Here is a 144,179-nt window from a genome sequence, read left to right as displayed (position 1 = left end):
TCGAAATCGCCATGTTTTTGTCTCCTTAAAATCGCTATTTTCAAGACTCCTTGAAATCATGTAATACTTTTTAAAATCACCACTTTTACATGCGACTTTAAACTCGCCACTTTTAAAACTTCTGAAAATCGTTACTTTTAAGACTCTCTAAAATCGCCACTTTTATACTCCTTTAAATGACCACTTTTAAAACTTCTTAAAATCGCCCCTTGAAAGATTTCTTTAAAATTGGCCACTTCTAAGACTCCTTAAAAAATTCCGCTTGTACATTTAAATAGCGCTCCTTTATAAATTGTCATTGGTAATAAGTCGAAAAATCGCTTCCTTTAAAGACATTTACAAACGCCTATCTTTCAAAAATAAGCCTTCAATAATCTCAACAAGGATAAGTCTTTTAGTATTTGAAAGGGTAAATTTATATATGTTCGTACACACATTAATATCTTCTGAAATTTATTCTCTACTCAGTTTAATTTTTGTTTCAGTATCCATCCAATTATTGGTCTTAAACTACGCCTTCATCTATTATTTTGTTGGACTGGTTCCAACAATTCCGTTTTGACGGTGATGGACTCTAACTCATACCAATCATCACGCGTATTGAACATGGGATATTTGACAAGAGAATTGATGGAGAAGATAGTACAAATATCAGCAGTTTAATTCAGAATTGTTTTACATGTAACGTATAAAAGAATCCTCCCCACACCCTTCTCAGTGTGGTGAACATGTGTTTTACGATGTCTTGAAGCTCACCTGCAAATAGACAATATAAATAGTCAGAAAGAAACGAGGAGATGCTTGCATGTAAGTTTTATCACTTTATTTTCTTCTCTTATTGCGAAGCGCTTAGAAACTTTAGTATATAAATTTTATTATTATTATTATTATTATTATTATTATTATTATTATTATTATTATTATTATTATTATTAGTTAACAACAACAACATCATTTTTTTTTACATATTCAGATATAAGTTGCTTGTCCCGCAAATAGCCACAAAGCTAGTCGAGGCGAGACAAGACGTTTCACGGGCGTATTTTTTATTATTAAAGCCTAGATTGTTATTTTGCACCATTGGGCCTTGTCTGTCTTCTATTTTCAAAAGAAAAAAGAAAAATTACTTACTGTTCCACTACCATCACCATCGTTGCCTTCATCTGGCTCTCTCCGTTGGCGTTTAGAGGACTCAGCCTTAAATATTAAATCAAGAAATCATCAATGTTTTGCTGACAAACTGGTCAACTAAAGGAAGACAATAAATTATTAAAATTTTGACAAAATGCAAGTGAAATTAATATTAATTTTTATTTAAACTTTTTAATACCATACCATAATTACCCCGAACGTAATTTGTCAGAAGTTTAGAAGTATAAATTGCCACATAGGCCCAGAGAAATCCAAGCTAAATTGTACAAAGTTAACACTTTGAGCGCTGGCAGAAACATGGTAGAGGTCAATGTAATAGCTTGTTGTACAATTTTTTTTCATTTTACATGTGAAATTGTAATAATAAACCTGAGTGTAATACAATTTGGTCTGCAATCATACGAGTGATAAGAATTGGGAGACCACATAGCAGGCGTCTAATTTGATTCAATAATGGGCGATACTTAATATTCCTACCTGTTCACTCAACGCCAGAACTCTCTTTTGTCGAACCTGAAGATAAATGATAATTGCTAAATGTTACTAATTGCCAGCTGAAACACACAATGATTGTATGGTGGAACCAAAACGAAATGTAAAACAAACATCTATGCTGCAGTTGATGCTACTGGCATTATTTTGTGTGCAGAGATATGAGTAGATGATAGCAGTTGGGCAGGCTGCGTTAATTGTAATTCTTAGTACCTCATCAGTGTCCACAATAGTGTCGTCACACGGATCACGCTCAGTTTCAACTTCAGTCTACAAGAGAAATTTTATTTCATATATATTGGACAATTGCAATAATGGACATCATTTGGTTTTGAGTGAAACTACATTATCGACTGCAGTTAAAAAATGTTTATAACAGTGTATGTTACTTGGACGGCTGACTGACTTTGCTCTTGGTTTCTCTTGTTTTATGGAACAATGATCAACGGTTTCAGAGATTGTCAGTAAAGTACATCTTATCATGCACTTCAAAACAAACAAAGTGAAGTGTTCGTCATTTAAACAGCATGATTGTTAATGACATATGTATGTACAGTTAAGCGATTGCAAAATTAATTGTAACCGGTCGTAAGTGACTATTTCTTTGTTTTTTACAAAAACCTGTTATTTTCCTTTTGAAAAATTTGAAGTAAAGATTCGTTTGACAAATTTTGCGGTGTTCTGCCAAAGTTTAAAATTTTGGTGACAACGAAAGCTTTTGTACAATAAAATAGACGCTGACGCGATTCCGGCAGCGTTCATAGGTATCGCGATCGGTTAATACACTACCTTTGATTCCTTTTGTGAATGCCCTCTGAATTTATTGTAATAGTATTAGTATTGATGTTTGTGGGCGTAAATATGTTTTTGGCCCTTCTCAGAAATTTTAGTCCTCTCCGCAAAATGAGCCCGAGAACATCAACATCAACTCCAGGGGGGGCTGGCAGCTACCTTTGATCTAGCCGCTTTTCGGAAATAGATGATCGCCCCAGTAAAGAAATCTGTCAATCATTCGAAAACCGTAACGAGCATGCGCGAAATGCGAAGGATTCATGTGCTATTTTGTCCGTGGCGACTCGACGGTGGAAAACGCAGTCGTATTTAGTTATTGTTTATTTACTGTTAGCATGTTTTTTTGCGGTAGTACGAAGTTTGAACACTACGATTAATCAAGACCGCTGGAATGAGGTGCCAGCTTTGTTTTAGTTTAGTAGAGCCGTCAGCATTGAAATTGCGAGCGACATGTTCTCAGCTGAGCTAAGATTTTACCAGCGAGTGTAAGTGGTGAAGAATATGATTTGTAATGTAGCGAACGATTATGGTTTTCGTCGTCTCAGGAAGATATTGTACGTCGGCAAAATAGTAGATTTCAATTTCGATTCTTGTTCAGTTCTGAAGAAACTAGAAGCCACCACGCAGTGTTTCACGACTGTCATCGCGAAAGCCCAGAATGTAAGCTTATTTCTCAAGATCGGCTTGGAACGTTAATGTAAACTTATTAAAAGTATTTGTCCCACATTTTATGCGTATTAACTGTTGAAAGCGTAGTTACGAATGAAACAACATGTCTATTTTATGGAATTCTCCCTCTGTTTAAATGTTGCGAGACGACAGTTATTCCTGTAAGTTTAATTTTGATGCACAAATGGTTTAAATGCATACACAAAGAAAACGGCTTGAGTCCTTAAGAAATTTTTAGGTAAGAAAATTTTGCAACTGGAAAGGATAGCTTATAAAGATCTCAGAGGATTGCTTAACATTGTTGTGAATAGAGCTACCAGGTTTGCATGAGCGGATGCAGGGGTGTTTGTCTCTTGTCTGTACAGGGAGATTAAGTTACGTGAAAAGACATTCAGGTCCTTATTCTCTTGCGCAAAAAATTGGGAAGTTGAGTTCAGTAGTACGGGGTGAACAATGTACTGATACACTGAGATCCTGCAGAAACCACATGCATGTGCAGAAACCTTGGAAGGTACACGTAAATATTATTGTTTTACCTGTCACCCTTACAGATGTCCATGACCACCTGTATCGGTATGGTGGTTTTCCCCCATTGGTGGATGCAAAATTGGGCTACTGGGAATACACCCTAAAGCCCAACTGCAAGGGAGATACAGAAACAAATAGATCCCGGGATGGCAAATCAACCATGGTTTCTCTATGTATATGCAACAGCCATTTCGAAGAAGACAAATCTAAATTATCACCTCTTGATTACTGAAATGTTTGTAGCAACTCGAGGATTGCATGTAACCCAGCTGACCACATTACTCTGCAGTATAATTATGTCATCAGTACATGACAATATACATCAGAACTGTAACATATTGCAATATTGTTTAATTGGTACATATTGTGTAACATAGTCAAGTGCAATTAGCATATTGTAAATTATGCAATTACTGCACATTTTCACAAACTTGCACAGTGTAATGACTGGCTGGAGTATTGCTGTTTAGCACCCTGCCTCTTTTATGTTTCAGTTCTCACCCCAGAGGTATGATAGACAAAATCTAAAATAATGAAAGATAACTTCACCTCTTTCTTTAAAATGATGAGATTTATTACCAAGCACACATACTAAATTGAAAAGTCAATATTTGTGGCTCACTTGGCAAAGTTGAAGAGCAAAGCGCTGCTTACATCACCTCTCAACTTTTCACCATTTAGAAGAGATTGAAAAAGAAAAATCTGTTGTTGAGAGTATGATAGTAACATTTTAACTTAAGCAAAACAGAAAATTAGATCACCAGAACCTCCAGTTTGTTGACTCCCAGTATGTAGTTGCTGTAAAGGGAGGAAATTCTACAGTGTACATAAATGAAAAAATAGGGAAGGTAACGATAAAGTGGAATGGAGGAAGTCTTACTACCTCTCTCGAGTGTCAATTTCTACAGGAGCAGGTCTAGCCTTGTGAACTATGTGTCAGATCTAACTACTGTAGTACTGATCCTCTCCGGGGTCAGCTAGTCGTTGGTTGCAGTATTTTCGTTTTTCGCTGCAGAATTTGCATCCATGATCCCCCTTGATGACCAAACTTCAGGTAAAAAAGCGACCGAAACCTTCCTGTGATGTTTGGACGTCGAATAGCCAAATTGTTTCCGAATCCACACAGACGCGCTTTCACATAAAATCGCCGCCATGTTTGTTTATCAAAAAATCAGTACTTAGTCTCGCTCGGCCAAATTTCTTAACTGGGGCGATCATGCAAACTCGGATCCAGGCCTCGCTGCTGACCCCCCCTGATCAACTCTATTGTTATATAACAAGCCAGATGTAAGTTTTCCAGCCAAGCTAGCAGACCATTCCTCGCATTGCCGTAATAGAAGCCGAGCCAGCCGAAGAGCAAGTCCTTGACCAGTTCGACCACCAACAGTACCCTCAGCAGAACATAATTTAAATTGTGATAAATAGCGAAAACAATCAGACTAGCCAAGCGAAAACCCGATCCACTTCAGAAGTCCCTAGCTGTAGTAAACGAGGAAAGGGGAATAGACCAGCAATTCTGCGCACAGAACGTGCAGGGAGAACAAGCTGGAAAAGTCTACGTCTACGTCTAGTATGCCAGGCGAAGTAAACTACTCCTATCCACTTCTACAGAGAATACTGAAAAGTCCGCTATTGATCCTATTAATGATGAAATACAGGGCTGCCAACCTAGCACGTCTTAAAATATGGAGATATGACTTCCCAGACAGCAAGAACAAAGCGCCTTACAGGGGCGTGGCATCAAGGCTACATTCAGGGCTTCAGTGAGGGGCGGGGGGGGGGGGGGGTTGACAAGAAGGAGAAACAGAATTTTCTAAGTCTGTACAATTAAGATTAAGAGTTTCATCTCCGAATGTCGAGTCTACGCCAAATACAAAACTTCAGCAATTATCCGGGAGATTACAGACATTAATCCGGAGAACGGGAGCTACACTTCAAAATCTAGAGATTACAGACATAAACCTGGAGGCCGGGAGATACGGTTAGAAATCTGGAGTCTCCCGGATTATCCGGGAGAGTTGTCAACCCTGAAATGGTAGAAGGTCCTACTACACACAAAACAAGCGACCACCGAATTAAGCCCCATCCAGCTATCACTTCAACACAGTGCGCTCTAGTCTTCTCTTCACAACAATTATGCACGGTACCCGTACACCACAACCAGGCGATCGTCATTCGGCTAGAAATTTGAACAGATAAGAATAACACTTCGAAAGAAACAACTGAACGTCCAAGAGAAGTTCAAACACGTTCCATATCAGGACCAGCCCTTGTCGTCAAAGACCAAACAGTTAAATCACAAATCATCTCACACGGAGACTTCTCTACAACCAAAAGGGAAACTCGACCGCCAGTTACCAGAGCAAGGCGCTGAGAAAAAAAAGACCGAAGTCCATTTCCAATCAGGCAACCTAAGACAAGGTCCAAAACTCCAGACTAGTGAACCCTTCTCGAAGATGGCCAAAAGTGCTCATCTCAGTCCAAAAGGACCGTCTCCTTCAAACTTCAAGCAGCAACGTAACACCTTTGTTAGTGGAACGATATGTGGTTGTCCCGCCGAATTCTTAGTTGATACAGGAGCTTGTATCTCAGTATACATGCCAGATTTGTCAATAATGTTTTTTCCAAAGAGTCTACCAACATCACGGTTCCTAGTACTTATTTAGAAGTGGATACCTTTAGTGGAGAGAAATTATCAACCATCGGCCAGATCCACGTTTATCCACTGGATAGGCAATCTTCAGCGTCTAAAATATACTTCACGTTAAATGTTGTCCAAGGTTTTCGTACACTCCCCAACTAAGCTGTGGTTAGAGTGTGCATATTAGCTTGTTTACGACGAAATACTGAAATCTTTGCACAGATCGAAACCGTGGGATAGTGAATTATCCACTGGATAAAGTTATCCGGCCTTTGAACAACTGGGACCTGATATCAACCACAAATAAAAAAAGGGAAGCTCATGAAGCGCGATTCACTGACTCGCGAATTGAAAACAATCGCGTCTCCAAATGTATTCACGCTTCGCTGGGCGATTTTAAGAAATTTACCTACTTTAAAATTTAGCTTAATTCAAAGCTTTTGTCTTCTTTTATCTCAGTTTCATACTCGAACAAGAAAAGTTCTTACACTAAATATAAGATATTCGAAGTCAAGTGCGAGAACGGAGGGGTTCAAAACTTAAAAAAAAAAACCGTTCGGGCAATTATCGCAATAGCCTGCAATGCAGGCGTATTTTTTGAGCGGGAGCTCTAAATAATCCCTCGGTGCTGTCATCTTGGGCGAGGAAGCGCGAGAGGGCTGGAGCGAGTCAAAAGTGACCCTAAGGGAGAGGACGACTGGTTGAGAAATAAAGGAGGGGGGAGGGGGAGCATTTTCCGGGGATAATATTAGCGGTGATCAGTGAGGATGGTTTACCTTGCAAAGTGAATACACTCTTTTATATATATTGGAACCTTTTTAATAAGAACGTTGAGACTGAGATTGACCAAATTATTTTTGAAGAAAACTTAAGAACGTTCAGCCTCAGCTTCATCGTACTGGTTAACAATGACAGCGCATGAAATTAAAGATATAATTTCTTCTCCTTTTCAGGAAGTGTTCCTTGTGTCACAGGAAAAAGTCTTTGCGCACTGACAGTTTCTTCAGAGAATTTCCAAGAATTCCTTTGGGAAAACTGTTGCTGTGCATATATTTCTGGAGCGTTCGTGAAATACGTACGTCTGTCGCACATATGTTGAATCTGACCAAGAATACTGTTGGCAATATATACGCCTTGCTCAGACATTATTGTGGAAGGGACATACAAGATAGGCCTATCGTTCCATTTGGGGGAGGTGTTTATGTGGTGAAATGCGATGAGAGCCAGTTCAAGCACAAGAGTAAAGTGAGTATCCAACCAGTCCATGTAGCTGCCTCGCTTTAGCCCAATCGAGAACTGTTGAGAACCTCAATTGTATAACTACTGTACGTAGCTATTGACATAGATGTCACACTTCAATGTTATACCGAGATTAATCTCAAATAACCCGACCCGTTTTACTGACTTAGAGGGTCTGTAACCGAAATGATTACGAAGACAAAAAAAAACAACATCCAAATGCCTATATTTCCACAGGGAATTTATTTAATGTGATAATTATTCCTTGCAGTACAACCGAGGAAGAAGGGCGAGAGATGATGTTTGGGTTTTTGGTGTCCTCTCTACAGAGCACAGCCCCTGTCGCGGCTACTTCCAAGTAGTTCAAAGACGAGACAGAGGAACCCTTACACAAATATTACAAAGAGTATTACTACCAGGATCGGAGGTCCACTCAGACGATTGGGGTGCATATAGGAACCTCGCGCGTCATGTCCCAAATGTTACAGTTCATAGAACAGTAGTCCATCGCGATAATTTCGTGGATCCCGTTACAGGCATACACACGCAGGAGGTTGAATCAGCATGGAGTCGGCTGAAGTACTACATCAAGCGAGAGAAGGGCATACGTGCGTTGGACCTGCAAGACTTCCTTAATGAAGAAATGTGGAGGCAATGGAGGGGGTTGGATTTAGTGTTTGAAAATGTAATTACTGTTATAACTCGTTATTACCACTTTTAGACCATCCAATCTGTTATAATCCAAATTGTGATGTCATCAATGTAAGGTTACTTTAATAAAAAGTTTATAAAATCTAGAATCTGCTAAATTTATATTATGTTGAGTTTGAGACGAAGACTGTAAGTGAAAAACCGAAATAAAAACGCCTTGTTCAAAATTTGACTTTGATTACTCAGTGCTTGCGTGAAACTTGTGTAACAAGAGGTTTTCGGCTCGCTTAGCGGATCATATGCGCGGGCGGTGCGCGGAGGTAAATGATACAACCCGGGCGTTTCCGGACGGAGAAATGGAGGGAAAAAAGATTTGGGGAGCACTAGACTTTGGAGCGTGGCACTTGTTACGGATTTTTCTGTCGCACTTTGTAATAATCATCGCCCTTTGTAATAACACTTGTCACACTTTGTAATAAAATAGTTGTCACACTTTGTAATAACAAGCTGTCGCACTTTGTAATAAATTAAGCTGTTGTACTTTGTAATAACAAATGGTCGCACTTTGTAATAAGCTTTTAAATTTCTTTTGATCTACGATGTTCTGTGGAAAATAAGTGAACTAACTTATCACAAATACGTTCTTCTTTGATGTTTTACTTTGCATACTACACTGAGGGTATGAAAAAGAAACGCGTTCTCCTTCACGCTTTCTCCTCGCAATTGTTACTTTGGAGATCACACAGCTTGCTTAGCAATGATGGAATGCAATAAGTAAACATAGGGGAGATAACTCCTGGTTAAAATAAAAAAGATGCTCGAAAGGGTTGAGTCAAAGGGTTAGTAAGGGAGATGAAGACTTCGGGTGACTAGCTACTTGTTCTCTATGAGTTTTTTTTAGGGGGGGGGAGCGGGGGAGATTGGAGTGGAGTCACAGGAATGAAACATGAAAAAAAAAAAACATTTTGATAATAAAGATCTTTACAGTCATTTCCTTGTAAATTTCACTTTTATCTGCAACTGTGCCTTTTGTTTGCAAAGCGAAGATGTTTCAAGAAGAAGAAATTCTATTCATTTACTATCCAAAATAAACACTAGACGAGGCCGACGTCTCATGTCAAAATGGCAATTTTTTTTTACGCGCTTATTTTTAAACCTGAAGAGAGCTAAGTAATCCAGTTCAATTCATAATGGCGGCCCGATACACTTATCATTCGATAATTTTCCATTCGAAAGTCTTGCTATCCTGTCGTGTGAGATCGATTGAGTGCGCTTTGTCGCGCGCCAACATCACTTATTTTGATATTACTCTGATTTCAATGCACTATAGTACTAATATCACATAAACTGATTACGCTATGATGGTTAATGTTCCATGTTCTTACTCTTAGCTATGCATTTTTTTAATTAAAATACGATACTATTTCACAATTGTTCTATTCAATTTACGGTACCCTCTGCTCTTTACTGATACAGTATGTCCCTGCAAGTTGCTTTCCATTTTCCTCCTCTCTTAGACCCTTCGGAAACAAGCCTTTTTTATTTTCATCCGCAGGAGATGTCAGTATATTTCAAATTCGAATCTTTATTTAAGATCTTTTAAAAGACCCCATGATGAATACCTTTTTAATACCTGAATTAAGCTATCATTTACAATTAAACTAGTACCTAGCAATGGAGCGCTTAACAAACCCGATTTTTGAAAGTCATTATTCGTGGTGACAAAGTGTTTCTGTCAAGATACATCGTAGTCACGACAAATAACAATTGCGAGAAGCGTGGAGGAGAACGCGTTTCTTTTTCATACCCTAATGTTAACGTTCCGGTAGCAAAGTTAATTACTGCATCTTTAGCCTTCAAAAATTCTCAACCAGGGACAACACAGGTAGCTCATGTCTTCTATTAAATGAAATTGACAGGGAAATTCTCTTTCGTTAAATACCAAGGAAACGTGGATCTGGCCGATGGTTGATAATTTCTCTCCACTAAAGGTATCCACTTCTAAATAAGTACTAGGAACCGTGATGTTGGTAGACTCTTTGGAAAAAACATTATTGACAAATCTGGCATGTATACTGAGATACAAGCTCCTGTATCAACTAAGAATTCGGCGGGACAACCACATATCGTTCCACTAACAAAGGTGTTACGTTGCTGCTTGAAGTTTGAAGGAGACGGTCCTTTTGGACTGAGATGAGCACTTTTGGCCATCTTCGAGAAGGGTTCACTAGTCTGGAGTTTTGGACCTTGTCTTAGGTTGCCTGATTGGAAATGGACTTCGGTCTTTTTTTTCTCAGCGCCTTGCTCTGGTAACTGGCGGTCGAGTTTCCCTTTTGGTTGTAGAGAAGTCTCCGTGTGAGATGATTTGTGATTTAACTGTTTGGTCTTTGACGACAAGGGCTGGTCCTGATATGGAACGTGTTTGAACTTCTCTTGGACGTTCAGTTGTTTCTTTCGAAGTGTTATTCTTATCTGTTCAAATTTCTAGCCGAATGACGATCGCCTGGTTGTGGTGTACGGGTACCGTGCATAATTGTTGTGAAGAGAAGACTAGAGCGCACTGTGTTGAAGTGATAGCTGGATGGGGCTTAATTCGGTGGTCGCTTGTTTTGTGTGTAGTAGGACCTTCTACCATTTCAGGGTTGACAACTCTCCCGGATAATCCGGGAGACTCCAGATTTCTAACCGTATCTCCCGGCCTCCAGGTTTATGTCTGTAATCTCTAGATTTTGAAGTGTAGCTCCCGTTCTCCGGATTAATGTCTGTAATCTCTCGGATAATTGCTGAAGTTTTGTATTTGGCGTAGACTCGACATTCGGAGATGAAACTCTTAATCTTAATTGTACAGACTTAGAAAATTCTGTTTCTCCTTCTTGTCAACCCCCCCCCCCCCCCCCCCCCGCCCCTCACTGAAGCCCTGAATGTAGCCTTGATGCCACGCCCCTGTAAGGCGCTTTGTTCTTGCTGTCTGGGAAGTCATATCTCCATATTTTAAGACGTGCTAGGTTGGCAGCCCTGTATTTCATCATTAATAGGATCAATAGCGGACTTTTCAGTATTCTCTGTAGAAGTGGATAGGAGTAGTTTACTTCGCCTGGCATACTAGACGTAGACGTAGACTTTTCCAGCTTGTTCTCCCTGCACGTTCTGTGCGCAGAATTGCTGGTCTATTCCCCTTTCCTCGTTTACTACAGCTAGGGACTTCTGAAGTGGATCGGGTTTTCGCTTGGCTAGTCTGATTGTTTTCGCTATTTATCACAATTTAAATTATGTTCTGCTGAGGGTACTGTTGGTGGTCGAACTGGTCAAGGACTTGCTCTTCGGCTGGCTCGGCTTCTATTACGGCAATGCGAGGAATGGTCTGCTAGCTTGGCTGGAAAACTTACATCTGGCTTGTTATATAACAATAGAGTTGATGTTGATGTTCTCGGGCTCATTTTGCGGAGAGGACTAAAATTTCTGAGAAGGGCCAAAAACATATTTACGCCCACAAACATCAATACTAATACTATTACAATAAATTCAGAGGGCATTCACAAAAGGAATCAAAGGTAGTGTATTAACCGATCGCGATACCTATGAACGCTGCCGGAATCGCGTCAGCGTCTATTTTATTGTACAAAAGCTTTCGTTGTCACCAAAATTTTAAACTTTGGCAGAACACCGCAAAATTTGTCAAACGAATCTTTACTTCAAATTTTTCAAAAGGAAAATAACAGGTTTTTGTAAAAAACAAAGAAATAGTCACTTACGACCGGTTACAATTAATTTTGCAATCGCTTAACTGTACATATATATGTCATTAACAATCATGCTGTTTAAATGACGAACACTTCACTTTGTTTGTTTTGAAGTGCATGATAAGATGTACTTTACTGACAATCTCTGAAACCGTTGATCATTGTTCCATAAAACAAGAGAAACCAAGAGCAAAGTCAGTCAGCCGTCCAAGTAACATACACTGTTATAAACATTTTTTAACTGCAGTCGATAATGTAGTTTCACTCAAAACCAAATGATGTCCATTATTGCAATTGTCCAATATATATGAAATAAAATTTCTCTTGTAGACTGAAGTTGAAACTGAGCGTGATCCGTGTGACGACACTATTGTGGACACTGATGAGGTACTAAGAATTACAATTAACGCAGCCTGCCCAACTGCTATCATCTACTCATATCTCTGCACACAAAATAATGCCAGTAGCATCAACTGCAGCATAGATGTTTGTTTTACATTTCGTTTTGGTTCCACCATACAATCATTGTGTGTTTCAGCTGGCAATTAGTAACATTTAGCAATTATCATTTATCTTCAGGTTCGACAAAAGAGAGTTCTGGCGTTGAGTGAACAGGTAGGAATATTAAGTATCGCCCATTATTGAATCAAATTAGACGCCTGCTATGTGGTCTCCCAATTCTTATCACTCGTATGATTGCAGACCAAATTGTATTACACTCAGGTTTATTATTACAATTTCACATGTAAAATGAAAAAAAATTGTACAACAAGCTATTACATTGACCTCTACCATGTTTCTGCCAGCGCTCAAAGTGTTAACTTTGTACAATTTAGCTTGGATTTCTCTGGGCCTATGTGGCAATTTATACTTCTAAACTTCTGACAAATTACGTTCGGGGTAATTATGGTATGGTATTAAAAAGTTTAAATAAAAATTAATATTAATTTCACTTGCATTTTGTCAAAATTTTAATAATTTATTGTCTTCCTTTAGTTGACCAGTTTGTCAGCAAAACATTGATGATTTCTTGATTTAATATTTAAGGCTGAGTCCTCTAAACGCCAACGGAGAGAGCCAGATGAAGGCAACGATGGTGATGGTAGTGGAACAGTAAGTAATTTTTCTTTTTTCTTTTGAAAATAGAAGACAGACAAGGCCCAATGGTGCAAAATAACAATCTTGGCTTTAATAATAAAAAATACGCCCGTGAAACGTCTTGTCTCGCCTCGACTAGCTTTGTGGCTATTTGCGGGACAAGCAACTTATATCTGAATATGTAAAAAAAAATGATGTTGTTGTTGTTAAATAATAATAATAATAATAATAATAATAATAATAATAATAATAATAATAAAATTTATATACTAAAGTTTCTAAGCGCTTCGCAATAAAAGAAGAAAATAAAGTGATAAAACTTACATGCAAGCATCTCCTCGTTTCTTTCTGACTATTTATATTGTCTATTTGCAGGTGAGCTTCAAGACATCGTAAAACACATGTTCACCACACTGAGAAGGGTGTGGGGAGGATTCTTTTATACGTTACATGTAAAACAATTCTGAATTAAACTGCTGATATTTGTACTATCTTCTCCATCAATTCTCTTGTCAAATATCCCATGTTCAATACGCGTGATGATTGGTATGAGTTAGAGTCCATCACCGTCAAAACGGAATTGTTGGAACCAGTCCAACAAAATAATAGATGAAGGCGTAGTTTAAGACCAATAATTGGATGGATACTGAAACAAAAATTAAACTGAGTAGAGAATAAATTTCAGAAGATATTAATGTGTGTACGAACATATATAAATTTACCCTTTCAAATACTAAAAGACTTATCCTTGTTGAGATTATTGAAGGCTTATTTTTGAAAGATAGGCGTTTGTAAATGTCTTTAAAGGAAGCGATTTTTCGACTTATTACCAATGACAATTTATAAAGGAGCGCTATTTAAATGTACAAGCGGAATTTTTTAAGGAGTCTTAGAAGTGGCCAATTTTAAAGAAATCTTTCAAGGGGCGATTTTAAGAAGTTTTAAAAGTGGTCATTTAAAGGAGTATAAAAGTGGCGATTTTAGAGAGTCTTAAAAGTAACGATTTTCAGAAGTTTTAAAAGTGGCGAGTTTAAAGTCGCATGTAAAAGTGGTGATTTTAAAAAGTATTACATGATTTCAAGGAGTCTTGAAAATAGCGATTTTAAGGAGACAAAAACATGGCGATTTCGAGAAGTCTTAGGAGCCTAAAAGAAGCGATTTTAAGGAGTTAAAAGTGGCAAAGTAGCGATTTTAAGGAGTCTTGAAAGTGGCGATTTTAAGGGGTCTTAAAAGTGGCGATTTTAAGTCTTCTTAAAAGTGGCGACTTAAAAAGTCTTAAAAGTTACTTTAAGAAGTCTCACAAGTGGCGATTTTTAGGAGTATTAAAAGTGGCGACTTTAAGAAGACTTAAAAGTGGCGATTATAAGAAGTCTTAAAAGTGGCGACTTTAAGAAGACTTAAAAGTGGCGATTATAAGAAGTCTTAAAAGTGGCGACTTTAAGAAGTCTTAAAAATGGCGGTTTTAAGGCGTCTTAAAAGTGGCGACTTTAAGAAGTCTTAAAAATGGCGATTTTAAGAAGTCTGAAAAGTGGCGATTTTAAGGCGTCTTAAAAGTGGCGATTTTAAGGCGTCTTAAAAGTGGCGATTATAAAGAGTCTTAAAATTGGCGATTTTAAGGCGTCTTAACAATGGCGATTTTAAGGCGTCTTAAAAGTGGCGACTTTAAGAAGTCTTAAAAGTGGCGACTTTAAGAAGTCTTAAAGTGGCGACTTTAAGAAGTCTTAAAGTGGCGACTTTAAGAAGTCTCAAAAGTGGCGACTTTAAGAAGTCTTAAAAGTGGCGATTTTAAGGAGTCTTAAAAGTGGCGACTTTAAGAAGTCTTAAAAGTGGCGACTTTAAGAAGTCTTATAAGTGACTTTAAGAAGTCTTAAAAGTGGAGACTTTAAGAAGTCCTAAAAGTGGCGACTTAAAGAAGTCTTAAAAGTGGCGACTTTAAGAAATCTTAAAGTGGCGACTTTAAGAAGTCTTAAAAGTGGCGACTTTAAGAAGTCTTAAAAGTGGCGACTTTAAGAAGTCTTAAAAGTGGCGACTTTAAGAAGTCTTAAAAGTGGCGACTTTAAGAAGTCTTAAAAGTGGCGACTTTAAGAAGTGTTAAAAGTGGCGATTTTAAGAATTCTTAAAGTGTAGACTTTAAGAAGTCTTAAAGTGGCGACTTTAAGAAGTATTAAAAGTGGCGACTTTAAGAAGTCTTAAAAGTGGCGACTTTAAGAAGTCTTAAAAGTGGCGACTTTAAGAAGTCTTAAAAGTGGCGACTTTAAGAAGTCTTAAAGTGGCGACTATAAGAAGTCTTAAAGTGGCGATTTTAAGAAGTCTTAAAAGTGGCGATCTTAAGGAGTCTTAAAAGTGGCGACTTTAAGAAGTCTTAAAAGTGGCGATTTTAAGAAATCTTGAAGTTTAAAAAAGGCTCAGTGTTCTAGAAACGTAAAAGTAAATTGATTTTTAGTGTGTTTTTAGTAAAAAATAGGGCGTCTTGATATAAATACGTTGTTTTTTTTTTTTTTGTACATTTACTTATTTTGTCAACCTTAGTTACATAGGGTACTTTTGGTTATTTTATTTTAATATTTTTTTAAAGGGGACTTGGCCCACATGCTGATAATGATCCGGGTACTTTTGGTTCTTTTATTTTAATATTTTTTTAAAGGGGACTTGGCCCACATGCTGATAATGATCCATATTTATAGCCTTCACAAACGTTTTTAAGGAGTACTTTGTAGCCAGATTAATTAATATCATGTCTTGGTATAAGCTGAAGACTTGTTCATTCAATCTTGATTTTGATTCAAGTTGCATGATTAACTTCATGGAGTACATGTATAAGTATTATTTTTTACATGCTCAATAATACATTATACTTTTTTAGCACCATGAGTTAAATTCTGTATACCCTCATATTTTTAATTTACTTATCATTGTTACGGGAGAAAAGCTCACTGCAATATGTGTCAAAAATCATACTAACAGCCTTGATCAATAAGACAAACTGACTTATAAAGTGCACAATTTTCTGTTTTACTACAGATTGTGAAGGCCAATACTCAAGACTGCAGCTTCAGAGTCAAGTCAGAAAAAATCCTGTTAAATATAAGCTAAGTCATTTATGACTGCCAGACTTTTATCTGTTATTGCATTTGACGTTAGGAGAATGCATACTTTTCATGTCGCTTTTAAATCTTTCTAGGTGTAAATGCTGTGTGATTTGGGTTTAGTTGCAATCTTGGACCGGCTGACCAATTGCCTTGATTTCATGCAAGAGCTTTGAATCCCGCTAGCTAAGAAAAGTCCCGCAGGTCGATTTTCTGGACAGTCAGTACAATAAAAAATATAATTTCACTGGAGGTCAAATGCACGTTACCAAGCTATGATTATTACTGATTCGATTTTGTAATGAATCGTGAGTTATGCTGCTACAACTCAGGAACAATTACCTCCAAATAAAATATTTTTAACTTGCCTAATGCAGTCTTGGTCATTGCTTGATATCACAGTTGAAAATGGCAAAGGTGCAATCTTTTTTATCAATCCAATCATCTTTCTTATTAGCACTTCCCCTTAAACCTTAACACAATTCTAGACAAAGCCATGTTCTGAATGTTTCTTTCCAGAGAAGTTCATTGTGAAATTGTCCTGCTGTTACTTATAACGTTTGTAGCTCAAGCTGGCTGTGGTATACGGTTTGAATGACAAATTCATATAGTGTGCAATGCATGTTATTAACCATCCAGATATACATATGTAGGTAGATGAGGACTATAATTTATTGATCATTAAATTTATGATATGTAATATTGACCAATACCACAACTAAAGCACACCTCCTTTAGAAAATCTAGGCTGAGGATTTAGATACAGTTTGAACTGTCACCTACTTTCAACCTATTTTATAGCTGTTTTATTGCCCTATTTTAAACCTATTTTAAGAATATTTATGCCCTATTTTTTGGTATTTTATCCCTGTTTTATGTCTATTTTAAACCTATTTAAATCCTATTTTCCAAGTTTTTTTTCCTATTTTATCCCTGTTTTATGTCTATTTTAAACCTATTTAAATCCTATTTTCAAGTTTTTCCCTCTATTTTATCCCTGTTTTATGTCTATTTTAAGCCTATTTTATAATCAACATTTCAAATTGCATACACATTTTTCTTTATTTTATAGCTATTTTATAGCTATTTTAAAGCTATTTTAAAACTATCCTGTAGGTAGTTATCACTTGCTGGTTGGTCTATTTTTTTACTATTTTTTGTTTCAAAATAATAGGTTTAAGATAGGTAAAAAATAGCTTTAAAATAGTCTTGAAAATAGAGAAAAAATACAAAAAAAATAGCAAAAAAATAGCTTAAAACATACATATAAAATAGATATAAAATAGGCACTATTTTCGTAAGGGAAATAACCACTAGTTTCTTGTTTCAAAGCAGATTTGCTGTACTCTGAAGTCAAACAACCAATAATTTCTTGTTTCAAAACAGATTTGCTGTACTCTGAAGTCAAACAATTACTAATTTCTTGTTTCAAAACAGATTTGCTGTACTCTGAAGTCAAACAACCACTAATTTCTTGTTTCAAAACAGATTTGCTGTACCAAAATCAGTTCCAAAATTTGAAACTAGAAATACGTGACTCGCAAAACCTCGCGAAGCTGGGGCTGGGTGGAAAGCCCTCTTTACTCGTATTGTAGCATCGAATGAGGAGATTAAAAGGTTTCTGAACATAGTAACTGTTTTGATGAGCATGATCTTTTCGTAGTTCCACAGGCTAGTTTGCGGTTGGCGGTAAAAAATCTATTTCTGACGCGATGAAATGTACAACGGGCGTGCAACGCTGTCGTGTTCGATGAATTTATTTCCCACGGAAAATTATTTTACCGCGGCCACAAAACGTGTAATTTCTTTAATGCAATCTTTCACAAAAAAGATTTCTTGAAGAAAGAGAAAAGATTCTGGAGAGATTGTTCTGTATCCAGGGAATATTGATGAAATTTTATCCGGCACGCAAACTTTCCCGATGTATGCAAATTTTGCTCCAGACGACGCCAGACAGCCTGACATCATTCATACTTTGTTTTTCACCGTTGCTAGGCAATATTGCGGACACCTTCACGGAAATATATAAACATACATACATATATATAAATATATGTTCGGCTCTAATTTTCACGGCTTAGCTCCCGAGCGCGGCCTTCGGCGGGCCTTCGGCCCGACAAATTTATTAACCTCGCTTCGCGAGGAATTAAAATTCATATTCTTAAAAGCCAGGCCCCGGTTGCTCGAAAGATGGTTAACTCTTAACCATTGGTTAAACCCCCTAACCAATGGTTAAAAATTAACCGAGGGTTAGTTTCGGTTGCTCGAACGCCGGTTAGTGTTAACTATGGTTAAATGTCTTCTAACCATGGGTTAAATTTAACGTACCTCGCGACGAGTGTTAACTTGTTAACAATTGGTTAAAATGACGTTGTTGCAAATCAGTGAAACAACATGGCGGTTGATTTGCTTTTTCGCGGTGTGCTACCAAGGCGTGAAAGAATTTTTAACCTTAATGACAACTTGCTCGACGGACTCTCTGAAGCCGAGGTTAAGTCACGCTACAGATTTTCGCGTAATTCCATTCAGTTTATCACCGACACGATTGCTGCCGATCTCGAAAGACCAACCAAGCGAAACCGTGCATTGAAACCACAAGACCAGGTTCTTGTTGCCCTTCGTTTTTTAGCAAGTGGTAGTTTTTTGGAGGTGGTAGGTGACACAGTCGGTGGCATCCCCAAATGCACTGTTTCGAGAATAGTCAGCAGGGTGTCAACAGCCCTTGCTCGAAAGCAGAACGAGTTCATACGATGGCCATCAACAGCTGCAGAAAGGCAAGAGATAAAGCAAGGCTTTTTCGAAAAGGGAGGCTTTCCCGGAGTTATTGGCTGCATCGATGGAACGCACATACGTATTCAAGGTCCAACTGCTCATGAGAGCGATTTTGTGAACAGGAAAGGGTTTCATTCAATCAACGTTCAAGCGATTTGTGATCAAAGGACCCGCGTTCAATTGTTGACATTAATTTTATTGATTAAAACTTATTTCCTAATTTAAAATAAGGTGTACTTTACACAGGATAGCAATACATCTTAATTCTTTTATTGCTGTTATTGTTGTCGTAGTATTTAGCAGAGTCACGCAAGCTTCACGGTTCGCGTGGGCATGTACTAAAAGCAGGAACAGTGGAACACCGGAAAACCGGAACACCGGAACACCGAATTTGACGGTGTTGTTTAATTTTCCTATTACAGACCATGTAAAAAATAAAATACCAATGTTATTTGTTTACCCACCTATAATGAAAGAGCTTAGAGCTCATTATAAAGTGTACGTGTATGAGATGGAGTATTGGTTTTAGGGTAAGGGAGGAAAACCGGAGAAACAGCAAACTCTACCTTCATATGAGTAATAATCGAAATTTCTTGTGCTGAAAAATTTGGTTTTCGTTTCCTGCAGGTGGTTTGAAGTATTTGTACTTCTCTCGACTGCTCATCGACACTTGGGACGTCTTCAAGTTCAAATAAAGAATTTTGGGCAGCCATTTTACTTCTAAAAGTGGACAGAAGATAGTTAAAATCTTTCGCGGGAAAACTTGTCAAACCTGTTAGGAGACGGTTTAAGTCGGGTTTTTTTATTTAACCTTCGGTTAGCTAACCAGTGGTTAGCGTTAGCTTAACAGACCTTCGAGCAACGGGAATTTAACCAACGGTTAGTTAACCCACTGTTAGCAAATTTAACCAACCGTTATCAGCTAACATGTGGTTAAATTAACCATCTTTCGAGCAACTGGGGCCAGGTCTGTAAATATCGAGAATCAGTCGTCACTCGTGAAATTTGGAATTTCTTTTCATTTTGCCCAAATAACCAGTATATTGGTTTATTTTCGAAAACACTATTCAAAGGTCCTCAGGCGCTTTAGTTTTTTCGAATTCTAGGAAAGTTCGATAAACGTGATTTTGTCTTTCAGCATGCATCCCAGAAAGTCTTTCTAGGATCCATGCTTTCAGGCGCCGTCGAAAATGGAGTAAAACAAATGATGCATTTTCTTTTCGCTCGTTGAGATCAACGCGATACTGACATCTATCGATGTACTTTGGTTAACCCATAACATGTATCTCTTACTCTCTCTAGAACACTAAACACTGTACAAACTTCTCCGGCGATTTATAGCGGTTTAAAGCTTTGAAAAGCATTTTGATAAATGTTGATGCGGATATGCAAAAATTTACGAGAGAAAACTAATCACCTTTTCAACAAAAGTAGATTCCATTTTTTTTTTTTAATTTTTTTTTTCCGGCCATTAACGCTATGTTTGCGTCCACGAGCTCTATCGGCATATTTAATTGCTACTCTGTAAATCGAAATGGAAATAAAATAACCTATCTACCTACAGCTACGTCGGTTTTCTTGAAAAACACCGTCCCAATTAAAAAAAAAGCGGTAGAAAGTTAATCCGTTTTCAGTTGATTGATCAATTGGTTTGAAAGTGATGTCATTAAAGTCTTGCTATTGCCTCAGTCGATTAACATTCAATAAACATAAAAGTCACTTTCCCAAATTAAAAGGTGGAAGGTAAAGAGTTAACTTGAAACCTTGCCCCTTGAAACCCGAAAAAAACTTAGAAGAAATGATTCGAAGCGGATTCAGGTTTTAGTATAAGTACGTGAGGGTCTTGCAACACACAAGAAATGATTGAAGTCTATTTATTTAAACGACGGTAACAGCATACTGTCTCTTCTATCTCAAATTGGTCTTAATTGCGTCCATATTTTAACCTTTTTCTTATAACAAAATATCGCTGCCTCCTCACTGAGAAAGCTTTAATGCTATTTTGAGGCCCTCGGGTGTCTCATCTTTATTAAAGGTAAAGAAAATGTCAATCAGCTCTAAAATTCTAGTCGTTGGTGTCATCCAAGACGTACATCTGTAACCATCTCCTTTAGGCAAAGGCGGACACGGCTTTTACTGAATAGATTTAAAGAACTGTATTTCTTTTTGCGTTCAATTGAAGCGAATTTGCAGCCGTTGAAGTCGAGGTGAACGATACCGAGAGCCCAAGGGAACTGGATGAATCCGATGTTTGGCCAAGTGAAATTTTTGAAACATCATCATTCAACCATCTGCGCTCCTCAAAACAAATCGTGTTTTGTCGACAATACTAAAACGTAAGTTGAACTCAGAAAAGGACCGCACTTCCGGAATTTTTTATGAGCACTGTTTTGTTAGGACGTTCTATGCAATGAACGAAGCTGAAAGCCTATTAAGAAAAGAGCGCAAGTAAATTTGTTGTACAAGTGTTCTCGTAGAGATGGAGAAAATCAAACAATGAAATTTTAAAAAGAAAAATAAACTGGTACACCAAGGAATTACAATATAATAAATCAAGTATCCGCTGGAGCTCTTCTAGGAACGAAGAAAATGGCCATGGCCATTTAAACAGTAGAAGGTTGTAAATAAGGAAATTCTGGTACCTTGGCATAATTGAAGAAGGTTCAAATCAAACGCATAAATATATATTTTTACTATTAATTCGTTGATTTCTTTGTAGTTCTGGAAGATTGCCTACGATGATTACCACGTGTTAAAAGAGAGCGCATGTTGTACAAAATTAGTATTCTCTTAGGGATGGAGAAAATCGCCCATGGCTATTCAAACTGAAAATTTAAAAACAAAAAAAGAAAACTTTTACACTAGGAATTACAAGATAACCTGATAGTAAATCAAGCAACTCATGGGATAATTAGCTCTTTACTAATAAAGACGAAAGCAGTGGTTGGTTTAAAAAATAAGAATTAATTCATTGACATCTTTCATAAATATCGTTTACAGTATAAATATCATAACATTATAATAATATAATAATATTTCAGCCCTTTATAGTAAAATGTCTTTACATCCACCGGTTGTTATGATATACAAGTTGACGTTCTGTACAGGACATGCAGGATAAAAATTCTTTTCCTATTTTCATGCTATTTATCTGCCATTGCAATGTATAGGCAGTAAACCAGTTTTCAGTTCCAAAATTTGTAATTAAAATTCATATTCTTAAAAGCCGAGTCTGCAAATATCGAGAATCAGACGTCACTCGTGAAAATTTGAATTTCTTCTCATTTTGCCCAAATAATCAGTATAGTGAGTTATTTTCGAAAATAATATTCAAAGGTCTTGAAGCGCTTTGGTTTTTTCGAATTCTAGGAAAGTTCGATAAACGTTATTTTGGCTTTCAGGCACCGTCGAAAATAGAGTAAAATAAATGATGCATTTCCTTTTCGCTCATTCAGATCAACGCGATACTGACATCTATCGCTGTTCTTTGGTTAACTCATATAACATGTATCTCTTGCTCTCTCTAGAACACTAAACACTGCACAAATTAAACGTAACTTCTCCGGCGATTTATAGCGGTTTAAAGTTTTAAAAAGCATTTTGATAAATGTTGATGCGGATATGCAAAAATGTACGAGAGAAAACTAATCACCTTTTCAACAAAAGTAGATTCCAGATCTTTTTTATTTTATTTTATTTTTTCCGGCCATTAACGTTATGTTTGCGTCCATGAGCTCTATAAATTTGTATTCAATATTTTGACAGTAAAAAAGGGGCAACTGGCTTGGCGTAATAAACGTAAAACTAAAATGGTATCGTACTTATCTTCGGTGTTTGTTTAATATAGAGTTTACTTGTTAGTTGTCAGGTTGTTGTTTAATTCAACTTGAATTTTGCGCTGAATTTTAGCCGTCACGGGCGTTCGCTCGAGAAACCAAAAATTGCTTGAAACTCGAAAAACTTAAAATATCCGAATCAAGCGGGCTCAGGTTTAAGTACAAGTACATAATTAGGTCTTGCAACGCACAAGAAATGAGTAAAATTTATTTGTAAAATGATCAGAGCGGCACAGGATACTGTCTCTTCCATCTTTAACTGGTCCTAATTGCGTCCATATTTTAGCCTTTTTTTGGATAACATAATATCGCTGCCTCCTTACCGGACGAGCTTTGATGTTGATTTTAGGCCTGGTGACACATCCTTATTAAATGTCAAATCGGCTCTTAACATGTTTTAATTGCTGGTGACAATTTCCAAGACTTCCGTAACATCTGCTTTAGCTGAATATACAAACCGTTTAATAAATGCAATTAACTGAAGTAACTTGTTGTATTGTACTTCCTTTCTTCTTGAAATCGAAAATTTTCCTATAAAACTACACTTTTTGCATCTCCTGTCCGCCATCAGCAACCCAGCCGCCATGTTGTAATCAAAAATTATCTGAATTTATACAAAGTGAAGTGCATCACAAGCAGGTGTACTTAAATTTTGAAAAAAAAAAACCCGAAAATTAAAAGCCCGTATTTTATAGTTTTTATACATTATTCTTGGCTTATCTTTTAGTAACTCTTATTCGTTTCAGTTTTTGTTAATTTCTTTTGTTATTAGCATTTTATTTCCTTGTTTTATTATCAATTGTTTGTTTCTTGTTCGGATATATCAGCTACTCTGTAAATCGAAATGGAAATAAAATAACCTACCTACCTACAGCTGCGTCCATTGTCTTGAAAAACACCCTCTAAATTAAAAAAAAAAAAGCAGTAGAAAGATGGCCCGTTTTCAGTTGATTGATTAATTGGTTTGTCAGTGATGTCATTAAAGCCTTGCTATTGGCTTGATTAAAATTCAATAAACATAAAAGTTACTTTCCCAAATTAAAAGGTATAATAACTTTTGCTATGGTATTTGTTTGGTAAAGAGTTTAATTGAAACGTTGACCCTTGAAACCCGAAAAAACTTGGAAGAAATGATCCGAACCGGATTCAGGTTTTAGTATTTTAGTATAAGTACGTGAGGGTCTTGGAACACACAAGAAATGAGCGAAGTCTATTTTTTTTTTCAAACGACGGTAACAGCATACTGTCTCTTCTATCTCTAATTGGTCCTAATTGCGTCCATATTTTAGCCTTTTTTGTATAACAAAATATCGCTGCCTCCTCACTGGGAAAGCTTTAATGCCATTTTGAGGCCTCGGGTGTCTTATCTTTATTAAAGATAAAGCCGGAAATTAAATGTCAATCAGCTCTAAAATTTTAGTCGTTGGTGACATCCAAGACGTCTGGAACCATCTCCTTTAGGCGAAGATGGACACGGCTTTTACGAAATAGATTCAAAGAACTGTATTTCCTTATTGCGTTGAATTGAAGCGAAGTTGCAGCCGTCGAAGTCGAGGTGAACGATACAGAGAACCCACCGGAATTGGATGAATCCGATGATTGGCCAAGTGAAAGTTTTGAAACATCATCATTCAACCATCTGCGCTCCTCAAAACGAATCGTGTTTTGTCGAAAATACTAAAACGTAAGTCAAACTTTCCCTTTGCATATTGAACTTGGAAAGTGACTGCACTTCTGGAATTTTTTATGAGCACTGTTTTATTAGAACGTTCTATACAATGAACGAAACTCAAGAATTCTCTTCCACGTACATTGTTAATATCATTTTCAACGCTTTCTTATGTCATACCGGCATCATGTTGAACAGTATCACAATCCACGCCATAAGAAAAACTTCATCGTTACCAAAGCCTTTAAAAACTTTGCTCATGAGTCTGGCTCTTTCTGATTTTAGCGTTGGATTACTGGTTCATCCTTTATATATCACACTTCTTGCCATGAATTTGGAACAATACCCTGAAAATAACACAACTCTCAGTAACACGTACTTCGCATTTATAAACATCAGTAATTTTTTATCCTGGGCTTCGTTCTTTGGTGTGTTGGCGCTGACTGTTGACAGATTCTTGGCCATTCATCTTCATCTCAGATATCAGGAGTTTGTGACTCACAAGCGTGTTGTTGCTGTGGTGATCTTAATATTGGTGCTAAGCTTAGTTCTTTTATCTTTTCCTTCGTGGATATTAGGAATCTTCAGACCAATTTATATCTCCATTCAGATTCTTTGTTTCGTCATTCTCGGGATACTTTACGGTAACATCTATTCAACTGTTCGACGCCACAGAAATCAAATCCAATCCTTACAAGTGCAGCAAGACGAAGGACAAAATCGGGAAATGATGGAGAACGTTGCGAGGCTTGTAAAGTTAGCGGTTGGTACATTTTACGTTTATCTGGTGTTTTTGCTTTGTTATTTACCTCTGATCTCCTATAACATTATTGTAATTATCTCTGGACATACCAAAATTTACAGTAGGGATATGTTTTGTTATTCTTGGACGATGATGCTACTCAATTCATCGCTTAACCCTTTGATTTACTGCTGGAAGATGAGACACATTAGACGCGCTGTGATCAACATAATGCAAAATATCTTTCCTTGTTACACTTAAGAGATATACCCCAATTCATTTGTTTTTATGTTGAACTGTTTCATTTACTTTTATTTTGTTCAAAGAAAGAAGAAAGCTTGTAAAATGGTAACACCAGGGTCACAGGGCCCCTTTCTCCCAAAAATTCATTGTATGTGTTCATAAGAATTTTTTCTGATAAAAGCTTTGTAGAGGTTTGTATGAAGATTTTAATTTTGGCAAACTAGGAGTTGATAACTGTTTAACAGTTTTGAGATCATGCCAGAAAGAGGGCAAGAGTGTAAATATGTTATACAGGAACACACCGCTAGAGCTCCTGTAAAAGGGGTAAGGGTGATCACTATTAATAGACTATTCAGAAATAAAGGCACCTTTTAAAAAGTAGGCGTGTGTGTCTGCTGCTGCTGCTGCAATTGAAACGCACGGAAGGCAGCTTATACAGTCGGGGAACTTTAATTGGCAATTGTCCTGAACTTCAAAAAAAAAAAAAAAAACTCAACAACTGTGACTTGCAAAAGCAACATGTGAACTAAATTTGATTGTTTGCATCACAAGAATGACATCATACCTCGCTTTACTAAACGCAAATATGAATTACCAAAAACAGAATAATCGATAAAAGCTTCTCTAGCCAAAATATTTATTGAAATAAACATTACATATATGCTTTTAGAAGTTGAACAACTCAGGATTTTATTGCGTGCGTGCAAGCACATCATGTAATTTTTGTACACACCTCCTGTTCAAAGCGATCGCTTGGACGGCTTTGCGAGGCAAATGACAGAAGTTAAAGAATTTTGGCTCAAAGAATCTGAACACTTACACTGCTGCTAAAAATATATCAACATTGGAAACAAAACAAAAATTACCATGCTAATATTTGTTTAAAAGCGACGTAATTGCTAGCTAAAATTGGCGGCGCGAGTTTATATCAAATTTTCAAGTAGCCTTCCCAAACGCAAATGTAAATTACTAAAAGGAGAATTATCGATAAAAGCTTATCCACTAAAACGTTATATTCAAATAAACAAAAGGTTGATGCATGTGACGTCATGGCCGCCATATTGGTGGTATGGAACAATAATTTTTTCTCCTCTGGGAGTTAACGGAGTTAACTTCAAACTTATGCAAACAATGTGAGCAAATTTTCTTTTGTTTTTACCACCAACAATGGCGGCAATGCAATCCACCTGTACATATGCTTTTAAAGCCCCGTTTAAACGGTTTCAACATTTGCCCAATATTCGTGCAACAAAGTTAAACGGATGTTGGGTAAATGTTGGATGAACAGAGTGTTCAATCATGGGTTATGGGAAACATGGGTTCCGCCTAAATAAAGATTACAATTATCTCGAATAAAGTTGAATTACTCACAATGAAGTAAGGTTAAGGTTTTTTTGAGGTTTTTATTATTGTGCACTATTTCAATGGCTTACAACAAAAGGAAATTACAATATATAAGAAAAGTAATATAAAGATAGCATTAAATTACATAAATGTGAAAAGTACAATGTGCGCAGTGACCAAAGGAGCTTAGGCTTTCGAGTTGGTCACTGCCACGTGCAACTAACTGGCGTATAACGTGCAACTAAACAGCAAAAAAAAGTAAGGAATAATAAAAGTGCAATAATAGAAACATACTACAATTTTTACATAAAAAAACAATAGGAATGATAATTAATGGTGAGGGCAATACCTTTTAAATACCCAATATTCATTGGGCATTTAAAAGGTACAATTTGTACTGCTTGTAGAAGCTATTATATGAGAGCTTTTTTAATTTAGTGGGAATTTTTTCCCAAATTTTTGACCCTGCAAATGCTAAAGTGGCAGCTCCGTAGTTATACATTATCCTCGGCCGATGAAAATTAAGGTTTGATACAAATCTGGTGTTATAGCTATGAACGTTTGTAGACGTTTGTCCTTTTTTGGTTCAGATTCAGATCTATACACCTGTATCATTCGTTTAGTCTCGGTAACCAAGCGTCCTATTCGAACCTTACGCGCGGACACTAAGCGCGCGAGCGTTAAACCCCAAAAAATTAACTGGGTGGGAAACGATTTAACCGTTGCTAGGAGATTTCAGCTACTGGCCAATCACTGAGCCAATCACTGTTTATTAAATTCGTCGGCAGCTGGTAAAAGCAACAGCAAACTCTTTCCTGCCCCTGCTGGTTGCAAAATGTGACAAAAAGATGCCTCTCCCCACAGCAAAGGAGTCGAAAACAGTTTTGAAATAACATACCTGTGACTGGATTGATGTGTCGAGGCTTTGATATATGCTTAGTTTACTGGTTTAATGTAGGCCTAACTGTATATTGAAATCAATGACAGATGACAAACGAAGCAAAATGTTCCATTCATAACATTTTATTCAGGACGTTTCCAAACATTACTTGATGCATTTCAGGCTATGTTCACACGGGACCGGTCCCAAGTGGACGCGACCCTATCCTGGAACGGACCATTTCTGTTCACACGGCACCGTTCCGCTTATCAACGTCAGGCCACACGAGACTGGTCTGTTATGGTTCGGTATTGAATCGAAGTAAGAAAAGCAGCTGTTTCTACCTGTTAAGCATACGCAGAATACACGTTGACTCTTTAAAAATGGCGCTGAAGAAGGTTAAATCGATAGAGGAAGGAGATAAAGCCTTCAGCTGGATGGACGATGAATTATCCCTTCTTTTAAAAGTTATTATAGATTACAAAGCCTACCAGGCTTCAAACGGAAAAGACTGGGAAACTGTTAAAAGGAAATATGAAGACATCATTGAAATGGTTCTTGAAAAATACCCTTCCGAGATTTCTGATGGATAACTGTATTAACAGCCATTTGGAGGACGGTCAGCTGCCTTAAGGCAGTAAAACCAAGAAGTGTGCTGACCAAAACAACGACTTTTTGCTTCCTCGTGTTTTTATAGACCGAAGTACGATAAATTCAACTATTACCCAAGCTTAATTGCGCTGCTAGTACCAAAAGGAACCGGACCAGGTGTTTACACGGTGACAGATCCATTTGGGACCGAAACGGTTCCAAAACTGGACCTGCTTTTTTTGGAGGTCCAGTTATCGGACCTGATCGGGAACAGATTGACGGTACGGTCAGCAGGTCCCGTGCGAACAAAAGGCCTATCCGTCACGATTTTTAGATCGGAACCATTTCGAATCGGTCCCGTGTGAACAGTCTCTTCCCAGATTGAGCGAGGTCGAGCTCGGATGAATTTGTTGTTCTATTACAGCATTTAAACTACTTACGCTTCTAATAAGCTTAAAGAGATATAGAAAGTTATTTTGCAATAATTGTTAGAGTAAACAAAACAAAACGATTTAAATCGAACACTTCCAAAAATCGTCTTTCAAGCGCTGAGTTGGAGAATACGTATTAAAACGATAACACTTTTTTCCAAACCTGGCAGGGAGTTAGTCGCTCCATGGCACGGTATTCAAAACAAACAACGAAATAATCCGGTGAAAAAAGCTGCTAACTAAACACGTATTTCGAACTGGTAGCAATCGGCTCTTAATCATCTTGTTTCCAGTTTTCTCGCTCCCGAACTTTGTCTGACACCTCTTCGTTACCAGGCTTCCAGCGCCTTTTTGGGCCCCCTGGAGCGGGCACCCTTTGCTTCCTTATATGGAGGTGGGCATAGTTACTTCTTACGAGCTTCGCACGATTGATCGAGTTTGGTTCCATACCCAGGGGGGAATTATGAGTTAACGCTCGGCCGCTTAGCGCCCGCGCCTGGGATTTGAGTAGGACGCTGGGTTACCAAGACTTAACGAATGCTTGCGGTGCAGTTCTGAATCCAACGGCACGTTGTTAGGGCTATTCTAAATGAAATAAATAGGGAGAAACGGCTAGAAAATATAAGAGACTACTTCAGTGTGAGGAATTCAACTTTATTTGAGATAAATATAACCTTTCTTTAGTCGAAACCCATGTTTCCTGTAGCCCATATAATAGTTCAAACGGCTTCAAAGCCATTCAATGTTTTCAAGAACAAAATAAATTTTGAAAGGATGTTGAATGAAATGTTTAAACCAATTAAAATTTGATTCAACACACTTTCAACAAACTTCCAACATTTTTTTTTACCCTTTCAACAATGTTGAACGACCTGTTCAAACGCCCCCGACATTTGGTTCAACACAGAGTTGAACGCATGTTGAAGCAAATGTTGAAACCGTTTAAATGGGCCTTAAAGGTAAAACAAGTGTGATTTTATTGCGTCCTCGAAACACGCATGTAATTTTATCAGACACTTCGTCTGTTCAAAGCGATCGCTCGGACAGCTTTGCGAGGCAAATTATAGAAGTTAAACGATAGAAAACCGCTATCTGTTCCTTTTCTGATTCCGAACTGTTCCGAACATGTCGTTCGAAAGAATTGTATCCGACTCAAAACCTCGATTTTCCTCAACCATATGCACCAATTGGAATACAAGACACTAAGCAATTGCCGGTTTTCACTGTCGATTTTTGTCACGCCATTGAAAAAAAAATCGAAAACATTCCATGAATGAAGCCGAGAAATTGACATTTTATAGAAGGTAAGTAAATAAGGAATCTGTCCAAGTATCAGGTCTGTGCGGTATACTATACTCAAGTTATTTGACAATATGTTTCACACAAATTTATGGAGCTTAGTATGGAGACGCCATGTTGGTGTCCCTCTGAGGGGCACCAACATGGCGGCCCGAAATAGGAAAAAAACATCTGGAGTTCACTTTTGGCAGAAGAGAGGTTTGTTTTCTCTTGTGAATTTTCTAATGTTAAGATAAACATTTCTTCTCAAACTTAAATTGTTTAGAATGCTGAAAATCACCCGAAGAGTCATTTTTAAGATAAGGAACAGCTCTGTCACGGCCGTCCTCCTGATGTCACGCAAGGTGAAAACTCAGAAATTGAAACTGTTCTATTTTCAAAAGGAAGTACGACATCGAGCTAGGAAATTTTGACATATTTTAACGTAATCTTTCCTTCAATGAAGGTAAAAAATTTTGTAGGCCTCCCGGTTTTGAATTCTAGAATTTGGTGACGTCACGTGAAAATCAAGAATACAAAGAAATGGAAGCCACTTCTATCATCACTAAATTCAGTCTCCTGAATCCTCAACCCCGAAATTTTAAATGCCCACCTACTTTTTATCTTATGCGTATAAGAATATGTGTTCACCTCAAAGAAGAAAAAATTGAATATACAATAAGAAGAAGGCTTGCTGGAAATTCAGATGAGTTAATTTAGCGCAATTTGCTTTCTTGTAAAGGAAATATTGCAATGTCATGTAATCTAATGTTATTTCTCTCTTGATTACGACTCTCTGTACTCGTATTGTACTAAAATCATTGTTTTATTGTTTTGACTTGTACTGTAATGTACTGTATGATGTTGTAATAATAATGAATAATAATAATAATGATAATCATATTAATAATAATAATAATAATAATAATAATAATAATAATAATAATAATAATAATAATAATAATAATGCGAAGATATGATTTCTATACTTTAGGTTTCGGTTTCGGTTGATTTTATTTATCAAGTAATTTCAAAATTTTCACTGGAAAATTTCCCAACGGCCTTTAGGTTACGCTATAGCGCCGTATAGTGCCTTTTAAGCTTCATCAGCATGTAGATGTTTACACTGCTGCATAATAATAATGAACGTTTCCCAAACACAAACCGACAATTGGCCACCCCACGGAATTAGGCGCCTTGAATCACAAAAAAAATGGCTCCTAACCCTTTCCTAGATTTTTTTTTATTTTAATTTATTTTACATTTTGTTTTTATATTTTATTTTGACAAAAGTCGCATCTTGGCATGCTGATTACAATACAACATTAAAAAATGGGGTCATCAAGCTCGTTTTTGAGTTATACTCACTCGAAAATAGAGTAAAAATGATGCATTTTCTTTTCGCTCGCTCAGATCAACGCGATAACATCTATCGAATTAAGTACTTTGGCTAACTCATGACCTGTATCTCTTGCTCTCTCTAAAACACTAAACACTACACTTAACGTAACCTCTCCGGCGATTTGTAGCGGTTTAAAATTTAAACATTTGGATATAAATGTTGACGCAGATAATTGTGCAAACACTTACGAAAGAAAACTAATCGTCTGTTCAACAAAAGTAGTTTCCAGATCTTTTATTATTTTATTTTCCGACCGTTTACTTTATATTTGCGTCCATGGGCTCTATAAATTTGTATTGCATATTCTGACAGTGAAAACGGGCAACTGGCTTGGCGTAATAAACGTCAAAGTAAAATGGTTTTGTACGTATCTTCGGTGTTTCTTTGGTACAGAGTTTACTTGTTACTTGTCAGATTGTTGTTAAATTCAACTTGAAAGCTGCGCTAAATTTTAGCCGTCACGGGCGTTCGCTCGAGAAACCAAAAATTGCTTGAAACTCGAAAAACGTAAAATATCCGAATTAAGCGGGACCAGGTTTAAGTACAAGTACATGATTAGGTCTTGCAACGCACAAGAAATGAGCAAAATCTATTTGTAAAATGATCAGAGCGGTATCAGGTTCACCAGGATACTGTCTCTTCCATTTCTAACTGGTCCTAATTGCGTCCATATTTTAGCCTTTTTTTGGATAACAAAATATCGCTGCCTCCTTACTGGGCGAGCTTTGATGTTATTTTGAGGCCTGGCGACACATCCTTATTAAATGTCAAATCGGCTCTTAACATGTTTAAATTGCTGGTGACTTCCAAGACTTCCGTAACATCTGCGTTAGGCGAAGATACAAACCGTTTAATAAATTCAAACAACTGAAGTAACTTGTTGTATTGTTCTTCTTTCTTCTTGAAATCGAAGATTTACGATAAAAGTACACTTTTTGCATATCCTGTCCGCCATCAGAAACCCAGCCGCCATTTTTTAACCAAAAATTATCCGAATTTATGCAAAGTGAAGTGCATCACAAGCAGGTGTACTTAATAAATTTTGAAAAAATAAAAAAAATTAAAAGCCCGTATTTTATAGTTTTTAAACATTATTCTTGGCTTATCTTTTTAGTAACTCTTATTTATTTCAGTTTTTGTTAATTTCTTTTGTTATTAGCATTTTATTTTCTTGTTTTATTATCAATCGTTTGTTTCTTGTTCGGATATATCAGCATATTTAATTGCTACTCTGTAAATCGAAATGGAAATAATAACCCACCTACCTGCCTACCTACGGCTGCGTCGGTCTTCTTGCAAAACACCGTCTGAATTAAAAAAAAAAAGTAGAAAGATGGCCCGTTCTCGGTTGAGTGATCAATTGGTTTAACTTTAATGACAGTGATGTCATTAAAGCCTTGCTATTAATAATCAATAAACATAAAAGTTACTTTCCGAAATTAAAATGGCAGACAAACTTTTACTATGGTGTTTGTTTGGTAAAGAGTTTACTTGTCAGTTCTTCTTAAATTCAACTTGAACACTGTGCTAAATTTAAAACTTGACCCTTGAAGCCCGAAAAAACTTAGAAGAAATGATCCGAAGCGGATTCATGTTTTAGTTTAAGAACGTGAGGGTCTTACAACACACAAGAAATGAGCGAAGTATATTTATTAAAACGACGGTATTAGCATACTGTCTCTTCTATCTCTAATTGGTCCTAATTGCGTCCATGTTTTAGCTTTTTTTATATAACAAAATATCGCTGCCTCCTCACTGAGAAAGCTTTAATGCTATTTTAAGGCGTCGGGTGCCTCATCTTTATTAAAGATAAAGAAAATGTCAATTAGCTCTCAGTAAAATTTTAGTCGTTGATGACATCCAAGACTTCTGTAACCATCTGCTTTCGACAAAAGCGGACACGGCTTTTACAGAATAGATTCATGAAGAACTGCAGTTCCTTCAGCGTTGCGTTGATTGCAACCGTCAAAGTCGAGGTACACAATACGGAGAACCCAAGGGAATTGATGAATCCGACGTTTAGCCAAGTGAAATTTTTGAAACATCATCATTCAACCATCTGCTCCTCAAAACGAAACGTGTAAACGAAACGTAAGTTAACAATACTTTCGCTTTACATATGCAACTTGGAAAGTGACTGCACTTGTGGAAATTTTTACGATTACTGTTCTGTTATAGGACGTTCTATACAATGAGCAAAGCTAAAGAATTCTCTTCCACGTACATTGTTAATATCATTTTCAACGCTTTCTCATGTTTTACCGCCATCACATTGAACGGTATCACAATCCACGCCATAAAAAAAACTTCTTCGTTACCAAAGCCTTTGAAAACACTGCTCTTAAGTCTGGCTGTTTCTGATCTTAGTGCTGGATTACTGGCTCAGCCTTTAAACATTGCCGGTCTTGCCATGGGTTTGGAACAAAACACTGAAAATAATGCAACTCTCAGGAACACGGAAATCGCATTTACGATCATTGGAGAGTCTTTATCCTGGGCTTCGTTCTTTGGTGTGGTGGCGCTGACTGTTGACAGATTCTTGGCCATTCATCTTCATCTCAGATATCAGGAGTTTGTCACTCACAAGCGTGTTGTTGCTGTGGTGATCTCAATAATGGTAGTAAGCGCATTTCTTTCGTCTGTTCCTTGGTGGATCTCGGGAAGTTTTAGACAAATTTATATCGCTTTTGATATTTTCTGTTTCGTGATTCTTGCATTACTTTACTGCAAGATCTATTCAACTGTTCGACGCCACAGAAACCAAATGCAATCCCTTCAAGTGCAACAAGACGAAGGACAGAATCGGGAAATGATGGCGAATGTTGCGAGGCTTGTAAAATTTGCAGTTGGTACATTTTACGTTTATTTGGCATTTTTGCTTTGTTATTTACCATTTACCTGTCTTAATTTTGTTGAGATCATCTTTGGACCTAACACAACTACAGGGCTAATTGCCCATTACTTTTGGACGATGGCGTTTCTAAATTCATCACTGAACCCTTTGATTTACTGCTGGAAGATGAGACACATTAGACGCGCTGCCATCAACATAATACAAAATATCTTTCGTTGTTAAATCAATTCATTTCTCTGTGTTGAACGTTTTCATTTACTTTTATTTTGTTCAAAAGAAATTATTACTTTTGCCAAAGGTAAGATGAAACCCCGGGAGGGGGGGTGGGGACTCTCATATGAAAGGGGCGGGGATGCTCGTCGGAATTTTCAATGAAATCCCTAAAGGAGACCAATCTGGGCATGGCCCAAACTACATATTTTGACTCCCTAAAAGAGACCATGTTAAAACACAGACAAATAAAAAATAGAGTAACTTTTCGCGTGCAACCCGAAACGAGACGTCCACGGCTAAATATAATGGCGTTTTGCCCAGAACACCTTAAGTGAGACCAAAATCCGAAATTTACGCCCCTTTCATATGAGAGTCCCCCCCCCCCCCCCCCCCCGGATGAAACTTTTTAAAAAGGTGACGGCATTGTCACGAGTGTTTTAGTAATGTTTAAAACACTAACAGCAGTGTTTTATCGGGATTTAAAGTGCTGCGAGTTTTATGAACGGCTTCAAAAACATTCCTGGAAAAACGTGTGCCAAGAGAGTCCATAACAATGATGCTTTTGTGAACGTTGGAAAGTAGCATACGAGAAAAACATTTAACACCGCATACTAATAAGAAGGAGGTTTTATCGGGTTTTAAAACCACTGCACGTGATGTTTTATCGACCATTTGATTGGTCAATGGGCTTATGAATTGTTAATGAGTTTTTGCAGGAGCCATGATCAGGGATGGAGACTGAAACGTGGGGTCCACGCGTCCCCATGTGTTGTACCGAAAAGTCTATTTTTAGAAAAAATCGCGTCATAAACCTGCGCAGATACACGCAAATTTGCGTGGGGCTCCTCATATGGAAAATGGAAGAGAAAAAAAGTCCAGTTCGGTTTCGACAAAATTACACTGTAATTTTTAAATACTTTGAATGTGAAAATAGCATTTTGTTACCCTGTACATGTTTAAGCTCCTCCGTCTATAAACCTTACTAAACTACAGCTGTAAACTAAATCATTGGGGACAACTCCAGGAAATTCTCCTGGCTGAGTAGAAAACATCAAACCTTACAGTAAATATTCTCCGCGATGCTGATATATATAAACTAAAATTTTATTCGAGAAGTCACTTTCAACCATTTATTCCAAATTGGTGGTAAATCCTTCAGGAGACGAGTTAAGGCCATCGTCGCAAACGTTTCCTACGCGCTCACTGACATGAATATTCGGCGCTTACACCAAATTTTGTAAACTGTCATTTTACGAGTGTATGGTTTTACTTCATAAGCCGGCCAAAGTTTAGCATAAAAAAATTTCAATGCCGAGTGCCTGTGAAACAGGTAATGGTTAAACAAGTTAGGGATTACCGAGCAAAAGGTTAAAAAGAATTCAGTTTATTAGCAGAAATTACGTAGTCAAGCTAAAAGCTGTCGAATTGAGCAGATCAGTGCCAAATTTTTCAACATCGGTCAGAAGTGAATTTGTCGTTACCTCTTTTTTTCCGAAAAGCTTACTTCTTCTTTTATATTACGGCTGTTGCCTTACTGCTTTCAAGAAGTATTTCAGTAACACGTAAGACTTGAGATTAATGTTCTATGGTTATCCAAGGGACAAGAAAGCGTTCTTATCTGTTTTCAAACTCTTTCTTTTTTTTTCTTAAGTTCGCAGGATAAATTTCCTCAACATCAAACTGGCAACTTTAACATCAAAATATACTGAAGAGGTGAAACAAAACTACTAGCAGACAAACGACAAGTTTTCATGCATGTTCACGGGAGTGAAAAGAAACATTAAGCCAAAATGACAGAAGATATTTAATAACCTTATTTTGAAGTACGCATCTAGACTCAAACCCAGAAACCAATCCAAATGTTTCAACTCGGTGTCGGTCACAGTCAAATGCATCCTCCACTGTTTTATATCCCGGCATCAGTAATAGACTTTGTTTATAGCCAAGAAACCGGCTGCGGTTTTACGAATGTGAGAATGTATAATTTTTTTAGCATATTTTTTTTCCTGGTCAGAAAGTCCATCCATGTAGCCTGTTGTTGTTTTGCTTCTTCCTTTGCATGGCCACGGAACTTGATTCCAAGCAGCAAAAAGCTCCTTTTCCAGTTCAACATGAGCAAGAAAACAGTTAAAGCTGACAGAGTTCAATATGGAGGTTGCGAAAACTGCTTAACAACTTTGCAGCGTCATCACTTTTCACAACTGTCTAGACTTTCTCCAACAACAAATAACTAAACTTTAGCCCTTTTTCGGGTACTGTTTGAGCCATTTCATACGGAAAGTAGCTGAGAAAAAATTCACTTAAGTCAAGTACTTACGTGTCTGAGTACATATTCGTAAACTGTAAGCTTTTTTCATTCATTCAACTGTAGCAACGCATGTAGTGCCACCGTATTGGCGCCTTTTTGACTTTACTGTGAGAGTCATATGATCGCTTCTTCCAACTTTCCCCGTGTTCTTTCAATTGTTACCTTTTCGTTGTGAGAGTCTAGTTCCTTAAATGTGGGCACAGAGAAGATATTCCCTGGAAGAATTTTGATTTGGACGCCATTTTGAACGGGTAGAATTAATTTCAATTTCTCCATGCGCGATCCTGGACATTTACACGCGTGCGCGCACGCGCGTATGGCGCAATTTTTTGTAAAAAAAAGATTTTTTGGTACAACACATGGGGACAAGCTCACAAGTCAAAATAGCATCTCGTTACGGTCTCCATCCCTGATTATGGCTCCTGGATTTTGAAGGAAACTTTCTTCTTTCAGTTTTGGGACTATATGCCGTCTAAATTTGTTACTTTCCAAAGGTGACTGTCCGCCCTTTTTCGCCCAAAAATTCGATGTAGTTGTTAATTAGAACTTTTTTTCTGATGAAGGCTTCCGAGGTTTGTATGAAAAGTTTAATTCTGGCCAAGAGTTTATAACTGTTTCACAGTCTCGAGAACAAACGCTGTCAAAAAGGTAGAGAAATTTGTCCGCTAAAGTATTGGTTTGCTGTCAGATTCTATTGCTTAGCGCGGGAAAATACAGTATTTCAGCATTTTGTCACAGCTGCTCCTTTTTCCAAGGACACGCATTTCCTGATTCCAGACTCCTTTAGATATTCGAAAAACAATGACTGGGTGCATTGAAGTAGGTCCAAATCAAAGTCATAAATATATATATATATATATATTTTTATTATTAATTCGTTGATTTCTTTGTAATTCTGGAAGATTGCCTACGATGATTACCACGTGTTAAAAGAGAGCGCATGTTGTACAAAATTAGTATTCTCTTAGGGATGGAGAAAATCGCCCATCGCTATTCAAACAATGAAAATTTAAAAAGACAAAAAATAACATCTGATGCGTTAAAAGTATTGATTAGAAAGAAACAAATAACTGCTCCTTCTCTCACAACTTATTACAATACACGGTAGCGTGTTAACGTTTAAACAGTTCCGAACACAATTCGAAAATTGGCCAACCTACATTTTTTTTTTAATTTGCAAAATGTTTCGTTTTTACAAGCTGATTACAATACCATATCTATAAAAATGGGTTTATTGACTCACGCAAAGCTAAAATTAGGTGTGTTTTAACAGGTTATATTGTTGCTATGGTAACCTATTAAGTCGAAAAATAAACATAACTTGTATACCAATGTTTAGGCTTTGGTTTGATACCAATATTATAGTATCCACTGACAAAGAAAGGTAGTAATGATCCATCAAATTATAACTGTTGGGAAGAGCCAGAAATTGTCGTGAACCACCTTAAACGTGTCAGAAAAAAAGTGTTACCTATGTAACATATTCACACGCTGGCCGATAGAGCTCTTCTAGATCTAGGAACGGAGAAAATGGTCATGGCCATTTAAACCGTAGAAGGTTGTAAATAAGGAAATTGTGGTACCTTGACATAACTGAAGTAGGTCCAAATCAAACTCATAAATTCTTTTTATTATTATTTATTCGTTGATTTCTTTGTAATTCTGGAAGATTGCCTACGATGATTACCACGTGCTAAAAGAGAGCGCATGTTGTACAAAATTAGTATTCTCTTATGGATAAAGAAAATCGCCCATGGCTATTCAAACAATGAAAATTTAAAAAGACAAAAAAATAACTTTTACACCAGGAATTACAAGATAATCTTATAGTAAATCAAGCAACTCATGGGATAATTAGCTCTTTACTAATAAAAGAAGCAGTGGATGGTTTGAAAAATAAGAATTAACTCATTGACATCTTTCATAAATATCGTTTACAGTATAAATGTCATAAAATTATAATAATGTAATAATATTTCAGCACTTTTTATAGTAAAATGTCTTTACATGCACCGGTTGTTTTGACATACAAGTAATCGTTCTGTACAGGACATGCAGGATAAAAATTCTTTTCCTATTTTAATGCTATTTATCTGCCATTGCAATGTATAGGCAGTAAACCAGTTTTCAGTTCCAAAAATTGTAATTATAATTCATATTCTTAAAAGCCAGGTCTGTAAATATCGAGAATCAGACGTCACTCGTGAAAATTTGAATTTCTTCTCATTTTGCCCAAATAATCAGTATAGTGAGTTATTTTCGAAAATACTATTCAAAGGTCCTGAAGCGCTTTAGTTTTTTCGAATTCTAGGAAAGTTCGATAAACGTTATTTTGGCTTTCAGGTGCCGTCGAAAATAGAGTAAAATAAATGATGCATTTCCTTTTCGCTCATTCAGATCAACGCGATACTGACATCTAACGCTGTTCTTTGGTTAACTCACATAACATGTATCACTTGCTCTCTCTAGAACACTAAACACTGCACAAATTAAACGTAACTTCTCCGACGATTTGTAGCGGTTTAAAGTGTTAAAAAGCATTTTGATAAATGTTGATGCGGATATGCAAAAATTTACGAGAGAAAAACTAATCAGCTTTTCAACAAAAGTCGATTCCAGATCTTTTTTTTTTTTTTTTTCTATTTTATTTTTTCCAGCCATTAACGTTATGTTTGCGTCCATGAGCTCTATAAATTTGTATTCAATATTTTGACAGTGAAAACGGGCAACTGGCTTGGCGTAATAAACGTAAAACTAAAATGGTATTGTCCTTATCTTCGGTGTTTGTTTAGTATAGAGTTTACTTGTTAGTTGTCAGGTTGTTGTTAAATTCAACTTGAATTTTGCGCTGAATTTTAGCCGTCACGGGCGTTCGCTCGAGAAACCAAAAACTGCTTGAAACTCGAAAAACTAATATCCGAATCAAGCGGGCTCAGGTTTAAGTACAAGTACAATTAGGTCTTGCAACGCACAAGAATTGAGCAAAATCTATTTGTAAAAAGATCAGAGCGGAACAGGATACTGTCTCTTCCATCTTTAACTGGTCCTAATTGCGTCCATATTTTAGCCTTTTTTTTGGATAACATAATATCGCTGCCTCCTTACTGGGCGAGCTTAGATGTTATTTTGAGGCCTGGCGACACATCCCTATTAAATGTCTAATCGGCTTTAACATGTTTCAATTGCTGGTGACAATTTCCAAGACTTCCGTAACATCTGCGTTAGGCGAAGATACAAACCGTTTAATAAATTCAAACAACTGAAGTAACTTGTTGTATTGTTCTTCCTTTCTTCTTGAAATCGAAAATTTTCCTATAAAACTACACTTTTTGCATCTCCTGTCCGCCATCAGAAACCCAGCCGCCATTTTTTAATCAAAAATTATCCGAATTTATACAAAGTGAAGTGCATCAGAAGCAGGTGTGCTTAAATTTTTACAACACACAAGAAATGAGCGAAGTCTTTTTTTTTTTCAAACGACAGTAACAGCATACTGTCTCGTCTATCTGTATTTGGTCCTAATTGCGTCCATATTTTAGCCTTTTTTGTATAACAAAATAGCGCTGCCTACTCACTGGGAAAGCTTTAATGCTATTTTGAGGCCTCGGGTGTCTCATCTTTGTTTAAGATAAAGCCGGAAATTAAATGTCAATCAGCTCTAAAATTTTAGTCGTTGGTGACATCCAAGACGTCTGTAACCATCTCCTTTAGGCAAAGGCGGACACGGCTTTCACTGAATAGATTCAAAGAACTGTATTTCCTTGTTGCGTTGAATTGAAACGAAGTTGCAGCCGTCGAAGTCGAGGTAAACCATAAAGAGAACCCAAGGGAATTGGATGAATCCGATGATTGGCCAAATTAAATTTTTGAAACGTCATTCAACCATCTGCGCTCCTCAAAACCAATCGTGTTTTGTCGAAAATACTAAAACGTAAGTAAAACTTTCGCTTTGAACTTGGGAAGTGACTGTACTTCTGGTATTTTTTTATGAGCACTGTTTTGTTAGAACGTTCTATACAATGAACGAAACTGAAGAATTCTCTTCAACGTACATTATTAATATCACTTTGAACGCTTTCTTATGTTATACTGCCGTCATGTTGAACAGTATCACAGTCCACGCCATAAGAAAAACTTCATCGTTACCAAAGCCTTTGAGAACATTGCTCCGGAGTCTGGCTGTTTCTGATCTTAGTGTTGGATTACTGGTTCACCCTTTATACATCGCAGTTCTTGCCATGGGTTTGGAACAAAACCCTGGAAATAATACAACTCTCAGGAGCACGGATATCGCATTTACGATCATTGGAGAGTCTTTATCCTGGGCTTCGTTCTTTGGTGTGTTGGCGCTGACTGTTGACAGATTCTTGGCCATTCATCTTCATCTCAGATATCAGGAGTTTGTGACTCACAAGCGTGTTGTTGCTGTGGTGATCTCAATAATGCTGCTAAGCTCATTTCTTTCGTCTGCTCAATATTTTCCTTGGTGGATATCAGGAAGTTTTAGACAAATTTATACTGCATTTGATATTTTCTGTTTCGTGATTCTTGCATTACTTTACTGCAAGATCTATTCAACTGTTCGACGCCACAAAAATCAAATTCAGTCCCTACTAGTGCAACAAGACGAAGGACAGAATCGAGAAATGATGGTGAATGTTGCGAGGCTTTTAAAATTTGCGGTTGGTACATTTTACGTTTATTTGGCATTTTTGCTTTGTTATTTACCATACACCTGCCTTACTTTTGTTGAGATCATCTCAGGACCTACCAAAACTACAGAGCATGTTGCCCATTACTTTTGGACGATGATATTTCTAAATTCATCGCTAAATCCTTTGATTTACTGCTGGAGGATGAGAGACATTAGACGCGCTGTCATCAACATAATGCAAAACATATCTCGTTGTTAAATGAATTCATTTCTCTGTGTTGAACGTTTTCATTTACTTTTATTTTGTTCAAACGAATTTATTACTTTTGCCAGAGGAAAGACGAAACCTTTTAAAAAGGTAACGGGCAGGGTCACGAGTGTTTTAGGAGTCGTTGTTCTTTCAGTTTGGGACTATATGCCGTCTAAATTTTCAAAGGTGACTGTCCGCCCTTTTTCGCCCAAAATTTGTTGTAGTTGTTAATTAGAACTTTTTTTTCTGATGAAGGCTCCCGAGGTTTGTATGGAGGTTTTAATTCTGGCCAAGAGTTCATAACTGTTTAACAGTCTCTAGAACGCTGTCAAAAAAGGTAGAGAAATTTGTCCGCTAAAGTATTGGTTTTCGGTCAGATTGTATTGCTTATCGCGGGAAAATACAGTATTTCAGCATCACGCAGAGCTGCTCCATTTTCAAAGGGCACGCATTTCCTGTTTCCAAACTCCTTTAGAAATTCGAAAAACACTGACTGGGTGCAACATATTTAGTACCCCCCCCCCCCCCCCCAAGTATTGAGACCACAAGAAGAAGGTCGAAACAGGAGTCTCTCTCTAATGTCACGTGTAACAAATAAACATGGACGAATTTTTAATGTGAATACTAAAAACAGTTCGTTTGAGTAACCAGAGAAGAGCCATTACCGGTTACCAAACAAAAAAGGTCAATGGTGATCAGTTGAACACGGCCCTCATGATGTTGGCAAACCCATGAATTTATTTGAATTATTTATGATAGGAGATTGTTATTATAACCATAGAGTTGATGTTCGCGGGCGTAAATATATTTTTGGCCCGACTCAGGCTCATTTTAGCCCGAGCCGCAGGCGAGGGCTAAAATGAGTTCTGAGAAGGGCCAAAACATATTTACGCCCAAGAACATCAACTCTATTACTATTATAATAATTTCAGAGGGCATTCATAAAAGGAATCAAAGACAGTACAGTAAGCGATCGCGATATCTTCTGTGAACGCTGCCGGAATCGCGTCGGCGTTAACTTTATTGTACAAAAGCTTTCGTTGTCACAAAAACTTAAAACTTTGGCAGAACACCGCAAAATTTGTCAAAGAATCTTTGTTTCTAAGTTTTCAAAAAGAAAATAACAGAATTTTGTAAACAGCGAAGAAATAGTCACTTACGATTGTTAAAATTAATTGTACAATTGCTCAACTTAACTGAGCGGTTTCGCTCAAAGAAGACATATTATATATAATTGCTCTCACCTCACCTCCGGCCGTGGAGCTACTACAGGCATTATTTCCAGCATCGCCCACGAGTTTCTGTGTTAAAGTCCTCTTCGTCTAGCTCAGACGACTGATAGGTTTTTCATCGATTTTATAGCTCAAAACAATTTATTTGCAGATGGCAGGGCTTCCAGTCAAACAAGAAAGAAAACGGCGCGAACAGTTGAATGGCTTCCAGTTTTGATTGGCTGGCTACGTTATTTTCTTCTTTCTTATTGGCTCAGAGGAGCGGGATAAAATATATTTTAGCCCGCTGAATTCTTCATTTTAGCCCGCAAAATACGCCGCAATGCCCGATGAAATTATTATAATATTGATTAGAAAGAAACAGATAACTGTTCCTTTCTCACAACTTATTACAAAACACGGTAACGTGTTAACGTTTAAACAGTTCCGAACACATTTCGAAAATTGGCCAACCTACATTTTTTTTCATTTGTAAAATGTCTCGTCTTCACAAGCTGATTACAATGCCATATCTATAAAAGTGGGTTTATCGACTCACCTAAAGCTAAGATTAGGTATGTTTTAACAGGTTACACTGTTGCTATGGTAACCGATGAAGTCGCAAAATAAACATAACTTGTTTACCAATGTTTAGGCATTGGTTTGATACCAATATTATAGTATCCACTGGCAAAAAATAATAGTAATGATCCATCAAATTATAATTGACGGGAAATGCCGGAAATTGTCGTGAGCCACCTTAACCGTGTCAGAAAAGAAGTTTAATTTACATATGTAACATATTCACACGTTGGCCGCTGGAGCTCTTCAAAGAACGGAGAAAAAAATGGTCATGGCCATTTAAACAGTAGAAGGTTGTAAATAAGGAAATTCTGGTACCTTGGCACACAGTAAAAACCCACGTATAAGAACCTGGATTTTTTTAATTTAGCTTAAACAGGTTCTTATATAAATGGTACTTTAAGCAAATTTAGGCTACCAAGGTTCTTAAAATAGGTTCTTATATTTTAATTTAAATATACTTTTTATAAATATCATCTAATAAATACAATATAAATCATTTACACTATAATGCCTAAAGGCAGTACAGTGCAGGTATGCTCTTAACAAAACACATGGTCAAACAAACTCATCAGTTCTCTGAAATGCTATTTCAAAGTTGATACCAAGAAAATCTTGGGACAAATACAGTACATTCATAACCAGTTCCAAGCAATCAACCTACAGTTAGTATCAGATGATGATCTTAATTCAACAGTTTCTACCTATACACTTTTACAGCAACTCCACTGATAAGAACCTTACTTAAAACTTTAGCCTTAATAGGTTCTTATGAGGAGGGGACTTAAAATGAAAATTTTAGCCTAACAGGTTCTTAAAACCCAGGCTCTTATACGCGGGTTTTTACTGTAATTGAAGCAGGCCCAAATTAAGCTTATAAACATATATATATTTTTTATTATTAATTCGTTGATTTCTTTGTAATTCGTAAAGATTGCCTACGATGATTACCACGTGTTAAAAGAGAGCGCATGTTGTACGAAATTAGGGATGGAGAAAATCGCCCATGGCTATTCAAACAATGAAAATTTAAAAAGACAAAAAATAACTATTACACCAGGAATTACAAGATAATCTTATAGAAAATCAAACAACTCATGATCAGGGGATAACCAGCTCTTTACTAATAAAAGTAGCAGTGGATGGTAACAAATAAGAATTAACTCATTGACATCTTTCATAAATATCGTTTACAGTATAAATGTCATAATATATTATAATAATATTACAATAATATTTCAGCACTTAAAATGTCTTTACATCCACCGGTTGTTATGACATACAAGTTGTCGTTCTGTACAGGACATGCAGGTTAAAAATTCTTTCCCAATTTTCATGCTATTTATCTGCCATTGCAATGTATAGACTGTAAACCAGTTTTCAGTTCCAAAATTTGAAATTAAAATTCATATTCTTAAAAGCCAGGTCTGTAAATATCGAGAATCAGTCGTCACTCGTGAAATTTGGAATTTCTTCTCATTTTGCCCAAATAACCAGTATATTGGGTTATTTTCGAAAATACTATTCAAAGGTCCTGAAGCGCTTTAGTTTTTTCGAATTCTAGGAAAGTTCGATAAAAGTGATTTTGTCTTTCAGCATGCATCCCAGAAAGTCTTTCTAGGATCCATGCTTTCCAGCGCCGTCGAAAATGGAGTAAAACAAATGATGCATTTTCTTTTCGCTTGTTGAGATCAACGCGATACTGACATCTATCGATGTACTTTGGTTAACTCATAACATGTATCTCTTGCTCTCTCTAGAAGACTAAACACTGCACAAACTTCTCCGGCGATTTGTAGCGGTTTAAAGTTTTAAAAAGCATTTTGATAAATGTTGATGCGGATATGCAAAAATTTACGAGCGAAAACTAATCACCTTTTCAACAAAAGTAGAATCCAGATTTTTTTTTAATTTTATTTTTTCCGGCCATTAACGCTATGTTTGCGTCCACGAGCTCTATCGGCATATTTAATTGCTACTCTGTAAATCGAAATGGAAATAAAATAACCTATCTACCTACAGCTACGTCGGTTTTCTTGAAAAACACCGTCTCAATTAAAAAAAAAAAGCGGTAGAAAGTTAACCCGTTTTCAGTTGATTGATCAATTGGTTTGAAAGTGATGTCATTAAAGCCTTGCTATTGCCTCAGTCGATTAACATTCAATAAACATAAAAGTCACTTTCCCAAATTAAAAGGTAGAAGGTAAAGAGTTTATTTGAAACCTTGCCCCTTGAAACCCGAAAAGAACTTAGAAGAAATGATTCGAAGCGGATTCAGGTTTTAGTATAAGTACGTGAGGGTCTTGCAACACACAAGAAATGATTGAAGTCTATTTATTAAAACGACGGTAACAGCATACTGTCTCTTCTATCTCAAATTGGTCCTAATTGCGTCCATATTTTAACCTTTTCTTATAACAAAATATCGCTGCCTCCTCACTGAGAAAGCTTTAATGCTATTTTGAGGCCTCGGGTGTCTCATCTTTATTAAAGGTAAAGAAAATGTCAATCAGCTCTAAAATTCTAGTCCTTGGTTTCATCCAAGACGTACATCTGTAACCATCTCCTTTAGGCAAAGGCGGACACGGCTTTTACTGAATAGGTTTAAAGAACTGTATTTCCTTTTTGCGTTAAATTGAAGCGAAGTTGCAGCCGTCGAAGTCGAGGTAAACGATACAGAGAGCCCAAGGGAACTGGATGAATCCGATGTTTGGCTAAGTGAAAGTTTTGAAACATCATCATTCAACCATCTGCGCTCCTCAAAACAAATCGTGTTTTGTCGAAAATACTAAAACGTAAGTTGAACTCGGAAAAGGACCGCACTTCCGGAATTTTTTATGAGCACTGTTTTGTTAGCCATTAACGTGATGTTTGCGTCCATGAGCTCTATAAATTTGTATTCAATATTTTGACAGTGAAAACGGGCGACTGGCTTGGCGTAATAAACGTAAAACTAATTTGGTATCGTGCTTATCTTCGGTGTTTGTTTAGTAAAGAGTTTACTTGTTAGTTGTCAGGTTGTTGTTAAATTCAACTTGAATTTTGTAAAATGATCAGAGCGGAACAGGATACTGTCTCTTCCATCTTTAACTGGTCCTAATTGCGTCCATATTTTAGCCTTTTTTGGATAACATAATATCGCTGCCTCCTTACTGGCCGAGCTTAGATGTTATTTTGAGGCCTGGCGACACATCCTAATTAAATGTCTAATCGGCTTTAACATGTTTAAATTGCTGGTGACATCCAAGACTTCCGTAACATCTGCTTTAGGTGAATATACAAACCGTTCAATAAATTCAAACAACTGAAGTAACTTGTTGTATTGTTCTTCTTTTCTTCTTGAAATCGAAAATTTGCCTATAACACTACACTTTTTGCATATCCCTGTCCGCCATCAGAACCCAGCCGCTATTTTGTCATCAAAAATTATCTGAATTTATACAAAGTGAAGTGCATCACAAGCAGGTGTACTTAAATTTTGAAAAAAAAAAAAAAGTTAAAAGCCCGCATTTTATAGTTTTTAAACATTATTCTTGGGTTATCTTTTAGTTAGGGTTATCTTCTTATTCATTTCAGTTTTTGTTAATTTCTTTTGTTATTAGCATTTTATTTTCTTGTTTTATTACAATCGTTTGTTTCTTGTTCGGATATATCATCATATTTAATTGCTACTCTGTAAATTGAAATGGATATAAAGTAACCTACTTATCTACACCTGCGTCCATTATCTTGAAAAACACCGTCTCAATTAAAAAAATAAAGCAGTAGAAAGATGGCCCGTTTTCAGTTGATTGATCAATTGGTTTGTCAGTGATGTCTTTACAGCCTTGCTATTGGCTTGATTAAAATTCAGTAAACATAAAAGTTACTTTCCCAAATTAAAAGGTATAATAACTTTTACTATGGTATTTGTTAAAAAGAGTTAAATTGAAACCTTGACCCTTGAAACCCGAAAAAACTTGGAAGAAATGATCCGAACCGGATTCAGGTTTTAGTATTTTAGTATAAGTACGTGAGGGTCTTGCAACACACAAGAAATGAGCGAAGTTTATTTTTTTCAAACGACGGTAACAGCATACTGTCTCTTTTATCTCTAATTGGTCCTAATTGCGTCCATATTTTAGCCTTTTTTGTATAACAAAATATCGCTGCCTCCTCACTGGGAAAGCTTTAATGCCACGCGCTGCGATCAACATAATGCAAAATATCTTCCTTGTTACACTCATCTTTAATAAAGATAAAGCCGGAAATTAAATGTCAATCAGCTCTAAAATTTTAGTCGTTGTTGACATCCAAGACGTCTGAAACCATCTCCTTTAGGCAAGGGCGGACACAGCTTTTAGTGAATAGATTCAAAGAACTGTATTTCCTTATTGCGTTGAATTGAAGCGAAGTTGCAGCCGTCGAAGTCGAGGTGAACGATACAGAGAATCCAAGGGAATTGGATGAATCCGTTGATTGGCCGAGTGAAAGTTTTGAAACATTATCATTCAACCATCTGCGCTCCTCAAAACGAATCGTGTTTTGTCGAAAATACTAAAACGTAAGTCAAACTTTTCCTTTTGCATATTGAACTTGGAAAGTGACTGCACTTCTGGAATTTTTTATGAGCACTGTTTTATTAGAACGTTCTATACAATGAACGAAACTCAAGAATTCTCTTCCACGTACATGGTTAATATCATTTGCAACGCTTTCTTATGTTATACCGCCATCATGCTGAACAGTATCACAATCTACGCCATAAGAAAAACTTCATCGTTACCAAAGCCTTTAAAAACTTTGCTCATGAGCCTGGCTCTTTCAGATTTTAGCGTTGGATTACTGGTTCATCCTTTATATATCACACTTCTTGCCATGAATTTGGAACAATACCCTGAAAATAACACAACTCTCAGTAACACGTACATCGCATTTATAAACATCAGTAATTTTTTATCCTGGGCTTCGTTCTTTGGTGTGTTGGCACTGAGTGTTGACAGATTCTTGGCCATTCATCTTCATCTCAGATATCAGGAGTTTGTGACTCACAAGCGTGTTGTTGCTGTGGTGATCTTAATATTGGTGCTAAGCTTAGTTCTTTTATCTTTTCCTTCGTGGATATTAGGAATCTTCAGACCAATTTATATCTCCATTCAGATTCTCTGTTTCGTCATTCTCGGGATACTTTACTGTAACATCTATTCAACTGTTCGACGCCACAGAAATCAAATCCAATCCTTACAAGTGCAGCAAGACGAAGGACAAAATCGGGAAATGATGGAGAACGTTGCGAGGCTTGTAAAATTAGCGGTTGGTACATTTTACGTTTATCTGGTGTTTTTGCTTTGTTATTTACCTCTGATCTCCTATAACATTATTGTAATTATCTCTGGACATACCAAAATTTACAGTAGGGATATGTTTTGTTATTCTTGGACGATGATGCTACTCAATTCATCGCTTAACCCTTTGATTTACTGCTGGAAGATGAGACACATTAGACGCGCTGTGATCAACATAATGCAAAATATCTTTCCTTGTTACACTTAACAGATATCCCCCAATTCATTTGTTTTTGTGTTGAACTGTTTCATTTACTTTTATTTTGTTCAAAGAAAGAAGAAAGCTTGTAAAACGGTAACACCAGGGTCACAGGGCCCCTTTCTCCCAAAAATTCATTGTATGTGTTCATAAGAATTTTTTCTGATAAAAGCTTTGTAGAGGTTTGCATGAGGATGTTAATTTTGGCAAACTTGGAGTTGATAACTGTTTAACAGTTTTGAGATCATGCCAGAAAGAGGGCAAGAGTATAAATATGTTATACAGGAACACACCGCTAGAGCTCCTGTAAAAGGGGTAAGGGTGATCACTATTAATAGACTATTCAGAAATAAAGGCACCTTTTAAAAAGTAGGTGTGTGTGTCTGCTGCTGCTGTAATTGAAATGCACGGAAGGCAGCTTATACAATCGGGGAACTTTATTTGGCAGTTGTCCTGAACTTAAAAAAAAAAACTCAACAACTGTGACTTGCCAAAGCAACATGTGAACTAAATTTGATTGTTTGCATCACAAGAATGACATCATACTTCGCTTTACTAAACGCAAATATGAATTAACAAAAACAAAATAATCGATAAAAGCTTCTCCAGCCAAAATATTTATTGAAATAAACAATACATATATGCTTTTAGAAGTTAAACAACTCAGGATTTTATTGCGTCCGTGCAAACACGTCATGCAATTTTTGTACACACCCCCTGTTCAAAGCGATCGCCTGGACTGCTTTGCGAGGCAAATGGCAGAAGTTAAAGAATTTCGGCTCAAAGAATCTGATGACTTACACTGCTGCTAAAAATATATTAACATTGGAAACAAAACAAAAATTATCGTGCTAATATTTGTTTAAAAACGACATAATTGCTAGCTAAAATTGGCGGTGCAAGCTTATATCAAATTTTCAAGTAGCTTGAATGTTCAAATTGTCAATGTTTACGCGTCGCTTTCCCAAACGCAAATATAAATTACTAAAAGGAGAATTATCGATAAAAGCTTATCCACTAAAAAGTTATATTCAAATAAACAATAGGTTGATGCACGTGACGTCATGGTGGCCATATTGGTGGTATGGAACAATAAATTTTTCTCCTCTGGGAGATAACTCCAAATTTATGCAAAACTATGTGAGCAAATTTCCTTTTGATTTTACCACCAACAGTGGCGGCAATGCAACCCACCTATACATATGCTTTTAAAGGACCATTTGAACGGTTTCTACATTTGCCCAATATTCGTGCAAAAAAGTTAAACGGATGTTTACAAAAGATGCCTCTCCCCACAGCAAAGGAGTCGAAAACAGTTTTGAAATAACATACCTGTGACTGGATTGATGTGTCGAGGCTTTCATATATGCTTTGTTTGCTGGTTTAATGTAGGCCTAACTGTATATTGAAATCAATGACAGATGTTCAAAGTCAGAAGACAAACGAAGCAAAAGGTTGCATTCATAACCTTTTTTTCAGGACTTTTCCAAACATTGCTTGATGCATTTCAGGCTATGTTCACACGGGACCGGTCCCAAGCGGACCCGACCCTATCCTGGAACGGACCATTTCTGTTCACAAGGCACCGTTCCGCTTATCAACGTCAGGCCACACGAGACGGGTCTGTTATGGTTCGGTATTGAATCGAAGTAAGAAAAGCAGCTGTTTCTACCTGTTAAGCATGCGCAGAATACACGTTGAAGCTTTAAAAATGGCGCTGAAGAATGCTAAATCGATATAGGAAGAAGATAAAGCCTTCAGCTGGATGGACGATGAACTATCCCTTCTCTTAAAAGTTATTATAGATTACAAAGCCTACCAGGCTTCAAACGGAAAAGATTGGGAAACTGTTAAAAGGAAATATGAAGACATCATTGAAATGCTTCTCGAAAAATACCCTTCCGAGATTTCTGATGGATAACTGTATTAACAGCCATTTGGACGGTCAGCTGCCTTAAGGCAGTAAAACTAAGAAGTGTGCTGACCAAAACAACGACTATTTGCCTCCTCATGTTTATCTAGACCGAAGTACGATAAATTCAACTATTACCCATGCTTAATTGTGCTGCGCTGCTAGTACCAAAAGGAACCGGTCCAGGTGTTTACACGGTGACGGATCCATTTGGTTCCAAAACTGGACCTGTTTTTTTTGGAAGTTCAGTTATCGGACCTGATGGGGAACGGATTGACGGTACTGTTAGCAGGTCCCGTGTGAACAAAAGGCCTATCCGTCACGATTTTTAGATCGGAACCATTTGGAACAGTCTCTTCCCAGAGCGAGCGAGGTCGAGCTCGGATGAATTTGTTGTTCTATTACGGCATTTAAACTACTTATGCTTCTAATAAGCTTAAAGAGATATAGAAAGTTATTTTGCAATAATAGCGCTGCGGCCAATTACTAAAAATAGATTTCAGTCAGTTAGACCCCCCGCGAGACTCAGACAAACAAACATTCCCTCGCTACCATTTCTGAATATAATGTCTTCCAAAACAAGCACTTCTTTGCTTGTTTTAACAACTCTAACGGAAATATTGACGACGTTCTGGGTTCGCGTTTTGAGCATGGGTTAGAATGATCCCTCTGAATATACTGTAGAACAGCTAAAGCGTTGGTTGAAATGCAGAGGACTCAAGCAAAGTGGCAAGGGACGGGATATTGTTGAGCGAGTCCGGGATTGTATAAATTCAGGAAATCATCGTTTGTTGGACGTTCGTATAGACGGCGGGAAATGGTATGCTGCTAAGGATCTAAGAGAAAACTCAGTTGCGCAAATGTCCGAAGGCAAACGAAAATGCATTGAAGATATTCATCTAGTTGCATTGCCGCCTGACTGGAATAATTTTCAGTCGAAGGAGATACCGTCCTATCTCAACTACGGACAAATACATCATTATACTTTGGAATCTATAGAGAGTTTAGTTACAGATTACGACGAAGATGGGGATTGTGATCTCGGTCATATGACTGACAAACCATTAAAAAATGCTCGGAAATTCGTAGACTCTGGATTCGTTCATGACGTTATGGATGCAAAATCCAAAGATTATTATTTTGTACGTGAGCATGTGTGGCCTTCAATGAGAACGGAGCTCCCACACAGCGTGTCAGTTGTTTTATCAAACTCGAGCAACACGTGATCCACGCTTCCTGTGAACCGTGTAAAGTTTCTGCCCTGGGCCGTTGTAGCCACGTTGTTGCTGTTTTGCTATTTGTTTTAGATCATGCTGAAAAACATGGTCATACAGCTTCCGTGGCCTGTGCAAGCAAATCGTGCACGTGGAACAAGGGTATTACAGTAAATACTGATTGAATACCCTTAAGTATTCACATTCTCCTCAGTGGCATACCTCCCAAGCTTTCAAAATCAGAATTAGGACCCCCCCCCCCCCCCCCCGCCTACAGTCCATGCCAGGGAAAGAAAACACTTTGTTCCACACCCCTAGTGGGCCACCACAGCTAGATAACAGCAACAATATTATGCTTATGAAATGTCCACTTCTATTTAGAACTTCATCTTATCATATGAATTAATGATGATTTTAAAATATTAATACCAAAGTTTCCTAACAATCATAATTAGTATAATTACGCAGGTGATTATAGAGATTCTGTTGATCTGATTGGTCGAGGATTGCGTCATATCCTGCTATAATCACCTCGCGCGAGGTGATTATAGCGGGAGCACTAACTTTTAAAATGGCCGCTTAGCTATTTGTTGACATTTCTGAAAAAGAAGCAAATAGGATGGAAGAAAATGCGATTGCGAAAGGCACTAAAGATGCAGCTAAGTCCGAGGTGATACTTTTCGAAGGCAAGAGATGAAAATTTTGCTAATTGTAATAAAAAAACCCTTGTAAATTGCATGTTGTCGATCTCGATGACTTAAAATGAAGACAACAAATTAAGTTAAATTCGAGCAAGATTTTTTTTATTAATTGAATGATTTCACAAACAAAACGAGTTTAAGACAGAATTTGAAAGCATGGAAGTAAACAAGATGAATAAATGTCTCTGTAAGTTTTACGTTTCAGTGACGAGAAAAGAAAACAGTTTTTATAATCTGAAAACTAGTTTGTTGTCGGTTCGAGCGGCTCTCGACCACCATCTAAAGTCACTGCCTCACAACAAAATATTTTCATCTGCAACAACCGTGTACTTGTTTGGTGAACAAATGACAACAAATGACTTAATTCCTACCTGAAGCACCTTATCTCCGAGGGCAATTTATAAACGTCTGTCAACCGGCAAAGCCATCATGTCAACAAGAAATTGTGCAATAAAATGCTATCGCTAACACTTGTGATCCCGGCTCGAGTTTTATACCAAACAGCCTGGTTCATCTCCATCTATTTTGGTAAACGGGTCGGAGAAACCCAACATTCATTCACAGAAGTCAGTGCTTCGTCTCAATGAAGCGTCAGTTAAAGAATACTGACATTCTGCTCGAGACCGTGTGCAGTTTATCGATTGCGCATGTGATTTCGATTGAGCATGTGATCGGCAGACTGCGCGTCTCTGTTCATTGACGCGTGACGATTTGAAACAAGCAAAAAAATCGACATTTTTCGGACGGTACTTGTTTTTCTCTGATAATCACCTGAGTAATTATACTAAAACAATTATTCGCCTCAGGCTCAGTAAATATTGGTGAATATTCCCCGAGACCTCGTCTCGGGGAATACTCACCAATATTGGCGAATAATTGTTAATTATTACTTATTATATGGAAACTTAGTGATACACAAAAAACCCAAATTTCCTGGAAGAAAACCTTTTTTTATACAGAAAATCGCAAAGTTCTGATCTTTCAACTTTAGGTGGTCTGGGATAATTCTGATTAATAATATAATAGGGGGGGGGGGGAGTTCCCATAAAAAGTGATGTGGGTAATCGTCGTACAATATAGGGGTTAAGATTAGTGGTTTGGTACCCCAGACTAGGGTGCTAAATTGTCAGAGGAAGGTGGTACCTTTTTGGGTATTGAGCTAAGAACTATTAAAATTGTCAGTTAGTGTATCGCCTTAGAGTTGTTACCTCTTGGGGATAACAAAAATTTCCAACGGTCAGCCCTGTCACTTTTATTCCCCCCCGGTAGCAGAATGCACTGTTCATATATTTCTAGTAGTTGAGAGAATTATTTTGTGAAATCACAAGGATAAGTTCTCTCTTATGACCATCTCATAGTCTTTTAAAAAGCCCATCTAGATTCTTACCACCAAATAATATTATTTGTTCTATGGTGTACAAGGAAAATGTTGATTCTGATAGATTGGGTCTGAAAGGATTAAATACCTAGGAATACATAAATCCAAAATATTTTACAACCAAACAACTTCTTCCACAAGAGATACTTCCAACATAAATAGTAACTTGAAATCATGCAAGTGGTAGTTGTATGATTTTCTTCAAAAGTAACTCTCAGTTCCCAGTTTTCATATTTCTTTTTTGGTACTTAACTAAAGGCGGTGGTGGAACAATATTTATTAACTGAAGAATGAAGTTCTGAGAATTGCAGTAAATTTTGTGAATAAGATATTAGTTGGATCATCAACATTTTTATTTATTAATACAATAATTGTGTTAATAAATAAAAATGTTGATGATCCAATAAATTTATTAATACCTTAGTCACAAAATTTACTGCAATTCTCAGAAATTCGTTCTTCAGTTAATTATAATTGTTCCTCGACCACCTTTTGCTACAAAATGCAGCATAACACATTATTCCCCCATTCATCACAAACACATAGGTACACAAGGCATACATGAGCTATTTTGAGGTAGTAATTATCCACTGGAATTTTGAATGCCTCCTTGTTAGCAATTTACAAAAAAAACTGGTTGCGCAGAAATGAGTGTTTTCTAAATGAATAACAAGGGACTGTCTTGCTTTTGAGTCACTTACATAAGACACTCTGGAAATTTACAAGCCCACTAGCAACCACTACCATCTGAGTTGCTATGGGAGCAAGTGATAGTGGTATTTTTCACCCAGGGGGGATTATGAGTTAACGCTCGCGCGCTTAGCGCCCGCGCCTGGGATTTGAGTAGGACGCTCGATTACCAAGACTTAACGAATGCTTGCGGTGCAGTTCTGAATCCAACGGCACGTTGTTAGGGCTATTCTACAAGAAATAAGTAGGAAGAAACGACCAGAAAATATAAGATGAAGAGTTGACATAAGTATAACCTTTCTTTAGTCGAAACCCATGTTTCCTATAGCCCATATAATAGTTCAAACGGTTTCAAAGCCATTCAACGTTTTCAAGAACAAAAAAAAATTTGAAAGGATGTTGAATGAAAGTTTAAACCAATTTAAATTTAATTCAACACACTTTCAACAAGCTTCCAACATTTTTTTACCCTTTCAACAATGTTGAACGACCTTTTCAAACGCCCCCGACACTTGGTTCAACACAGAGTTGAACGGATGTTGAAGCAAATGTTGAAACCGTTTAAATGGGCCTTAAAAGTAAAACAAGTGTGATTTCATTGCGTCCTCGAAACACGCATGTAATTTCATCAGACACTTCGTCTGTTCAAAGCGATCGCTCGGACAGCTTTGCGAGGCAAATTACAGAGGTTAAACGATGGAAAACTACTATCTGTTCCTTTTCTGATTCCGAACACTTCCATGCATGTCGTTCGAAAGAACGGTATCCGACTCAAAACAACTTCTCGATTTTCCTCAACCATATGCAACAATTGGAATGCAAGACACCAAGCAATTGCCGGTTTTCACTGTCGATTTTTGTCACGCCATTGAAAAAAAAAATCGAAACCATTCTATGAATGAAGCCTAGAAATTGACATGCTATAGAAGGTAAGTAAATAAGGAATCTGCCCAAGTATCAGGTCTGTGCGGTATTCCATACTCGAGTTAGTTGACAAAATGTTTCACACAAATTTATGGAGCTTAGTATGGAGACACCATGTTGGTGTCCCTCTGAGGGGCACCAACATGGCGGCCAGAAATAAGAAAAAACATCTGGAGTTCACTTTTGCCAGAAGAGAGGTTTGTTTTCTCTTGTGAATTTTCCAATGTTAAGATAGATATTTCTTCTCAAACTTAAATTGTTTAGAATGCTGAAAATCACCCGAAGAGTCATTTTTAAGATAAGGAACAGCTCTGTCACGGCCGTCCTCCTGATGTCACGCATGATAAAAACTCAGAAATTGAAACTGTTCTATTTTCAAAAGGAAGTACGACATCGAGCTAGGAAATTTGGAAAAGACATATTTTTAGGTAATCTTTCCTTGAATGAAGGTAAAAATTTTGTAGGCCTCCAGGTTTTGAATTCTAGAATTTGGTGACGTCACGTGAAAACCAAGAGTACAAAGAAATGGAAGCCACTTCTATCGTCGCTAAATTCAGTCTCCTGAATCCTCAACCCCGAAATTTTAAATGCCCACCTACTTTTTATCTTATGCGTATAAGAATATGTGTTCACCTCAAAGGAAAAAAATTGAATATACAATTAGAAGAAGGCTTGCTGGAAATTCAGATGAGTTAATTTAGCGCAATTTGTTTTCTTGTAAAGGAAATATTGCAATGTCATGTAATCTAATGTTATTTCTCTCTTGATTACGACTCTCTGTACTCGTATTGTACTAAAAATCATTGTTTTATTGTTTTGACTTGTACTGTAATGTACTGTATAATGTTGTAATAATAATAAATAATAATAATAGTAATAATAATAATAATAATAATAATAATAATAATAATCGCAAAATCGCTGGCAACATCAACATTCATGAACTCCAGAAAATAACTCTTCCTTCTACAGCCCACCTTCTTAGGCGGGTCCTCTGCATCAAGTAGAAACTTTCTTTGCCTCCCTAAGTCCATGGGTTGGACGCGGATGTTGAGAGAGAAAATCACTCGCAATTACACTAATATATCTTATATATAATAATAATAATAATAATAATAATAATAATAATAATAATAATAATAATAATAATAATAATTAGGTTTCGGTTGATTTTATCTATCAATTAATTTTAACATTTTCACTGGAAAATTTCCCAACGGCCTTTAGGTTACGCTATAGCGCCGTATAGAGCCTTTTAAGCTTCATCAGCATATAGATGTTTACACGGCTGCATAATAATAATAAACAGTTCCCAAACACAAACCGAAAATTGGCCACCCTACGGAATTAGGCGCCTTGTATCACAAAAAAATGGCTCCGAACCCTTTCCTACATTTTTTTTTTATTTTAATTTGACAAAAGTCGCATCTTGGCATGCTGATTACAATACAATATTAAAAAATGGGGTCATCAAGCTCGTTTTTTAGTTATACTCACTCGAAAATAGAGTAAAAATGATGCATTTTCTTTTCACTTGTTCAGATCAACGCAATGACATCTATCGAATTAAGTACTTTGGCTAACTCATGACATGTATCTCTTGCTCTCTCTAAAACACTAAACACTACACTTACGTAACCTCTCCGGCGATTTGTAGCGGTTTAAAATTTAAACATTTGGATATAAATGTTGATGCGGATAATTATGCAGACATTTACGAGAGAAAACTAATCATCTGTTCAACAAAAGTAGATTCCAGATTGTAGTCTGAACGACGAGGATCGAAATCCTCCAATCAACAACAGCCTAAGAGAGGATCGAAACGCACCAACCAACACAAACCAAGGTGCTACTTATACTGTCACGCAATCAGTCGACACCATCGCCTGATGAAGACCAGCAGTATAGCGGTCGAAACGTCGCGATCCACATCTTTGTGACTCAATCGTGAGACAAACAATTAACTCATCTATCATTTTAAACCACGATGACAAACACCTTTCATAATAGATTCCAGATCTTTTATTATTTTATTTTTTGGCCGTTTACTTTAAATTTGCGTCCATGAGCTCTATAAATTTGTATTAACTTTTTTGACAGTGAAACGGGCAACTGGCTTGGCGTAATAAACGTCAAAGTAAAATGGTTCCGTACGTATCTTCGGTGTTTCTTTGGTACAAAGTTTACTTGTTACTTGTCAGGTTGTTGTTAAATTCAACTTGAAAGCTGCGCTGAATTTTAGCTGTCACGGGCGTTCGCTCGAGAAACCAAAAATTGCTTGAAACTCAAAAAACTTAAAATATCCGAATTAAGCGGAACCAGGTTTAAATATAAGTACATGATTAGGTCTTGCAACGCACAAGAAATGAGCAAAATCTATTTGTAAAATAATCGGAGCGGTATCAGGATACTGTCTCTTCCATTTCTAACTGGTCCTAATCGCGTCCATATTTTAGCCTTTCTTTGGATAACAAAATATCGCTGCCTCCTTACTGGGCGAGCTTTGATGTTATTTTGAGGCCTGGCGACACATCTTTATTAAATGTCAAATCGGCTCTTAACATGTTTAAATTGCTGGTGACGTCCAAGACTTCCGTAAGATCTGCTTTAGCTGAATATACAAACCGTTCAATAAATTCAAACAACTAAAGTAACTTGTTGTATTGTTCTTCCTTTCTTCTTGAAATCGAAAATTTACGATAAAATTACACTTTTTGCATCTCCTGTCCGCCATCAGAAACCCAGCCGCCATTTTTTAACCAAAAATTATCCGAATTTATGCAAAGTGAAGTGCATCAGAAGCAGGTGTACTTAATAAATTTTGAAAAAATAAAAAAAATTAAAAGCCCGTATTTTATAGTTTTTAAACATTATTCTTGGCTCATCTTTTCAGTAACTCTTATTTATTTCAGTTTTAGTTAATTTCTTTTGTTATTAGCATTTTATTTTCTTGTTTTATTATCAATCGTTTGTTTCTTGTTCGGATATATCAGCATATTTAATTGCTACTCTGTAAATCGAAATGGAAATAAAATAACTTACCTACCTACAGCTACGTCGGTTTTCTTGAAAAACACCGTCTCAATTAAAAAAAAGCGGTAGAAAGATAACCCGTTTTCAGTTGATTGATCAATTGGTTTGACAGTGATGTCATTAAAGTCTTGCTATTCCCTCGATTAACATTCAATAAACATAAAAGTCACTTTCCCAAATTAAAAGGTAGAATATCTCTTACTATGGTGTTTGTTTTTCGGTAAAGAGTTTACTTGTCAGTTCTTGTTCAATTCAACTTGAATGTTGTGCTTAATTTAAACCTTGACCCTTGAAACCCGAAAAAACTTAGAAGAAATGATCCGAAGCGGATTCAGGTTTTAGTATAAGTACGTGAGGGTCTTGCAACACACAAGAAATGATTGAAGTCTATTTTTTCAAACGACGGTATCAGCATACTGTCTCTTCTATCTCTAATTGGTCCTAATTGCGTCCATATTTTAGAATTTTTTGTATAACAAAATATCGCTGCCTCCTCACTGAGAAAGCTTTAATGCTATTTTGAGGCCTCGAGTGTCTCATGTTTATTAAAGATAAAGGAAATGTCAATCACCTCTAAAATTTTAGTCGTTGGTGTCATCCAAGACGTCTGTAACCATCTCCTTTAGGCAAAGGCGGACGCAACTTTTACTGAATAGATTCAAAGAACTGTAATTCCTTGTTGCGTTGAATTGAAGCGAAGTTGCGGCCGTCGAAGTCGAGGTGAAAAATACAGAGAGCCTAAGAGAATTGGATGAATTCGATGTTTGGCAAAGGGAAATTTTTGAAACATCATCATTCAACCATCTGCGCTCCGATCCTTAAAACGAATCTTGTTTTGTCGAAAACACTAAAACGTAAGTCAAACTTTCGCTTTGCATATTGAACTTGGAAAGTGACTGCACTTCTGGAATTTTTTACGATCACTGTTCTGTTAGAACGTTCTATACAATGAACGAAGCTGAAGAATTCTCTTCCACGTACATTGTTAATATCACTTTGAGCGCTTTCTTATGTTATACCGCCATCACGTTGAACAGTATCACAATCCACGCCATAAGAAAAACTTCATCGTTACCAAAGCCTTTGAAAACATTGCTCCTGAGTCTCGCTGTTTCTGATCTTAGTGCTGGATTACTGGTTCACCCTTTGTACATTGCGTATCTTGCCACGGGTTTGGAACAAAACACTGAAAATAATACAACTCACAGGAACACGTTAATCGCATTCAAGATCGTTGCATTTTTTTTGTGCTGTGCTTCGTTCTTTGGTGTGCTGGCGTTAGCTGTTGACAGATTCTTGGCCATTTATCTTCATCTAAGATATCAGGAGTTTGTGACTCAAAAGCGTGTTGTTGCTGTGGTGATCTCATTATTGGTGCTAAGCTCATCTATTTTGTCTGTTCCTTGGTGGATCTCAGGAAAATATAAACAAATTTATGTCGCTTTTGATGTTTTCTCGTTTGTAATTCTTGCGTTACTTTACAGCAAGATCTATTCAACTGTTCGACGCCACAGAAATCAAATTCAATCCCTACAAGTGCAGCAAAACGAAGGACAGAATCGGGAAATGATGACGAATGTTGCAAGGCATGTAAAATTAGCTGTTGGTTCATTTTACGTTTATCTGGTGTTTTTGCTTTGTTATTTACCAGGCGCCTGCCTTAATATTGTTGAGATCATCTCTGGATCGAACATAACTACAAAACATATTATTATTTACTCTAGGACGATGGTGTTACTCAATTCATCGCTAAACCCTTTAATTTACTGCTGGAAGATGAGACACATTCGACATTCTGTCATCAACATAATGCGAAATATCTTTCGCTGTTAAATTAATTCGTTTCTCTGTGTGTTGAAATTTTCTATTTACTTTTATTTTGTTCTGAAGAAATTATTACTTTTGCCAGAGGAACGGATAAAACCTTTCGAAAAAGGTAACGCCAGGTTCACTTGGGCTATGTTCGCATGCGTGTTTTAGGAGACTTTGTTCTTTATTTGGAGAGTATATACCGTCGATATTTATTACTTTTCAAAGGTGACTGTCTCCACCTTTTCTCCGGCCCAAACTCCTTTGTAGTTGTTCATTACAATGTTTCTTCTAATAAAGCCTTTCCCGAGGTTGGCATGAAGATTTTAATTCTGGCTAAAGAGTTTGTAACTGTGTAACAGTTTCGAGAACGAACGCTGTCAAAAAAGGTAGAGAATTTTGTCCGCTAAATTTTGTTCATATAAACATTGCAATGAATTGGTTTTCGGTCACATTGTATTGATTATCGCGGGAAATGCAGTTTTCAGAATTTTTTCACAGCTGCTGCTTTTTCCATGCAGAGCCACCCTTCAATGACTCTGACATAGCTCGGGTGTGCGTCAGTTTCTGAGTGATGAAAAAGAGGATTTCCCGGGATGGTTTAAGCGTGTCAGAGAGGAGGGAAGGCGTGTAAATATGTTTTATAGGTAACACCGTTAGAGCTCTTGTACTAGCGGAGACTATCGTCATGAATATTCAAACAATAGAATGTCGTAAGTAAGTAAAATGTTATAACTAAGCATAAGTGAAGTGGGCCCTTATCAAGCTCATAATTAATTATTTTATATGTACGAATGGATTGATTGTTTTAGTAATTTTGGAAGATTTCTCACGATAATGAAAGCCTGTTAAGAAAAGAGCGCAAGTAAATATGTTGTACAAGTATTCTCGTAGGGATGGAGAAAATCGCTCATGATTCAAGCAATGAAATTTTAAAAAGAAAAATAAACTGGTACACCAAGGAATTACAACATAATAAATCAAGTATCCCAGTGGATAATTAGTTCTTTACTGATAAGAAACAGTGGATGGTAATTCTAAAAAGTAAAAATTCGCTCACCATTAATGTCTTTTACCGTCTAACTTTGCCATAATAATAATAATAATAATAATAATAATAATAATAATAATAATAATTAGGATTCGGTTGATTTTATCTATCAAGTAACTTTAAAATTTTCACTGGAAAAATTTCCCAACTGCCTTTAGGTCACGCTATAGCGCCCTATAGTGCCTTTTAAGGATCATCGGCATATAGATGTTTACAATGCTGCATAATAATGATAAACAGTTCCCAAACACAAACCGAAAAATTGGGGACAAAAGTCGCATCTTGGCATGCTGATTAGAATACAATGTTAAAAAAAATGGGGTCATCAAGCTCGTTTTTGAGTTATACTCACTCGCAAATACTTATTTAAGCACTTTTTCTAAAAAAATGATACGACAATATAAACTTTGTTACGTTCGCGTTCCATCGACAAATACAGTAACCGGCTCAGTACATGCCCATTCTTGCCTACATTTAGTGCATGCGCAGTAGAGCCCTATTGCACTTTTGAGGCCTACGAAGAAATTGGGCTCTACAGGACACCCAAGTAAAAATACTAAACAAAAAAAACAAAAACAAAAACAAAACAAAAAAACAGATGTTATGACTTTATTCGCGCCGACAAGATCCGTTGTGGGGTTTATAGACGCTTGAGAGAGAATGGGGCTGACTGAGTAAAACAGATGAGTCCATATACAGGGACGAGCGGGGAGGGGGGGGGGATATCTCTATTTTGGGAACGTCTACTAATGACCCTTGTATTCTATGTACTTATTGACCTGAAATTCAATGGAAAATGCTTAATATCTCCAGAAAAGTAAACAAAAACTGAAATTTCTTTAGCTACTTCCTTAAAAATCCAGACAGATTTATGCTTCATATTTTAATATTTATTTATTTTTTATTTTGATGGACAGCGAAAATTTAGCCTGATATCAACTTTCATTAGTCAACACATTGTAACACTGCCCAAATATGGTCATGATGCACTGAACAGGTGATTATACTGCTTTTATCGCTGACAGTCGAAAATCTAATCCTTTGCTTTGTACAAAAGCAAAGCCGATTCCTACTCGGATTATATGAATTAACAAGAAAATTAACGGTTCATAACGGGCTTCGTTGATGACGAACATCATATTCATGAGCGTAACTGTCACTGACTTTCCGTCACTCGTCTTTGCTTTCTTTAGAGTACAACCTTTGAGCATTTTTTTTCATACATATTGTTTTTAAAGTGATGGTTTTATTTGTCAAAAGAAAATTAAAACACTTTGATAATAGTGTTACGATTGAATGATGAGCAGAAGAAGTAACAAAAAAAAACGGTGTTGAAAGAGGTGGGGATTCACTATTGAATTGTGAGCCTTTCGGCTGATGAAATCATAAAATCATGCAAAATCCTGTTAAGCCGGGCTTAATGGCTTATAGGCTGGCTACGCCACTGCAAAAAACTAGTTCCTTGTTGCGTTGCATTGAAGCGAAGTTGCAGCTACAGATTCAACAAAGTCGAAGTGAACGATACAGTGAACCCAAGGAAATTTGACGAATCCGATGTCTTGCAACTATAATTTTTGAAATATCATTGATTATTGAACCATCTGCGGGCTCCTGAAACGAATTGTCTTTTGTCCAAACTCACAGACGTAACTTTAACTCTCACTTTGCATATAAAACTTGGAAAGTAACTGGATTTCTAAAAATCTTTACGATCACTGTACTGTTAGAACGTTCTATACAATGAACGAAGCAGAATTCTCTTCCACGTACATTGTTAATATCATTTTCAACGCTTTCTTATGTTATACCGCCATCATGTTGAACAGTATCACAATCCACGCCATAAGAAAAACTTCATCGTTACCAAAGCCTTTGAAAACATTGCTCCTGAGTCTCGCTGTTCCTGATCTTAGTGTTGGATGACTGTCTCACCCCTTATATATCGCACTCCTTGCCATGGGTTTGGAACAAACCAATGCGGAAGATAATTATAATGCAGCCTTAAGGAACACGTCTTTCGTAGTTCTAATGTCCACTAGTATTATTTTATCCTGGGCTTCGTACTTTGGTGTGTTGGCGCTGACTGTTGACAGATTCTTAGCCATTCATCTTAAACTCAGATATCAGGAGTTTGTCAATCACAAGCGTGCTGTTGCTGTGGTGATCTTAATAATGATGTTCACCTCATTTCTTCGTCTTTCCCTTGGTGGATCCCGGCACACGACAGGCGAAAAATTTATATCGCGATTCAATTTGTCTGTCTAGCATTGAACACAGTCGTTTACTGCAAGATCTATTCAACTGTTCGACGCCACAGAAATCAAATTCGATCCCTACAATCGCAGCAAGACGAAGGACAGAACCGGGAAATGATGGCGAATGTTGCAAGGCATGTAAAATTAGCCGTTGGTTCATTTTACGTTTATCTGGTGTTTTTGCTTTGTTATTTACCAGGCGCCTGCCTTAATATTGTTGAGATCATCTCTGGATCGAACATAACTACAAGACATATTATTCTTTACTCTAGGACGATGGTGTTACTCAACTCATCGCCAAACCTTACCAGGCGCCTACATTAATATTGCTGTGATTGTCTCTGGACCTAACACCACTCAGCTCCATGTTTTGTATTACTCCCTCACGGTGATGCTACTCAATTCATCGCTAAACCCTTTGATTTACTGCTGGAAGATGGGACACATTAGACACTCTGTCGTCAATATAATGCAAAATATCTTTCCTTCTTACAGTTAAGAGATTCACCCCAGTTCAAAGGAAATTTTTGATTTTGCTGATCAAACAAAACAAACTTTTTTGGAAACGCCAGATCATGGGGACTATATGCTGTCTCAATTGTTACTTTGCAAAGGTGAAGACCCCTTTTCTTCCGCAAACTTCGTTGTACGTATTCAATTTCATTATATTTTTTTCTGATGAACGCTTTCCCCAAGGATTGAACTGTATGAAGACTTTAATTTTGGCAAAAGAATTGATAACTGTTTAACACGGCGAGACACCCTTTGATGGCTTTGATATAGCTCAAGTAGGCGTTGGTTTCTGAGTAATGAAAAGAAGGATTTCCCAGGATGTTTTAAGCATGCGAGAAAGTGGACAAGCGTGTGATAGGTTATATTACTCAAACAATAGAACATTTCAAATAAGTAAATTGTTGTAGCTTGGCATAAGATAATAATCCCTTATCAAGCTCATAAAGAAATTTTTAAAATACGTTGATTTCTTAGTAATTCTGGTATATTTGCCACGATGTGGCGTGTTAAAAAGAGAGCGCGTGTTGTACAACTGTTCTCGAAGAGATGGAGAAAATCGCTCATGAATAATCAAACAATAAAAATTTAAAAAGAAAAAATAACTTCTACATAAAATTACAAGGTAATAAACCAAGCAACTCAGCGGATAATTAGTTCTTTACTGATAAAAGAAAGCGTGGCTGTTATTAAAAATTCGCTCATTGACATCTTTCATAAATATCGTTTACCGTATAACTTGCAATAAATGTTATAATATATTATAATAATATTGAAGCACTTTCTAAAGTAAACTGTCTTTACATCCACCGATTGTTGCGATATCAAGATGTCTTCCTGTACAGAATAAAAAATCTTTTCCTATTTATATACTATTTACGTACCACTGCAATGTAGAGCCTGTAAAGCAGTTTTCAGATATAAATAAAAGTTCTAAAAAAAACGGGAATTAAAATTTGTAAAAACTGCTCATTTTCAACTCTTTAAGAGCTGGCAAAAGTCTTACTCTTCAATCTTAATTTCAATGATGGAGGTTTGTCCATAATCACAACCAGTGTAGACCAGACTTTGCCCTACTGGAAATGAGAACTCTTTTAGGACATGCGCATGGTCTACACTCGGTTCAGTCCCCCAAGAAAGCGTTGCGATCTTCCTTTTTCAAATGACACGCGTCTTCCTGACTCCAAACCGCTGTCGATTTCCTGCAAAACAACAAAAAAGTTAAGCGACTCCATTATGTAAAAAACGTTTGGTGTATACTCTATTTTTTAATAGGCTAGGAGCGCCGAGCTAAATCTGAAACTCAGCGCCCAAGATAACAAAGAACATCGCTGTATTTTGTCCCTGCAAAGCGTCTTGCTCCGCTTCTTTGCTTTCTTTTATTTCACTGACTACGTCGACTCGATATTTTGACCTGGTTTTTCTCGAAAACTAAGCGTAACCCAGAAGAAAAAACAGGGCGAGGCTGTCTGACTAAATTGAAAGCCATATGCTAACATTCAGGCAGTTTTCAGTAAAATGAAAAATGGGCCTAAAATTCGACAAAAGACGATATGCTCTTAGCCCTTCAATTGGGTTAATAGGCCAGGCGCACAGAGCAAGATCTGAAAATCAACGTTTCTCTTGTTAAATCATACCCCGTTGGTAAACTCGTCGAGAAAACTTCCTGGAACAAGCCCCAGCTGACCATTCATATCTGCGTGAAAGAAACCATCCGCACGCTGAAATGGAGAGGAGAAGAGAAATATGCATTAATACTGTCCCATAATAAACTTTTCCTCTTATTGAGATGACTTTATGGAAAGTAGTCACTTGCGAGTTTTATTCACGACTTGAGTAGTAGCATAGAATAAATGACAGAGCACAGCCAACCAGTAGGTTTTATTTTCAGTTATACACACTGAGTGAATAACACTGAGTAACACGGTCGACTCCCGATAACTCGAACCCTCGCTAACTCGAACCTCGCGCTAACTCGAACCAATTTTCCTTTCCTTTCGGGTCATTTTCTATATAATTTTATCCTCGATGACTCAAGCCCCCGATAACTCGAACCTTTTTCAATTTCCCTTGAAGGTTCGAGTTATCGGGAGTCGACTGTACAAAGCACTGTGCATGACGTAGTTTGCATACCGTATTTGACTAGATCTGATATCTAACGAAATTAAATTGGTATTTTGGCAGTTATTCAGGGGGGCGGGGGGATGCGAACCACAGATCTTACTAAGGACAAACCATCTTTCGTCTAATCAGCTCATTTACTGCAATTTAAGTGAAGTAAATGTTATTATTAACCAACTCCAGTTAGTACTCTTTGAATAACGCCCAAAAGAAAACCATGACAACTATTTAATAATTATCCTGCGAAATCGTGCGTAATATCGCCTGATACTTAGAAATCGCGAAATAACGCATATCACAAGATATCTGTTGTGTGCGGACGACGAATATTGAGTGCACGATGACCATATTTTAGCAGTGTTACAATGTGTTGAATAATAAGACGCAATATTTGTACAGTTAGTTGTTTGTACTGTCAAAAACCGGTTCGGTTTCGCTCATCTTGCTTTAGTTTTCCCCATAGATTTCTTTGCTACTTAAGCTTAAGATGGATAATAAATCTCTCTTCAGATGTTTTGGTGTCTAGCATCACTGCAAATGTTTAACTCCTTGGTTATATTTTGACAGCATAACTCGTTAAAATATACAGCAACACTATACAATAACCCATCTGATAAGATATATGTAACGGTGTTTTTCTTGAGTAATTGCCGCTCACCATCTCTCCAACAACAGTAAGCACTTGTCCTTTCTTGAAAGGCAGTTCAGAGTCAGGGTTATCTTGCGGTGACTGAACCTCTGGGTTGTAATCATACAACGCAACCATTACCTGAAAACAGGGATAAAATACAAGCCTGAGATTAATTTTTCCTACAGAGTCTCCATCTCAAATTACTGTGGCTTCACAACTAGCACAATAGCGCACAGGATTCAAAGAATGCAAGTAACGAAAGTAGAACCACAGTCAGAGTTTCAGTTATTCGCGAGCTCAACAGTATTATGTACGCTCAAAATCTTTAAGCCCCTGTATCAAAACACAAGTTCTCCTCACTGGTTATTACAGGAGATATTGAGAGAAACTGAATTAACACCTGGGTTGTAATCGTACAACACAACCGTAGAGATATTGAGAGAAACCTGCAGGGCCCGGTTGTTCGAAAGCCGATTAACGCTAATCCACGATTAAAAGTTAATCGAGGTTTTCATCAAAAAGGGTTTAAAGGCTAATGTCAAGCTTAAGGTAAAGAAAAGTCTAAGTCAATACCGAAGGACAAAAATCTTTTGGAAGAATCTTTATAGATTAGTAATTAAACTCAGATCAAAGTTCACGTTAATCCAGGATTAGCTTTATCGGACTTCGAAAAAGTGGGCCCTAAACATGCTGATCACTTCTGGATCTTAAAAACCAGAAGATTCGTTTGCGCATGTGCCCACAAACAAAGGACAACCACTGAAAAGTGTTGTTTTTGTCTTTGTTTTTTATGAAGCGTGAAGAGGCGCCCCACGAGGATTATTAGAGACCTTAAGATCGAGGTTTGGCCATCTTACCGCAAATGCCAAACCGCGGTTTGCGGTTAGCGGTTTCACGTTAGCCGTCTGACCATATCTGGGACTTAAGATCCACGGGTGATAGCACCGGTGAATTCTGAGAAATTAGTGCAAAACAAGATGGCTGCTGCTCGAAGGAGAGATGTGAATTTTGACGTGTTTGTTGGATTTTATTGATTAATGAGAGCAGAACACTAAATCACTGACCCTCTTTAAATCAGACAAGACTATAAAGATCTGCTGGACGTTATGCAGCTGGATGATAGCAGCTCTGAAGGCTCGTCTTCGAGCGATGAAGATCTGGATTTCTTATTTCTAGTATACATTCACATATCATCAGAAATCTGCTTTTCTTTTACTTTGTTTATCGTAGTTTAACCACAAAGTAATCCGGCTGGCAAAACAGTTCCAGCAACAAATAGCCGGCTGCCATGTTCAGTTGTTTTCAATTCATTCGTTCGTTCACTTAGCTGAGAAATCGTCTTCAAAATTACATTTCTATGAAAAAGAACTCGATAATTAATAAGCGAAATAGTTCTAAATAGTAGTATTTCCTCTCAAACGTGGGACTGTGATGTTTTAGGGTGCACAAAAACTTGCGGTAAATCACTTACCTCTAGAGCAAGAGCGTGGTCTTGCCGTACAAACGTGAACCTCAAACCGCAAACCTGACGGCAAGGCACTGGTCACATGACTTCTTGACGTTCGCGGTTCGCGGGAAATGCCGAAAAACCTCAATCTTAAGGTCTCTATTGTCCCACTTAAAGGGCCCTAGTCAGCCACACCTTTGTTTTTGTTATATATGTATATATGTTATCTTTGTTTTATGAGAGTTTGGCTATTATATTTTATTCGGAGCGTGTCGAAATGAAAGAAATCACTGTGAAACTACTAAAGATAATGAAACATACTTTCAGGAACACAACTTATAGTTAAGCAATAAGATTTTGCTTCACCATGCAATATCAATAATTTCGATGGCATCGAAAATGGCGGAGGCTGACTAGGGTCCTTTAAGACAAAGTGTCGCACCTCTATCTATGGTTTTCCTTAACTACGCAATAAGAAAGAAAAAAAAAATCCCTCAAACTAAATCAGATTTGTTTACCTTTCTCCTGGGTGGCGCGGAATCTTTTGTTACGAGGGATGGTGAACCGACACCTCCACTAGAACTACTCTCTCTTGAGAAGGGCCGAGTAGGGCTGGGGAGAGCTGCTTGTCGTTTCTGCAGAAAAATGTCCAAATTAGAGAGAGTTGGGAACATTAATTGTTTTACTTATTGCCTACAGTATGTACACGAATTTGTAACGTGAAAAATCTATTCACTTTGCTCAGAAATGTAGCGGCCGAATTTTCTGAAAAGGTTTGAATGTTAGCCGACTGTGATCCTTCGTCCAAAGGTGTTCCAAAGTGTTCGAAACAACAGAAAAAATTTGACTAAGATTTACACCTCGTTTTGTTTTCATTCGACCCAACTTTTTTCTTTTGGGTGCGCACTTAACTGCAAATATTGCAAGTGGAAAATTGTTCGGTTTTATGAACAAAACAATCGTCAAACACAGACTTCTATCGAATATCTGAATAACAACTGATCTGAAAATAAAAAGAGGAAGAAATGGGGAGTTACTTTTGCAGCCTTAACTACAGGCTTAACCGGAATGCGAAGTGTTCAATGTCAAGTGAATACCTTAGCAGCCGCCAGTCTGCGAGGCGTAGCGACAGCTACTTCCTCTACAAAGTTGGATGGTATGAGTCCGCTCTTGTTCTTAAGCTGTCAATACAAAAGGAATCGTCAACAAAACACATAGGATCAGCAGCAGCAGCAAAATGGAGTCTTCAGAATCCTAGTGTCCCACAGCTACTGGCGTTATAAGCGTCGGTCTCCATAGTATGAAGTAACTAAGAGAACTACTCCTAATCCCCCTCCCTCTTCCCCCTCCCCTTCCCCCAAGAGGGTATGTTAGTCCATCGCACGATTACCCCAGCAGTATGTCGCAGGTACCATTTGGAACTGGGAGGAGAGCAATCTGGTACCTAGAGTCCTCAGGCTCTTTAGCCAGCGGTTGGTTGGCTGGAGATACTCTAGGGACTATCAAATTCCAGTACCCCAGGTTCTCTCCAGGCGACCAGCCGCTGGTCAAAGAATTTCAGGACTCTGGGGAAGAGACTGGGCAGGAAGAGAAAATGTGAAGGAAGTTTCATATGCAAAAACCGACGCGAAAATTAATAGAACACCCCGCCCATAAGTAAAATAGAAGCAGACTTCGAAGAGACACAAGAGTTCTCAAAGAAACGCAACACACGTAAACAAGAACAAAAGTATACTCGGCTTGTCACGAAAGGTATTTTCATCTTGTGCAGTACAATAAAACAGCACCATAAGTGAGTACTGTACGGATACCTATGCTTGGGTGGGCATACTTCACCATCTAATGCAACGCTCTCTTTAGGATTTCAAAAGTTAGAACCACCTTATATAGCGTTACAAACGCAATCACTTATCAATACGCTCATCTACGATGCCACACTTTCAAGGTTTGACTCCCAGCGCAAAACAATTAACAATACCTTTCCTACGTAGAAGCCATCCCTCCTTGATGTCTCAAACACCCTCAGAATGTCTCCTTCTTTGAACGCCAATTCACTCGCAGGATTCGGGTTCGGCGAGCTTTTGAATGGATCGTAGTCGTACAGGGCCACGAACTAAAGAAACAAAAGGACAACAATGCCTTACTTTTTCCTTTCAAAAAATGATAGTGTGGTAATAAAACAACAACACCTTACCGTTCTATAGCGCTGTTGATCGTCTCCCGAATCCTTCAAGAGGAGAGAGAAAATCAAATGAATATTGTGCAAATTATGTCTAAATGTTTTCTATTTATTAGTTTTGCTCACAACCTTGCAAGGAAGAAAGCCTACCTCAAATGATTCTCCATATGAATCCTGCAAAAAAGAAAAAAAGTTGGATCAAAATCACCATTATTTTCAACAACAGCATCAACGGATGTTAACAATGGGACCGAAAGTCGGTCGTTTTTCCTTCTGCGTTCTCTGTGCACCCATAGCAGGGTTTTCCTAACCGTGAGCGCGCTTAAAAGGAAACGGCTAACGTTCTCGTTGTTTAAGGTCAAAAGGATTTCACGTTCAAATCAAGGTTGGCATTTGATCACAACAGGCATGCAATAAATTCCAGAATAGCCGCTCAAAACCAGTCAGGTCAAATCTTATTAATTCAGCAATCTCATCAACTTTTGGGTACTTCTGGTAAACTTTGCACCACAAATTTTGTACAATGTTGCGCCTTCATGACTGCATGCTTGCCGGTTGAGTTGACTAGTTTAATGGGCCGGATTTTGTTTTTGTTCAACATAACAAGACAATGTTACAACGTTATTTGTTGAACATTAGTAATTTTGTGTTCAATGTTTCACTGCCTTTAAAAGTCTCCCTGTTTTCCTTACCATTATACTTCCTTTGATTGTTTCGTTAAACGTTGTCGACACGGCCTCAGACGAAACGCCATTTTCAGCCACAGTTTTTATGTTGAATTTGATGGGAAATCCGAGTTCAAGATCTTCCACTAACGCCTAAAATAGTGAAAAAATCAAGATGGGTTACACTGAAAAAAAAAAAAACAACAACAACAACAACAACAGGAATTCAGCCTTTTACAGTAATAATAGTGTTAACAGGTGTGATAGGGAAATAGGTCAAAAAAAAAATTGAACGATTTCCAGGTTCGGTGCCATATTAAGGCATATCTAAAACTGAAAAAAATACACCAACGAACGGCGCCTGGTTTTTTTCCTAATTTTGCATCCTTCAATAGTGCTTCGACACAGAACGATTACAAGAAGCACAATTTTAAGTTACCTTAGCCATGTAAGGACTCCGCACATCCAGTTTGACATCACTATTGGCATAGATCTGGAAGACATGACAAACAAACTATCATCAATCTGGAATGAGATTCGCGACGGGTGAAACAGAAGCCGAAAAAAGGCGTCTGCTATCGCAAGCTACAAATAAGAATGAACACAAAATAAAAATAAAAGAAATTATTCAAACTGTGCTATATCAAACGTTTTCAAACTCATCAATAATTAATGGCCTCTCTTATAAACCTGGTGGTTTCTTGAGGTCCCCTCGCCATTATTGTAAATCCTATCATTTCTTCTTTTCATACTAAGGCAAATAAATAAATGATGATGATGAAGAGAAAATAAAGGAAATCACTACCGTGATGGAGGTCTGGAGACGTGATCTTAATTTTCATAAAGTATGGTGAACTTCTGCTTTGAATTTCTTGAAGAATTATTAATGGTTTGAGAAGCGTATATCAAACACTCGAAGGAGTGTTTCATCCTATTCCCAAACACCTTGATGTTGGTTAAAAAAGCTCGGCTGCGCCTCATGTTTTCAACCCACTACGCGGTGTTTGGAAATCGGATGAAACACATTTCCTCGTGTTTCATATTACTTCCTTACCTTGTATCCTTTGACTGGCAGACCGTTGCTTCTCCCAAACTCGTCCATTTCCGGTAGTGTCCAGGCCAACAACATGGCATCATGGTTTACTGGCCGCAGAACTCGAAAGAAGCCTGGAGGACTGGGGCGAACTGGGAAAAGACAAAGAGCACATCAGTTGAAATTGAAACCTGGAATTCGATCAGTTTTCAACCACCTAACCACCTTTTCTTTTAGAGTTGCAGTATAACTCCGCTTTTCTTTTCAGGGAAATTAGAAAATAATCCTTGGTAATTTGCCCAAATACAAACAGTTTAAGCGTGACTGACCATAAATTCAAAAACCAGCAACACTTCAATTATTAACTCTTTAAGCTCCAATAGCGACTAGTTTATAATATCTCCTCGGAATATCACTACTGAATAAAACATACAGGTCAAAAGAATAAAAGAAATAATCATTGAAGATAAAACGTCTTGATGTTTACACAGATTCTCCCAACTACAACCATAAGATATATAAGGAGAGCAGTAATGGGAATATTCATGTTGATATTAGGACTTTGAAGAAAATAGAAGAATTTGCGAACAGAGAAGCTGAGCTATGTTGTACTGTGGACACCATTAGCCAATCACCAACTGGAACCACAAACAATTGAATGCCCTTACAAAATCCCTCTTTCTAAGAAGATTTTTCAAAATCCGCAAAAACTACAACACCTCCAATCGCCCAAAATATAACCTTCGGCAAAAACGCGTACGCGGAGTTTGAAATGACATCCTTGAAAACATGCATAATGTTACGCACCTTTCCTGGAAGAGCGAGACTTGTTTGAGCTAACAGGAACAAGCTCTTTTGAAGGCGACGGTTTTAAAGATGTTGTCACTGGTTTTTGCGGCACGACGGACGGCACAGGCCGTTGAGGAGACTGGGTCGAGTTCACAGGTACAACTGGCGTTCTTGGTGAAGGGCCTAGATTCGCCACTTCTGGTGATGGTTTGAATCTTGTCAAACCGACGTTTAGCAGAGGGCTACCGGGAAGACGAACGTGACGAGGTGGTGCAGCGTCACCGTGCGCACGCGGTGAATAGCCATTGGTGGTGACAGCAGGAGGGGTGACCATGTCTTTTGTAGAGGCTAGGAAGTTTAAAGATACATTGAAGAATTGAACGATACAGTAAAGAATTAAAAAATACATTGAAAAACTGACTATGACATCAGTGTAAGGCGTTTTTCTTCAACAATAATTGACGATTTTTCCCTCTGAGGATCTAGCATAAGCCTAAGGGTTTGGAAGTCTTCTTTTCATAGTTTTCAACTTTCGTCATTTTCTGCACAAACTTTTAACGCGAAAAGTCGTTGAACTCAATTGGCTAAGCTAAAACAGCAATCTTAACGTAAAAGTTGACGCCTAATGAACCCCTTTGTAGTTAAGAATTTTCGAGACCAATAATTCACCTTCCCCTAGCGCTAAGCTTCTTCATTCTTATTGTTTTGCTATCACTTCATGACATGTGCATAGAGATACAGTACTACCTATGCTTACAACTGGTTTCAACAGCCCGTTTTAACCAACCTTTCGGCTGTCTCCGGGCCTGGATGTTGTCCAGCATTCCTAAAATTTCTTCTGGAGCTCGGCTGTTGGACTAATAAAAGACAAAGAAAGAAGTCAAAACGGGCACAAGTTCAGGGTTTATTCTAGAAACTAAATGCTAAGGGCCCATTGTCTCCTATCTTTGGAGATTTAAGAGGGGATTTTTTTCACTAAAAGACACCAAACACATTTCAGCTTCCAATACAGAAAGTAAGTAAGTATTAACGTTAAATTGGTGCTCTAAAGTTAATACTTTGAGGTTTAGCAGACAGGAACTTTTTCTAAGTTGCTTTGATAGCAGATTGCATTTGTGGCGCAGCATTTTCAGGTGTGAAGTGGAGAAGGATTTGAAAAGAATACTACCACGATAGCAAAAGGTATTTAATCGTCAAATCACTTTGTAATAGGAACATAGCCTTCCCAAAATGTGTACGCCATGTTTAACTTACTCTGCGAGAGCAGACACTTTTTCCGGCTAACGCTTCAAAAGGCGCTTGCTCTCGCAGGCGACGTTTGAGTGGTTAGTTTCTAAAGAAACTGCAGTGCTGCGTCGGTGGGCTGGCTGGTCAGTTTATCAACAGAGTTGATAACTAAAGGTAAATTGGCCACCGTAAAGAGATTCGAGTGTTGAGGTTTCAAACGTTAGGCCTTCGTCAGAGCGAATTAAGGAATTGTAGGTTGCATGTGTTTATATGGTGAGCAGTGGAGCTACGCTATTGGTGGGAGCAGGGTAACGAGGACAACAAGAATACAGTCGACTCCCGATAACTAGAACCCTCGCTAACTCGAACCAATTTTCCTTTCCTTTCAGGTCATTTTCTACATAATTTTACCCTCGATAACTCGAACTACCGATAACTCGAACCTTTTTCAATTTCCCTTGAAGGTTCGAGTTATCGGGAGTCGACTGTAAATTAATCGAATGAAAAGCGTTCGTTAAGAGTACCGATTTGGAAGATGAATTTTTGTGCTAAAGTTTTACAGGTTTCTGTTACGTTTGAGTCATTTCTACAAATTTTATGCGGTAACATTTTTTTTATTTAAGGTGATCCCGCAATCATGCGCTCTAGAATAAACCCTGCAAGTTTCTTTAAACATTAGAAAACATACGACGATAAGAACTGACCAAAAACAAAACATTATTTACACACGGTAAAAGTACCCGTTACAAGAAGGTAAAGGGAAATGGCCGACGCGGACTTGACTTACAGGCTGAAGGAAGGAAGATGAAGAAACTTCTTCTATCAAGTGAACAGGAACAAATCCTGTTTGACCTGAAATAAAACGCAAAAAGAGATCACAATTTTGCACCCATTCCTCGCTAGGGAAGGCGTAAGTATTAAGGTCTTCATTTTAAGTGTCACTACACAAATGAAAGCTACCCAGCAGTCCCTTTTTGTGATGCTATTCGTTCTGTTGTACAAGGTGGTTCTTATGTTTGGGTTTGTGGACGAACGCCTTAAAAGTTACCAATAAAAAAAATGGAGCTAATGACTTGGGGAATAATCCAGATTCCATGAAACTGCTAAAAGAAGGAAAAACATTTTTTGAGTTCTTACCGTTGAGGTCAACACGATAAAAATTATTCACATCCATGTCTCCAAAGGCAGTCATGACGTCGCCCTTTTTGAATGACAGCTGCTCATGAGGAGGTCGTCCAGGAGCTCCAGAATGGAAAGGATTGTAATCATAAAGGGCCACCATGCATCGACGTGGCTCAGACCCATCGGAAGAGGCGCCTGATGACGGCGTGGCCTGACCACTGGACATGGTCTCTCTATGTAACTGTAAAGGCATAGAAACAAGAAGTTTCTTGATATTTTGCATATTGTGTAAAAACATAACCTTTGGTGGCCTCAAACTTAGAACAGGGTAAATTTTTGATAAAAACGTTTTAACCATAAATCTGCAAAGAAAGGACCATCAGTTGCCAAGTTCCCGTACAGCTTTCCCCCGGGCCCTTACGGTTTTGGTGACGTACCCGAAACGAACCTAGGAAAATAGACAAGACCTCCAGGACACTACTCTTACCAGAAGCTCGTTTTCTTTGTTAGAGGGAATCTCTTTCACTGGGTCTCTGAGCGACCTCGTTAAAAGCTCCTCAAGTTCACGATCGGAATCATTCTCGCCCTCCACCTCGTCGACGTACAGACTAGGAACCAGTCCCCGAACGCCATTCAGGTCTGCTTCAAAATACCCATTGATGTCCATGTCACCAAAAACAGTGAGTAGGTCCCCTTCTTTCAACTTCAACTCTAGTTCAGGGTGCTCAGATGCTTGGGACTTGTGAGGGTCGTAGTCGAACAATGCCACAAAGCGCTTAGCTTTTTTGGTGCCCGGTGGCGAAGGTGCAAATGGACGCTAAAAGAGGAGGAAAGTGGTTAGAACAGTAACGGCGCGGTTTACACTGGATTTTAAGATAAAAGGCTTTTATGCCCTCTATCCCTGCCCTCAGAACAGAGCAAACTTCTTCACCGCAATCAATGGAGGCGAATGGCAAACACATGGCCTGTTTGATCACATGACCCCCGTACAACCTGGGAGAGGGATTCACATAATTACAATTGACTCCTCCCCCAGCCCCAGTACTGCTCAACTATATTGACCCCTAGCATGAGAGAGAAGACATAAAAATTGCATTTGCAGACAAATATTTTACATATTCATCAATAGTGAGCTCACGCAGCAGGACAGCAAAATATTGTATGGCCAACGTGACAGCCAAATATCTCTGCAATTTAACACAATGGTCTGTTTTAATCCATGACCACAACAAGAGGAGGGCTATATGAACAGCACATTGTTTCGAACTGTATTAGCTCTCACGTTCGTGCTGCGTAGCAAGAACGTTTATCACAAATAAGCCTTCTGGAATTTTCCGTGTCTTGAGATACAATTTAATCGTTGCATTTGCGTCGCGTCAAACACAATTCAAGTTACAGACGGAATCGAATCCGCTCACTGTTCGACCTTTATGCCATTCACTCCTCTACGATAAGTGTATCATGGGTCGTCCGTGTGGCTGTTAGGCTGATTTACTGCAGTGCCAGTTTTGAGGGGGAGGGGGAGGGGGGGGGCGCTTGAATAACATTCGACTGAAATATGTGTATTTTGCGATTTTTTTTAGGGGGGGGATACAGTAATACCAGTCTGATAATCTCGAAAACATGAGATTAATATGCGCCTTTCGATAAATCAAAAATCAGCTTGACAATGAGGCCAAGAGGACACAAACAACAGAAATGAACATTGTTTGTGGACCTCGATATCAAGTTGAATTTTGATATTTCGAAGAAAGCCTCTTGCCACTTTTGTGACTCCGAATTGGTGAAACCAAGGTTCAAGAAACAGGGTTATTCCAAACTGAACAGCAATTTTGCTTCGGAACAGTAACTATAAAACTACCAAAGAAATAAAAACCAAAACCAACTCCCAGGCTTCATCACACTACAAGATGTGTACTCGCAGAGCTTTAGTTTGCAACGCGAACTTTATGAGTCACATAAAAGGAAAAGCGTTTTATTGCAACTGACCTTGGGCGAACGGCGCTGAGATTGTTTATCAAGCTTGCCTTTTAGTCTTTCCTCGACCAAGTCCTAAGGGGAAGTAACGAAAGAGAAATGCGTTATTCCTGCTGCAGTTGATAACTAAACCATAGTACACTCAATGAAATGTTGTACCGCACAGCACTGGTTAAACAACTGACAAATTAGAGAATTAACTCTTCAGTGTAAATTTACGTGCTGGAAGAGTCGCTAGAACATCGGGGATCAAAATCCGGGGATAGTGGGTTCGAATCCCACCGAGGTCAAAGATTTTTATCTTTACCTCGTCACTGACATTTCCTGTAGGACAATGCCCAGTAAGAAAATGAGTAGTTTCCTTTCAACACTTAATTTTACACTGCAGAGTCAATTTTCTGCTTTCTCACAGAACATAAAGCACGAAGCAATGGGGTTTATGGTCAGATTTGTGATTGGTCAACAACGTCGAAAAATACTCCCCGGCAGTCTATTAGGGTCTTCAAATCAGCTTCAGTAGGAAGCAAAGCGCTCTTACTTCCACGGATCACTGGCAACTCATCAGCAGACAAATAAAGGTCTGCCCAATTGTAAAAACAACTACAGAAACACTTGCTCATTTATTCAGGACCAGCGAAAACACCTCTACAAATTCACATGGAAGCGTTAATAAATTTATAAAGTGAAGGCCATTACAAGTTAGGGGAAACAAAGCAATTAACTACCACTCACGACCGGCAGCAAATTAGATATCAAACTGCAGTTTTGCAACGCGGATAAAATTCCCCACAGAATCAACGAACGCTTTTCATTCGACTAATTCATTCTTGTTGTTCACGCTGCCATTCCTCCACCAATAGCGTAGCTCCCCTGCACACAACCTACAGTTCCTTGTTTCGCTCTGACGAAGGGCTTGTACTAGAAGCCTCAGCGGTGGCGCTCTTTAAGGTGGCAAATTACCTTATATGATAAAACCAAATATTTGTTTACACTCTCCCACCGGCACACTACCACAGTTTAATCTCTCGAAACTATCTGCAGATCACAATACCATATCCAGCGCATTAAACGTTACACAAACCTCAGGATCTCGTTTAGCTATCTTTTGCTCTTGTTCTCTCTGAGCCGCAAGTTTCCCGAAGTTCTCCGGTGAGTATCCAAAGGTTCGGATCTTCGACAAATCGTCGAGGGTCGATGTAGCGATGGCTTTGCGCAAATCTCGGATTTCTTCACTTAATTTGTCTATTAGTTCATCCTTTTCTTTGCAAGCTTTCTTGAGTAAAGCGATCTTGGCCTGTAAAGGTGAGATAAAGAAACTCCAAATAAATAGCTGCTAGATCGTTTTTAAATACACATAGCTTTTTTTAACGTAATAATCTTACTAGTTGTAGTCAAATGTAAAAGCCCAATGACGCTATAACGAAAAGGTCCTATTGTCGACGCCCTTGATTAAAAATTCACTGGCTAAACTGGTGACAGACAGACAGCAGACAGAAAATTTACCTTTAGAGTTGGTATCTGCATCTCAGCATCATCTTTTTCTCGCGTTGTTTCCGCAAGCTGGAGTGCGAAATGATGACGAACAAGGACAATCAATCAATCAATCAACCAATCAACCAATCAACCAATCAACCAATCAACCAATCAACCAATCAATCAATCAATCAATCAATCAATCAATCAATCAATCAATCAATCAATCAATCAAACAATCAATCACTTTATTAATGTGTCTACAAGGCTTAACAACCGGGGACACCATAGAAGAAAGAAACTGTATACTTCGTATGGCTCTTTAGATTTTTAGGCAATCGGGTTTTCCTTCTACTTAGTTTATGGCAAAATGGGGTCAATCCTTTCTCGAAGCACAACCAGATGACACTGTTGATAAAAAACCAAGGTTTCTACTTTTGGCAACTAGCACCGTGCCTACCTTAATTCGTAGAGTGTGGAATCCGTCTTCTAGTTTAACGTGATCCCTGCAAATGTTTTCAGAGAATATTGTGTTAGTATATACTTTTTGAAAATGGTTTTGCTCGTCAGCTCCTCCTTTGAGCCAGGACTTCACCAAAGGTCATACCAAACACACGAAAGCGTATTTTACGTTGGTCAAACTGGTAACATCAGACATTAACATAATGATTTTGACTGCGCTGAATGTCTGACGACAGCAGTTACGCCTGAAGTTAAAGGGGCTATTCCAAGAGGACTTAAAAAGTCTGTTGACAACTGAAACTAACTTTCTCGTTCATCAAAAGTTCCTAGAACACAAAGAGAAAAATATCAAGTGATTTCTCAATGGGTCAAACCAACGATTTTTTTAACGACACATCAAAGGACTTCAAAATTGGCCAACTTGTTCAGGATGTAATCCATTTCCTCCTTCACCATCCATGGCCAGAGACACTTACAAATAGCTTCAGCGCACCAGTATTATAACTTCTTAGGTCTTCATTGGTTTAATTTGTTGAAATGTTGCTAAAAAAAAAACTGACAAAGTCCCTTGATTGTTTTTAAATTGAAAACGAATACTTTTTTTTTTAAAACGCAAACTTTTCGTTTAGACGTCTGTGTTTTTGCTTTACACACAAAATCGAAAGGCTCAGGTTCTTCTTAGCGATTTTACTACGTCATCGCCAAAAAACCTATTTTAAGTTTCGGTATTGCCGAACCTTAACTAAAAATTAACTAGAAAGTTGACTAGGACAAAACTGATGGCGTCATTTGACTACAACTACCAGAATTCACTTCGTTTCTCTTTTCAAATTTAAATTTTGTAATCCCAGTGGAGAGCAAAGAACAATAACTCTAATTAACATGAGAAAACAAAAACCAGAAGGATTCTGGTAGTTGTAGTAAAATGACGCCATAGTGAAAATGTCCTATTCAATGATGTAAGATTGGTTGACAGTCTGACTGTGTTAGTCCCAAATGATGGATCAGAGGATTAACTCTGTAGTGTAAGTTAAAGTTGCGTTATAGTCCCAACCTGCTGAGGTCCTGTAGTTCAGCCGCTTGGTTTTCTAGTGCGTTTCGTTCCTGTGTGGTGATAGCAAGCCTCTTCTGCATCTCGTTCCTCTCCGCCTCCATCTTGTCCAGCTGCACTTGAAGGAAGTTCCGTTCATGTTGACTGTCGTGCATCTTCGTTTGAGCATCTTTAGTTTCATGCTCAAGTTCCGCCAACTAAAAGTAAAGTAAAATTACGCGAGGTACATTATTGTCGCACCACTACATAAGCTTGTTTCTTTCATGAGTTATAATTTGCTTGCAAAGCTTCCGTCAACTCGATCTGTTTCATATACACTCGAACCTGTATTAAGCGGCACCCTATTAAGCGGTCAGTTGTCAAAGTCCCGACAATTACCGTAATTCTGACCGCTATTAAACGGTCACCTCTATTAAGCGGTCGCGGTCACCCTTTACTAAGTCCCAACGAGCTGTTTATATTGTCTTGACCCGCATTAAACGGTCACTTCGTAAAAGGAAACCACTCAAATATTGTAACAAATAGAGTGCCAGGCAATTTAATTCCTTATGACCTGCAATACTGACTGTAGGATCTTGGCATTAATGTTTTATTACTCCGTTTCTACGCCATATTCTCCTTTGTCACACCATTTTATCGCTGCGGTTTATTAACCAAGTATTAACTGAGTGATTTTGTGTTTGACGTGTATTCTTTGCAACCTGTATTAAGCGGTCACTTGGCCACTTGGTCACTTGACGTCCTTTCAGGTTTTAAGGTCTAAAGGTGATTCGGCAACTTCCTGTTAGGAAGGCACGTCAAACTGTTGTTGAAAAAGCTCATCGTTTAAAACATCTCCTAGAGATGGGTACACGACAAGATATTCCTTACCCTGGAATTCAAGGTAGCATTTGTCTTTTGCAACACAGCACATCTACTCTCCAAGTCATCTTTTTGCATCTCCATAAGCTTGTTGCTCCTTAGGAAGTCGTTTCTTTCCGATTCCACTACTCGGCCTTTTCTTAACAAGTCGTCTCTCTGGTTCTCTATCATCTTCATTTTTTCCATCAAATTGTTTCGATCTTGTTCTACGATGTCCATTTCTTGTACTTGAGTCTAGATGGTAAACAAATATAACCATGGTTTATAAAATGAAACCTCCTAAGGGTTTGATCATATAAAAAAAGTTTAAAGAGCGGTAATCTTTCCCAGAAGTATCAGTACATTTGTGCTCTCAATTTTTCAATGACCAGTACCGCTGGACCTTCATGCCACTCTGCTTAAGGAAGGTGCCTACTTTTGGTACTGCGCATACGTTGTGCGCATCGCGAGATACTCGGGTTTCCTATGGGTGGTGCCTACCAATACAGGAATATTTGTGCGCGGTTTAAAACTATACGGAGAAAACAGAACGTAGCATGTGCTCTTGGTATCCCAAAAGATAATTGGGGATAACCATGCATTTTTCAGAGATAATTAAGCTTCAATTTAGAAAAAAATCCCATACATTGCTTTATGTTTTGGCACTTTTTAGAAATATTGTTGCTTAATTATCTCTAAAAAAAAAAGCGTGGTTACCCCCAATTTTCTTTTTGGATTCCAATAGGCCTTGCTAAGATCTGCTTTTCCCGCATAGTCATAAACCGCACAAAAATACTTCTTTATTATTAGGCACCGTCCTTAAATAACCTTTTTGATCGTTTAAGGAAGCAACGTCCCCTGGTTTAAAAGAACACGTGCGTTTAAATCATATGAATGAAGAGAAAAACATTTTATAACATAACATTTTATAAATAATAACGTACTTCATGGGGCAAAAGAAAACAGATTTTGTAAATACACACACAATATCAAAATTGTTTTAATAGTTCTTTTTTCCTGCTAAACATGTTAACTGTGTTTAGGAAAAAAAACCTGTGAAAGGAAAAGAAATAAAAAATTGCCTAGAAAGGTAGCTAAAATTGATACCTGGAGGAGTTGAATGTTATGTTCCAGCTTCTTAAATTCCCTCTCCGTTCTTTCCAATTTTTTCACCTAATAAAAAACAAAGGATCAAACGTACACCTCCATTCGTTTCATCATTACCAACATACCGCAAAGACCGCAACAATGATTAAAGAAAACGAGTTACTCTGTAACAGGAGACCAAGTCTTACCTTTTCGCTCAACTCGAAGTTCTGTTTTTCCATCCCACTGTACTTAGTTTGTAACTCAGCCAGTTTGAGCTCGGCACCTTGAAGATTCTTCATTTGGTTCTTTGTGAAAAAACAAGAATGAAATATTAGAGATCAAATTAGAAGGTAAGACACTCGTCCTCAGTCGACTATCTATTGCACCAAGGCTCTGGAATGCTCATCGCACTGGCTCTTGGGGAAGATCAAAAATTATTCCCTTAAGGGTACAAGTGCAGTCACTGGAAGATTTTTTTCTTTTAGTAGGGTTAAACCTACAGTAGGTGGTTTTCAAAGAGGTAGTATTTTCTTTAAAAGCACTAATAGTTCAACATGTTACTAAGGATTGTAGGATTAACCAAGTAAAACAACTTAACAAAACTTTGACGCCAGAGAGTTGTTCACGATGAGGTTGTCGGGGAAAGAATATCTTCACGATTTAGATATCAGCACATGCGTCCACCATGTGGATGTAATGTTTCTACACAATAACTAGTAGCCAAAATAATAATCACACCACAAAAATGTATAAAAATGTGGAAACTGTTTCATCAATAATTTAACGTGTTCCTTCATTTTCACAGTTAAAGGGTTGTCACGAAAAACAAAATCCATTTTTAGGTCTTCTACCACTTCCACACAATGATCGCCCGAGCCGTCGTAAATTTCAAAACGCCTTATGTCCAAAGAAAAGAAATCAAGACGTTAAAATTTCTATGAAGTTTTCTTTTGCTTATGTTAAGAATGTAATAAAGGAGAAGCTTTGTAGAGTAAGTGGTTCACGTTTTACAATTTCGCTGATGTCAGATGTAAGCCACCTATTTCAATTTCTACTCAACAACAAGGTTGGAGTTCGGTAACAAGCTTTTTCTTTTCGTTCCTTGTACCTGTAAATTCATGTAGGCTGCTTCCATTCTTTGTCTTTGTCTCTCTGAGTTGTTGGCTTCAGCTTTCCACTGCTCAATCTTTAATCCGATAATAAACAAATCACACAGGTTACTCCTTATTTTGACAAACTCCACTCAACCTCTCCCCTGCCCCAACAAACCCAATATGGCGGGCCAAGGGGCTAGCAAGTAAAAGGAGCTCCCACGGAATATCAAATGTTCATTCAGACCAAAACAATCGCCACCCACCCCACCCCATGCACTAACAACACCAATATGGTGGGTTAAGAGATTAGCAAGTGAGAAACACTCCCAAGAAAAATGAAATATATATTCTCACCAAAGGCTCGCAAAGGAAACTGAAACTTACCTCATAATTCTTTTTATTCATTTCTCCGATCTGCAAAGACCAATAGAGATCGCGTTAACCCTAATACAAAAGAACAAATTCTCCCATCTTGTCCCCATACTTTTCTTATAAAAGTACTGAGGAGAAGTTGTTAAAATATTAAGAAAATTCACATCCTTAATTGTCATGATCGCAGGGGTTGAATAAGCATTGATATTACAACAAGAAATTTTATCCTGATCACTGTTAGGGCTTGAAGGGTTAAATTAAATTCATACCAAAATGTCGGTTAAAAGACGAGAAAAAACGTCTCAGAACCAATCTGTTGGTCAAATGACATCTAATAAATATCACATACAAACTCCTTTGTAATTTACTCGTCTTCTCTCACTAAAGATAAGATTTCTGTTTGACTCTCATTTACAAGCCATGAGAATTTGGTGGATACATTTTTGGCGGGAAACTCGTACCTTGTCATATTCGCCTAATACCGTCCTCCCTCAAAACAGTCCCTTTATTTTTACTTGGAAAATTTAAAAATACTTCATTTAAAAGCAACAAATATTCGCTGCTAGCAGAGCGCGAGTGAATTTTATTTACCTTGGTAAGTAATTCTCTCTCTTTCTTTTGATTCTGTGGAAAATTTAAGACACAGTCAAGCATTAGACGCAAGCCGTTTAGAATTAACAAGCGCAACAAAATAAGCACTAGTTTACTTCAACCAACCTCCTTCTTCAAGAATGCTAAGTCTTCATCCTAAACGGAAACAAATACCAAAAGACATCAACCAATTAATACACTCTATCCGTAAACGTAAGCCGTAACGATGACAAAACAAGAGAAAAGGATACTAGAATTCTGTGACACAAGTCTCCACTTACCAGGATTTTCATTTCACGGTCTTTTCGTTCAAGCTGTGAAGTAAAAGGAAAGAGCAAACTGGAGGTAAGATATTAGAGAACTTAGACGCAGACGTTCGTGAGCCACGGATGATAACGGGAAGTGAGATCGTTCCCTTGTGGGCTTGCTTTTGCTTCTCACAAGGACTGAGAAACATTTGTTTTGGTGCCCAGTGGCTTTCCGTTAGAAATGACGTAGCACAGAATGCGTCAAAAGGAAAACGTTCAACGTCTGGCTGCCTGGCCTTGCGTTCGAACGCCTGTGCTTAACGTCTCTATAATTGTGACCTTCCCTCGCCAACTTATATTTGTCAAGACAAGTTTGCATATCTTTGTTTGCCTTATGATTCGTGGGCGGATGAGTCCGTAGAGGTAGGTATCGACTATTCGGCGGGGTAAATGAGGTTCCCTTTGCGCATCGCCGACCAGGTACGAACCCAGTAACGAACTTAAGAAAACCGATACAAGACATGTCTATGCTATGAAGGTGAATATTTCACATTTAACTTGTGTACAGAAGACAAGAAACATGGACATTGGTTCTATTACACTATCGAGTCGGTGACAGGCAGAAAAGTGGACAGCTCAAATGAAAGCAACTGAATAGTCTCTGTGCTGCGGTTTCTACAAATGTGAGCTTATCCACGTTTGAGAATAAAACGAGTTCACGACTGCACGTACCAATGATTTAGTCTCCAATTCAGAAGCTTCGGTCTGGAGTGAATAAAAATAGAAGAGTTAGGAGGTACGATAATAGCAAGTATGCTTAAAATAAACAAGGATATTCAGCAAAATATACAATTCTGTTACAATACCCTCGTAAATGTAATCGATGACCTTTACCTTCATGGAGCGAATGACGTTTTCTTTGTTCTGCAAGGCAATCAGTACATGAACAATATGAAATCCGAGAAACAGGGAGGAAACAATACGACGACTTTTGGAAATATTTAACAGCAGACAAACAATAGCTATGATACACCTTTAACTCCATGTTTAGTGGTCTCAGTCAAAAAAACAAAAAAAAACAAAAAAAAAACAAAAAAAAAAACGGTTTACAAATAACGTTTTCCGCTGTCTTATGATTAGACACTAAAGGCATTCTGGACTGGACGACACAAGAAATAAATATAAATACAGGAAAAGTCGTACAATATGCATGTCATGAGGGAATTCCAAAAATGAGAGAACAAAGACAAAAACGAACAAACAAATAATGAAAACGAAAAAAAAAAAAACAAAAACAAAAAAATAATAATAATAATAATAATAAAGGAAACAATAACATTTTCAAAAGCATCACCTTCAAAAGCATCACTCTTTGAGATAACAAAACATTGACCAGACAAGACGCTTCAATGGGCAACCAAGCACTGATTACAGATAGCAGAGGATTTCTACCAACCATTCCGAATCCACGAATTAATAATACTAATACTACTAAAGACCGAGTTTTAAAAATCACTTACAGCTTGCACATCTGATTGTTCAATTTCTATTGTACAAACAGGACATGCTGGATACTTTGTGCAAACCAGCCATTTGACTTGGCAGTTTTCTGACAAACCACCCGCCGATACTTGTACACCTCTTGCCTTATTTAATGCACCATCGCTGTTGTCTTTCCCAGATTCACTCGCTTCTTCCGCCAAACCAACATATTCACTTTCATCCTCTTCAAATTGCCAGACATTTAAATTCGCCTGCGGTTTTCTTCCCAGAAACTTGCTAGAGTTCATTTTACACAAGGAATTAAGCACTTCAATTTCCCGTGCAACTTTGCTAAACATGTCGGATTCTTTCATGTTGTTTTGCTCGGATGTGGTTCGTTCAACCCGTACATTTAAATCCTCTGAAATTACTGCTGATGAAGAAGACATAGCTATTGGAATCTGCTCTTTTAATTCAACTGGCGAATTTGATCCACCATCCCACAAACTTTGCTGCCAATCTATATCCATGTTTTGTTTCAAAACATAAATTTACAAACTTGCCGCTGCTCGAAGCCGAGAAGCAAGAAATGAGCGATACTGCCACGAGAAAAGAGCTAAGAAACTACGCAAAAAACGGGGAAGTCTAACAAATTCACGGTAAACCAGAAGCTGTATTGGTCTCAAGCACATGGAGTAACCACTAAAACGGAAGCTATCCAATGGTACTCTCTTGAGTTGTTGCTTGTTTTTAATATTATAAATATATGCCTGACTGGCATTTTTCCAGGTTTAGCTTTGAGGCCTCTTAGCAGTGAAAGAGTAAGGTGCCAATTTTTGTTCGGTATTTAACACCGCTATTGTATTGATATGCTTTCATTGACAGATCCAGAAATACATTTAGTTCCATTCTCTGTAGTGTATGCATTCACGCAGATTTGTGGTATATATATTCTGAATTCTGACACTATATTCATTCAGGTTCAGAATAAATCTGGACATGAATGAATACAGCAAGGAACTCAGAAAGCTAAGCGTCCTAAAATCCGTCACAATAAAATCTTTTCTTTTTTTTTTTAAATAAATAATCAGCAACACTCGTCCACGGACATTATCTGTTCCCAGAATTAAGGGACAAATATCCATGCACATCTTTAACGCTAACTAAACGTTATTGTGCTTATCTTTCTGTTCACGTTCGCTGAGATTACGCGAGCGAATTTGACCTTTCAGTGCCTTCCTGTACCGCTCTAACAACACGCATGTTGACTTCTTCGTCTGTTTCGAAAGCAAACGCTCTTCCATGTTGAAGTTCTAAGATGTCTTTCAACCTAAGGAATCGACTTAAGTTTAAGGACCAGGAGATATCATCTCATATGTTCAAGTTTCAGATGAGGCATATTGCCTCACGTAACGCATTTTAACCAATCGCAGACAAGTGATTCAAATATTTGATGGAGTATATGAAACATACCCCCATTACACACACACCATACTAAAAGAACGGACTATATAACTAAGTGTATGGTGTTTGCCCACGAAATAGTAAACTAAAATAAAATTCCTGTACTCGTTCTCACCGGTTGCTTATTTGAAAACCGTGATAGCAATTTTGTGAACGCTGAAACGTCCTGCTTCAGACGATAAGCAAAACATAACAAACGGAACAAACAAATGGTTAAATCTGCAAACTTTAAAGAGTACAACCAAATTGGACGATCAAAGGCAGCAAAACAAAAGTTAAACAAGCCTTACCTTCAACTGTCTCTCCAAAAACTCAATTTTCTCATTCAGTGCGTCAATTTCGCCGCGATTTATTGAAGAGGCTCGGTTGAAAACAATTCCCCGTGGAGGGATCACTCCATCCTCCTCATCACGTGACCACTGTGGCGTCACCGGAGGCGCCTTATCTCTATTTTCATACGAGACGAACGGTTTGTGCAATTCTCCTGCCTGACGCATTTTTAGCAATGGCCTTTTTGGCTTAGGATGGACCTGGGGAGGGACCTTGGTGGATCCTAAACCTGAGGGTCTTTTAAAGGACGAGGAGCTCGGTGGTGAGGTTTCCGGTAACATCCCGCCTAGTTCGCTTGGCTCCGAGTCCAACACCAGTGTAGGTTCCTCCACGGGGAGAGGAGACTCCACCCGAGAGGTGGGCGGTGACTTCTCAGAAGTAGGTTTACTGTGCGATCGTGCGCGCGAAGACGCTCGCAGTGAGGCCGCGTCCCTTGGCGGCGAAGACTCGCTTCTCAGCAGAACCTCGATTCCGTGGTCTAGCACTGGCGAGGAGCTTTCTGGGAAATCAGGTGGCGGTTCAAATGGCAGAGGTGGTGGGGAGGATTCAGGGAGGGGAGGGAGATCGTCGTCATCGTCGGAATCAAACACTACTAGATCCGTCGTGTCTGTACGAGCTCTGTCCACCTCTTCGTCGTCGATCTCACGAAGGTCTTGAATACGCCGGTCGATGTCATCCATGACAGAGTCTACATTCCTTCGCGCTGAAACGAGTTCGGGCTCCGATATCAGTTCTTCCGAGTCACGAACACTCTCGGTGTATGATGGCATCGAGTTGTTAATGTTTGAATAGTCTATGTGGCCATCTGTTCCGTCCAAATCCAAGCTTTCGACGTGAATGAGGTGCGCGTGATGTTTAGGTTCAAACTCCAAGGGCTTATCTTCGACGTAACGGACTTCAGTAGCGACTGTCGAACGGACTTGTGGTGCGATGGTCTCCTCGATAGAGCCTGGTACCAAGCGAATGCTGTCAGACACACCGGATGCTAGGTACGCATGCTCAGTCTGTGTTGCTTCGTTAGACCGCTGAGCGAACTCTCTCGTCTGTTAATGGAGAGAAGGAAAAATGTTAACCCTCTCGGCCACAAGATCACTGACTTTACATGAAATTAAATGCTACACACAGTGTTCTCCCTTTTTTTCAGCACAGCAGGTAAAAGAGAATTTTAAACTGGTCAAGCAATCAGGGAATCGCAGCCTTGTTTATTTAGGTCTGCTCAGTACATTACATGAAATTGAGATTTGCCCCAATTTCTTGTCAACTTCAGCGCCGACCTTAAATTAAACCTTTACAGATACAAGTTTTGCCCTCATTGCTAGGTAGTTTGTGTGAGTATTAAATACAGATATACAAAAGAGTAATTGTTGTTAGAACGTTCCTTGTAATTTCCTCGTTGACTTCCTGTCAGCTTGTTGCAGCAGTAGTACTTAAGAGCTAACATAGAAAGCAAAACCGGTTTTTGCTTAGCCTTTTTTTTTTCACCTTTGGTATTAGATGTCAAATGCAATTGAACAGCATTTTTATTTACAAGTGTTTTATTCTTTGTCTTAAATTATTCTCTTGCCCTAAAGTCAAAGAAAAATAGACAAAAGCCACTTCCGGGGTATCCTTGCTGTGCTTACATGAACAACAACAACAATACCTTTATTACCCATGCTACATCTAGGAGTGATAATAAACTAGTTAAAGCATGTGCGTGAAACGAAAAGCATCAAAAAGAAAAGTGAAATGTCACTACAGAATCATTGGTCTTCTTTTTAAAACCAAACGAAATTCGCTGCATATTCAATAAAGGGTTTTATTGTCAAGGATTCTCTCAAAACGTCGTCTGAAATAGATTTTAAACACTTTTGACCTGAATGTGGAGCATTTCGTGACAAGATGAAGTTTTCGATCACCACATGTGAATGTTGGTCAATTTAGCAACACCAGTTTTCTGAAGCCGCCGGACAGTTAGGTGGGAAGTTCAAGGAACTAATTTTCCCGCATTGCTTGCAAATCAAACACTTGCAACATCTAAAATTGCCTGTAACTGTTTCCATTCGTGACTTCTTGCCATTGCCGACGGAGAGAAATGAAAACAACGTTCGTTGTCGCTTCATCGTGAAACTGAACATAAACAACTACAGATGTACGTGCGAAGAAATGACCTCTGCCACGATGGAATTGTGGCAGAAAGCCCGTCAAAAATTCCCGGATCTTGCCTCGAAGTTCGAAAGCCACAGATAGTATAAACAAAAATCATAGCCCGTCCAGTATATCTTTTAAACTGTTTATTTATTCTTTTACAAGGATAAAATACCGATTACGTCTGAAACAGCCATATTTTTTTCTTTTACCTGTTGAATTTTCAAGAATTCCAAGGGATTTTAGGCGGTAACGAGTGGTGCTACAGGCGGTAAATTTTACCGGTTACCGCCTGAAAAGGAGAACACTGACACGAACAATGTAGAACTTGTACCAAACTCTTCCAAGGTAGTTTAATATGTTTGTCTGAGAACGATATCCTACACCGTCACCATTCAAAAAAGCTGTTGAATTGCACTTTCTTGCAGCCCTGTTTAGTATTTTCCTGTACAAATTAGTTCGGTAGTTCTAATTTTTTAGTTGGTGTTATGACATCCTAAAGTGTAACCACTCAAACGAAAGTTATTCAGCAGCACTTTCTCCTGGTGATAAGTATTAAAAAAAAATTACAAGGTGTAATTTTTCCCAGTTTCTAGTTAAGGTATCTTCAGTGCGCTTCGCAACGATAGCTTTGAATAATTTCGTTCTACACCTTTACAATTTCTTGACGACTTTGCATTCATTATTTACCAACCTGCTAGTAAATTATTGACATTATCCCAAAAGATGCTTCACAGTTTCGGACAATTCTGGTTGAAGTGCTAGAAACTGCTGTCAATTTCCTTGTTCGAAATTCGATTCCCTTTTTAAAACGTTTGTATTAAAAGGCACTATAACCAAGTAAAACACAGCGTTATACAAAACGGAAAACTGGTGTCCAAAAGTTCATCCAAACATTTCTAAGAAATTAATTGTCTTGCAGGTAAAACTTAAGAAAATTTTAATTAATAACCAACACGAAAGCAACAGTTGGTTGTATAATTCTCTCATGCGTCTGCAATTAACGAAGCCTTTGTTCCGTGAAATCAACACGACGCATGTTATTTTTAAAACAACTTGAAGTTTGTCGCTCATTTTGCCAAAGAAAGGAAAGAATTATTCGCACACAGAATCACACCACGGGGGTGTAGGCATTTGTTGACTTCAATTATAAAGACAAACATCGACTGAGGCTATGCTGACGGAATAATCCCACGTGTTTTGATTTCCATATTTTAGCATATTCGTTCAGGAAACCACAAAATATAAACATATAATACTTTCAACAAATTAAAGTATCGCTTGCTAAATGAACATGGAAGCCCAATATCCTGGGCGCTTACTATAAAATGCATATGAAAGCCCAATATTTTGGACGATATTAACAAGAAAAGTTGCTCCAATTAGGCTGTCTAACTACAGTAGCAATATTCGCCACCTTAATAATGAGTAAAGCTGAAATTAGAAATTAACTGAAGCAATATAAGCGTGTATATCTGTTCTAGGAGAGCTCTATGAAATTAGACGAAGACCAAGTTTTTACAGATCACCGGGACTACCCTTGAATAAAAACAAAATAAGTCCAAGACCAAGGAAAATCAAAATAAATTTGCTGGGATTTTGTCTCTAAAAATAGAGCTGACAACCTGACACTGTCTGAGTTCACGCGTCTCCATTTTTGTTGTTATAGAAGAGGAACAAGACCATCAAGGAAAGAATCATGGATACTTCAGAAAAGATAACAACACTCGACGTACGAATATACAGACCGGACAGCCATGAGATAACTTGCCGTATCAGGAAAATAAGATACGCGTGATATTGCATCCGAACGTAAACATAGTCAACATTGAGAGAGATCGAGAGAACCGAATGCAGCAAATAAGCAACGCTCGCTTGACTTTTTGATTCTATGAACTCTAAACCAAAAAATAACTCACAGTCGTGCTAAAGAAAGCTATGCAACTACAATAAAAACACAAACAAACCTTGTATTTTGTGTCCGGAGTGGCTTTGGAGACCAAAACTACCGAACTGTTTCGTCGCTACCATCGCTGTTACTCATTAGCATAATCAATCTAAAATAATTTATGCGTTGTCGAAAATTATTCAGTGTTTTCTGAGTGTTGTCAAACAAAGGCTTTCAATATGGCTGAGTGTTATTGTACACAGATCTCAATTAACAAAGCAATGAAGTAATTTCTGATGGTGACGTGAGTTTTTTGGCATTCAAAAAACCACGTAAAACGACTTGTCTCAACAACGCAAAAGAACTACTAGCATATTGCTTTTGTAGGAAGCTCAATTTTTTTGGCCGAGGCTTGACCAAAAACCGATTGTAAAGATGTTACTAAGACCCGGGTCAACGTCGAACTTCACGAGACGAACTAAACTGAGCGAATTAAGTTCATGATAAGTTCGACATCTGGCTCAATTGAGTTGGTCCGACTCTGTTTGGATCGGCTAACACGTTCTATCCGTCTGATTCAGACGGCGCGTCCCGCAAGTGATGGCCACTTAATAAGGACTACCGAGAACAAGCCATGAAAGAAAATAAAGTATAAACCGTTTGAACACGCCCTACAGATGGCGAGAGACAGCAATGACAGTTTGAATTATCTACACTCGAGAGTCTTTGAGATCGTACGTGTAAGAGTCCATGATAAGACGTTTCAGGCCGCAAGAGGCGTTCGCGAACGCCGCGATAAACGGCTGGAAGCAATGAAACACAGCTGTATTCACAGACTTGTGAATGCTTTAATTTCAACACACTTTTGACTACAAAACATTAGCATCTCCATGAGATACTCCCTTTTGGAGGAAAAAAGAGACGAAATTCCGTTTACAAGGTAACTCCCTACCCTAATCTTTCTCCTTAATTCCATGAGTTCTTCGTACAGTTCCCTGTTTTCTTCTTTTAGTTGTTCGAGTTCCTGGTTAAGAAAAGAGGCAAAGAAAACGCCAGAAATGATTAGAAAAGTCACGATTAACGCTTTTCAAACGCACAAAAAGATAATCCAAGAGAATCGTGGTATACCTTAGCAATATGTTCTGGTATAGATCCATCCCGGGTAACCTCCAATAGTCTCAGTATGTTACCTCCCCCGGAAATGCCCGGTAGACGCTGTATTGACGGGGGGACATCAGACTCTGCTTGAACTCCTCTATCAGCCTTTAAACATAAACAATTAGATAAAGAACCGATTAAAGAACTATAATTTGGAAAGTGCTTGTTTTAGACTTGCAAATGATAATGTTTCCTATCAAGATCTTGATCAAATTATGCAAAGGGTCTACTCAATTGCAGTTGGAATTAGATTTCATAGTCCTAATAACTAGTTAGCAGGCAGTTCATAGTTGAATCAACTATTACATCAATAAGACTACCTGGGCAATGACTTTAAAACTAAACGTTTTACAATAATTCGTCAACTCAAAACTAACTGTAACATTTTAACAAGAGAATGTAATTTAGTTTTAGAATGTTTAATATTCTTTAAACAATAAATACCATTCTTTAGTTTTACCGTTAGAAATTTGATTTTAAGCAGTTAATAATTAAAACGATTATAGACGAGTTTAATTTAAGACCTATTTATCTGATAGGCTGTGCACAGTCAGTATAGCGGTCCGCTCTCCATGAAAAAATCGTCGAGCAAGAGCCATGCTCATGTTCACACTTTTCCGAGATAATTACCTGCTCAAAATATTCACCCAAACTGTTAAAATCAGCGCGAGGTGTGGCCATTCCGGAAGACACGAGACTTTCAAGGTCACATGACCCCAGGACACTCTCAACTTCTGAAGTCGTGAGCCCAAGCTCCTTAACTAACAACAGACGAACCTGGGTACAAGTGTTTAATTAAGGTTGGTTTAACGTGTTCAAGCAATAAATGTTGAGAAAAACATTAAGAAGAAAAATGCCTTTGTAAAAACATCTCTGCAGCAATGCTTCCTTGTTTGCGGAAGCCTTAGGACTTAAGGCTATAAGATTTATTCAGTTGGTTTTACTTAACTCGAAGGGTGACTGTTAAATACGTGGACGCAAAAAGCTCGGCAATTATAAGCAGCAAACGATTTAATTTATTTCTAGTATAAGTTAGGTTTCAACTTTTTTAAAAACAGTAGCGCCATTCCTTCCTTTTCCGACCCAAGCTTGAAACAGGGAATGTCTTCGGGTAGGATACTTTGAAAAGGATGGAACGTTTAGTTTTACTATAATCAAATTCAAAAAGAATTTATGGCGAAGTTACGTTTTTTAACTTAAGGCGAGGATATACATGTTTAAATTATGCTTGGGCTTTTTTCCTTTCTGCTATAAAGGCATGAACAGTTCAAGAACAAAGATTAAAGTTCAAGTTAGTTTCATGTTATAAATTCAAATTAAAGGTCAAATTATTGTAAGTGAATTTGTTGTGTGTGCACTTACTCTTTGATCCACGATAAACGACAAGCACAAAACCTGTTCACAAGAGTTTGGTATGAATGTTGCTAAACCTTTATAACAGTCCCCCAGCCCCACCGTCACAAATTTTATCCGTCTCTTTAACTAAAACGCACCTTTCCAAGTTGCTCAGAGGGATCCGTTTCGGACCAGTTGTCTCTCACATTTTTCTGTAACACAAAATAGCCAAGTGCAAGACGTTAAAGGACCTTCATAAATACGCAAACAACCCTCTTAATGCTGCTATTAAAACATTGATCACCTGATCTCACACCCTGCATGCTGCGATGATGTGAGAAGTCTTTTCAGTCAAAAGAAACTGATTTAAACGTTAACATCAAAAACAAGAAAGAGTCCCAAGTGGGGCAACCAGGTAAATAAATAAATAAGTAAAAACAGTAAATAAGTAAATAAATAAATAAATAAATAAATAAATAAATAAAAAGTTGCAGTCTGTCCCTCTCCTGATATCACCCACGTTACACATCACATCACTTACACAACGTACCTTTTCCATCTGAAGGAGGTCCATTCTTTCCTTCAAAGCCATGTTAGCCTCGTTCAGTTCCCCAATTTTCTGAGGACAGATCCATACAGGTACACGAATTAGCTGGATCTAGCATTGCTGCCGCTTTATTTCAGTATTAAATCTTTAGTATGAAGCCTAGGCTCACAAAATAGTCCTGTCAGATCGGCCATTAAATCTTTCTGGTCTTAACCACTGCTCTCTGAAATTCCAGATTGAGTTTTTTTTTTTTTTTTTTTTTTTTTTTTTTTTTTTTTTTTTTTTACTTTTACCTTTTCTGCTTCTTTCAGCTGCTCTATCTTCAACTTCAGAAGCTCGAACTCCTCATTAGGCACATCCACAACTTGCTAAAATAAAAGAAATAAAAAAGATCACATAATTATTAATGTCAAAAGGCATTTGATTTTTAATACAGAATACAGTCGAACCTGTATTAAGCGGTCACCCTCGGGGAATGGCTAAGTGACCGCTTAATACAGGTTGCCCGCTTAATACAGGTTGTACAGAATTCATCACTTACTTGATTAAGAAAGTTCGGCGATAAAATGGTATGGCAAAGGAGAGCATGGTATTGAAACGGACTAGTAAAACATTAACGCCACGATTGTGCAGCTCATTAGGAACTCAATTGCCTGGCACACTATTTGTTACCATATTTAAGTGGTTTCCTTTTATAAAGTGACCGTTTAACACAGGTCAAGACAATAGAAATCAGCTTGTTGGGACTTAGTTTTGGGTGACCTCAACGGCTTAATAGAGGTGACCGTTTAATACAGGTCAGGATTACAGTAATTAAGGGAAGTAATTTTCGGGACTTTGACAACTGACCGCTTAATAGAGGTGACCGTCTAATACAGGTCAGGATTACAGTAAATAAGGGAAGTAATTTTCGGGACTTTGACAACTGACCGCTTAATAGAGGGTGACCGCTTAATACGGTGCGGCTTAATACAGGTTCGACTGTATATACAAAGCACAAGCCAAAACTATTGAACACCTCTGTAACATTCTGGAAAACATAAAAATTCTCCTTTACTCCAGCTTCAGATCTTCTCAGTCCAACTTAGCCAAGCTACGCGAAATGTGCGCATGTAAGTTTCCATGTACAAAGAAAAATTTCATTCACCCAGAATCGAGAACATGTTCCTTGTTTTATAATCTCGACGAAATTTAACTGAACTAATAAACCCAATTTTGCGAGATTTTTTCCGAACCTTTGGCTTGGCGTCAAAATTGAATCGACCAAATTATGTTATGATTTTCTAATTTGATTTCTAATATCTTTGCTTTCTTTTCAGGGAAAGCATAAAAAAGAAACGTCCAGCAAAGGCTCTCATCAGGACAAGAGAATAAGCAACTGAGGTTAACCATGGTACCTGTAAAGATAAGCCTTTAAAGTAACGACTTTAGACCACCTCTATTCGGATGAACTATTGCAGTTTTAGCAAATCTCGTTAAGATAACATCACGATTCTTAATCTCAATAAAAGTCTGCAAAAGCTTGATATCATAACAGGAAGTTCCTTTTATTGCAAACCTGTTGTGTTTTGTTTTGTGTTGTTTTTTTTTTTTTGTTGTTGTTGTTTTCTCTATTTTTTTTGTTCGTCATCACAGCGGGATTTTTTATTCAATACTAATAGCCTTTTGTAAGTTTACTTGCCTTTAGTGCATTTTGCTACTGTACACGTGCACATCAATTGTATACGTAATTGTTTTAATTTATTGAAAAATAAAAATAAATATCACACAAAAAGATATATTTAAAACTTTGGTATGTAGCAAGTATTTAATGTAATGGCAGAAAATGACGGAAATGTCTAAGACTTACTGACGATTCCTCCAAACTTCGGATTTTTTCTTTAAGTGAAGCATTTTGTTCTTCAAGTTCCTGAGTATTCTATAAGACGAAATAATCTTTTAATTAGAACAAAAACAACCTTCTGACATTTCTAAAATGACTACTTGTTCTTTCAATAACTTTTTTTTTTGACGAGGGTAGGGAGGGGGCTGTTGTGTCCATTTTTGATCAATTATGGATTGCTCTTTCGATTCAATAAGGTTATATCACATAAACCTGCTAAACCTTACGAAAACATAATGTATAAAACAACGTGTACACTCACCCTCGAGCCGCCTAGACTTTCAATCTTCTCTCTAAGGCGTACATTTTCATCTTCGAGATCGTTCATATTCTACAGAAACAAAACACGGTATCTAAGTGCCAAGCAAAGTATGATTGACTTCTGTATTACTATGTATGTGTGTATGACTATATGTTTCTGTAAATAGTCTGTAATCGGTGTGGCGTGATAATCGCATGCAATAGTGAGTGATGTTTGTTTGTTTTGAGTTGCAATAAAAAAGACTGACTTTTACAGAATTTTACATTCATTTAAATATTATTAAAATAAAACCATAAAAAGAAAACTTACAGTAGTGGAGTCTTCTAAGATCTGAATGTTTTCTTTCAACATGCTGTTTTCCTCCTCCAGTCTTTCAACAACCTGCAATACATCGAAGGCATAATCAAGTCCGTCTATGCAATAAAATCATTAGCGGTACTGGAGTCACTAATACTTACCCGTGCAGTGGAATCTTCAAGATCTTGCAGCTTCTCCACCATTTGTTCGTTTCCTAGTCGTTCTATAGTCTACAAAGCGAGATAAAAAAAGAAGCTTGGTTGGCTAACTTTATTACTGTCATTACAGAACAAGCAAAGGGTTCTTTCGTTAAAGTAAGGCCTTGTACTGAACGATGCTTAATGGGAAGTATCACGGGAATCTCGTGTTATATCAAATACTCCGAAAGGTATTTGTTGTTGTTGTTGTTGTTGTTGTTGATGTTGTTGTTTTTTTCTATCAACAGAAACATAAAAGTATTGGTCGAATTTGTTGTTATAGATTGTCACCCCAGCGTACTAAGATTGTCGATGAGCGTCTTTGACCACAGATGGACTGGGTTAGAATGGATTGCAACTTGAAAAAAGTTAGGCTAACTGTTTTCAAGTTCTCGAGTTTTTCGTTTCCAAAATGCACCAGAGCAGGTCATGACTTGTTCCTATCAAGAATTTAGTTGATTTCTTTTTCTTGATGTTCACCACAAAAGGTCAGAATCTCCGTGATACTTCCCCTTAATACGTAAGCAAAATCATCGACTTTTCTAACATTTTTCAACAATGGTTCACATGACAATAACGTAAACAACAGATTGACTAGCTCTGGGAGAATTCAATAGCCACCCACTTTTTACATTGTACACGAAATTATCGGAAAACACATCTAATGCTGTAAACTCGTATGATTAAAATAATGTAGGAGTTCAGGAGGCTAACAATTCGATTCCACTGCCCGGCTAAAAACAACACAGATGTTACTGACATAAAGACAGCCAGTGAAATTAGAATCTTATGAAAACTACTACATTTCTGTTAAAAGCTGTGGACCAGGCTTTGCTTTGACTTACGGCAGACTCTTCGAGCATCTGTACTTTCTCCTTCAGCAGATCGTTTTCATATTCCAGATCTTTTTCCCTCTAAAAGCAATTAGAAAATGTTGAATAACATCAGCTCCGATCACGGGAAAGATGCAAAACGTAAAAAACTTGGCGCATTCGACATAACTAATCTTAGCTGCAGAACGCAGGATGCTTGTCATTTTTTGAGCTTTGAGTAATGGGTCTAAATGGCCTCACTCGGCACCAGTCTCCCAGTAGCTGAGAGTTTAGAGCATCCAGCCGGTGTGCGAGGGTCATGGGTACGATTCCCATCGGGGACACATTTACCATATTTCTCTTTACCAGCAGACTGGATGCTTTCGTCATTACTCACATGTACGGTATGTAGGGCGCGTGTAACAAATGAACCCAATAAATGACCTACTAGCTCGCCTCCAGTCTCCCACAGCTCAATGGTGGAGCATCTGACCGGTGTGAGAAGGTCATGGGCACGATTCCCGCTTCATATGAGTTTTCACTCACGTAAAACAAAACAAAACTCTAGTATATACAGTTTTCTATAATCGGCTCTATGGCTTATTAATTTTTTAAACAAAATCACATACCCCGGCTTCTTCCATGATTTCAATTTGTTCCTTCAGCAATGCGTTTTCGTTGACAAGATCTTCCACATTCTGAAAAACAAAATGATGTTAACTGAGTGTATAACTACACTAAGTTATAAAACCTTTAAACAGTAGTCAAAGTTTCGAATGGGTGGCTTAAGTTATTCTCTATTAGAGTTACGCCTCTGTCGGATAACTCGTCCAGACGGCTAAATTTGGCTTATACGCAAGCCTAAATATCCAGCCTGATCGAACATGCACCAAGGCTCATTCGGAATGCGCCGTATTTTAATACCGTCTCCTCCGATTGAATCGGTTTTTACAAGAGCGAAACGAGTAAGCTAGATAAGCTGGAACCTCTTATCAAATTCTCGGAAAATCATTCTGGTCTGATGCATTTAAAGAAAAGATTAACAAACATCGGGTTCCACCATGGTTTCAATTTGCTCCTTCAAAAGCGAATTTTCAGTAACAAGCTCTTCCTCATTCTGAAAACAAACAAATGAAGGTGAATGATCATCTCAGCACGTCATACTTTTACAGTCCCTGCTGCTGTAGAAATCCGACGAGAGTTTGTTATAAAGAACGTTATCTATCCAGTATCAAACGTTCGTTACATCAAAATTAAAAAGATTTTAGCAGGGTAAAGACGAACCTCTGTGGAATTACGAAACTGGACGAATCCTTCCCCTTCATCAATAAGGTTCAAGCATCTAAGATGAGGGGAACGGGGGGAGGGGGGATCCGAGTTGGTCAAAAGTGTCGAACGGAGTGTTCTTTAGGAACATTTTAGGCGAGGGATAAGATGGAGAATCAAGTATCGTAAGCATAAATATTAACAACATATCTCAAATCACTCACAGTAGACTCCTCCAGCGCTTGGATTTTTTCGTGAAGCATTTCGTTTTCCTCCTCTAGTTCTTTTGTTCTCTGAAATGACAAGCGCAAAATATAAACAATCTGTCGCGTTGTGTAGAGTTTCTCAGGAAGTGTAATAACTGTAAGTCCTCAGCTACTGGAAGCCGATGCAACGGTATCGGAAAGGTCATGGGTTCGAATCCCGTTCAAGCCTGCGACGACAGTTATCCGATATCACAAGAACTTGCCCGATGTTTTTGTACCATGTGACGCGTTTCATGAAATGAGAGCAGGCAGAAATTAATCGGTGGTTATAAAGTTGTGCAAGACAACATCAAAATTTGCGCCTTTGAGTTGGCGTTCTTACTGTCAAGATTATACATTTTTCAAAGTGATAACTATGTCGAATGCCTTCAGAAGCAAATATGACTGATTTGATTCATCATCCAAATAAAGTTTTTGTTTGAGAATTTACAGGTAAATTTGTCGTCAAACACGAGCACAGAATTTGCTTCTGGAGAAAAATATTAAATTTAAGTGTACAGCTTAACAAGCCGCTGGCAAATGTGGTCAAACCGAACTTGAGAGGCGCGCTGCCACTAAAACGTTGTCAGACTCACCGAAGATTCTTCCAGGATCTGCAATTTTTCTTTCAGCGTTTCATTTTCATCTTCCAGTTCTTTCACTCTCTGAAGCATACAAAACACAAAGTTTATTTCCCTAGCGTTAGACTTGTTTATTTCAGTGATTAATGTAACACGAGTGAGACACTAATCGAGATGATGTTGGTAAGCGCATGGGAGTCGATCTAATACGCATTAGTTAGCGGCTGAACGTGAATAAGGTTCGAACTTTCCTTGACTCTATGAAAATTAGAGCAAATCAAACTCTTTGGGAGCGCAGGACAGTAACGAAAACGCGCAAGACTTGAGTATGGGAGTGAAAGAGTTAGGGGTTGTCATCAATTCAGGGATACTCCCTCTTGTGCTATATGGGCGTAAAAGAAAAGATCCACCAACCTCCTGTTCCACCATAGTTTCAATTTGCTCCTTCAAAAGCGAATTTTCAATTACAAGGTCTTCCACATTCTGAAAACAAACAAAATGAAGGGAAATGACAAGCAGGAAATGTCATACTTATATATCACCTGCTTTTTGTAGAAATCCAAAGAATAAAAGGTAAGAAAAAAAACATCAAAGCAATTTTCAACGTATGCTCCATCAAAAGTTTAAAGATTACAACAGGAAAAACTCGACCCTAGATGAGCTATCCGTTAGCTTTTGGAACAATTGCAAAGTACTGTTTAAATCAAATAAAATAAAATAAAAAATCTCGAACCTCTTAGGACTGTTCATAAAACTGGAGGAATAAAGGCTCCACCGAATTAGATAAGGAACGAGATGCGAGTTGATTGTGCGTGTTAAAAGGAGTGTTCACTGGAAGCAGTTATGGCGAAAGATAAGATTGGGAATCAAGCATTGTAACTAAAGCATGAAATTAAAACCATATCTCAAATCACTCACAGTGGACTCCTCCAGAGCTTGGATTTTCTCATGAAGTATTTCGTTTTCCTCCTCTAGTTCTTTTGTTCTCTGAAATGACAAGGGCAAAATATCAACAATCTATCACTGAAATGACAAGCGCAAAATATCAACAATCTATCACGTTGTGTACAGTTTATCAGGAAAATGTTAATGACTGTAAGTCCTCAGCTACTGGAAGCGCATTGCAACGGTATCGCAGAGGTCATGGGTTCGAATCCCGTTCAAGCCTGCGACGACAGTTATCCGATATCGCAAGATAACTTGTCCGATGTTTTTGTACCATGTGACACGTTTCATGCAATGAGAGCAGGCAGAAATTAATCGGTGGTTATAAAGTTGTGGAAGACTACACCATAATTTGTGCGTTTGGGTAGGCGTTCTTACTGTCAAGATTATACATTTTACAAAGTGATTACTATGTCGAATGCCTTCACAAGTGAATGATTTGATTCGTCATCCAAATAAAGGTTTTGTATGACAATTTACAGGTAAATTTGTCGTCATACACGAGTACAGAATTTTGCTTCTGCAGAAAAATATTAAATTTAAGTGTACAGCTTAATAAGCCAGTGGCAAATGTGGTCAATCCGAACTAGATAAGCGCGCTACGACTAAAACGTTGTCAGACTCACCGAAGCCTCTTCCAGGATCTGCAATTTTTCTTTCAGCGTTTCATTTTCATCTTCCAAATCTTTCACTCTCTGAAGCATACAAAACACAAAGTTTATTTCCCTAGCGTAAGACTTGTTTATTTCAGTGGTTAATGCAACACGAGTGAGACACTAATCGACACTAATCGAGATGATGTTGGTAAGCGCATGGGAGTCGATCTAATACGCATTAGTTAGCGGCTGAACGTGAATAAGGTTCGAACCTTCCTTGACTCTATGAAAATTAGAGCAAATCAAACTCTTTGGGAGCGCAGGACAGTAACGAAAACGCGCAAGACTTGAGTATGGGAGTGAAAGAGTTAGGGGTTGTCATCAATTCAGGGATACTCCCTCTTGTGCTATATGGGCGTACAAAAAAAGATCCACCAACCTCGGGTCCCACCATAGTTTCAATTTGCGCCTTCAAAAGCGAGTTTTCAGTTACAAGGTCTTCCACACTCTGAAAACAAACAAGTCAAATGGATGTATGTGAAAAGCAGGAAACGCCATCCTTTTATAGTGCCTGCTTTTTGCAGAAATCCAAAGCATTAACGGGAAAAGTAAACATTATCAATGCAATTGATATTCCATCAAAATTGTACAGATTTCAACAGGGCAAACTCGAACCTAGACAAGCTATGCGTTAGCTTTTGGAGCAATTGCTAAACATTGTTTAAACAAAAAAAATCGAACCTCTAAGGACTAATAACAAAACTGGAGGAATCAAGGCTCCAGCAACTTAGATGGGGAACGAGATGCGAGTTGATTGTGAGTGTTGAAAGAAGTGTTCTCTAAAAACAGTCATGGCGAAAGATAAGATTGGGAATCAAGCAACGTATTAACTTAAGCATGAAAATTAACAACACATCTCAAATTACTCACAGTGGACTCCTCCAGCGCTTGAATTTTTTCGTGAAGCAGTTCGTTTTCCTCCTCTAGCTCTTTCATTCTCTGAAATAATAAACGTTAAATTAATAAAAGAATTCAGACAAGCGCATGGGAGTAGATCTAGTACACGTTAGTTTGCAGTCGAATGAGGATAACAATTCGAACTTTTTTTTTCATTCTATGAAAACTAGAGCAGATCAAACTCTTAGAGAGAGTAGGACAGTCAGCGAAAACACGCGAGAAATGGTTGTAAAGTGTGAACGAGGAAGTTAGGATCTCGGAAACTCTTCTCGCATGAAATCGCCTTTAATGAAGAGATTAACAAACCTCCTGTTCCACCATTGTTTCAATTCGCTCCTTTAAAAGTGAATTTTCAGTTACAACTTCTTGCACATTCTGAAAACAAACAAAACATAGGAAAATGACAGGCATGAAAAGTCATACTTCTACAGTCCCTGCAGTTTATTTCAACCGGGCAAACTTGAACCTCTTTGGACTGTTAGAAAAACTGGAGGAATTCTGCCCTTCTGCCCAGCAACTCAAATGGGGAACAAGATGCGAGTTGATCACAAGTGCTGAATGGAGTACTGTCTAGGAAAATGTTAATGTGGCGAAGAATGAGATTAAAAATCAAGCATCGTAAGGACCAAAATTAACAATTTATTTCATGTAACTCACAGTTGACTCCTCCAGCGCTTGGATTTTCTCGTGGAGCATTTCGTTTTCCTCCTGTAGTTCTTTTATTCTCTGAAACGATGAATGTGAAAGAGAAACAATCTGGCGAGTTGATTTGGAATTAGCACCCTTCCTCCAATAAGCGCTCCCCTTTGGGTGAGGGTTTGTAAATACACGTATCTCAAAGGGTTGTTACTAGAATGAATACTCCAAAACAAGGTTGGACACCTTATTTCAACATCTTGGACATCTTATTTGAAACTTAATAACGTCCGCCTCGAACCCGGCTCAACTGCTTTATATCTCCTATCCATATCCACTACACCAACGGGGGCTAGCTGATGAAAATGGTAATTTTTAACCTATTTCAGAGAGTTATCCATGACAACAGATGACCGCTAACTGTTCAAATCAGTGCTTTGGCCAAAATGGTGCACATCAGTGCTTAACTCCAAAACGCTTATCCTTACGTAAATGGAGCTGTATTCTCTCAGTTCTCTGTCTAACAAATGAGCTTCTGTTCTCTTCTAAGTTAGGACTACAAAGATTAAGAATACTACACTGTGTAACCACCATAAAGTGTTCAGCCCTGTTTTGGAGTACCAAGGTACGGAGGAGCGCGTTAACCCAAAAAGCCTCCCTCCACAATGGGCGCTCCCCTTTCTTCAAGAACGGGGAGGGGGGGGGGGGGATTAGGGGGGCTCCTGTCATATACTGCAAAGCGCGTCAACTGCCTCCATTTCCGGTATATAAGTGCCCCTATTCTGCAGCCTAAAATGACTTCTCTGAAAACCTGTCACTATTAATCAGGATATGTTTCCTTGCACTTTCTACCGAAATTTCTTGGAAACTTCAGGCAAGAAAGCGTTTAGTACGAAAGGAAATGGAGTTGGCTTTTGCGTTTGATGTTGTTTTCTTCTACAACAGTGACCGAAAATAGTCCATTTCTGAGTTGCTGTGAACCTCATTATGAAAGCGAGGCTAAGTGCAAAGCTTTTCATATGAAAATTAGTTTCATTTACATATGAATGAAAACTAATTTTCATAATAAAACTTTGCAATTAGCCTCGCTTTTATAATGAGGTCACGAAGCACCTGAAAAATGGCCTGTTGACGGAGTATTCATGTATTCTGTGCTGTCCCTGACCCCAAACTCTGACAAGTTCAAGCATCTTTGGAAAAAGTAGGTGTCTTTGATTCTCCCGCACTTAGCATTTAATCATGATAAGCATTCGAGATTGAAACATGGACTTTTCAAAGAAGCTAGCGCGCACGCTGACGTCGCAGACATTTTAAAACTCTCTGTGAAAAACGGCCTTACCTCCGGTTCAGCTGATAGCATTTCCACTTGCTCTTTTAGGAAATCATTTTCCCTTTCAAGGTCTTCAGTATTCTAAAAGAAAATAAAACGACATACATAGACAAATCTGTAAGTGTTGATTTAGTTTTAGTTTTAGTTCATACAAGGGTCGAACGAAGGAACCACCGAATTTCAATAAAATCTTCCTAGAAATTTGTGTCACGTTATCCAAATCAAGTTAGCCATGGATGGATGACGGGGTGAAGCATCTCCAGCTTCCAGCTAACTTAATAGGTCAGTTGCATCGCACCGAGTATCGAAAACACATGAATTTCAGCCCCTTCCAATTTTTTCCGGTTTTTCTGTGCGACTGCCAAAGTTGCCGACATCACTGGGTCTTTAAAGTTTAAAGGAATAGAGCAGTTTTCAAAAATACTGTATTTTACCGTAGATTCCTCAAGAATTTTGATTTTGTCCCTCAGTTCTTCGTTCTCCTTCTCAACTGCCTTGACATCCTGATCAGCGACCTAAAAAACGAAATATATTGATCAAATTTAGATTGAAATGGGCACAAATGGGGGGAATTCTCAGAGAGACCGACTCAGACGACCTCAACTCTAAAAATTGTTTCGATATGGTTAACATGACCGCTGAAAAAGCGCTTAAAACGATCACAGCTATCGCATGGGTATAAGGTATACAGCGATGTAAGTGATCGCAGCAATAGGCCATTTCCGAGTTGCTTTGAACCTCATTATGAAAGCGAGGCTAAGTGCAAAGTTTTTATACGAAAATTAGTTTTCATTCATATGCAAACAAAATTAATTTTCGTATGAAAACCTTTGCACTTAGCCTCGCTTCCATGATGAGGTTCACAGTAACTCGGAAATGGCCTATTGCAAACTGCTAGAGTCTGACGTTAGATATTTGTGATCATTGAGCATGTTTTCCAGCAGTCACAGCGAACACTTTACTTCAAGGGCGAGAACCTTCAGGACGGGGGTTGTTTAGGACCTTTTAGAATCCCAGAACATAGGGATCGGTCGGGCAACCGGAATCATAGCAATGTTTTCAACTTGCCCTACGTTGCTCCTATCAAGTACAATGACAGAAAAAGATGGACCGTGTTTGCTCACCACCATTTCTTCAAGCATTTTGATTTTTTCCTTGAGCGATCCATTCTCCTCCTCTAAATCTTCAAGTAACTATAGAAAAATACAACGAAAAACATATTTAATATAGATTTTAAAAAAAACATAGAGGGTGCTATGGGGCAGCGATTCAGTGCACCGCAGATGATCCGCGACGATCAGCTAAATTGCAAGCTAAATATATTACGCAACGCGAACCTGCCCTGCCAAGACCTATGGACCACCCCACAGATCACGTACTGCTCCACACCCTCCTCACCCATACCACCCACAAAGACTCGACATAGAGTGACAAATTTTGACACTAAAGCTACTTACCGCTGATTCTCTCAAGATATTAATTTCCTCTTTGAGCAATTGGTTTTCCTCCTCCAAATCCTTTGCAGACTAAAAATGAAAATACAACACACAATTACAATATACACTGTTTTAAAACTTCAGTGAACCAATTTAATCACTTCATACCTCGACTTGCTTCTTAAGTACAGCTATCTCATTTTCGAGTTCTTCAGCATTCTGCAAAGAAAATGAATTTCACAGTTTCGTACATTCGTAAGCAGGAAATCAGCGCCAATAACATAGCTCACCTGTTTTATAGTTCAGTGTTTCCTTTGACAGGAAGCAAAGCTAGCCTTGACCTTGTTTTGATGATAAGAAAAACGTTTCTACTTTTTAGGTGTAAATCATTTTATTACATCTCTCAATTAGTATGCGCGGTGTGATTGCTCAATTTTGCGAACTATATTTCACTGTACGGCCGCTAAACTTGAAAATTTAACCTCAGAGATATAATAAATATCTTACTAACCTCGTTTTCTCGGACCGTGCTGTAAGTTACGGATCCTCGTTTTTTCCCGTTGATTTATGGCCCGCGCGCTTTGGGCTATAAATCAACAGGAAAAAACTCGGTCCGTAACTTACAGCATGCACGGACCTCACATTCGGTTAGTAAAAGGTATTTATTCTTATGCTTAATAGTTTCTGATCATCATCATCTACATTTGCAAAGAAGGAAGGTTTGTATCAAAACAAATTCAACTCCACCCTCTTTCATTCAAAGGCCAGGCCACTAAGAACAGTCGTGTCTGGAATTAATTGTCTATATCATAGTTGTTTCAACAGTCTAAAATGTAGACTCAAGAGGTGCTTACCATTTACATGGAAAACCTGGAAATTCCAGTTGGAAAAATCAAATGGTACGTATCATTCCATTTGGAGTACTTCTAAAATTATGGGCTTCTGGTCAAAGTGATGCATTTTTATTACTCCTTTTGGGATTTACAGCTGATGTTCATACATTTTGCATGTTATCAATGTTCTTTTAAGACAAGCTAAAACATTTCGTATTTATGCCAAAAATAGTGAGCACCCAAGGATTACGCTGCAATAGTTTGCAGCACAATCCATTATTTGGAACGCTTTAACGCCATACCATCAAAATGTTAACAGCACAGGAGAGTATGCAAGAAAAGTTCGAAAAACGCACACACTGAAAAACTTTCACTGTATATTGAATCCCCTCAAACATTTCGAGAGAGGGATGACATTTTCATTGTCTACTTAACTGTATAAGTTGTATAAGTATTATTAGTGTTACATTAGTATTAGAATCGTATTTTTAAGTTGTAAAACGACCCCACAAGTTTTTTTTTTTTTTAACTCATCGTTTACAAATAAAAGCAATGGTAATACAGGGGTTGAGAGCCAACAGTACTCGCAACGATGAGTTGGCTTTAAAATCGTATAATCATTTGGGCAACATCTTAAGAGCGCCTTTTTTTCATGACCGAGTGAGTGATGGCACAGGGCTCAAAAATTGACTACCCTCATATTTTGCTCAGACACACTCTATGATGAGTTAATAAACTTGGTGTATTTCTTATGTTCAGCTCTGCTTTTGTTTTCCAGAAAATTACCAATAACTGTAACGGGCGCCGACCGTCACAAAATGGCGGAAATTAGTGCGTCGAGTAACAACACAAGAACTTCGCTCGTGTAAAGGGCAAAAGGAAGCACGGTTTTTTCAAATTGGTATATTTGTGTAAGAGTCATTGGCAAATGATTCAAGTCTAAAACCAGGATTGTTTACTTAACTGGGAATGCACGGCACGAGTTTGAAAATCACCAATATTTCATTATTTAAAAATCTCATTTTGGAGCAGTTTTTCAATAAACATTTTTCCCATGCGGTATAACTCAGAAGCGCTTGAGGTTAAGGTTGTGATTAGTGGAAATAGTCTTGTTTTCAAGGACATAAAAATTAGTCTGGGGCTTTTAACTTCTGCACGAAAAAACCATGCTCTATGTCGAGAAAATCACAAACTCCACTTGTCAACAAACACAAATAATCGAATTAGTCTCTGTTATCGAAGCCAAAATTCCAAGCAAATCTTAGTGCTTAGCACCTATTTGATTAAAAGGTCGACATTACAAGTTTACCTTGCTAAAACAGTGGCTGTAGATTAGTTTCATTCCTACTTTCTCTTCAAAATTACCATCTTCCCTCTGACAGCGAGTTTACGAAATCAAAAACTATTTGAACGATACCTGGGTGGCTCTTGTACAAACATCGGCGCTATTCTTCGCAGTTTCAAATACACCATATCTGCTATCTTTCTCTAACGTACAACTGAGCTTGTTTCATCGCAACAAAATGACCATTGAGCGAGATTTTCGATTACTGAGCGACACTGTCGTTTTGACTTCTTCAATCCATGCATTTCATTTGTGTGTCACGCAATGACATATCACACTCCTTACAAGGAAGGCTTGGTTACCAATATTCCTTCAGGTGTTACACAAGTCTTGCGGATAAGGAAATAATTTTGGTTTGTTATAAAAGACACTCTGTGATCTAAAATTCTTAAAACAAATGGAAAAAACGCCAAAAAGAACGAGATAGGTTAAGGAAGAAAGAACCACCGACCGACAGACAAGCAGCCCGAACGATAGAAAGAAAAAAAGAAAGAAAGAAAACGAACTTGTAAGCAAACAAAGGAAGAAATGAAGGAAATAAACAAATGTAAAATTTAGAAGAAGGAAAGTAGTAATAAAATAATGGGAAGGGAAAAGCGGGAGCGCTCAACACTAAAGAAAACCAAATTTAATAAGGTGAACCAATCCTAATGATATAATGACCATCGCGTCATTCAAAATTTTTAAACAAACAGATGATCGCGCAGCCACGTTGTCCTTCCGGATAACACATGAAATGGATATCAAAATTTTGCTCTTTTCAGAGGTTAGCTGGGGGACAGTGCTCCCAAGATAAACGAAGACGAGCAAAAGGAAAAAAGTGCCCTTATCCTCCCGTTGCTTTCATGTGGAAAAAGCATCTCATGATCAGCACACACACAGTCTGTCGGCGTAAGTGATGTTGAGTCGGAGATCAACTTAATTTTTGCACGGGCTTCAATTTTCACTGCACCTTGTGACATTTCGGGCATGACCATCTGTCCAGTTCATCCCTCCTCTTTGGGCATTGGGTGGTGGAGAGGTTCTCAACGATACCTTATCGAGCTACGCCAAAGGGAAATCGCGCAAGGCTGACCGCGGTATTAACAAGGCGCTTTCGCAGACTATCTAAGACGTACCAGAGCCAACAGGTACAAATTTTCCCGTACGGCAACGTAGTTTTGCTAATTCATGTTAGGGGAAGGTCAATATGAAATTTAAGAGTTGTGTCTTATTTTCAAAGTGAGCGAAAAGCCGTAAGTCGGAAAAAAATTAACATATACTTGCAACAAGAAGCTCGTTTTTTTAATAACTAGCCTGTTTTTGGTGTGCGATAATTTAATTATAATGTTTATCACGAACTTAAATTTTTTCCGCAAATGAAACCAACATGCCGGCTTATTTTCCTGGAAACCCAACTATAAATGCAACGCTTATGCTTTTATTATTATTATTATTATTATTATTATTATTATTATTATTATTAATTATTATTATTATTATTATTATGGATACTTTTTATAGCCGTAGCTACTAATCTGTGAAGAACTCCGTTAAGTTCTCTCAAATAAACTGAACTCTGACAGTTACACAATTTTGTAGTCTCATTATATTCCCTCAGAACCCCTTCAGACTAATCGCTGGTACTGAGAGTGGTCATATCCAGGGCTCATTACAGTGGTTATTTTACATCTCCAAATTGGAGACGGGGCCGCCATAAAAATTTCAACGTGGCCATCCGAACCATTTGAGGGTCTAACCTTCTTCTCTAAATATTTCTGACCATGCGTATGGGTGCGGCCGTGGTTAGAACCCTGCGGTGCTTAATATTATTCTAGAAAATTTTTGTTTTTTTTAATTTTCAGGAGCACAGTTATCCTAATAATTATCGTTGCTTTGGGTAGGAATATGCCGTGACTGTAAATTGCAATTAATCCGGATTCATGGGCCATATGAAACTGTGTAGCTCAAGCTAAGCCTAGCTGATGTTACAAAGGGCATTGAAAATGTTGTCCTTCTAAAGGACATTTGTTTGTCTTTTGACATGTCACTGACACATCAGTTCATCGCAAACAGCCTTACATGAAAAAGATTCAGTCAGTTTGTCTAGGCTGCATCTGCCAGCAATAAGTTTCGTTTTCCGGGCTCTTACCTGCTTTTTGCTTTAAGTATGTTCTTCATTGGCCTTACAAGCTGAGTGCTAAAAGCATTGATGGCATTTATACCACTGTTAGGCTAACCTTCAGGCGACACTTACACCACCGTCCCGTGTTACACTACCCGCCTTGAATAGCTTTCGCTAAACGCGGGTAGTGTACATCTGAATAATGTAAAAGATGATTTTAATAAATGGTTGATTTATTTGAGCGTAGCTTACATAAGGCGCGAACTTTCTTATCGTAAAGAAGTAATTGTAATTGCCTTTAAATGCGGTTCTCTTTTGTTGTTTTATTTGACACCAGCCCCCCCACCCCCCCCCCCCCCAATGGTACCATTCTGTCCATTGCACGTGCACGATGTACAAGGCATCTGCTTGTAAAACATTTGTACTAAAAAATCCCATCCTAAAAGATAAAAAGCTGGTAACAGATTTAGTACCATGTCAGCTAGGGGATTTTAAGCTTGAAGTCGGACGCAGACAAACTGCCGCGGAAAAAAAATATAATCTGGTTGTTAATTTTGTTGGGTGTCCTGCGCGCTCGGTCTCATTGCGTGACAAACGTCTCATTCCTCTTGTGTGCGTCTTCGGGCTGCAAAATTTCTTCTTCTGCGATTATAGATAATCGCATCATCGTTCTTAATCGTACAATTGAGTTACCTTATTTGCTATAGCTGTGTGGAGACTCAAATATGGTTGAATCTGTCAGGAACTGTAATCTTTCATGCAGGAGTCGTACGTAAGGTTGTTGATTACTTGTGCTTTGGTAAACATGGTCGAAGGGAAGATAACAATTTTGAAGGGAGAGTGGCGACGAAAAGCAATCTACAGCCACAAGTTTTGCAAGGTAAACTTGTAATGTTGACTTTCAAATCAAATACGGTGCTAAGCACTAAGATTTGCTTGGAATATTGGCTTCGATAACAGACTCTAATTCGATTATTTGTGTTTGTTGACAAGTGGAGTTTGTGATTTTTCTCGACATAGAGCGTGTTTTTTCCGTGCAGAAATTAAGAGCCCCAGACTAATTTTTATATCCTTGAAAACAAGACTATTTCCACTAATCACAGCCTTAATTTCAAGCGCTTCTGAGTTATACCGCATGGGAAAAACGTTTATTGAAAAACTGCTCCAAAATAAGATTTTTAAACAATGAAATATTGGTGATTTTTAAACTCTTGCCGTGCATTCCCAGTTAGGTAAACAATCCTGGTTTTAGACTTGAATCATTTGCCAATGACTCTTACACAAATATACCAATTTGAAAAAACTGTGCTTCCTTTTGCGCTTTACACGAGCGAAGTTCTTGTGTTGTCACTCGACGCACTAATTTCCGCCATTTTATGACGGTCGGCGCCCGTTACAGTTTTGAGAATTTTCTTGAAAATACAGCCAGCTTTGAACGAAAAAAATATATCACGTTTGTTGGCTTATCATAGGGTATCTCTGAGCGAAATATGAAGATTTTGAATTTTTGAAGCATGTGCCACATTTTACTGATATCACGCGGTCTTCACAGACATTCTCTCTTAATAAGTTGAAAATACCGTGTAGCATGAAAATTTTGCGGGTTCCAATTTTTGCGGATTTTGCGGATTGAGCTCGATCCGCAAAATTTTGTTCCCGCAGAAAATAATACCCGCAAAATAAAACGCCGCAAAAATTAACTCCCGTCAGTCAAATTAAAAACTCTGCTTTTAATAGACTTATGCTACTGGAGCAATCACTACACTGGACTTAAACAAGAACATTAACATGATTTTCCTCTGGAAAAAGCAACGAGAGCTGTCAAGAGTAAAGCAATTCAGTACATTAGATTGGCACGAATGGGTCATCTGAAGGAACGTCCAGACTTGAATCATGCAGCAGACCAACCATGCTCTAGTGGCGCTTCTGCAGCGGCCTGCACAGAAGTGCAGAAGCGCAGAATTTCAACTATTTTCAATTATCGACTGAGTCTGTCAGTCATTGCGTTACAGTACGTAGGGCATAGTTTTCCATAATTTTAGCCGGCCGCTCCCAATTAAGTCTCGAAAAGTTATATATAGCTATATATGTTAGCTGAATCTTTCACTCGAAAGCCCCTCTCATGTATCAGCATATGCCTTGAAAGGTTTCAGCTACGGTAATTCAAACATTCATACTGCTTTCTTAAAAAATAAAGTACGGTAAATGTGGTAATTTCGGTGGTGGCAAACCGTATTAACGAAACAGTGTTTGGCTGAGAATGGTAGGGGTAGGCTCTTTGTTTTGTTGTTGTTCAGTCCCTTTGCGCAGTAAGGTATTTAAGTGATATGTGATATGTAACCGTGTTGACCGTGCAATAAAACTATTCAGGTTTCTTCCATTAAAATATTCTGCTACTTGAACCAGAGCATCGCAAAAATTAGTTCCCAGCAGAAATTTCAGTCATCTCGAACCGCAAAAATTAGTTCCGCAAACCACAAAAAATGGCCAATCCGCAAAATAAAACTCCCGCAAAATTTTCATGCTACACGGTAAGCTGGTATCCAAGAAGCGAAAACAACTAGAGCGCGCAACTGATCATATTCAGGGTTGCCTATTTCATAATAATCGTTGAGACTTACTGTTGTGTTTTCCAACATTTGCACTTGTCTTCTGAGAAGTTCGTTTTCTTCTTCCAGATCCTTCAAAGTCTGAAAAATGTAAGAAACATTGTGCTCTGAAGGCGTTCCTTCCTACTCTAGTCTCACGAGACTAACACTTCTTCCATATCTCAAACAGACTTTTGTCTTTCATTTAAAATTACATGAAGTAATTAATTTCCCACCACGTTGCTCTTTTTAAAAGTCTTTTGTAAAACTCACCAAAGTAATCAATCAAAACCAATCAGAATTCGCAAAGATTTAATGCAGACGTATGGGCAAGTCACGACAGGTTTTACAGTGTACTTCCAATTGTAACTGGTTGAGAGAGTCGGTGCAAGTAATTTTCTCCTTCATCGAGGAACGTACTAGAGATGAACAAGACAACGGTAAATCACTTGAAAGACTCAACTGAAATTTGCTCTAACGGGAGTTAATGACAGGAATTGACAAAATTACAACATCTAACCTTGACATCCGTTGTCCCTCCGCTGCCACTCTCATCCAGATTTTCTTTTATTTTCTGCAGATTCAGCAGTTCGGAGTCCTTTCTCTCCTTCAAAAACCGGTCAAACCGGTTTACAGCACTGCTTCCCTGTGGCATTTCCGTTAATACATCTCTCTCCTCTGCGTAGTTGATCGAGTCGTCTGTTCGGTTGAACACAGAGTCACTGCCATCTCTAGAGGTAAACAAGGGATCGGGGGAGTCGGCTGAAAAGAAATGCAGTGATAGTAAACAACATCTGTTTTGCAAGATTTATTGCTGCAGTAAGACCCATCACATGTATCATCCAACCCCCCCCCCTCCCCCCCCCCTTTCCAGCACCACCAACCCACCTCTCAGAGATTTTAGAACTACTTGAACTTCGCACACAAAAACGTAAAATTTAATGGTAAATTGGTGCTGCAAAATATACGTTTTACACTGTAAATTCCTTTTAAGATACACCACTGTATATTAACTTTGTAGTTGCATAACGACTGGTAAATAAATGATCATTTTCGAAGAAGCGACTCCATTGTCATTTTTTTTTTGTAACAAGAACATGGGCTCGCCTGGCACCGAAATTTTGTGCGCCAAGTTTGACCCGCTACTGCAAATTGTATACCCAAGTATAAATGAATGTTGTGCCGCTAGCACTAAAGACACAAATGATAGATCAGAGAATTAACTCTGCAGTGCATGTTGTAGTGTTAAAGTGAACCCGTGAATTTCCTATTGAGCGTTAGCCCTAGTAAGGAAATAGGAGATCGCACAAAATTTCCGACCTCGGCGGAAATCGAACCCACGACAAGTATATAAATAACTGCGGTAATGTCGCAATAAGGTCGCAATGCCTCACTCTAAAATAAACCCTGAGGTAAGTTTTTCTGTTGATGCCTGACTCGCTACATACCTTCAGGGAACTCAGACTGGTGATCTTCTATTTCGTCAGCTGGAGGGAAGCCACCAGCAAGTGTGGATCCCGTGGGGGGTGGTGGAGGACGTGACAAATCCATCGTGAAACTGCCACTTTGTTTATCAACAGCTTCATCTTCCGCAGGATTAGAATCACTACGATCCCTTAACATCACTTGCACTGGATCGTAGCCTGAAACAAAATAAAAATAGACACTGGACGCTTGTATTTCATTTGATTTTAAGGAGACATGAAGCTACAAACTTGGCAAGTCTCCAAGAGAACATTGAATTGTAACTGATTATTCAATGAATTTGCTCTTACATGGGGCAACCTGTAAGCAATTAGTGTTGAAACGGTTATTGAAACTTCGCTCATAACGAACCGAAGAATATGCGTTTGACTGCATGTAACTGGCAAATTGGCTGCAGACAAGTTGCCGCAGTGGCTACAAAGAGAAAGACTAACTTCAACATTGCAATCAGCATAACTATTTCTCTTTGAATCAATTGTTCGCTGCACGCTATAACAACGGGTTCTGCATGGTTTTTCCTACTAAGAGGTCTCCTTTGTTGGGCTAAATGGTAAGATCAAGAGAAACCCCTGAAGGGCAAAGATGTTTCTCTTGATTTAACTGCCACCCATGACCGTGGAAAAAAACAAACCAGGTCGGAAAACCGGTTTCCTGAATACAAGTATTGCTCATGACTCTTCTCATGTGCTCTATGCTAGAAATATCTGAACCCACATGACATGACATTGGATTGGTTTCACTAAACAACTCCGGATGGCAGTATCCAAGCTAAATAAATGACAATTTTCAGAAGAGACTAAATGGCAAAAGAAAGCAAATTCTCCTTTTTTTATGTACATGATACATTGGTGCGTTTGCCGACCGTATACGAGCAGTTATTGATTCACCAGCTGATGCTCTTGCAAGTAAGCAACTGAAAGTAAACTTTTTACAATTTAAAGCACTAACTTCAGTCATTGACATACCTGTGCCATCTCGTGTCATATTCATGGCTGACACATACAATGGCATGTTATCCTCATTTGCGTTTTTCTGATATTCTGCCAACATGGCCAAGACGTCAACAAGATCGCACTGAATACCAACGTCCTTGGAGCAAGCATTATCTTCCTCTGAAGTCCAGGAATCACGATCTGTTTCATCAATGGGCGTGTCATGCAGGCGTCCCTCTTCAGAGAGATCCATGGAATCGTTGGGGTCATTAGAAACAGTTTTCTTTTCAATTCTATTTTCCAATATGAATTCTACTTCTGGATGTTCGTCTGTTGGGAAGGCTTCAACAAAATCGCTTTGCCCCACCACAAGATGAACAGGGTTAAAGCCTGTTAGAAGTAAGTAAGTATGCATATGAGAATCAGTTTTAAATAGTTCGGGGATTCACAAAAAATGCATTACGGGTGGAACAAAGCAGACTGCAAACCTACTCCCAATTAAATCATCCAGGTTTAAACTGATTAACAAAAATAAAATTCTTTTATTTTTTTAACATAGAGTAAAATTTTAATAAAAATTAAAACTACTCCGTAAAATTAAAAAATAACGCTGCCCACCCTGAATATGTAGATCCAGAGAGGACATACGACTTCTAAAGTGTTCAGTTTAAGCGTACAAGAGATCAGGGAACATGTCTTAAACAAGCAAGGCATAACAATATTCATTGCTTATGGTAGAAAGCAAGACAATTCCCGATTCATAGGCAAGTTTGCCTATACCTTTCAAAATTGAAAGAAAGACCTTACATGATGATGAACTTTACCGATTGAACATTTTTCATGCTTTTAACAGCTGGGTGAAGCGAACTTAATACCATCAACACTGTTTTACATTTAAAAGTCAATAGTTAAAAGTCAATGGTTATCATTTCACCATTCTTATCAGTAATCAGGTTACATTTAATGCACCTTGGTTAAATTTAATCATACGTGTTAGTTACAGTTAGCTTGTTATAGTTATGTTGTTTTCAGTTAGTGCTGTATAAATTATAACTTCGTTCACAAGCAAGGAGGTCTCGTTTATGGGTTTACAAAAACCAATTATGTTTTAATTGTTGTTTAGCTTTCTTTATTGTTAACGTTATTGTTACAACACGTGCTATTGTTGTTAAGTGATGTTATTATTACTTATAGTCATCATTGTTATTGTTTTCATTACACCCTCTGGAATCATTTTCATTAAAACTGTTGAATATACTAATTCACACCAATACTTCCCTAATTTGCTTAAATTTTCCCTTCTTTGAAAATTGAAGTTTATTGTACATCATTATTGTGCCTGGTTTACACTTAACTGATGGTTTTTAAAATACTACTATTTAATTTTAAGGCGACCTTTAATGTGTACCTAACACTTTGAATTCTTAGTAGTGGTAGAGGTACTCTGTTTTACAGCAAAAGTTAAACAGTCGTTGTTTAATTCCCATGCATACTTAACTTTAAACATCCTTTTATTGATTTACAATCAGGTATTTATTAAACATGCACACTGTAATTATTTCTTTACACCTATGCCTTCCCTCTAGGGCGGGGAGATGCTTCTTCAAGAAGAGTGAAGCCAATAAGGCACATGCACATGCGTGATGCACAAAACTGAGCACAAACCTCCGCCTGGCTTTCTCATGTTTAAGGCCGTCACAAACCATGCTGGGATATCTTCACCATGTTCTTCCGCTTCCCTGCTTAGCTCTTGCATCAGTGAGGTAAGATCCTCCAGCTCACACTGAATGCCAGTTTCACTTCTCTCGGGGGACTTCAAGACTTCGTCTCTATGATTTGGTCCAATGACTTCAAGGTATTCCAAGTCGGGTAGTGTCAACTCTGTCATAGAAGAATTGTCTTGTTTCTGAATTTCCTCTAAATGTTTGTCAACTGCCTCAAGATGTTCCAAGTCAGACATTGTTATCTCTGTCATGACCCCAGTATCTTGCCTCTGGAGGTCCTCCTCTTCATCCGAAATGAACTCAGGTTCGTCCAAAACTGGAAGATATTCCAACTGTGACTGCAACCCCTCAAGTGTTTCAATCTGAAAATCTTCAGTCACGGGAGGAGTAGCTTTCACATCTCTTGCACTGTCAACCTGATCCTCCAGATCTCTAATGTCAGCAATTGTCAACTCTGTTATGACCCCGGTTTCCTGTCCTTTGGTGACCTCTCCATCCTCTTCATCCGAAATGAATTCAGGTTCATCGAAAATTGGTAGATAATTCAACTCTGATTGTAAGTCCACAAGTGTTTCAGGCTTAAAATCTTCATTTACAAACTCCTGGAATGGACGCACTGCTTTCACCTCAGTTGCACTATCCATCTGATCCTCAAGATCTCTAATGTCTGCAACTGTCAGCTCCGTTTCTGTGCCCTTCTCATCTTTCTCAACTTCAAGAGGAGCCTCTCTGTTACCATCACCATACACATCTCCCAGTACAAGAAGGTTATCAATATCGGAGCTTAAGAGGTCTGTTATCACCTCCTTGTCGTCTTTGGGTGCCAACATCGCTGCTATATCACCGCCATCACCACTGATCTGTTTCAAAAGATTCTCAGCTTCCTCAAAGTACTCTAGATCAGCGGTTGTAAGATCAGTCATAACCTCTGCATTATCCCTACTAACAACTTCCTTTGGCTTCTCAATGTTTTCCTTGTAGAGAATTTCAACCTCTTCCAAGTACTGCAGCTCAGATTCAGTCATCTCAGTCATTACGTCTTTATCTTCCTTATTCGGTTGAATGGCAACCCAAGATGAATCTGTTTCGTGTGAATGTTCACGTTTCAATCGGTCCAATTCTTCCTCTATGTGCTCCATGTAAGATAATGTAAGCTCTGTCATTGTCCCTGCATCACTGTTAACATCTATACCCCTTGATTCTTGTTGAAGCTCACTCTCTTTGTACAAGCTTTCAACCTCCAGCAAATATTCCAAATCATCATGTGCTAGTTCAGTCATTATTTCTTTATCATCAAACGTACCCTTCCGACTCTCTTCTTCCAAATGCTTTAAATCTTCAGAGGTCAACTCTGTCATTACATCTTTCTCCTCTTTACCGACAGAGTGCAAACTCTTAAACTCGCCCAACTCCATTACAGTTTCCTTGTAGAGAACTTCAATGTCTTCAAAATACTGAAGGATGTCGCCGGTCATTTCAGTCATAGTGTTCTTATTATGTTGATGATCACTTACAGATGACGATCTCGAGCTTCTTCTCCAGAATTTTGGTGCTTTGCTTTTTTCTTTATCAGAAGCCGATTCCAAACTTTTCAGGTCACGGTTAGTCATGTCTGTCATTGTACCAACACTCTGCTTTTCAGTGTCATGTACCTTAGCTTTTTCGCCATCTGCCTTGTCAAGTAAACATTCCTTGTGAGCGGTTTCGACATCTTCCAAGTACTGGAGATCGGAAATAGTTAAATCCGTCATAATTTCTACACTCTCTTTCTCCACTTCAAATTTTCCCATTTCTGACTCTTCTTGTTTATCAGCAAGGCATTCTTCATGAGCTTCTTCAACATCCTCCAAGTACTGGAGATCGGAAATGGTCATATCCGTCATTATTGCTACACTTTCCTTCTCTGTTGTAATCTCTTTTGCTTCTAGCTCCTCGTGTTTATCGACAAGACACTCTTCGTGTACTGCTTCAATTTCTTCCCAGTACTGCAAGTCTAAAACAGTCAAATCTGTCATTATTTCTGCATTCTGCTTCTCCACATTTCTGCTTTCTAACTCTTCTTGTTTATCTTCCAAGTACTGTAGGTCTGACACAGTCAAATCTGTCATAATTTCAACACTTTCCGTCTCCACTACAACCTGGCTCGCTTTTGATTCGTCATGTTTCTCAGCAAGACATTCTTCATGAGCGGTTTCCACATCCTCCAGGTACTGAAGATCTAAGACAGTCAAATCAGTCATAATTTCTACACCGTTCATCTTCCCTTCAACATCTTTTGCTTCTAGTTCCTCTTGTTTATCAAGAAGACACTCTTCGTGTACTGCTTCAATTTCTTCCAAGTACTGGAGATCCACACCAGACAAATCCGTCATGATTCCTACACTTTCCTTTTCCACTACAATTTGTCTCGCCTCAAACTCTTCTTGTTTATCAACAAGACACTCTTCATGAGCCGCTTCAACATCTTCCAAGTACTGAAGATCAGACACACTCATATCCGTCATAATTTCCACACTTTCCTTTTCCACAGCAATTTGTCTTGATACAAATTCTTCTTGTTTATCAATAAGACACTCTTCATGAGCCAATTCCACATCTTCCAAGTATTGAAGATCAGAAACGGTCAAATCTGTCATTATCTCAACATTTAGCATTTCTACATCAGTCTTTCCTTCTTCTTCCCTGTCGCGTAAACACTCTTCGTGTGCGGCATCCACCTCCTCAAAATACTGCAAATCCATCATGGTGAAAGTAGTCATGATTTCTGCATCTTGCTTTTCCCAACTGTCCAGTCCAGCTTTGGCTTCGTTTTCATCCCTGTCGAGTAAACATTCCTCGTGTGCTGCTTCCACGTCTTCCCAGTATTTCAGGTCCTCAGAAGTCAACTCTGTAGCTACACCCTTGTCGTCTTTGTCAAGGGTATTCAGTTCCTGAGCAGAAAAGCTCAGGTGGCGTTCCTGAGCATCTTCCAATAGTGCAAGGTCAGTGATGGTTAATTCTGTGATCGTGGCCATGTCAAGCTTCTCCACAGCCAGAAGGAACTCAGCCTGACTGGACATCTCTTGCATGTAGTCCACGTATTGAATTGTAAGATCCGTTTCTGTGCACTTCTCGTCTTTTTCACAAGCACTGCCGCCTTTCTGTCTATAAAGCTCTTCGGTTTCCTCCAGGTAATGCATTTCATCCAAGGTGATATCCGTCATACTCTCTTGCTCCCATTTTTCTACTATAGGTGAAGATGCTATCTGACGTGCTGCATTCTCGATGTAAAAATCCTCCAGCTCTGTGATTTCGAGTGACGTAAGTTCAGTCATGCACTCTCTGGACTCCTTCTCAGTGTGACTTAGCAGGGAGTTTGAGTCTGAATCTGCATCCCGCAAATGCTCCCTATACATGCTTTCCAAGTCCGCAAGGTCCTGCATGGCTATGTCAGTAATGCTCTCTTTGTCATCTTTCTCGACTTCAAACTGTGCGAGCTTTTGCTTCATCTCCTCCAAATTCTGCCTGTAATCTTGATAGGTGTTTTTAAGATCCACAACTTCATCCCAAACTCCCTCCGTCATGTCACATTCATCTTTTGTCTCCCGTTCGCCTGGAAACGTCTCCATCACAATCTGTGGCAAGCCTTCATTTTCCATCACGTCTCCTGTTGCAACTGTCATGGTCTCAGCATCCTTCATCTCGACCCCGAATCTGGCGTCAGCAAGATCCTGCAGGGACAGTTCAGTGCTACTGTCCTTCTCAGTTTTTTCAATTTCAAACTGAGCAAGTTTCTTTTCTAGTTCGTCTATAATACATTCATAACCACAGCACTTGTCTTGCAAGTTGATAATATCATTCCATGTCAAATCTGTAAAAGACATGTCAGTACAAGTACCCCTTTCATCTCTTTCGATGTCAAAGACAGCAACTCTCTCTTCAAGTTCTTTTATATCACGTTCATAGCCAAGGCACCTGTCTTCTAAGTTGACAATGTCATCCCATTTCAGCTCTGTCATCGCATATTTATCTTTTTTATTTGTAACATCTTCAGGGAATGTGTCCAGCACAATTTCAGGTAAGGCTTCAACAGGTTCTTCTTTTTGTACATTTACCTTTGACTCCATGGCTATATATTCTAAGTATTTATTTTCCATTTCACTAAGTTCTGACAAAGCAAGGTCAGTCATAATGCCTACTTCAATCGTCTCACCTTCCCTTTCCTTCAATTTGTTGTTCAACTCTTCACTTAAAGTCAAATAAATCTCGTCGTTTGTTCTTTCAATAAGTTCTTCCCAAATTATATCCCTCATTGTCTCTGTATCATCCCTTGATTTCACAGACATCTTTTCTTCAAGATATCTTTGATGGCTACTTTCTAATACCTCAAGCTCTTCAAGATCAGGGACTGTCATTGTTTCATTATTTACTGTTTCTGTCTCACCTTTACCTGTACCTTTACCATCTACGATATCCATCTGCGACATATCTTCTAGATAGTTTCTATAACTTTCCTCCAAGTCTGCTAACTCTTGCCAAGCAAGATCAGTCATGCATTCTTTATCTTCCCTTTCAAGATCATTTGACCCGAAGCCTTCAGGCGACCCACTCAGGTACTTCCTGTAAATACTTTCCATGTTGACCAAATCCTCCCAAACCAAGTCAGTCATACAGCAAGTGTCTGCTGTGGGGATGTCCAGATCCGCTCGCCTCGAGTGTTCTAGTGGGTCAAACTGCTTCAGCCTGTAGAAGCTTTCTAACTCATCAAGCTCAACCAACTGCAAATCTGTGAGAGTTTCTTGGTCACATGTGTACACTGAAAGGCTTCTTGACTCAACAAGCTCAGACTTCAAGGATTCACTGTTGTACTGAATAAGAAAGAAAATACACAATAAAAATGGCAATGTTAAATTGTCATTTTGCCAAATTTCGCTGGTCACTGTTTCTTCTATATAAGCAATTGTATAGTAGTAGAACATAAAGTACGATTGTGCATCACGAGAAAAAACAGGAAACAAACAGCAACAAAGAAACTTAACAAAAAAACCTTTAATTTGCATGTTGCACCTTAGAATTTTGACCACTGGACGTCTACTGACTGAGGAACGGAAAAAGTACATCACAAAGATTATACTAAGGTTGGCAAAGCACTTATTGCATGATACTTTGAACGTTAAGGCTTCTATCGATTGTATGTACATTTCTCTCAGTATTTTTGGGAAGAATAAGTAATAGTTCAAGAACTTGCCTTTGATAGTTCGTTAAACGTGCAAGCTTTTTATGATATTTTTGGGCGAAATGAGACGCTGATCACTATTATGGCTTTGCGTTCATGCTAAGAAAAAAAGCTATGATTCACTCACGCCTACATCCAGGTCTCGAACTTTGTCCCTCAAGGCAGATTCCGTGATTTCCATGTGGTGGATTTTCTGTTTGGCACGAGGAGAAACAAACGAACAAACAGAACTTTCATTCCTTAATTGACCATAATACAAATTACTTCAATCTTAAACCACGTGTACACTGTTGCATGTGTATTTGGCAACACAGCAAATAATAGTATCCTTTCAACATTTAGAAGACAAAATGTTAGCGACATGTACTTCGGGAAAATTGCATTTTGTTCTACCTCAGACATGGATTCCAACATATCTCTGGCCTGTTTAAGAGCACTTTGTTGCAATGGAGACAACACATTTTCCTAAGAAAAGAATAAAGAAAACTATCCGTTTACTGGGTCAATGATATAATCATGATACAACATTACTACATTTAACAAGTTAATTGCTTTCTATCAATTTGCTGACATGCCACACCTCAAATCCTTGTACCAATGGAACTTACAATAGTAAAATATAAAACCAGCAAGTCATTTATGGATCTATTCCGTTTTTATTACACCATTGATAGCATTTTGGACTATCCACAAACATTTTTACCACGTTATGGCTATTTTTAATGATAAGCAATTCAAAGTAATCCGAACTAGTCAAACTTGAAGGAAAAACCTTTATCTAGCGTCATGGCTCGCAAAACAACTAGTAAACATAAAACTCAGTCAATATTAGTTTGGATTTTGTTTTCAATTGATTCGAGAACCATCTCAAGTAGTGACTGAAATAATCACAGAGCTCTGCAAACCATATCAACACACCTTTGACACATTGCACGGCAACAATAAACAATACGTTCAACTTTTAGTCAGTAAATGTATGTTTTACCTTTTGTAGATGAGAACAATTGGCCAAGGAGTACAGTGCACAAAAGAGTAATAGTAAATTGTATAGCTGACAATAAACATTGCAACTGAAATATACTTTGCAGCTTTTAAAAACTATACTAACCAAGACTCTTCAATGATTTTTAGGATCATTTTACCATCCTTTCAAAAATTTGATCTTCGTACCAAACTGGTTATGTTCATTATAACTATGGTTACAGCACCTTTTCTGTCTCCAGTTCTTCAAGACAGGATTTTATTTCTTCCAAAGAAAGATTAGCAGTGTCATTCTCCTAAATTAAAAAATGTAAAGTTTAGTTGCAACTTAAGACAATACAGTGTATGTGAATGTAAGGGCTGGTGCAGTAAAGGATGCGTATGCATGAGTGTACATGAGTACAAAGTGATTAGTGAACTCTTTATGTGATGCAAGATGTGAGACAGTAGAATAAGATTACTATGTAGTTTACTGATCATCTGAAAGGTCAGGTTGTTTTCCTGTCGGGCTTCTTCTGTTGGTCCGTACCAGTCCATCCTGAATCGTCTCAAAGAACTTGACCTGGATGCTGCTGGTGGTGCTCAAGAAATACATGTAATCTAGTGGAGTTACATGTAACGGCAATGAGCACAACTGTTACCCAGTCAACAGCGGTATTAATTATATATGCCCGCATGTGCCAGGATTCCACATGCTCTTGGAGTCAAGTGTGTTTTCGCATTTCTTTCAGATTTTGGGTGCACTGCGAGCCTCATCCCTTCCCTCTTTCCACTGTTTCATCATTGTAATGGATGCCTGTTTCCCTTGGCATGGGGGCCGATTGCTGGATTAGCAGGATTTGCAAACCATGGAAGCACTTTCCATCTTCCAATAGTGGAAAGTTGGAAGCTCCAAGATGTCTTAGGACCCAAATTTCACTTAGCAATGAGGTTGTTAGTTGCATATATGCAAAGAGACTGACTACCTTTCTTGGAGTTGGAGATGCTTCCAGGCCATTTCTAGATCGTCTGGAATCCCAGTCCTCGGATCCTGCAGTCTAGAAATAAAATTATGGCTTGTCTAATAACGTAATTGGAAAAAACACAACATACGTTGAGAAACCATTACATAACTGTTATAATCAGTATTGCCAGTATTGCTGAAGTGCTGCACCACAAGGTGTATGTTCATTTCAGTCAGGAGCAGCCAACGGTTCGCTCGGGCCATTACCCACCTCAGAAATTCGGATTCACCTGTGAAGAAAAACTGGAGTTTTCTTTAGCGAAAGGTCACCTCAAACTTTCACAACGCTGAAAAACTCATTCCTTTTGTTGTCGGAGGGGCAAAAAGGTCGTAACAAGTGCAAAAAAAGGCCAGCTAGCACTTTCGGAAAGCAGACAGCAGCTCGTAAATTCGGGAAATAAGATTTCTTCTTTAAATTTTCGTCAGTTTAAAGTTTCAGCTAAAGAATCCGAACAGATCAAACTGTGTTACAAATTTTTCTTTCAAAGGACATAAAATGATGTGAGAATGCAGTAAACTAAATTTTAACTATTTTACTTTAACGTTCTCGTTGGGTAACCCAGTACATTGATGACAGCAACGGCGTTCAATATCTCCTTGTGCATCAACCCTCAGTGAGATCTGATATGTTGATGATAATCTTTGTGAACCTCTAAGATGTGGGCCAACATCACTGTGATCTCCGTATCACAATGTTTTAATGCACATCTTAATTGGGAATAAAATGGATGATTAAACAAACTGGCTCAACTTACCGATAACTGCGACATTTCTTCCAGTTCAAATTCCAGCAGATCCCTTTGGTCCTTCAGCTCCCTCATGTCCTTTAAACAAGAAAACAAATGCAAGGTTTTGAAACAGATATTTGTGAGAATTTTCAATTAATAGTATAAATGTAAGCTGATGAACGAACAACTACCTCATATCTTATGGATGAAATGTGTTTATTCATTGATATTTTATCCACGTGCAGTGATCACACGATTTCAGAAGACTCTTGTACAATTAACACTCAGTCAGCAAATAATGCAACCTTTAATTTTGACACAAAGATTTGTGACGGCTTCCTTTACCAAGTTGTTCAAAGAGCAACTACGTACATGTATACCTCATATCTCATGGTTGTATTCATCTGTTCATATTTATCCACCCTTAACCTCTTCCCTAACAATTACACCTCCACATTTCCTGACTGCAAACTTCACAATGTCAGATCAAGCTCTTGCTTAGACACAGAACATTTAAGGTGAATTTTCATTACCTCAGAGTACTTGGACAGTTCAGCTTGTGCTTTATCTCTGTCATTCTCCGCTGCCACAAGCTATGAACAGTAGAGTGCACAAAATTATGATAGCTTGATTACTTTTGATTGATGTACATGTATTATTCAGTGAATGACAAAGGTATACTAGGAAAAAGAAAATCCAAGTTCTCCCCACAGAAGTCAAAACTAACATCCTGTATGTACACTGCTAGGATTTGAATGTCAATGAGCGGTATATGTGAAAAGAATGTGGTGATAAGTTTTAAGTCTGGGACTGATGTATTTTTCCGGCAGGTGGCACAGGCATACTCAGAGATCCAAACCATAAATTGAAAGCGCTCCTTCCACCAGATTATGACAACTCACGCTATAACCTAAGACAACAGCGCCATTTTAATATGCCGAAGCTTTGTAAAAACAGAACAAGAAACACTTTTATATATGCGATGTCAAGACAGTCCAGGCTGTAGTTTTATCCCAGATGTATACATACTTTATAAGTTAACATATTTTAATATAAATACTTTATATAGAATTTTGAATACTGTGATCAGTTTTTTGACTTATTATCAAGGATTCATTTGAAATGTTTTTAAGTATTATAAAGCATTTGTAAATAATTGCGCAATTCAGCCTTTGGCTGCGATGCAGTTTTTAATAAACTATCTAATTATCTATCTATCTGAGTTATCCTGAGTCTCTATTTACTGTGCAAATAATTTTGACATAATTTATATGCGTACATGTTAATTGTGCCACAGTCAATCAAATGGCAAGTAAGCCACAGAGATAATATGGTTTGTGATCAGTATTCATCTCACACGTGACTGGCTTCAATAAGCATGAAATTTCACACTTTTCTGATTCACACAAATATGTACAGCTGTACATCAACATGATTACTAAAACAAATGTTGCTTTTGCTAATACACCCTGTAATTAATAATAAAAGTAGTCAGTTTCCAACTTCCAATCTCATTGTTTTTCACATTTTTTACCCTTCAAGTGTATATGAAAGTGTATTTGCATTATTATTTCATATTATCGTTGTAGCTTTATTAATTCAGCAGTGGCCATCTTGACTGCATCTTGTTGACTTTCAGCTTTGTGGAAAAAAAAATCAGGCCCCTTGATTGTTAATTAGATTACCTTTTGATATAAATCCTTATTGTCTGCCTGAAGCTGAGACATTTCCTCTGAGCCAGTACTCTGTGAGCATAATTACATTTGATGCTTGTTATCCAGTGAATGAAAGACTGAGAATCCAGTAACGTAGGAAAGTGGTCAAGACTACTATACTCGAATGGGCCTACTTTAAATTTTAAACCATAAAATAGGTGGTGGCCTCTGCCTGCCCCCCTTCCCCAACCACAAAAGATGGTGCATTTATTACCTATATTCTTGGTGCCAATATTCTTGTTTATCTAGGAATGCTGACTCTTGCCAGCTGAATAATTCTGTTTCAACAAAAAATTTCCAATAAAATATTTGTTGGTACTGTTTATGAGACAGGTGGTGTCTTTGATAACACCCCCTACGCCAGACAAGGTGGGACCTCTTCAAACAAACTTGTTAGGACCAGTTCCCTTAGTAATAATTACCATAAAGACAACAGAGTGATGTATCGATAACTCAAGCATTTCTAGACAACAAGGGTTTGCTCGTGAAGTTTTTTTTTCTTTTCAATAACCTCATTCTCATGGTCCTCTCTCTTCTAATAGGACTTGGTTGGTGGTGGTGGTGGTGGTAGTCGCAGTTATCAGTTTAAGAGCAAGTAGGTAGCAAACTCAGCTGAATTGGGTTGCAGTCAAAGAAATTCGAGCTAGTATTATTACATGTAAAACTGGCCCTTACTAACCTAACCCGCTAACCTGGCTGCGGGAGATAAAAGCAATAATATTGACAATACTTTACCTGCCTGCTGCTGTCCATCATTCGTTCAAGCTCATGAATTCGAGTTTGGCTCTCAAGTAAGTCGGACTGAAGCTGTTGTTTCTCCTGCAGAAAGAAAATAGAATCCCCACTTCCTAAAAATCAGAGCTTCAAAGGCAAGCCACCCAATATTATGCAAGGGAATTTACAGGGGATTATAAACTAGCATGTGAGCAAGCCCTCCAATTGTGGTCTTTAATGCAAGACATATATTTTACCACAGATTGGAGAGCTTGCTTGCACTTGCAGGCTAGGGATTAACGTGTTAATTTTACCTATCTACTGGAGGTAAACTTGACAACTTTAACATAACTGAAGGTGCCACTTTAACAAATGAGTCAATTCAAACTAAAAGTCGTCTTGTTCATCTTAAATTTCAAATAACGACAATTATATCACACTATGTTGCCATCATATCATCCTATATTTAAAGAAATATTTTCTGACTGATTTCATACGTCATGTTTACACGATATTAAATGAACCATTTAACAACATTTCTATTTTCTCAATCCCCAGTTAGAACTAAAATATTTACCTACAGCAGCAATCCTTATTTTAAAGTATATTATTATTAAGTGTCCATAAATGAAAGTCAAACAATATTGATTAATCTGAACTTTAGTGGAACTACAGTACCATTTCATCTCTCTCAGCATCCACGGCACTACCAACATGGGCTTGTAGAAGTGCGTAGGCTCGCTCCAAGGCTAACAACTCTTTGGCAAGCTTCTTGATTCTTTTGCTGTCTACATCCTCACTGGACGACTTCAGAAAATAAAACAAAAAAATAATATTTTGAAATAATTCCAGAAGATGACACATAGAATTTTACAAGGTTTTCCTTGAAGTCACATCTATACCCATAAAAAGTCAACAAACGTTGGTTATTCTCCATGAAGGTCAAAGGAGTAACTTTTAAATTATCAACTTAAGGGTTCTCAGTGATCAAGAAATCAATCCAATTCCATTTCATCACCTCATCAAATATTCCTTGTTACTTAATTAGCTTATAGTCACCAACACCATGTTGCACTCACTGTTATGGTACAGTGTATGTAAATAAACAGTTTTAGAAAAGAAAACGAATTTGCTCAATCCAGCTTTTTAAGTCAGTTGCAAATAGCTGCAAGCTTTATACATTCCTATCACATTCATTTATGTGCAAGAAAGTCTGCAGATTCTTCCTGATTAATTTTAATCATAATTTATTTATGACCTAGGTCTTTATCACATCGTTGTTGCTCATAGTCCTTATGCAAAAGTGGCTGAAAGTTTAAAATATTCTTTGTTTGAATTCAAGTTAGCCCTAGATGTACTAGTGTTGATCGTTCATAGTACCCTGTAAAATATTCTTTTGATTTTTGACCTCAAAAACAAGGTTAGTATGGCTAACTGGAATACAAATAGAAGAATATTAAATTATATCAGCCACTTTTGGCTTGGCTCTATATTGTAGGACAAATGATTCATTTTGCAACACTGTGCAGAAAATTTATTAAAGGTTGATGTTTGCAAACAATTATGACAAACAGTAAGAAAGTCACTCTGCATGATTCTTATCGATGGTAATATTTATGCTTCAACTAAATGAATTCGTTTATGATCTTGTTGTTATGAAGGTTGTTTTGAATAATGTACATGGTCAGATATCCTTTCAAAATTAATACAAAACAGAATCCCATGTACAGCAGGGGTCTTAAGTTACATATCAAACAATGCATTGATGTTCACACAGCAATAGAGACACACTGACTGAAGTTACAACACAAGTCAAGCCATATTTCTACAAGTTCAACCACACCATCAGTATTTAAAAGAGGTAGCTTGATTTCAGTTTTGTCAAACCAATCCTTTTTAAATATAAACTACAAATTAAGCTTATAACAAGTCAAATGTTTATCACTAAGTATAAACTTCATTTGTGAAACTATAATTAGTTCTGAAGCAAGGCTGGAGACTAAGGAATGGTGAGTTTGCTTATGAAAATAAACTGTCCCAAATTTCCTAGATGAGTGATGAGTTAGGGACAAATTAAAACTATTTAGCAACATTAAAGTGTTGCAATAGATTAAGTTTAAGCAGATATTAATACATGTAACAGTACTAATTATAGACAGCACATTACCTCAGGGAGACTCCTAAACTTTCAAAGTTACAACCAAGCTGTTTTTATGTAAATGAGCTTAACTTTCTGTTGTCATGCTACAGACCATTAGGCATATGGAATGTCAATGTTTACATTTTACATTTACCAACACCTTTTAATACCCATTTTAATACCACGATTGCCAAATTTAAAAACTGAAATACAATGCAAAAATCATTCTGAAATAAAGCTGAAGAAATGCACCATATATATGACAGTACAGCTCATTACCTGTTGTTTGAATGTCATACTTAATGATTTCATTTACAAACTCCACTCATTACCGATCTACTCAATTTTTCACTCAAGCATTACAGAGCTAGTATCCTTGAAATGTTCAGATGGAGTCTTAAGCTTACTAAAGCCACTTATAATATTATTCTGTTAGATAAAAAAAAAACATTTTGAAAAAAGAACTTAACAAGGAAGAAGACATTTTTGACGTAATATATCAAACACGAGAAAGAGTGTTTCATCAGATATCCAAAAACTGAGAAGTAGGTTGAAAAAACGAGGCGCAGCCGAGTTTTTTTTAAACGACTTCGAAGTGTTTGGATATCTTATGAAACACACTTTCGAGTGTTTGATATTGCTTCTCAAATAAGTAATAATTCTTAAAGAAATTCAAGGCTAAAGTTGGCAAAATTTTATGGTAATTAGGATCACATATCCAAACCTCGGTCACGGTAGTGATTTTCTTTGTTTTCTCTTGATGAATTATTAATGAGTTTGAGAAAACCTGTTTCCAAACTGATTCACAGATCAGTGTTAGCCAGTACTATGATATTTTAATTTTGAGGAGGTATTTAAACAGCAATTAAGCAACATGGTAGCCAGTGTCAATCACCTTTCACTTACGTCTGTTAGAATTCAGAGAAAACGTTAACTACCAATATATAATAATATTAATTTTGCGTATAAACACAATTTTAACAGCTTTAGTGTAAGGGTGTAAATTACAAAAAGCGTACTTGGTGTGTATATATTTATTAATTAAAATTACATGTACATGTAGTTAAATGAATATTTTTCTCACATCTTTTTACTAACCATTTCTGAAGCTTCACTGAAATCAGAATGAACTGATAACACATCATCATCTTCCATTGATGGAAAATCAGCTGACAATGAAGTGGGGGAGGGCTAAAAAAATCCACACAGATGAGAATTTATAAAAATAAAATAAAAGACTGTTTATTAACCACATTGATGTCTGTCTGGCTTCTTGCATAAGAGGTCCTGTGACCACTCTTAAAAGTTATGAAAGTTAAAAGTTATGAATATTTGACATTAGAAAACCAATAACGGGTAACGTTTTAGTTAAATAATGGGACTATTATTTTGAAAACTTACATTGGTTTGGGCAAATTAATGGTGATTATTTTAATTTATATCTGACGATGTGAGCAGAAATGAATGAAACTTTGTAAATCTCTAAAACAACGTCTTTTTGAAGGTTGAGCCTTTGCAAATAAACATCAAGGAAATGTCAAGGAAAAGTATATAATAGTGCTGTACCATGTTGGAGGGAATTTAAGTCATACCCTCCAAGACGACTGCCATAAAAATTGTTACAATTTGTTGAAATTATCTCCAACTGCTGCTAGACTACAAAATTTTCTTGTGCTCTCTCTCCTGATTAATTCCAAATCACTGTTTTACGGGGCATGGGTCGCATGACTTTTTGGTACAAGCTGAGGTCTATACAGACACTTCCTCATTTACATAAAATAATCTTAGGAATGGAACAAAGAAATGGAAACATATATGTACCATACTACTTCATTGAACAAACATTAGTCAAGATTAACATTAACCCAAAGGCTTAAAAAGCTTTTTCGACTTAAATCTTTCATATAATTGCTTGGCTGTCACCCCAAACAGTGTACCAAATGAATGTACATTATGATGTGTTCTACGCTTCTTTCAAAATTAAAAATAACGTTCACAAAAGCCATACAAAGTTGTGTGCATCTTCTTACTGATAGAGATATATTAATAACAGCACTGTACAATGTATGCATACATGTTGCAGGTTAAAATGAATCCAGGTTAAAATGATTTCAACCTAGGTTGATTTGTATTTTCCTTTGTTAAGGTTGGGTAATTTACATCTAAAACAAAGGAAACATACAAATCAAACTAGGTTGAAATCATTTTAACCTGGGATTCATTTTAACCTACAACATACACACCAGACAAGTTGACAACAGTGCACGTTGACTTACTGGTTGCCGTTTGCTCTTTTTCTTCCTGCCCCTCAACAGTTCAATTCTCCTGTCCTTATCCTATTAGAACAATTGATAGTTATTTGAAAGGTTTTCATTAAAAGCAGTAATCTTCAACCAAGCAGGTTTCTCTAGATAAAAGCAATTTAATAGCACTGTATGACTGCCATAAGATTGCACTTTAATTCTGGACTCCACAAAATAATTAAAAGCTAACAAAAGGAACAACAAAATGATAGTTCTAGCGCATTAAGATTTGGACTTCTGAATAACCTGTATCTGAATGAAGCCCCAAGTGTGTTGGGGGATGGGGAGGGGGATTAAAAATGACTGCTAGTGATGAATTTTTAGCAGAAACCTAAACAGTACCAGAATCATCTATGGAAGTGGTATTAAAATAACCACTTTTACCTCCTTGAGATCACTTACCATCAAGCTTTGCTTCAGGTCTGCAATAGTCCTTGTCTGCTCTCTCAACTGTGCTCTTAAGTTACCCAGTTCATCCTGCTGTAGCAAGGAATGGTGCAAATTTTTTGGTCAAATGTTTCCTTTAATACTTACTGCCTAGTTAGTTAGTTCATTTGATATTGGAACCAGTGAGGACTACAAGAACAGGTCACAAGTACAGGTCACAATCTTACTGGCATTAGCTTTTTAGTACGGGGTTAGGCTAGGGCTAGGAGACCCTGCTTAGTTTGTCTATGTACAATTACATGTATCACAATGACCTGTAGATGTGACCTGTGACCTGTTAAAGAAACCTGCCGTAAGAACCAGACTACAGAACAGCTGCAAAGACCACCACCAACATTTAAGTGATAAGATTCTACTGGCAGTCCTCAACACCTTATCATAGTTTTTGTTTTGGACAGTAAACAACTAAACCTTCTGCCCACAAATTTAACCCCACCTAGACCAGACATTTGTTGTTTTCTGGGATTGGGGGGAGGGGGGGGGGTTGGGTTAGGGGAAGCTGACTTGCCCCCGCCACTCCGTAACTGCGCAAGACTACACTGTAGCTATGACAGTGACACTTGGAGGATAAATAGTACATCCAATTATGTCTCCTTTGAGGTCCACAACCCGAACTGACAATGTCACATTACAGTACATGTACGTGACATGGTAATTATGTCATGACTGCCAAATGGCGGCCATCTTGGATTTCTGGATTTCGCCAGAACTTAAGGATAGTGCCGAAATTGGACAAAAAGTAATCAAAACCATGAGTAAAAGTAACACTAATATGAGCTACTGTACAGTGTAAGAACATAAAAGTTACTGCAAGAAAAGAAATTTTTCTTCACAAAGGGATTTTCTATTTTTCTGAAAAAAACTACCTGTCAAGATAAAAAAAATGGTTGCTTTGGTAACATCAAAGTGAACAAACACTAACTGACTACATCAAATTGTTTTCAGATAAATTTCTGAAAAAGTCCTGACGCTTCAGGCTAGGGCATTTGCTCAAACATTAAAAATAAAAGCTATAATTCAAGTTCAAAGTAGCTGAGGGCAGTAGCGCAATAGCACAGCACTGTTAAATTTCTCAGGATACTTTTAGCTCTTGAAAGGCACCAAGTGTCTTATGAGACTTCACTCAATGAATACTTACTTCCTTAGCTGTACGCCCTCTTGGTCTCACAGAGTTGTCCTTCCTTGCTGCGGAATTTTTTTTCTGCAATATTTCAAGGAAAGAGGTTAAATATACACAGTCACTACAGTTGTATGCTATATTTTATCACCACACAAAAAAAAAACAACAACAACAGCTGCAATTATCAATGTCTAGAACTTTTGTTTTGTTGTCTTCCTTTGATCTTCCTTCTTCCTTCCCTCCTTCCTTCCTTCTTTCATTCCTTGTTTTGTCCTTCTTTCTTGGTTTTCTTCTTGCTTTCTTTTTCTTTTTTTGTTGTTTCGTACATCAATAATTATTATTATAATAAAAAGTTAAGAGTTCAGAACACCCAAAGCCATACTTTCTTAGTTACAGGTATTAAAGTTAAAAAACTACATCGCATGACAGTTTGGACTCTAGTACTTTGACCAATCTAGAACTCAGATTATCAATTATGTACTAGCAAGGTTACCATGACAAGGAATCCCCCCCGCCTTACCCCCTTGCCTGGATAGAGAATAGATCAATGGTAACCCTGTTATAGACCCATTCGGCTAACGCAATGTTGTACCCAATTCAGATCCCCCAGGGTTAAGATTCTTTGTTTATTGCATTTGCATTGTAATGTAGCATTCACATTTAAATGATATGGAAATACTTAGAACAAAATATTTTATGCCCAAAGGATTTGAATTGGGCACAACATTGCGTTAGCCGAATGGGTCTATTGCATTTGAGGTAGAAAGAACTCACTCCTAATATAGATTGGAGTCAAGATTGTATGGGACAGTTGATTAACGAATGAATGGATCTTGGGTGAGTATCTGGCATCCCCTGCAGATTTTGCAGGGAGGGGGGGGGATGACATCATCATCAACTTGGCAAAGGAGAGAGAGCCTGGGATCGATATCATCGAACACACTCCCAAATCTTTGATTATTACTACTTTTAATTATAATAAGTTAGTTTAAAAAGACACAGCTAGATATATTATAATAAAAAATATAATTATACAGTCATGCAGTCAGCTTTGATCTTAACTTTACTCATAATTCACAAAAAATAAAATTATGCCACAAAGTTTAATTTCCCTAACACTCTAAAATTAAAACAATTTATGGCTTCAAGGAGTCAATTGCCTATTAAGTTAAAGTTGGGAACGTGTCTTACCGAAGCATTAATTTCATCCAGCAACATTTTATTCCGGCTTTCAAGCCTCTTGTTGGTTTGTGTCAAATCTGCATTCTTTCTCTCCAGCTTTCTGCTTTTGTCTCTATTTTCCTTTTCAAGCTTCTCCAACTCAGCCAACTGCAAACAACATTTTAATACTAAATACTAAGTGTGTAAAACTCGCTGATAAAACTGAACCATTAGGCAAACCTTAACCTTGTAAACTCAAACACAGAAAGCAGTCAGTAGGATTTAGTTTTCCCTATTCCCAACCTTGAACAATCCCACAACCACACAAATTCACTGTTAAATAGGGTACTGACCGCTGTGCCGGTAAAGGGCTACAGACAGTCCCTTTATAAGACAAGTTCAAATGAGCCGTACGACATACGACAATTGCTTGCCTGCTGCCCATCAGGAAAAACCCCCTGTCTCTAAAGAGGAAACCTGATCCCTCCCGAATGCAGCACCAGGCAATTTACTAACAACCCTGAGGGAATAGGGTTACAAACTTAATGCTTAAATACATGTACATACATTGTATTAATGCTACTCGACCGAAGAAAGCTTTAAAATAAAATTTGAAAGTTAAGAATGACAGCGAGGTCAGTCTAGAGTGATTTTCCTCAGTAAATCATGCTCATTTATCCCCATGGTGTTGTGATGGTAACTGTCAAAAGTAGGTGAACCATAAAAACAACAATTTGCTGCTATTCTGTGAACTGCAGCAAATTACAAATCTCAGTCAAGAAAAAAAATCATTCTTTGGTATACTGGATCTCCTGTTTTAATTCAAGGATGTTGTGTATGACCAAATGAGAAGTCCAAAATACAGAAAAATACATCCTTTACATATTGTTAACAATAATTTGCCATCCTTGAACTACACTGTAAAACTTCCTTGAAGGTCACAAACTTAACTTGTTCTGTTTAAAAACTTCACAGGACATTGACAATACACTGTAATACTGCTGCATACAGTTCACAATAAAAGTTAAATAAACATGAGACCCAGAGATCTAAACTAGCTGTTATAATAATATTGCATTTTTTTTAAGTTAAATTAATTTTTTGTGAGCATTGTCAGCAGAAATGTCACTCAGTGATAGCAGGTTGTTCACACATGACAACACATACATGTATGTAGTTTAAACAGAAAGCTAATAACAATAAGAAGGACCCTGCAAAGACTATAGAACTATAACTGGATTTTTTGCTCTCTCAATTTCTGTGGCAAGAATAATTATTGTGTCACTGATAGCAGGTCCTACAAACATCATGCCCACACACATTTTAAACAGAGACTGTTAAAATAATTGTATTCTTTTCTCAGTTAAATTTATGTTGCACTTAGGAATGTCATTGATAGCAGGTTCTTCACACATGACCACACATATTTTAAACAGGTATTTTAAACATACCAATTCTGCATTTCTTGTTGCTAACTGTTGGTTTTTTTCATCCAACTTCCTAACCAAAGAACTCAACTCCACATTCTTCCTCTGTAGAATCCTCAATTCTTGGCTGCCAGGTTTTGAATCCTAGAAAAGATGAAGAAACTACACATCACTAAAGCACATCATAAGAAAATTTACATTTGACACAATCATCTCATGCAGTCAATGGACATCTGGTTATAAAACAGCACAATTTCACAAACTGTCAACAATAATTTGTAGGGTGTTTTGAAATTGCAATGGAGAAGGTAATATTTTAAGTGCATAAATCTCAATATCATACCATTTTTCAAGATTTCTTCTGAGCCATGCACGCACTGTCTCACATTATTTGTGTTTTATTTTAAGTCATTACAGCCCTTGGCATGGTTTTTGTTTGAATACATTAAAAGGCGTTTTTATTGCTGTCTTGTGGTTTCCCTTTTGTTAAACAAACAAGTTTCTCAAGTGATGTTTTATTAATTAATATTATAATAAGTGTAACTTAAAATTCAAGTCAGTGTTGATATCATGATAAATTCACACATGAATGCACATGTGGCTGGGATATAAACACTGTACATAGAATACCATGAATACATTTTTTACTTCATTTATTAAATGTTTTTAAATTCAACAAAATAATATTTATCTCATTAAAAAAAATGTAATGTGTTGGTCTAGAAATTATCTTTACCCTCTCCACCCCACCCCCATTCAAAAGGTTTTTTGGATAGAACTTTTACCAAGAAATATATTCAAGCTGGATGGAACCTGCTGCCCGATAGCATCTCTCCATGGAGGAACACTGTCTATCACTTTATGTGATCAATTTTAACCAATCAGGCTTGGAGAAAATTTAGAGGTACGTCATATAAGAGGTGGTGTTTTCCAAAATATAGTGTACATGTAGGCATCCAGGGATTTCATTAACTAAGATTTTGAACAGGTGGGCTTGCAAAGGATTAGTTAACTTGGATTATGTTCTCTTATGGATAAAATTAATGTAAGAGATGTTAAAAGCAGCAGGGCAAAGCCATGTTCACAGACGGTCAATTTTCCCCTCCCCCTCGAAATTTTTGATGACCATCCGTTGTGGGGGGAGGGGGAGGGGATGGAAATTTCAACAAGAAATTCAGCAGTTTAACACTTACAGGAGTTACTGGTGGGGTTGTCCGTCCTTGTTCATCCTTCATGGTTGAGGACATCATTCTGTCCCACGCATCATAAGTACTGGATTTTTTCAGCATATCATACAGACTGTCCTTTTCTAGTCTTAGTCTCATTGAATGTCCTGCTTCATAACCAAGTTTCTTCTCAAGCTGCTCAATTATATTGAGCAACTGACGTATTTCAGCCATCTACAAAGTTACAAAATAATTAAATAATTTATTAATATACATTTTGATGTTATTCTCAATTATTACAAGGGATTTCTAGTCTGTTGCATAATGTATTTATTAAAAAGAACCTACTCTTCATAGTAGTGAAATGACCGAAATGGTCAATTTGACCACTGTGATTGGTGGATTACAATCCATCTTGTCAGTTTCTGTTAAATTTAGCGCTGCATTATGTCTTCATAATATTGAAGGGGTGCCTGGAAAAAAGCCACAAATGACTTCTGATAAATAGCTAGATTCTCCTTCCAAATTTCATTGTATTTGCTTGTGAAACAAAAGGAGAATTTGGCCTTGCATCAAAAGTCACTTAGGGCCTTATTCCATGCACCCCTTCAATTACTATTATTAGTAGTAAATTAAACAATGCTAAACTATGAGTGCTATCAGATAAGACAGTAAGATTAAAAGCCAGTTAAACAGTTAACAATGAAACAGTGCTTAGAAACAATAATCAATTACATTGGGCTAAATATGTCCATTTCCAAGGGCTAGGGCCATTCAATGTACATATGAATTTCACAGATTTCTTTCAATTTCATTGAAGTCCACCAAAATTCAATTTGAAGGGAAATGGAATTAGTAGTCCAGGCTTCTCATTAAGTGCCTGCAGCAGCCAGCTAAAAAAATAGCTACTTCAGATTTTGAGCTGCTTACTCTTCAGTGGAAAGGCTTAAAATTAAGCTGTCTAGATCTAGAAGGCTAGCTGTCTACCTATTAGTCTGAAGGGCATGTGTCAACTGTAATATGGTAGTTAAATATAACCTTCCTGTCTACAACAAAAACTTGTGCATTAAACTTCTTATCTGAAAAGCCATCCATTCAATCACCCAACAAATTATAATAAAACCACATTTTTTACATCTAATCAGCAGTCAGGTTAACTTACAAAAAAATTAAATACTGGTAATCATTATCACAGTAACAACCAAATGCAGAAAAAGTGTTCCTCACTGAAGGATTATTATAATATTGAATATGTCAAATTTTGGACGGATTTTTGATTTTTATCAGAGGTATGATCAAATAATTTCCAGGAAAATAATTGGCCTGAATTTCTTGAATGAAATATAGTAGGCAGGTCATGCCAAAATTGACACCAATCCTAAGAAAGAGAAAAAAATCCTACATTCTTTGGATTGCCCTCATTTTGGACTGCGACATTTCATTTGAGAAACTTATGTCCATCCCTCCCCTCCCCTGTAGTTTGGTTACATGATAAAAGCCAAACATCTACCTAAAACTCGGCATATAGTAGGCTCTTAATACCCCCAACTCTTCAATAATATTCCACACATACAGCTGCTTTCCATCACTATCCATCGACAAGAGGCATTCAAATTTGAGAACTTTAAGTTTCAACTTTATAATGTATGTCACTATTTTCAGGACATCACCATGCAATGTTTTGTTTCATAATCGCCCAATAGGGTCGATTACCAGCTGCTACTCACCCCTCGGGGAGGAAAGACATACCCAAGGGAGCGGCGGAAATTGAGACTAATCTGGTCCAAACGACCCGTATTTTTTTAATTATTAAAAAAAATGTTCTTATTTATTGCCTACTGCAGTGTTGTCAAGTTCTAATAAATTATACTTTGAATGCATCTGTGACACCCTCAAAAAATATCAAAATACCCAGTTTAAAGTGATGGCAGCCAGTTGAAAAATGGCATCCACAGGAGACATAATATTTTTAGGACTTGCTTGGAATTATTTATTTTATTTATTACTTTCTTTTTTAACCAACTGACTGACCTACTCTCACCAAAAAGAAGGCAACAAATTAATAAAGCACTTTATGGGGATGGCCTTAACAATTTATTTATATATTTATTAATAATTTACCAAGGGATGACTTTATTAGCATCTGGGTTACATGTCTTACTAGATCACAGATGAAGCGATTTTTTCTTCTGTGATCTGATAATAACCAGGAAAAACAAAATTAACGGATTACTATCAACTTAAAACAAAGAAAGAACAAATTCTTGCACAAACTCTGAACCTCGCCGCGAAAATCTAACTAAACATAAACAAATAAAATTATTGATGAAATATTTTGCATTTAAAGGTGATTCATGTATTCCTCGTAGTCAATTTCAAAGGGTTTTGAATCGATTTCGATAACCCAACAGTATGTAATTGTATCAAATATAAGACATTTATGATTAATAATAATAAGAAGTACTGTAAAATAGACACGGAAATATTCATGTCACACAGGAATAAATAGATCTGAAATCAGGAACAGTTACAAACAAAACAATCAAGTGCTCTTTATAGACGCACAATATAGAAGACTTCGATATTTAAGCTTACTAACAATACAATAACACATAGCAATACACAAATTACAATTACGCACACAAATTCAATTTAAAAATCAAGCACTATCTGACTGTGATTTTCAATCAATTTGTGGGACTCAATATAATTTCATCGTATTCCGATGGTGCACGCAAATACGATCATTAGAGATAATTTGAATGTACTCTTTAGCTATAATCACCTGTTGTCTGCTTTCTTGCCAAGAATTCCTCTTAAATTTCTCCAACTCTGCTTCATGCTCATGGTGTATTCTACGAATATCGTCAATTTTTCTTTTGTCAGCGCCTTGAACAAGCTTAAGCGTATCTTCTAGTTCTCGTTTCTGCCGCTGAAGATCAGATATCTCTTGCTCTAATCTCCCGCGTTCCTTTTCAAATTCCCGTTTCGTATCTTCGCGGGACTCGCTCCGAAGCTCCATTCGAAGCTTCGATTTGATATCGTCTTTTTCCTTGGCCCACGCTTGTTGAGCAGTTCTAAAAGCTTCATCCTTTTGCCTTATCACCTGTACAATATCCTTTTCTTTTTCCTTGTGTAACTGCTCTCGCAGACACATAAGCTCATTCATCTTTTCCTTGTGAAGCTTCGACCTCAAATCTGCTAGCATTGTAGCAGCTTTCCTCTGTTCTTCATCGCGAACTTGCCTGATCTCCAATCCCTTGTCCCTCTTAAGATTCCTCGAGTGCATTCTCTCTTGTTCCAGTTCCTTGTTTAGATGAACAATCCTTCTCCTCATATCTTCCATACTTGACTTTGACGGCGCAAGGCTCGACACATTTGCCGTGGTTTGTGGTGTGTGTAGCGGTTGTGAACTTGCTCGCCTCGGTTCAACCGATTTCTCACCTTCGGGGGCAAGATTCTTCCACGACTGACTCTTACTCATCCTGGTTTTGCCGTCGTTTCGTCTCTTGGAGTTTCTTTATTTGTCTCGGCTTTGTGTTTTTAAGATTCATTCATCCATTGAAATTACCATGCATTCCTGAGGTCTTAGTTCAGTCGCTTCATGACAACGCGTAAACATTCACTACAAAATTCGTGCTTGCCGTCTTCGCTCACAAACACAACCATCATGTAACGAATTCCATTAGCTCACTGAAATTTTAGAACTATACCATTGTCCATTGTGCCGTAATTCCTTTCAGTTAGAAAGAAAAGGAATATTTCATGAGCAATTGTGAAGTTGATCGCTCCAACACACTATCTTCACACTCAAATGCATGCATAATTATTTCTGTCACGCTTCACAAGCTAATTCATGCAGCTGGCGTTATGTCCAACTGTTCATTTTCTTCCCCCAACGGATAAGCTAGTTGTCATTCTACACAACACTCAAGAAGTTTATGCGGTCGTCAAATTAGTCAAAAAAAAAGTCTTAAAATGTGACGACGTGAGAAGGGGAGGCAAGGGTAGACGGGGTGGGGTTTACTCCTTCAGAGAGCCATGCACACATGTACAAACAAAACAAATGTACCTATACTAATCTAATCTATTTAACATTCTACCTTTTCTACCTATTACAATAACTTGCAATGCAATAAATTCCCGGCTACTGAACAATATTTGGAGCGGTGGAGGTGGAGGAACCCCTGATCTTTACCAGTAAACTTCCCAAACCATCCAGTACCTCCTACTAAAAAATGTTTTAAGAAAGAAAACACAATCCACTCTCCTGCCCCTACGCAAACTCGTCAATTTTTTACTTATTTATTTAATTATTTTTAACCGATTGTCACTTAAAGCCCCCATGGTGAGATTTCAATAAACATATTGTATTATATTGTCAATCACGCTTTACGCATTTTGTTACATTTAACTGTGATTTATAAAAAGGCTCAGGGAGAAAGGCCCTGAGAAAGGCTTGTTTGGACAATCCCGAAAGCTGCCGCGCGTTATTGTGTACAAAGTTAGCCGAGTTGCCAAGTGTCATCTTCTCGTAGGACGCCCGGGAAGAGGGGGTGGGGGTACTTCTCGAAGTTTTGGTGAGAGTGTGTGGCACGGTTACCGGCCCCGACCCTATTTCAGACCAAAATATGTAATTTTGCGGTACTCCCCTAAAATTCAAACATACTCATTTTCAGGCCTGGTATCCACAATCCATACACGTTTTCAGACTTTCAGGCCAAAGTGTTTAAAATGTAAACCCTATTTTAGACCAAAACGGGTAATAAACCATACCTTTTGGCGCCACACATACCTAAGATATAGGGGAGTACCCCCTGGGTACGGCTGCATTCGGTTTTCTTGCATTGTTGATGGTCATCCATATGATATCTGCCAGATTCAAGGTGCTTTTTTAATAGGGACCTATGCAAGACGGGAACACCAACGAAAACATCACTTGAAAATGTAACTTTATTTCAGAGTTTGTGCTACTTCGCGATTTTTTTAACTCACTCAACTTCTACACAAAAGACAAACTATCCAGGAACGAAATTGGTAGGGGTGGCGCTCAATTTAAAAAGAGAATGAAAAATTCACCATCTTGTGTTCACGTTCTCCACAAAACCTTGCCAGTTTGGTCATTTCACGTTGTTGTTTTGCAGAGGACGGTAGAGAAATGTACCAAAATTTAAAGTGCACGTGCAGAGTGATTGTGTTTGCTCATTAAACCTATTGTTTTGTGGTGCTGGTGCGCTGTCGTTGCCGCCGTCGTAGGTTTTCGTAAGGTCCCCCTGTCCAGGCGACCAGATGGACTAAGTATTGGATGTGGATAAAAAAAAAGTTTATTATAACAATTTTTAGTTGAAAAGCATGAACTTGCAACTATTTTTAATTCAAGCTCTCCCCGTTTTTTCGTGGAACTAATAGCTATAATTTCATTTTTGTTTGTTCGCTTTTTAAGAAAATCACTTGATATATTAGTTCCTCTTCATGTATTCTAAGAGAATTTCGTGTATGAGATAGGGCTCAGGAGTCTTCCCATTTTTCAAATCTGGCCTGCCAGACTTTTTCGTCTTCTAGGAAAGCCTCGCCTACTTCTAATTAAAGAATAAAGATTCTCGCGAGCTTAGATGTCGTAAAGTGTAGTTGCTATAAGTTAAAAGATCTTGTCTGTACAGGTACTAAAAAGAAAGTAATATGACGCGGTTATTAGCTATCGGCCAAGATGGTATTACACACGGCCGTTAAAGGTTTCAGGGCTTCATTGGTGCCGGTACCACTGATCCGGCTAGAGTTTGCGAGGCCATTAAATTCGCGAACAGAGTCTTGGAACGAATGGCATTTCGTGGTAATAATTAATATGTAACTAGACTGCGCCACTTCCAAATGGCACACTGAAAAGGGTTTCCCCTATTTAGGAGGAATTCGAAGAACTGGCATGGCAGGCCAGTTGTGCGTTTCTCAATGAAACCCGCGGAAACATTTCAAGGCGAAAAAATATTTTACGCACAAAATGCTCAGTACCAAAATTTCAACCTTGTATTAAGGCTGGTTTCCATATGATCGCGGATCGCAGATCGCAATCCAAGGTCTGCGATCGTCTGCGATATCATATGGAAAATCCTGCGATCGCGATCGCACAAGACAGAACCATGTTCTATCTCCTGTGATCGTCTGCCATCATCTGCGATCAATTGCGATCGCGCGATTGTGCGATCCGTATGGAAACCAAAGTTTTGCGATCCGCAATCGAAACGCATCCCATAATATTTCGAGTTCTCTCCCACGAATCAACGCTCGTGTGTTCGATTGTAGGAACGGTCTACTTAGCAACACTCACTTGGCTCACTTCGTTGTCATCATGGAAGAGATTGAACGTGTTCGGTAACGAGGAATTTATGGAGGAAGTTGCACGTTATGAATGTGTTTACCATCGCAACAGCAAAGATTTTAAAGACAAGAACAAAAAGGCCAACTTTTGGGACAAAATCGAGCAGAAGTTTAATTTATCGACCGGGGAAGCGGGGGCCAAAT

The 144,179-nt window shown here is 37.9% G+C and overlaps 2 protein-coding genes and 4 long non-coding RNA genes across 13 annotated transcripts; 2 read left to right on the top strand and 4 right to left on the bottom strand.

Moving 5' to 3' along the window:
- Positions 1–640: 640 nt before the first annotated feature.
- Positions 641–2,193, bottom strand: LOC146483325 (uncharacterized). The gene is made up of 4 exons (XR_014863875.1): positions 1,858–2,193; positions 1,630–1,665; positions 1,132–1,197; positions 641–756 (listed from the first exon to the last, which is right to left on the bottom strand). It is a non-coding gene; the product is annotated as an uncharacterized LOC146483325 (long non-coding RNA).
- A 1,774-nt stretch (positions 2,194–3,967) lies between these two features.
- On the bottom strand, positions 3,968–4,572 carry LOC146483324 (uncharacterized). The gene is made up of 2 exons (XR_014863874.1): positions 4,401–4,572; positions 3,968–4,292 (listed from the first exon to the last, which is right to left on the bottom strand). It is a non-coding gene; the product is annotated as an uncharacterized LOC146483324 (long non-coding RNA).
- A 2,446-nt stretch (positions 4,573–7,018) lies between these two features.
- Positions 7,019–8,957, top strand: LOC146483323 (uncharacterized). Its single transcript, XM_085106013.1, has 2 exons — positions 7,019–7,519; positions 7,785–8,957. The coding sequence occupies exons 1-2, from the start codon at positions 7,367–7,369 to the stop codon at positions 8,232–8,234; spliced, it is 603 nt and encodes a 200-aa protein (XP_084962139.1). The 5' UTR covers positions 7,019–7,366; the 3' UTR covers positions 8,235–8,957.
- A 3,008-nt stretch (positions 8,958–11,965) lies between these two features.
- On the top strand, positions 11,966–13,493 carry LOC146483322 (uncharacterized). The gene is made up of 4 exons (XR_014863873.1): positions 11,966–12,291; positions 12,484–12,519; positions 12,952–13,017; positions 13,378–13,493. It is a non-coding gene; the product is annotated as an uncharacterized LOC146483322 (long non-coding RNA).
- Positions 13,494–64,990: 51,497 nt separating this feature from the next.
- Positions 64,991–141,489, bottom strand: LOC146483320 (uncharacterized). Of its 8 annotated transcripts, none has more exons than XM_085106056.1 (78): positions 140,449–141,489; positions 137,691–137,897; positions 136,522–136,641; positions 135,101–135,238; positions 133,928–133,990; positions 132,745–132,822; positions 132,316–132,375; positions 131,138–131,230; positions 128,578–128,706; positions 127,921–128,004; positions 127,156–127,215; positions 126,004–126,063; positions 125,498–125,566; positions 124,705–124,776; positions 123,967–124,035; positions 123,152–123,223; positions 122,886–122,951; positions 117,485–122,390; positions 115,853–116,209; positions 114,851–115,045; positions 113,923–114,164; positions 113,436–113,504; positions 106,701–106,751; positions 106,554–106,622; positions 106,221–106,289; positions 105,531–105,611; positions 105,106–105,177; positions 103,788–103,856; positions 103,437–103,505; positions 103,104–103,172; positions 102,613–102,681; positions 102,204–102,272; positions 101,551–101,619; positions 101,047–101,115; positions 100,648–100,716; positions 99,170–99,238; positions 98,574–98,642; positions 97,693–97,761; positions 97,544–97,615; positions 97,235–97,303; positions 96,940–97,008; positions 95,384–95,458; positions 95,094–95,162; positions 94,702–94,755; positions 93,179–93,313; positions 93,003–93,074; positions 87,996–89,078; positions 85,654–85,683; positions 85,492–85,524; positions 84,793–84,825; positions 84,638–84,667; positions 84,512–84,544; positions 83,933–83,962; positions 83,563–83,640; positions 82,661–82,759; positions 82,473–82,538; positions 81,396–81,620; positions 80,529–80,722; positions 79,473–79,518; positions 79,043–79,099; positions 78,621–78,833; positions 77,552–77,614; positions 76,050–76,379; positions 75,578–75,803; positions 75,228–75,292; positions 74,001–74,070; positions 73,232–73,561; positions 72,446–72,576; positions 71,831–71,884; positions 71,419–71,544; positions 70,877–70,900; positions 70,742–70,774; positions 70,526–70,660; positions 69,645–69,728; positions 69,066–69,182; positions 67,128–67,238; positions 65,986–66,069; positions 64,991–65,550 (listed from the first exon to the last, which is right to left on the bottom strand). In XM_085106056.1, the coding sequence occupies exons 1-78, from the start codon at positions 141,145–141,147 to the stop codon at positions 65,461–65,463; spliced, it is 13,947 nt and encodes a 4,648-aa protein (XP_084962182.1). In that variant the 5' UTR covers positions 141,148–141,489; the 3' UTR covers positions 64,991–65,460. The 8 variants fall into 8 exon arrangements, with proteins under 8 accessions (XP_084962182.1, XP_084962183.1, XP_084962184.1 ...); XM_085106057.1 differs by having other exon boundaries at positions 132,745–132,819; XM_085106058.1 differs by lacking the exon at positions 102,613–102,681.
- On the bottom strand, positions 67,451–67,918 carry LOC146483321 (uncharacterized). Its single transcript, XR_014863872.1, has 2 exons — positions 67,547–67,918; positions 67,451–67,500 (listed from the first exon to the last, which is right to left on the bottom strand). It is a non-coding gene; the product is annotated as an uncharacterized LOC146483321 (long non-coding RNA).
- Positions 141,490–144,179: the final 2,690 nt, after the last annotated feature.

The sequence above is a fragment of the Pavona decussata genome, unplaced genomic scaffold (genome assembly GCF_977016875.1).
Source record: "Pavona decussata unplaced genomic scaffold, jaPavDecu1.1 SCAFFOLD_39, whole genome shotgun sequence".
Taxonomy (NCBI): Eukaryota; Metazoa; Cnidaria; class Anthozoa; order Scleractinia; family Agariciidae; genus Pavona; species Pavona decussata.
The sequence above is the reverse complement of the archived record's forward strand: the minus strand, read 5'-3'. Positions and strand labels throughout refer to the sequence as shown.

Coding starts and splice junctions, on each gene's coding strand:
- LOC146483323 (XM_085106013.1), top strand. CDS start 7,367: ATGTTGAATCTGACCAAGAATACTGTTGGCAATATATACGCCTTGCTC. Junction 7,520..7,784: donor AGTTCAAGCACAAGAGTAAA/GTGAGTATCCAA, acceptor TATTCCTTGCAG/TACAACCGAGGAAGAAGGGC.
- LOC146483320 (XM_085106056.1), bottom strand. CDS start 141,147: ATGAGTAAGAGTCAGTCGTGGAAGAATCTTGCCCCCGAAGGTGAGAAA. Junction 71,885..72,445: donor TGCCAGTCAAAGGATACAAG/GTAAGGAAGTAA, acceptor CATGTCTTCCAG/ATCTATGCCAATAGTGATGT. Junction 69,183..69,644: donor GCAGACTGGCGGCTGCTAAG/GTATTCACTTGA, acceptor ATTTTTCTGCAG/AAACGACAAGCAGCTCTCCC.